Genomic DNA, 143,782 nt, shown 5'->3' with positions numbered 1-143,782 from the left:
TCAGTTCATCGAAAGGGGTCGAGTGGTATATGATATTCGGCCATTGGGACCACTTTTATACTTTTGGTTTTTCCAGTGATTGCTATACCTTTCTAGGGGAAAGGCAAAACTTACTTCCAAGGAGCACATTGTGAATATCCAAACAAAATGCAATAAATATATAAAATGTTTATATCCTCTTATCAACAGAAATTCTAGACTTTTTCTCAAGAATAAACTGGTAATTTCCAAACAAATATTTAGACCAGCAATGTTATATGCAGTCCCCATATAGACAAGTTGTTGTACAACCAAAAAGAAGATGCTGCAAAGGATTCAGAATAAACTCTTGAAAATGATATTGAAGCGTCCTCGTTGGTTTCGCTCGAATGATCTACACAGGCTTATTAATGTGGAATATGTCAAACCAAATTATAAAAAAGTTCCGACAAAAATCGTTGCAATCCTCAGTTACAACGATTTGCTCACTTTATAGTAAGATAGGTGTAAGATTAGGTTATGGTTTAATTTCAAATTCTTTTTTTTTTGCTTGACAAGAAGGTTTACAACCTTACTACAAATATAATCATTTAACTGCGAAAGCAATTAGGTACAATCTATTAATGAAATAAAATTAAAAATATATGTAATAGTGTTGATATGTCACTGTTTGTGAAAGAACACACAAAATAAATTCTGAATTGATAAATAATTAATTCATCACAAAACATCCCCCCCCCCCCCAAAAAAAAATCTAGCAATTTCTGTTACAAGTTTCAGCTTGCTGTACTGCTCAGTGACCGCCTTCTTCCGACAAGATCTGTGTCGTCAGCGAAGCAGATGAACTGGCTGGATTTATTGAAGTTCGTGCCCCGCATATGAAAGGCCGCTCGTGTCATCACACCCTCAAGCGCAATGTTAAACAGGAGTCAGGAAAGACCGCCTTTGCGAAGTCTCTTGGCTTTGCATTGAGAGACGTCGAAAGATGAACACTTTCTAGGCTACGTTGGGAATAGTGATCGTTAGGTAGTTCTCACGTTGCAACTTGTCACCCTACTTGTATATTGGGCATATTACTCCCTCCTTCCATTCCTTTGTAAGTTCTTGAGCTGCTCAACCTCGGAGTCCAAACTCACCTTTCGTGGGTGGTGGAGGGAGCGGGGTCGGAATGTCTCCCTCATCCGCTATGATGACGAAGTCGATTCCCTGTCTTGGTCATTTGCCGCTGGGCCATTCGGGTGTTCATTGTAGAGCTGCTTCTACCTGGCGATCAACTACCGTTCATTCGTGAAGATTTCATCGTAGACGGTTATATGAATGCAGGTTTTGCTGTCTTATGGATTCTGCTTTCAAACCACAGTACACAATAAAAGATTCAGAAATGAAGGAAGCTCATTATAGTCTGAGGATGTTGTTCATGGTACGAAATTGGTACAAAAAAAATGGGCAGTATACCCAGTGTTTTTCTTAAAATATATGGAATGATCCAAACGAAGTGAATACAAAAAAGCTCAAACTTGGATATGACTATCACAGATTTTGCTAAAAGTTGGGGAAACCATTCATCTAGTGTCACTTCGAAAAAATCCGAAGTATGGTGTCGATTGGAATACCCCCGCTCTTTGTTGCAAGATAACGAATATTTTTGTCACAACCACTTTATTCTATTTGCTACAATTTACAAACAAACAAAACAAAGCAACAAAATTTTTAAAAATTATTTTTGACCGAAAATGTTGCAAGATAGTTTTTTTTCTTTATCTATAATTTATTTGACACGGCACAAATACAAATTAATGTTTAACGACGCCAAATATATCTGGTAGCTTACTTTCTAAAGTATCTTAATAACTAAAAGCCAATTTTTTATCCTCGCTGCCGACTACGAGCTGCAATTAAATCTAACGTTAAGCTAGAATGTTTTGCATCAAAAGCACTGGTTTGTTGTGTGATGGTTTTCCATTGCCATAGGTAAGCAGCATATGTAATATGTTCCGCTACTGGGCCAAAATATTACGGACTGGCATATTGCGTTGTCTCTCTCGGGCCGTGAGAGTATCGTGCGGGTCTGGTTGCTGTTTCCGGATCCGGGGTCTTAAAGTGTTTTTGTCGTTTGGTTGGATGTAGGCGGAAGGGAATAGGACTAGACTGGGGCGTGGATGGATTTCAGAAAAACGTATATAAGGGACATGTAGGGTAGGTCACGGCTCGCCAAGACATCACGAACAGGAACAGCCGACTGCCTACCTTCGGCCTGCAGGGAAGCTATTAATTTAGACCTGGCGTCACGGTGTACAAGGCATGACCAAACAACGTGCTCTATGTCGTGATAACCTTCACCACAGGCACAGACCCCACTTTTCCCGAGCCCAATACGACGGAGATGCGCGTCAAATCTAAAGTGATTGGACATAAGCCGGGACATCACGCAAATGAAATCCCGACCTACATCCAACCCCTTGAACCACGGGTTCGTCGATACCTTGGGGATAATGGAATGTAACCACCTTCCCAGTTCCCCTCTGGTCCAAGAATTTTGCCAACTGATGATCGTATTCTGACGTACAAATGCGAAAAATTCATTAAAAGCAATTGGTCTTTCATAAATGTCACCGTTTGTTGCGCCCACCTTTGCCAAAGAGTCCGCTTTCTCATTGCCCAGTATCGAGCAGTGAGAAGAGACCCACACTAAGGTAATCTGAGAAGATTTTTCGGATAAAGCACTCAAATGTTCCCGTATTTTCCCCATGAAACACGGAGAGTGCTTAACATCTTTCATCGATCGGAGAGCCTCAATGGAACTGAGACTGTCCGTAAAGATGAAATAATGGTCCGTGGGCACATTTTCGATAATCCCTAGGGTGTAATGAATTGCAGCTAATTCTGCGACGTAAACAGAAGCAGGATTATCGAGCTTACGAGAGATTAAATTGTTTTTGAAGATACCGAAGCCAGTGGACCCATCGATAAGTGATCCGTCAGTTAGAACATATTGTCGCAGTTGTTGTTTCGATATTTATTAGAAAAATTTAGAGGATCTGCTGCACGCGTGAATGATTCGGAATTCCACGAGTTTCTTCTATCATGGATATATCGAAAAACACGCTTTTTGAAACATACAGTTACATTTTGCTGCAAAAAAATTTTTAATGCAATTTTTAGGAAAAACGTTCCCGTTTGCACTGAAAACAAAATACTCCTAAAAGCGATCGTTTAAGGACACGACACACTTCTAAACTAATAAAATAATGTGAGTTTTTTAATTCAGTTGACCCGCTGATTCTCTGTCAGGATCAGCGCAAGCCTCTGCAAAAAATAAAGCGTTTCGGGGAAACGGCCATTACTCCAGTAATAATTGGTATATCTCAAAATCAAACGTATTTTTTGTTGTTAATGAACTGTGCTTTCAGCAAAATTTCACTTTGATGCAATAAAAATGGTGCTATGCACATAAAAATAAATTTAAACTTCCCTAATTTCTCTCGATCAAAAAGGTATATAACCCCTTAAAAGAAAAATGCATTTTTCCGTCATGTTACCTCTTTGTTATTTATTGTGATTATGCGTTTTGAAGTACTCTTAGTGTAAAATAATACCACAAATTTTAAGGAAAATCCATTAAGTCTAGCAGAGGTTATTGCACTTTTTAGTATTTGGACGTTTTTGAACATATCATTTTCAAGAACCTTTTTACCCCACTTAAACTAAATAAAAAAAATGAAATTTTTCAAAACTTCCTACCTCATTCCGCGTCGAACACTCGACAGAAACGGACGTGCAAAGTGGTCGTTCTATTACAATCCGGTCCGTGTGTACGAATAGCCAAACAAAAGAGTGTATTATTCAAGGCCATCAGTTGACAGTCGAGTCCGTGTCGCTGTGCTGAGTGATCTCACACCCGGCTCACTGCTGGTGGCTGTATTGGTGCTGCTGTACTGGTGCTGCTGGCTGCTTTGGGTGCAGCTTCGAACGATCGGACAACCACTGCTGGAAGGAAGAAGTAAAGAGGTACGTGTTCTTGTCGGCGCTAGTTCGCTAGTGCGCTACATTTAGCGCGATGGATATAGATCCCTCGCCTCCCGTGCCACCATCCCCGAACCCCCCTGACCCTGACCCCTCTGTTACCCCCTCCCCTGTTCATTCTCCAGTCCCCCCTCGCCCCAGGCTTTACCCGGACGGATCTCAACAGGGCAGCTATACTGTTTATTTTCGTCCAAAGGCAGGAGTGAATTCAAAGCGTTTAAACATACTGCAAATTGCTAAAGACCTGACGAAGGGGTACAAGGCCGTGACCGAAATTTCCAAGGTCCGACCTAACAAGCTCCGTGTCGTGGTCAGTGATCTGGCACAGGCCAATGCTATCGCTTGCTCTGAGCTCTTCACACGCGAGTATCGCGTTTACATACCCGCACGAGACGTGGAGATCGACGGTGTCATAACCGATTCGAGTCTGTCTGTCGAGTGTATCCTAAAAAGCGCAACCGGTTGCTTCAAAAATACCGAAACACAGGCGAAGATTTTGGATTGTAAGCAATTGCGGTCCATGTCTCTCGTCGGCGGTAAAAAAGTTTACACTCCGTCAGACTCGTTTCGCGTTACGTTTGCCGGATCTGCACTCCCTAGCCACGTCTCGATCGACCGGGTTCGTCTGCCTGTGCGATTGTATGTACCCCGTGTTATGAATTGCGCCTACTGCTGCAATAAGGCACGATGTAGCAAGTGTGGGGAGACTCATGCGGAAGATTCTTGCAGTGTTAATGCTGAAAAATGTATTCACTGTGGGGAAAACCAGCATGAGCTCTCCACATGCCCGGTGTACATGCAGCGCAGAGATAAAATCGAGCGGTCACTTAAGGAGCGTTCAAAGCGTTCTTACGCTGAGATGCTGAAGAAGACCGTGACCACTTCTACCATAACATCGAACCCCTTTGATCTGTTGCCCTCCGATGAAACCGATTCTGACGATTCATCAGCGGGAACATCTTATGCCAATCCTGGGGAGTCTAGGCAGAGGAAAAATGTTTCTTCTCCTAAACTTCCCCGTAAAGGTCCTAAGATTTCCCAAAGTGTAATGAAAAGTACGAACAAACTAAACAGTGCTGCGGAAAAACCGAAGCAAACTCCTCCTGGGCTTGCAAATTTAAAGTCCCAGAAGGAGTTCCCAGAACTGCCAGGAACATCTAAAACCCCAGTTGTTCCTTTTGCACTCCCAGTTGATGAAACAAACTCTGGATTAGTGAAATTTTCTGACATTGTGGACTGGATTTTTGAAACTTTCAATGTACCCGATCCAATTAAAATTTTTCTTACAGCATTCCTCCCAACAGTTAGATCATTTTTGAAGCAGTTGACTGCCCAATGGCCCCTCCTTGCAGCGATTGTATCCTTCGATGCCTAATTCAACTGCGTATATGAAGGATTCTATCTCTATCTTACAGTGGAATTGTAGAAGTATTTTACCAAAAATTGATTCGTTTGAAGTTTTAATAAATAGAAACAAATGCGATGCATTTTCCCTTTGTGAAACTTGGCTTACTTCAAATATTGATCTCAACTTCCATGATTTTAATATTGTTCGCCTTGATCGAGACACCCCATATGGAGGAGTACTTTTAGGGATTAAAAAGTGCTATTCTTTCTATCGTATTAACCTCCCCTCGATTCCAGGCATCGAAGTTGTCGCATGTCAAATGACAATACAAGGTAAAGAGCTTTGTATTGCCTCAATATATATTCCTCCCAGAGCACAGGTTGGGCAACGGCTGCTCTTTGATTTAATAGAACTTCTTCCCTCGCCACGTTTGATTTTGGAAGACTTCAACTCTCATGGCGTGGCTTGGGGTTCCCCATACAATGATAACCGCTCCTCTTTAATCTATAACCTTTGCGATGACTTCGACATGACTATTTTAAACAACGGTGAAATGACACGTATCCCGAAACCTCCAGCGCGCCCAAGCGCTTTGGATCTATCCTTATGTTCGACGTCGCTACGGTTGGATTGCACATGGAAGGTAATCCTTGATCCTCACGGTAGCGACCATTTGCCTATTCTTATTTCAATTAATAACGGGTCGACTCACATGCGACCAATTGACATTCCGTATGACCTCACACGGAATGTCGATTGGAAGTTATACGAGGAAATGATTTCAAAAGCGGTCGAGTCGATTCAACATCATCCACCACTTGAAGAATACAACCTCCTCGCGGGCTTGATTCTCGACGCCGCGTTGCAAGCCCAAACGAAGAAATATCCCGGCGTAACGATCAAAGAACGGCCTCCCACTCCGTGGTGGGACCAAGAGTGCTCCGATGTCTACACGCAAAGATCCGACGCGTTTAAGGCCTACCAGAAGGGAGGTATACCTGGCGACTATTTACGGTATTCGGAGCTTAATACCAAGCTTAAAAGTTTGGCTAAAGCAAAGAAACGCGGATATTGGCGTCGGTTCGTGAACGAGACGTCGAGGGAGACATCGATGAGCACTCTTTGGAACACAGCCCGAAAATGCGGAATCGCGTAACGGTCAACGAAAGCGAGGAGTCTTCAAGTCGGTGGATATTTGATTTTGCCAGGAAAGTATGTCCGGACTCTGTTCCTGAGCAAAACATTGTTCGCGATGCGTCTCCGGGCCACGACGCGATAGAATCACCTTTTACGATGGCAGAATTTTCAGTTGCCCTCCTGTCCTGTAACAATAACGCGCCTGGGTTAGATAGAATCAAATTCAACTTGTTGAAGAATGTACCCGGCAATGCCAAGAGGCGCTTGTTGAACTTGTTCAATAAGTTCCTGGAGCAAAACATTGTACCGCAGGATTGGAGGCAAGTGAAGGTGATCGCCATCCAAAAACCAGGGAAACCAGCTTCTGATCACAACTCTTATAGGCCGATTGCAATGCTATCCTGTATCCGGAAATTGATGGAAAAAATGATACTCCGTCGTTTAGACCATTGGGTCGAATCAAATGGTCTACTATCAGATACTCAATTTGGCTTCCGCCGTGCCAAAGGGACGAATGATTGTCTTGCGATGCTTTCAACAGATATTCAGCTGGCGTATGCTCGCAAAAAACAAATGGCGTCTGCGTTCTTGGACATTAAGGGGGCTTTTGATTCCGTTTCTATTGACATTCTTTCGGGTAAACTTCACCGACAAGGATTTTCTCCAATTTTAAACAATTTTTTGCACAATTTGTTGTCCGAAAAGCACATGCATTTTACACATGGCGATTTGGCAACTTTTCGCATTAGCTACATGGGTCTTCCCCAGGGCTCATGTTTAAGCCCCCTTCTTTACAACTTTTATGTAAATGACATCGACGAATGTCTGGCAAATTCATGCACGATAAGACAACTTGCAGACGACAGTGTAATCTCTGTTACAGGAGCCAAAGCTGCCGATTTGCAAGGACCATTGCAAGATACCTTGGACAATTTGTCTGCTTGGGCTTTACAGCTAGGTATCGAATTCTCTCCGGAGAAGACTGAGATAGTAGTTTTTTCTAGGAAGCATGAACCTGCTCAGATCCAAGCACAATTAATGGGTAAAACGATCTCTCAGGTTTTGGTGCATAAGGGTCGTGGTGTCTGGTTCGACTCTAAGTGCACCTGGGGTTGCCATGTGAGGTATCTGATGAAGAAAAGTCAGCAAAGAGTAAATTTTCTTCGTACAATAACCGGATCATGGTGGGGAGCCCACCCAGGAGACCTTATAAGGCTTAACCAAACAACGATATTGTCTGTAATTGAGTACGGGTGTTTCTGCTTCCGCTCCGCAGCAAACACACATTTGATCAAACTGGAGCGAATACAATATCGTTGTTTGCGTATCGCCTTGGGTTGCATGCAGTCGACCCATACGATGAGTTTGGAGATCTTAGCTGGAGTACTACCATTGAAAAACCGCTTCTGGAGCCTGTCTTCTCGTATTCTAATCAAATGTGAGGTCTTGAACCGTCCCGTGATTGAAAATTTTGAAAGGTTAATCGAACTTAATTCTCAAACCCGTTTTATGACATTGTATTTCAATCACATGTCCCAAAATATTAACCCTTCTTCGAATATTCCAAATCGTGTCGACTTATCAAATACTTCTGATTCTGCTGTGTTTTTCGATACATCCATGATAGAAGAAACTCATGGAATCCCGGATCATTCACGCGTGCAGCAGATCCCTAAAATTTTTTCCAATAAATATCGAAACATCAACTGCGACAATATGTACTACACTGACGGATCACTTCTTGATGGGTCCACTGGCTTCGGTATCTTCAATAACAATTCAACCGTCTCCCATAAGCTCGATAATCCTGCTTCTGTTTACGTCGCAGAATTAGCTGCAATTCAGTACACCCTAGGGATTATCGAAAAAATGCCCACGGACCATTATTTCATCTTTACGGACAGTCTCAGTTCCATTGAGGCTCTCCGATCGATGAAAGATGTTAAGCACTCTCCGTATTTCCTGGGGAAAATACGGGAACATCTGTGTGCTTTATCCGAAAAATCTACTCAGATTACCTTAGCGTGGGTCCCTTCTCACTGCTCGATACCGGGTAATGAGAAAGCGGACTCTTTGGCTAAGGTGGGCGCAACAAACGGTGATATTTATGTAAGACCAATTGCTTTTAATGAATTTTTCGCATTTGTACGTCAGAATACGATCATCAGTTGGCAAAATTCTTGGACCAAGGGGGAACTGGGAAGGTGGTTACATTCCATAATCCCCAAGGTATCGACGAACCCGTGGTTCAAGGGGTTGGATGTAGGTCGGGATTTCATTTGCGTGATGTCCCGGCTTATGTCCAATCACTATAGATTTGACGCGCATCTCCGTCGTGTTGGGCTCGGGGAGAGTGGTATCTGTGCCTGTGGTGAAGGTTATCACGACATAGAGCACGTTGTTTGGTCATGCCCTGTACACCGTGACGCCAGGTCTAGATTAATAGCTTCCCTGCAGGCCGAAGGTAGGCAGCCGGCTGTTCCTGTTCGTGATGTCTTGGCGAGCCGTGACCTATCCTACATGTCCCTTATATACGTTTTCCTGAAATCCATCCACGCCCCAGTTTAGTCCTATCCCCTTCCGCCTACATCCAACCAAACGACAAGAACACATTAAGACCCCGGATCCGGAAACAGCAATCAGACCCGCACGATACTCTCAAGGCCCGATGGAAACAACCCAATATGCCAGTTCGTAATATCTTGGCCCAGCAGCGGAACAAATTTAATATGCTGCTTACCTATGGCAATGAAAACCATCAAACAGCAAACCTGTGCTTTTAATGCAAAATATTCTAGCTTTAAGTTAGATTTAGTTTCAGCTCGTAGTCGGCAGCGAGGATAAAAAATTTGCTTTTAGTTATTAAGATACTTTAGAAAGTAAGCTACCAGATATAATTGGCGCCGTTAAACATTGAATTGTATTTGTGCCGTGTCAAATAAACTATAAATGAAGAAAAAAAAAACTTCCTACCTTGAATAGACGAACAACCGCTGAAAATTTCAGCTCAATCGGAGAACATCAAAACAACGTCCCTCAGAAAGGCGGTTGCGGCTCTGGCGAACTGGCTCTTGATTTTCAACGAGAAACATAACGTTGTTTTCACAACTTCCGTTTTGTTTCACTACATATCCCGGCTTCACATTCCTGGTGACCATTAATCGAATAATATCTGGTCTATCGTCAAAAATAAAATAACTGATCATCTATCTAGCCTTTATAACATTTAATGATAGTATGACGTTGAAATCTTCTTGTAGAAAACAACAATATCGCACGCTTAAGCAGGTATTAGACGAAGCGAATATTTGCTGTTTTTGGTACGAATTTTATTTGCACAAAATAAAATCCGTACTAAAAATAGCAAATATTTGCTTCGTCTAATGCCTTGCTCTAGCATTGGGGCTAATAGCGGTCTCGATCAACTAGATTAGTTGAGAGAATTCGTTATCGATATTGTTTTTACACAACGATACAACGGTACAGCGTGCCCCAGTGCTGAGTCGAGAAAATTTCCAGCACGAAAAGATCCTCGACCCGATTGGGAATCGAACCCGATATCACAACCGTGTCGGCAGGTAGCCGACCGGCATCGCTAACCACAGAGCCACGGGGACTACCACCATCTTGTAGAAACAATGTTGATATCTATATTATTGAAAATGTGCAGTAAGGTAGCAATCGATATATATGCAACTAATTTAACTTTTTTCCGTTAAAAATTAACAATGGAAATGTATTTGCTACCTATTCAGCAAATAATGAAAATCGTATAAAATTTAAAAATAATCGAACCACGACCTAAATGTTTATGCTGTTGCAACTTGATTCACTGAACAAGCAATACTAAGTAGCTGAAAGTACTGTTGTCTCTATATAACAAGATGTAAATAAGGTGTATATGTCATGCACAGAATACAATTCAGACACGTGTAAATTTTACCCGATGTCAAAGCGATGCAAACTTTCAAGTAACAGCAGCACACAATTTGTAAACGATACAGCGTTTGAAAATGTCAAATTGACGAATGGCTCCTATTATTGCCACCGTATATTTTTCTTCTGTGCGGTTTGTCGTTCTATATGACCTACGATAAGGTGCTGCACTTATCAGTTAAGCCACGTGTTTGCAGCGGTACTCGCGAGCCAAGTGATAAGCGTCACCACAGACGGTTTACTTTTGTTTGAAATGCTTAGAAGAGTAGCCTCATTATGCATGTCAATACGGAAACACGTGCTTTCTAGCGAAGGTAATATTGGAGAGAGAAATAATGGTTATGATTTGCAAACTGTACTGGGATGCATCATCTGGCGCTCTACATACAGTAACTATGATAAGTTTTAGGTAAAATCTGTTAGCTAGTTAGTTCATTGAACATTCAACCATTAAAACTGTGTCTAACTAGGACTCATTATTTGTTTAAGATACTGATTTTGGCTATAGAATGCTATATATAAAATATATTGGCCTTAGGAAACGAATACACCTCATCTATTGTTCATTGTTTATTAAAATCCGAATATAGGCTGAAAGCCCGTTACCCATTCTTAATAAAAAAAAATTTACAATCCATTCTTAATAATAAATTTTCCGATACATTTGTACTGGTTAGCTACATACATAAATATAATTATAAGATTAATAAAATTACGTAGCCTAGTCAAACATAAAAGAAAACACTAATACAGTTATTCTTGTATGTACGAGTTTTTTTTAGAATAGAACTTCTTGAAATATAAATGATACTTTGCCTCTCAAAAAAATTATTGGGTCGGTGACGAAAAATGCTTTACGAGCACTTTTCGCTTGGAATCTAAAATTATTTATTATTTGCCGTTTTAGTCAAGTATAACTTTTTTGAAACTAAATGGATTGTGCTAATGTTTTCAGCACTGGAACAAGATATATTTCAAAACAAGCGTCCAGGTATTGAATGATTCGAACTATAAATAATATTCAAACCTGAAGAGAATCTATGTAATGAATAGATGTAAACATCGAAAGCTCGTTATTGTATTGCGATAGGTTTGACAAATAATAACTACCGATGAAGTATTGTAAGTATCCCACATCAGGGGAAATTAAATGACTGTTTTCAAATGGGGTGTCATGAGAAATTTTTCACCTCACTTTCATTTAACTAGCCTTCAACTACTAACAAACAGTTATACTGTGCTGAAAAACCTCCATGGTGCATGCCAAAGATCCAGGATCTCAGCTTTCCGCAGTACTTTTCAAAGAGCTAGCATAGCATAGCATAGGTAGACTGCCCGTAGTTGCACTCCGTGATTGGTCGAACCAGTAAAATTGCAAAATGAACCAGAAGAATGAAAAAGGTGTTTGGGACTAGCATTACATTCTCATTGTTCGCAGTACATTTCAACGAGATGTTAATTTACTTATACACCATGTTCTTTAAGTTCGGATACAATTTCTAAATTCCATGGTGATATGTAAGCATTACGCATCAGTGGCGTAGCTATGGTTTGGTGGGCCTGGTGCGGTACAAATATGTGGGCCCCCAATGAAAATGACTGGGCAGTTTTTCCTTCCATAAAACGAAATGAGACAAACAAAAAACTTAGATTTTTCTACTTATTTATTCCGTTGCCCGCAAAACCAATAATTAGGTATTCAGATACTCACTTTCCGAGACGTTTGGTTGGCAAAATCAGATATTACAGATTTAAAATCAATGGAATCAGTGATTTCACGTTCGATTGATAAAATGGCAAAGTTTGTTAATCTCAAGCAGGGATGTCATGTAGAAAACCTCATGTAGTTTTCGACGAGTTTTCTACGTAGAATACCCCTGGTAGAATACCTAACCAAAAACGAGTATTTTACAAAAAGAATTTTGTGGTGGATTACATGAAGAATGAACAAAATTTAAGTTTAAAAATATTATTTATTTTTAATTGTGATGATTATTTTGTGTGAATTGAGAACGAATTTGACATTTTAAATCGTTGCTTTTAATCTCCATCGATTGAATTTGTTTTTGATATAATATATTTAATATTGCATCTAAGCTGTTACTGAAGTAAAACTCCACATATACGGTGATTTCAACCAACGCAACATTGATTTTATTCCGGACATCGATAACCATAGCATATTTCTTCCTATTATTGGCGAAAATGAAACGCTGCAACTTCTTTTTGATAAAACCTCTAGTCTTGGTCTTAATCAAATAAATCATGTGAAAAATGGACAAAATTGTTATCTAGATCTGTTAATGTCCAACATTAGTGAAGACTTTTGTGTGACGAATTCATTACAACCATTATGGAAGAACGAAGTTTATCATACAGCAATAGAGTTTTCTTTATTTGTGCATGTGAATATAAGACCTGACGAATATGAATTCGAAGATGTTTTTGACTTTCAGTCAGCAAACTATGATGAATTAAAACATAAACTAAATAGTATAAACTGGCAAGATGTATTGTTTGAAGACGGAAACGTCGATTCGGCTATAGAAAATTTTTATAACATATTATCTGATTTATTTATTAGCGAAATACCATTGAAAAGAATAAGACGTCATGGCAATTCCAAATACCCAGTCTGGTACAATAGACAAATTAAAAACTTAAAAAACAAAAAACAAAAAGCACATAAAAAATACAAAACTCATAAAAATCGTGATGCTTTAACAACTTATCTTAACATTTGCGGCGAATTAAACGATGCCATTAGTAACGCGTGAACCCATTAGTAACATGCGAACTCTTCAATCACATTAAAGACTGAGCTTGAAATCAAATCCTGTCCAAAATTTTTTTTCAAATATGTTAAATCAAAGTTAAAATCTGAACATTTTCCTTCAAAAATGCAACTGCATGACAAAGTTGAAGAGAACCCGGCATACATCTCTGATCTATTTCCTTTTTTTTTTTTTCACAAAATTATACAACTTTCTCAGAATCTGATCGTGACTATACATTCTTCACCAACTTTCCTGAGTTTCCCAACTATTTCAATATTGAACATGTCAGCGCACGCGAAATTGAAGATACTTTAAAAGCTCTGGATGCGTCTAAAGGTCCGGGACCAGACGGAATTCCGCCAGCATTCATGAAACATTTAGCTAAAGAGCTAACTTCCCCACTGTTCTTGATTTTCAATATGTCGCTGGAATCCGGTTGCTTCCCAAAATTATGGAAAAACTCATATCTAGTGCCTGTGTTCAAATCTGGTAAAATATCCGACATTAGCAACTATCGAGGCATAGCCATTCTTTCCTGTATACCTAAGCTTTTTGAAGCAATAATAAACAAAAAGTTATTCCACCAAATAAAAAATAGAATTACCCCAACGCAACACGGTTTTTTCAAAGGGCGCTCAACAACAACTAACTTACTCGAGTTTATTAACTTCTCTTTGAACGCAATGGATAAAGGTAATTATGTTGAAACCTTATATACTGACTTCAGTAAAGCTTTCGATCGCATTGATATACCCCTGCTTCTCTTCAAGTTACGAAAAATTGGAATTCATCCACAATTACTTAAATGGATTGAATCGTATTTGACAGATCGTCAACAAACAATCAAATTTAAAGGTAGAATATCGAAACCTATTCAGGTAACCTCAGGAGTTCCTCAAGGCTCTCACTTGGGTCCTCTACTATTTATATTATTTGTAAACGACATTTGCTTTATTCTAAAACATGTTAAAATTCTTATTTATGCCGACGATATAAAACTTTTCATTGAAATTAAAAACGCTGATGATGTAAATATTTTACGTAACGAGATAAAATATTTTTACATTTGGTGTAAAAAAAGCCTTCTTCAGCTAAACGTAAAAAAATGTAGTTCGATGGCTTTTGGCAGAAAAAGAAACATGCCAAGCAATATTATTTCCTTAGGAGATCAGGTAGTAGAAAAAAGTGAACGAGTTAGGGACCTAGGAGTCATACTCGACTCAAAATTAACATTCACTGATCACTACAATACAATTATTAATAAGGCTAGTAACATGCTCAGTTTTATAAAACGTTTCTGCTATAATTTCCAAGATCCATACACAATAAAAACACTTTATAATTCCTATGTCAGGTTACTTTTAGAATACTGTAGCATTGTATGGTCTCCGTTTTCTGCAACACATGTAAACAGAATAGAATCAGTGCAAAAACAATTCCTTCGTAATCTACGATGGACGTCATTTCCCCTACCATCATATGACGAACGCTGAAGAATTATTGACATCCAATCATTAAAAGCCGGTCGTGAATTCGCAATGATGTTATTTGTTAACGATATCGTATCTCAGCATGTCGACTCACCCGAAATATTATCAAAACTCAATCTTTATGTACCTTCTAGAAATTAACGAACTCGGACTTTGTTTTCTTTAAATCATCAACGAAACAATTATGCTAAATACGGGCCAATTAATCAAATGATGTTAGTGTATAACCAACACTGTGAAGCAATTGACTTTTCTATGTCGAGAACTAAATTAAAACAATATTTCAATTCAACGCGCAATTTAAATCGATTGAAAACATTCATTGTAATAATCCGTCAAGTGAAGAAATTATTATTCAATTATGTATAAACTCTTTTTTTTCTTGCTCCCACTAGTAGAAATAGCATATGGCATGTAAGTTAGTTTTAAACATATGTAGTCTACTTTTGTTTGACGAAATAAATAAATAAATAAATAAATAAATAAATAAATAAATAAATAAAAGATGTGATTCATAAGTTTTAGGATTAGAAATACCTCCCGTTTGCAAAATATTCTAGGGCTTACTAGCCAGTACAAACAAGAAACCCAGGTATGCTTAATTTTGTCTTCGAAACTTTATATAAATTCGTAAATTAAATTAAGTAGCAATTCAGAACCCAAAAAAATTAGTAATTTCTTAACACAAAACTGAGTAATACTGTACCCAAAAAGTTAGTAACAAACACTCAGTTTTTCAAACGTCTTGTTTCTCATTTATTCGTATTTACGGAGTTTTATGAGTTGTTCCACATTTTACGAAAATGCGTCAAATCTTACTCATTTTAGAGTTATTTTACCCGAGGGTGCATTATGTTGCGTATATTATGCGATTTTTCTTTCATTAGCATTTTTGGATGACAACAAATGTGTTGTTGAACCGTGAATTACGATTGAAAATATTGAGTGAAAATTTTGTTTGCTTTTTTGCGTTTTTTTATCATTGCTTGTTTCGCCATAATCACAAAGTAGTCCGGAAAAACGCTTTCTTGCTTCTCCGTGTTTCTTTTTTTTTGTTTATTGATTCTCCCGTTACTTCAATATACCTAATCAGCGCAGCGAATGGTATTTTATGACTCATACTGTGAATTTTCAAGTGTTTAAGATTTTTCTACTTGCAATAGGTTTTCTATCGTAGAAAACGTAGAATACAGTTTTCTACGTAGATTACTTACGAGTCCCGAAAAATCGCGAGGAATACCATACACCATACCATCTCAAGTTATTCATCGTTAGCCTCAAATAGTTCTTGATCAACTTTAACTTAGAGCCAACTGTTTTCGGGTGCATATAGTCTCGCGTGAACGCAGATTATTTCCCTCGCTCTGTTTCATGTTTTCGTTAGCCACACAGCAACACATATAGACAGCGTTTTCCAGACTTGGTGAAAGCACCGCTCCGAGCCGCTCGGTGACATCGCCAAATTATAGACACCAAGTACCACGAGCGTATTATCGTCTTAGGTGACATTCGTAGCAAGCACCAGCTCGGCGCAAGAGCTAAAAAAGCTACGAATGCAGTGCGATAATCTTGTGTTCGTCACCTGTAGGCACGTTGAGCGTTTTTTTCTTTTTGGTTTTGTTTTGGTCCGTGAAGAGATATTTGCTGCGTGAGGCTTTTCTTAATTTGTTGCGCACCAAGCTGAAGACCAAAACACCTAGCCCGAGTGCGTGTGGGTAATGGAGCTAGAGCTACAATCAAGCTCTGCTTGAGATGCTGTGCGTACTTTACCAAGTTTGATTAGAAATTTTGTAATATTTTTTTAAATATAAAATCGTTTTTGATAAAGATTGGTGATTATGCTTCCTGAAACAACGGAAAGTACCAAAACAGTGTCTTGATTATATTCCACTGTATTTTCTGGCTGAAGGCTTCAAAATATAAAGCAATTTAAACCTCATATTACAGGAAATATTTACCGAAACGCATGCTTTCTTTAAACGAAACAAACAAATCCAAGTAATTGCAACCAGGGCTCAACAAGTATTCGAAACAAAACAATGAAACTGATTATTCCACGCTGTCACTTCGATTCGAACAGTTTCATTTTCACTTGATTCCTTCCGGCTGCTGTCATCGAATCACTTCTTTCTCTCTTTCCCGTCTGTTGTTCATCGGATCGTTTCAAATGAAACTGATGATTATTTCGATTGACGGAGAGAAAGACTCTTTCCTTTACTTCAGCCTCTCAATTGAAACTAGCATCGCATCGCGTCGTTTGATGATAATTCTCTAATACCGCAGTTAAAACGGCAATGGCATCCAATAAATACGTCACGCAAATTCCGATCAAAGTTTCGGATTTTTTTTCGCTGTTGATCACTGGCGCTGCGTAACCACTTCGTATTGTGAAACTGATTTTGGTGTTCTCTGTTTCATATCGTCACGGTATTCTTTTCTCTCTTGTCCATATATTTGCGCGAAGTACTGTGTGGAATCCCCCTGTCTCCGTTAGCGCTCATTGTCAATTTCGATTGAGAATCGTCATGTGAGAGTGACGGTGATAATCTTTTCTTTCAATTGAAACGCATTTGTATCAGTTTCTAGCCCTTCACTTGTCAAACTCAAAGCAAGAGCTTCCGAGTAGTTTTCATGTGACTCACGAAGAGATTGAGAATAATACAAAAGCTTTTCAATTGAAAGGACGGGTCAAAGCGTCACTATAACCTGATAATTGTCAATTGAAAATGACTTTTTCAGGCTCTGATTGCAACTGCTGCAGGTAAAAAATTTTCACGGCATGTTCTTTTGAAACTATTCAACAGAACATTATTTTGCTGCTTCATTACATTAAATTTCATTTCATTGAATTCATGTCACTCACTTACCCGCATACGTCGTCAGTACTCACCCTCTGCACTAACTGTAACGTGTAATATACATAGCAAAAAGAAGCAGAGTACATGAAGACGGAGATGCCACGAAGCAAAAAAGTAAGCAAAATGATTCGGGGCTACACCGTGCGCTCTATGTAACTTTAAAAAAACACCAACGAAGAGATATCCGCTCTGTGGTGGTATTCTTCATTCTTCGCGTGCCGAATCATCGACCGAAGCACCCAGCTCAAGTGCGTGAGCAAGCAAGAGCTCAATTTTTGTTCCGCTTCTATTGCGGTGCGAGCTTTACCAAGTCTGGTTTTCAGGATTGCAAAAAATCGCTCCTTCGTTGCGTGTTTCCACGTTGCATCGAATGTTTTCTGCGATCGCAATACATTCAACTTCGGCGTCAGTCGAATCACGAACCATGGTAAAAATGAACATCGGTATCACGTATACTTTGTCCGTGTGGATCACGAGAGCAGAGTGGCGAGCACAAATACATGAGGTTAAGTTTAGATGGGCAGTTAGACCGGTTTGGTGTTCGCAAGATTTTGGGGCTCCCTTGAGTGGTGGGCCTGGTGCGGACCGCACCAACCGCACTCCCCTAGCTACGCTACAGTTACACATTCAATTCTGGTCATCTCCGAAGACTTTTCGAAAAAAAATTTTCTATAACTTTGATGCCTATGTCGATAAGTTACACATTCAATTCTGGTCATCTCCGAAGACTTTTCAAAAAAAATTTTTCTATAACTTTGATGCCTATGTCGATGAAAACTGTCCCCCAAACCATCACTGAAGCTGTACTCTCTTGACACTCCGAAATGTTGTCTCTGGTTGCTGGAAAAATGAACTCGTAACCAACTTACCGTAGAGAGTAAAATCATTTCAAATCGCCTGGAAATAAGCGAAAATTTAATCGACCATTTTTGATTTGAATGAAACTTTGCACACGTATTTGGCTTAGCAAACTAAGCATTTTGCACAGGTGGAGAGATTTTTTACACCCATGAGTTACATTCTAAAAGGGTGTATGCCTTTTGGCATAGGTTCTATTCGAAGCATTGTAGCCCAGAAACCGTTGGTTGTATAGAAAAACTGTCTGAGAATGAGTTGTAGCGAATTGAAAATGCAGCATAAAAAAAATATACACTGTACAAAATAAATTTTTTTTGACAAAAAAAATTAAAAATAAACATTAAATTTCAATTAAAAAAAAGAGTTGAATTTTTTTTATATTTTTTTTTTAAGAAGCTTGACGTTAATACGCAACTTTTAAAAAAAAGTCCAGGATGGATAAATGAAAAATAATTTTTTTATGGTAGATTGATTTTTTATGAAAATTCTAATTCAAAAATTTTTCAAAATAATTGTATTCTGATGATTTTAAAAGATGCAGAGAGTCGATTTGAATCAAAAAGCTCTTGGTAGTAAACATTCTAAAGGCATCGGTTTTCGAGTTATTTCTAAATTAAGCTCGAAAAATTATAATTGTTTAGGAAAATACACGTTTTTCTTAATTTGTCCATGGTTCTCCAAGAAAAACCATACGTTCATTGGAATGCTTGATCAAAAATATACAATTCATTCTTTGACAACAAAACGATTGGGCGAACGGTTCTCAAGAAAAGAGTTAAATGTTCTAAGTGATATAAATATATATATATATATATATATAAGAATCAAATATTTATTTTCGAGTTTTATTATCTTAGGAACATATTTTTTTAATGACATAGATACTTTACAGAACTAGTTTCACCCTATATTTTATATACATCATAAGTAAATGATTCGTCATCTCTGCATCTTTTAAAATCATCAGAATACAAATATTTTGAAAATTGTTTAAATTAGAATTTTTATAAAAAAATTAATCTACCATAAAAAAAATATTTTTCATTGCTCCATCCTGGAGTTTTTTTTTAAGTTGCGTATTAACGTCAAGCTTCTTTAAAAAAAAAAATAAAAAAAAATCAACTCGTTTTTTTCTAAATTGAAATTTAATGTTTATTTTTAATTTTTTATTTGGTCAAAAAATTTTTTTTGGTACAGTGTATATTTTTTTATGGTGCATTTTTAATTCCCTACAACTCATTCTCAGACAGTTTTCCTATATAACCAACGGTTTCTGGGCTACAATGCTTCGAATAAAACCTATGCCAAAAGGCATACGCCCTTTCAGAATGTAACTCATGGGTGTAAAAAATCTCTCCACCTGTGAAAAATGCTCTGTTTGCTAAGCCAAATACGTGTGCAAAGTTTCATTCAAATCAAAAATGGTCTATATTCGACCATAGGTCATTTGGCGCGATCTTGCTCTAAAAGTATTAATTTCGCTCTGTCGAGCCGCTTTTTCTGAGAGGGCTCGGAAACGCTGTGAACTTCACACTTCTTGCAGGCCTTATTTCCAAATCCTTAAATCCTTACAAATTACCAAAATATTGTGGGCTGATCCAATATGAAGTACAGTTCCACAAAATATGTCCCAGTTTTAATACTGTTTGTCATTTTCGATTTGGCTTAAACTTTTCATAGACGTTTTTATAGGCAAAAGATGCCATTTTGTGCTATTGGTTTAATTTTTTGGAACACGACTCACTTTTGGAAAGCTATTCAAAAATGCTCTTTTGGGAAGGTATTGATGATTACAAATATTTTCAGAGCCAAAACGGTTTGTTTGACGTTTGTTGAAGGTTTGACGTCTTTGGCAAAGTTGTAGAGAATAATTTCGTCTTTCCAAAATAAAAGAAAAATATCCAGGATTAAGGTTTTTGAAAAACGAGAAACGAGAAACGAGTTAAAAAAATCTGTTACCGCCGGGATTTCATCATCTGGTATAAAAAGAATAACATTGGCAGTTCTTGGAATTTCCGGATTTTCATCCCTTCGATATGGGGCAGTTATCAATAGCAAACTAAAGAAATGTGGCAGAAAAACAACCAACTCAAATGTGAAAGTTGCGGAGCAAGATGGCAAATAGATTAATAATGGGTGGTATCACGAGAAAAGTACGAAAATTCATCCAAAAAAGCAGTCCTATTGACACTAACAGCCTCTCTCCCGAACCGGGATTCGAACATACGACGACTGGCTTGTTAGACCAGCATCGTACCTCGACACCAGTTGGGAGGGTTCATTCATCCGAACAACTGACGAATAATTTTCATGTAGTTTTCCCTTTAACTTAATTTCAAAAAAAAAAAAAAAACAAAGCAAAACGACTGAATGTAAATATTCATTTCAATGCCAATAAATATTACCGGTAAACTTCCCGACAGCTGGTCGAGCTCAACAAAATTTTTAACAAATGTCAGCAATATATTTCTACGATCGTTCAGCAAATATATCGATGTACCGTAAACCAGCATGTATTGACATTTTGTTTGCCAATGTTCTTGAATATTCTGCCAAAAACTTTTAGAACATTTCGCTGAATTTATCAGCTGTTGAGTTCTCAGCAATAAAAACTAAGTATGCACAAAAATCGAATCTTATGCAATGTTAACACAAAAAAAACATCTCGTAGCCTCTCGATAAGTATCAATTATAACATAACAAATATAACAAATAAACGGCTCGAATATACTGGGAAGTTTTAGTCAAGTTTTATCCCAAAGTTCACATACATATTATTATGATATTGTTGACAAACATGGTCCCCCTATTTTAGCTGTAATTGTAGTAGTGTAAAGTGAAGCAGATGAAATATCGTATATACAATCTCTGATATAATTCGAATGGTATAAGCCCACAGATACATTGTACGACGCAATCAGCAAAAAAAAAATTTGGTAGAATGCGATAACCAATTTCTGCATATCATCCTTCAATGTCTAAAATCACCTACCGCGTGTAGGTTGCTCTACCAGACAACGATTAATTTCGAAGTGGTGAAATTTCAAAATGAATTTTATTCAATTGCTTTTTTTGGTTATTATATCAGGTGTATTCTGGTATCCAAGAATAGAGACAGCAAAAATTTTGGGGGTGTTTCCGACAGCCTCTAAATCGCATTACATCGTTGGATCAGCATTGATGAAAGCATTGGCTGAGAAAGGCCATGAGGTAATATTTTGAATATCTCGAAAAGACATAACGATTTTTTCCTCATTCCTTTACTTAGGTGACCGTTATTAGTCCATTCCCGCAATCTAACCCTCTGGAAAATTTTCGTGATATAACAACAACCGATATTTGGAAAGCCACGGAACGTAAGTCTCGATAATTTGTATTGTATGCAAAAAGTATAGTGTCTTTCGTCATGTAGCCTTCACGTCAAATCTACTTCATTTCAAACGCACATCTCCCTTCGAAAACATACCTCGAATATACAAGTTCGGTCACACGATGGTCAATTCCACCTTAAATGACCCTGCAGTAGTTAAACTGATTAATTCGGGAGAACATTTTGATCTCGTCATACTGGAAATATTCATGACAGACGCAATGCTTGGTATGTATTTTAGTTTAAGAAATTTTAGTTTATCTAAACCCATTATATCAAAAAGAGCTACCTGCACGACTAAGCAAAAAGCAACATTTGGAAATGTTTCATTCACAACTCAGAATATTTAAAGAAAATCGCATATTCTCTCCTATCTGTTTGGTTCCACGCGTGAATTTGGTGATTCTACTTTAATTCATCTGTCTGTGGCTATCAGTCAGTGTTGAGAACTGGATGTCTCAATAGTAGCGTTTTTCGGTGCGTCTGACGACATCCAATCTATCTAAACGAAATTTGAAACAGTAGAGCTCAAGGTCAACATGCGACACGTGTGGTGCTATTTGTTTGCAACATCTCTTACGATAAATTCGGCAGAAGCGGTTAAAATACTCGGCGTATTTCCGCGTGGGATCTGCACTGATGAAAGCTTTTGCTGAGAAGGGCCATCTGGTTTGCGGGGATTTTATTTGGAGATAAATTGGGAACTGTGATTGGTTAAAATTTTAGATAACTGTCATTAGTCCTTTTCCTCTAGGCTGACCAGACGTACCGTTTTGAACGGGACAGTACCGTTTTATCGACTGTCGATCATCATGTGACAAATTTCGGGAACTCATTGCAAAAAATCATACTGTTCAGGATCGGGTAAGTTTATCAAAGCAATGAATAATTTTTTGCTTGGTTTGGTTGGTAATAATTTTTAAAAGTCAATTTTATCATGTGTCCCGTTTTTTGAACCCATTTGTCCCGTTTTTATCAGACAAAACCTTTGAATAATTATCGCGATATTACCACAAACATATGGGACGCTATTACACGTGACGTGAGTGCTACTAGAAAAACGAAAAAAAAAACTGGTTCTGCAACCAGCGAGGATGAGATTTAGACTAATTTGTTTGTCATCGTCACTTTTTTTTACGTCTTGTTTCGATTGTTTTGAATCAAACCAGCCCTCCAATCCAAGCTGCTGAGCATTGCTGAAAAGGGGGTGCTTGAAAGTATTAGAATAACATACGAATTTGGACACACGGTTGTCAACGAGACTTTGAAAGATCCCGCCATTGCAAAGTTACTCAGTTCGAATGAAAAGTTCGATTTAGTCGTTAGAGATGCAGAGGTCTCTGGCAACAACGATTGTAACACTTCCTTCTTTCCTTTACTAACCGACAGTAAGGACGTAGTCGGCGTCGTTATCGATCTATACAAAGTGGAAGCTACTGCATTGTACATTGAAAATTGGAAATGAATCCCAAATTAGCCATTTTATGGTGTTTTTTTGTGAAATTCCACTAGCTCATATCAATCACGGTGGAGAAACTATTAAATATGAGGAAGTTCAAGCTCAAGCTCGAAGAGTGATATTTTATGTTTATGATATTTTCGTTGTGCTAATTCATTATTACATCCATTGCACAGTAATCATTAATCATTGGTCACTTTGAGATTTGACAGATGAGAATAATCCCATCAGTTACCAGTTGGGCATCGACCTGAAAACGGGAAAATGAACTAGACCGGCCAAAAGTCGTGAAGTATTCTCCATTAAAAAAAATTATAAAAAATGTGGATTCCTTAAATATTGAAGCAAGAGCAACCTAAATCAATGACTATCATGTCTCCATTAAAATTCCAACTCCATCGTGCAGCAGCTTCCTTCCCAGAACCAAGTATAGTCAGAAAATTCTGCTCTGCAAACAGTCATTCGAAGCAGCCTTCTGTTGCGTAGTCTGAAATAGTATATTTTCTCGATATTCCTTTGCCGGAACAAAGTTCTTATACTAGACACCTTGTTTCCCGCGTGGAAAACAATGACGGTCGCATGGCTTAAGTAGGCGACAAAGAAAGAGTAGTTATTAATTTTTATTTCGGTAAATATAAGTGACAGAAACAAAGTCAGGAATTACAAGAATGACAGGTAAAAAATCGGAAAAGAGAATTGTTTCTTACTAGGGTTTCAGAAGGTTAGATCTGAGAAAATTTTGTTTATCAAAATCAATCTAGCAACAGACTTGATTCCGAACGGTTTTTTCTCCACACATATGGGGACTTATGTATTATAATTCTTGTAATCGGGCTTCCGGAAATCGTGCCCCAAAGTCGTGAAAGTTTCACTTTTTTGACCAATAAAAAGGCATGAAATTTTTCGATATCGATTTTTTTGATGCCGAAAAGTTAGAAAAGGATGAATATCCGAGATTTGAACACAGATCTCGAAGCTTCATAAATTTTAAAGAAACTTGGTTTAAAGTAAAACTTTGACCGCTTTGAGGCTCCACAACCCGAAGTTCGATTGGACTGAAATTTTGCATGAAGATCTTTCCCGAGCAGACGAAGCTTTTGATCCCTACTGCGCTAAAAGAAATTCGAAGAAAAAATATCTCCATACAATCCATTAGCACCCTAATTGAAAAAATAATTCAGAACTCTAACATTTGAAAAAAAAAAATGAAGACCGATGGCTCTGGGTCAGAACCCTAACCATTTTTCCTCCTTGATTATGCCACTCCATCACTGGCTTATTGCGCCAATGTTCTCTGAATTAAAAAAAATGGAAAGCCTGTGAAGAATCAGCATATACATCGATCTTCAGGAATGTATCCTATTACACCGATTTTCACACTTAAAATTTACTGCTGAGTTTCTGTAATTTATTGCCGAGAACGGCACCATTGAGTGCTCGGTTAAAAAAAATGACAGCTGTCACATTTTTCGGAAATCTCGGGTCACCTAACTGAAATATCGGTACAATATATCCGAAATCCAAGTAGTGATAGCTCGGTTATATTTTATACAGAAATTTCTGTAAGAATGAACCAAATTTACGAAAAAATATGACAGCTGTCATTTTTTTTTTCTCAACAGAGCATTCAGAGGTGCCGTTCTCGGTAAAAAATTACCGAGATTCGTCAGTAAATTCTAAGCATGTTGCTTAAAAAAATGTCCCAGTTACAATATTTTTATTCATTTGTCATTTTTGGTTTGGCTGAAACTTTGCATAGACGTTTCTATGGGTAGTGAAAACTTGATTTCTTCATGAGCTTCATTGTTCAGGCAATCTTTTGTGTTTATTATAAAAAATAAAAAAATGAGCTTTTTGGATACTTAATTGTTTTAAATTTTTCTTTTAACTTTTTTTGAAAATAAATTTTTTTAGAGCGTATATTTTTTTCGGAAAGACAAAATTATTATCTACAACTTTGCCGAAGACGTCACACCGATCAACTACTTACTTACTTCAGCAGCCTAGAGCCGTAATGGCTCGTGCCGTACTAAGAATTTTCCTCCATTCTTCTCGGTCCTGGGCTACTCGTCGCCAATTTCCTAGTCGTCTCGATACTCGCAGATCCGCTTCAACCTGGTCAAGCCATCTTGCACGTTGGGCCTCTCTATTCCTGGTGCCGGTGAGGCCCTTGAAGAGAACCGATTTTACTGCACTGTCGTCCGGCATCCTCGCGACATGCCCGGCACATCGTAGCCTCCCAACTTTCGTCAGGTGCATCATGGGAATCTTTCCAAGTAGTGCCTGCTCGTGGTTCGTACGCCTACGCCACTCTCTGCTTTCGGTTTGTACTCCACAAAATATTATCCGCAACACTTTCCGTTAAAATACGGCCAGTGCACGTACGTCCTCCGTGAGCCGCGTCGCGGTTTCGAGTCCATAGAGAACTACGGGTCTAATTAGGGTTTTGTACATCGCCAGTTTCATACGGCGGCGTATGCTTCTGGATCGAAGCGTTCTGCGAAGGGTAAAGTAGGCTCGATTTCCAGCTTGAATACGTCGATGGACCTTCTTACTTGTATTATTGTCGGCGGTTACCAGAGATCCCAAGTATACGAACTCCTCTATCACTTCGTGTTCGTCACCGTCCATGATCACCGTCCGTGGGAGGCGAGTGCTGGTTTCTTTCGAGCCTCTTCCTTTCATGTACTTGGTAATCCAACTCTTCTAGCTTCCACTTTTAGTCTGGCGTAGATTGCCTCCGCTGGCGCTGAGTTTCTCGTCATAATGTCCAGGTCGTCTGCGAAGCCTATGAGTTGACTACCTTTGCTGAAAACCGTGCCTCTCGTTTCGATGCCCGCTCTTCGGATTACATCCTCAAGGGCGATGTTGAACAACGTCCATCTCCTTGTCTCAACCCTCTTCGAGGGATTCGAGAGTGTCCCCGACACGCACGCGTAACACAACACTCGTTCTAAGGTAGCTTGCATAAGTTGTGTCAGTTTAACCGAAAAACCGCTGTGCATTATTTGCCATAGCTGGTCTCGATCGACTGTATCATACGCTGCCTTGAAGTCCACGAAAACATGATCCGTAGTAGCGCGTGCTTGTGTGAAGCCCGCTTTGTACTGCCCTACGAATTCTTTCACTAAAGGAACAGACGGTGGAGTAGAATCTGGGAGAAAACTTTGTAGGCAGCGTTGATCAGCTCTATGCCATGGTAGTTGCTGCACTGTAGCCGATTGCCCTTTTTAAAGATGGGGCATACAACTCCTTCCATCCATTTCTCCGGTAGTCTCTCTTTCTCCCAAATCCTAGAGATTACCCAGTGGAGTGCCGTTGCTAATGCCTCTTTCCTGCTTTGTCGGTAGCCTGTCCTTGCCGGCGGCTCTGTTGTTCTTTAGTGACCCAATTTCCCGTTTGATCTCCAGGATATCGGGAACACTACTGTCGTTTGTAGGCACTCCAAGGATAACTTCCCTTCCACCTGCTTCCGTTGCTCCGCTATTGAGGTGCACATCGAAGAACTGCTGCCACCTGTCCACTACCTCGCGCTCGCTAAGGATCAAGTTTCCCTCTGCGTCCCTACACATATCTGTCCTCGGTGTTTAGCCTTTACGGAATTGGTTCACCTTCTCAAATAACTTGCGCGTATCGTTAGCCCGGAACAGTTGCTCCAGCTCTTCACGATCTTTGTCCTCCTGCTGGTGCTTCTTCCTCCTTAAAATCGTGGTCAACTCATTTCAAGCTCATCGGCATTTGGCCGCGTTCTCTCTTGTGGCGACGCTCAGATAGTTTTTCCAAGCCCTTTTCTTCCTCTCAATCGCTTGCTGGCATTCCCCGTCAAAGCAGTCATTTTGTCGACTCGACGTTACCACACCTAGTGCCGCGGTTGCGACCTCTCTAATGGCCAAGTGTAACTTGCCCCACCCATCGTCGAGAGTCGATGCACATAATTCTTCCGTGGAAGGTAGTGCCTCATCGATTAGGCGAGCGTAGTTCTCGACAGCCCGCGGGTTGGTCAACTACCGGATGTTTGGCCGACGAGGACGATTCTAAAAAAGTGTGAGAAATACCGTGGAAAGTTTTGAGCGCACATGTACTGCTACAATGTGGTGGTCTGAGTCGATATCCGCATCCCTGAGGGAGCGTATGTTTGTAATGTTTGAGAAAAATCGGCCATCAATGAGAACGAGGTCAATTTGAATTGTTATTGGGTGTTAGGTGATCTCCAGGTGGCTTTGTGGATATCTTTGCGTGGAAAGAAGGTGCTTCTAATCATTAAGCCTCGAGAAGCTGCGAAGTTGATGCACTGTTGGCCGTTGTCGTTCGTGTCGATGTGTAGGCTGTAAGGCCCTATCACCGGTCTATACATCGCTGACGAGCAGCCGTCGTATGTTGCCTCCAACTGCGCGTAGAACGATTCCTTTTCGTCGTCAGGTCTACCTTCGTACGGGTAGTGAACGATGATGATGCTGTAGTTGAAGAAACGACTTTTAATCCTCAACAGACACATCCTCTCGTTGATCGCCTTACAATTGATCACGCGATCTTGCATTCTGCCCATAACACAAAACCCCGTTCTCAGTTCGTTGGTTGCTCCGCCGCTCTGGTAAAACTGGGCCTTGCCTCCACGGACATTCCACAGTTTTTTCACCTTTGTGACAGATCTCCTGCAGAGCCACGATGCTGAACTTGCGGGGTTCTAGCTGCTTAAGCAGCACCCTGTCTCCGCCTACAAAATTTAGCGACTTGCTGTTCCAGGTACCGAGTTTCCACTCGTGGTCCGTTTTCCGTTGACTAGGTCCATGCCGAATGTACCGAGTTACAGTTTCTTGATTGTTCGTAATGTAATTGTTTAGGTAGGTTGCCTTACTGGGGCCACGCTACCGAGTCTCGCCTTTTTAAATAGCTTCTCAAAAATGAGTCGTGTACCAAAAATTATAACAAAAGCACAAAGTGGTATCTTTTGCCCATAAAAACGTCTATGCAAAGTTTCAACCAAATCAAAAATGGTCGATTAAATTGGTTGCTTGTTTTGTTGGAACTGCACTACTTATAAGAATTTACAGGGCAAAAATTATTATCAACTACCATTCATCACATTTTGGACATTCCGCTGACTCACCTCAGCGAACATTTTGTTCCGCCATCTCTCCGTCTCTATAGTATCACGACTCACGAGTCACCTTTCCACTCTTCTTCATCTTCTTTTTCATAATTGCCTGAAATTTCTCAAATGGGCGGATATGAGGGCAGTTGGGTGGATTGATGTCCTTTTTGAAGGATTCCACGCAGGCAGCTTTCTCTTTCTTATTACCATCTTCATGAATTCATACTACTACCTATGTAAGTTTGCCCTACTGCTGAACAGTAGAATCATACTTCTACTAAATGAACACATCCGATTTTCTCACAAGCGACTAAACTGACTTATGTGCATTCTATTTGACTATATTTAGCAGTAGTAGCACTTGTCTCGTTCAATACATGTCTTCGAGCGTTTTATTGCAGGTTTCGCTCACCACTTCAAAGCACCGTGTATAGGTCTATCCACGTTTGGCGCATCTAAATGGACAACGGATTTGGTAGGAACACCGGCTCCCCCGTCGTTCGTCCCAAACCCATTTCTTAGCCTCACCGACCGCATGAGCTTTAGTGAGCGCATGCTGAATTTTGTAATGAGTCTGGCAGAAGTGCTGGTTGTGCGCATATTGGATTACCCGGTCCAGAATCAAATATATCAAAACACCTTCCCAGATCCGAAGCCATCCTTACAGGAGCTCAAAAACACTGCCGTCTCTGCCGTTCTCCTAAACAACCATTTCTCTCTAAGCTATCCGAGACCTTATGCAACCGGAATGATTGAAGTTGGCGGCATGCATATCAACCGAAATCCTAAACCTCTGCCAGACGATATTCAACGTTATATGGACGATGCAACCGATGGTATAATCTATTTTTCGATGGGATCCAATATCAAGAGCAAAGATTTGCCTGACGAAAAAAGAAAAGTATTCCTAAACGTGTTCTCAAAGTTGAAACAAAAAGTGTTGTGGAAATGGGAAGATGACAAACTACCATCCAAACCGGACAATGTGCGAATACAAAATTGGTGGCCTCAGGATGACATTCTTGCGCATCCCAACGTACGACTATTTATAACACACGGAGGTCTTCTTAGTACAACCGAATCACTTTATCATGGAGTGCCGGTTATTGGTATACCTGTGTTCGGCGATCAGAACTTAAACATGGCTAAAGCAGAACGAGGTGGGTATGGATTGTCTGTACCTTATCAAGAAATATCCGAAGAACGTCTGTCAGCTGCAATCAATGCCATCCTTGGAGACTCAACGTTCAAACAAAACGCGCAAGTCATGTCTCAACGATATCGGGATCAACCAGTAAACCCACTAGACTTGGCCGTTTTCTGGGTAGAATACATTATTCGGCATAAGGGAGCGCCACATATCCGGACTGCCTCGATGGATCTGAATTTTATCCAGTATCATAACTTGGACGTACTGGCAGTTCTAGTAGGCATACCTGTTATAGTAATTTTATTGCTAAGTCGATTAATTTGTAAAAAGAAAACACCAAGAAAAAATGACAGAGGTGACCGTAAGAAGCGCAATTAAGCTAACAAGTAAAAGTTAGACATCTCTAGAGATGGACACTATGTTTTGTCCTGCTTAACACATTGTTACGGTTCAGAAAATGTGAAATAAATGTCAAAATTATACCTGTTAAAAAATAGTAACTTTCAAGCAATCAAATCTCCAACTGTATATTTTTCAGCTTGTCTAGTACACTCTCTACCGAATTTGAAATATCTTCATCATCACTACTGGTTTCTGTTGCACTTTCATCATCGGTACTGGAGCTATACGTATCATCTGAATCAGTAGAATCATCATCATTATTATTCATGATCGATTTGATCATTTTAAGAGCAATAGATGCTTCCCCAAGTCCCAACGATCCAGTGAAAACCGACGGTGAAAACTAAAAACATAAATCTATGTACTTATATGGTCAATGTGACTTAGTGTGTAAAATTACCTCAGCAATTTCTTTTCCAATCTCATGCAAACGTTCTTTTGAAACGGCTGACTGGACGAATCTTACATAGTCTTTTATGTAGTAATAATTCAGAGCTGTACATTCATTTCGTTTGAAAGCTTCATAACAATGCAGTAGCTTCTCCAGAATCCAATCATTGATATCATCTAGTTTAAAAGCATCTATCAACAACTTTGTACACATCAGAGCCAAGTTTTTGCTTCTGTACAATGGATAAATACAACAGCGTCGGTAGAAAGCGATCAAAGCGTTATGAATCGAATCGTGTTTTTCAAAATACGAAAGAGTAGCTGATAATCGATGAATGTTAAAGTGTGATACAGCTTCATTCAATTCGTTGCCATTAACCAGTTTGTCGTATAATGATGCTAATAGAATATCCACTAAACCTGTAAGAACTGTTAAATCTGATTGATTTACATATTGTTCTAGATCGCATTTTTTCGGGTCCATAATCAATTCAATTTGATATTTTTGATCACTCGTTAGCTGGATTTTCAAGGCTATTTCAACTGATTGCAACCCGAACCCATCGATCATGTATTGGATACAGTCCATTCCATAATGTTCTTCGTTGAAATCGTTTTGCTCGTCCGCAAGTCGTTTAGCTCTTCTTTCGTCGTTGGAAAACTGTTCCGGGTTTGACAATATTTTAAGGTCCTGAGTGTTTTGCTAAACATAAAAATTGGATAGTAATAAACATAACTGTATGTATATATTTCATAGTCATACAATGTTTAGAGCGGAATTATAGAAATCTCCAAAGCCATATTTGTAAGATATTTGTGCCGGTTTTTTAAGGTATTCTTTAATTTCAAGTGGTATATGGTAAGTAATGGAACCTTTTTCATAGTCTATGTTTTTTGGAAAAACTTCCGCGGTTTGCAGAGAATGTTTAGAAGTTATTCTGAAACATTACAAACGATGAACATTTTTCTCTAATAAATATGTATGGAAACCAACCTTAGAAAATGGGGTGGTGCAGTGAATACAAGCTCTTGATCAAGAACCTCCAAAGAGAGTACATCTTCATGTTCCACATCTAAATCTGGGATAGTGATAATAAAAATTGCTTCGGTCGCCGTATAATGCAATGAATAGGTCAGTTCATCAGATAATTTTTCCAACATTATAACGTTCTGTATGTTTCGTATGTTTAATGCGAAGATGCACGTTTTATGTTTTTGTTTATACTAAACTACACATTTAGTCATTTTGGCTAGAACGAAGTAATTTTTATACAAGAGAGGAATAATGGGCAAGACGGTCACCAAGTCATTCATTGTTCTACTCAAAACTATATTTCAATCAACGACATTTATGATATTCGAAACTTACAAATAATTTTCATGTAAAAATTTATATTTATAAAGATTTTATATTAGCTTTTTAAAAAATAAAACTAATCTCGAAACCCGATATTTCTTAACATTTGTGTGGAACGTAGAGCGCTTGTTATATTAGAGTGGCGACAGAGGTCAAAATGGGTATAAATTATTTGACAGTGTCATTCCAGTCGAGCAAAAATCCTATTGAACTTGTGTAGAGTAACGAAAAAGAATGTGCAGTGCTACCTTGAATAACATGACGCCACTCTAGTCGAGCCAGTAAAACGGACCGCCAGTGCTGGTAAGACTGGTAATAAAGATGAAAAAGGAACAAGACACACAAATGTCAGATCTTTTCATATACCTACAGCACGGTGCTCCCACAGACCGTTATTATAAAACAAAATGCACCAAAGATCCTGAGTACACCATTCGATTCGTTATGACGTCCAGAATCTCAGGTCAAAATTTCGAAATCATCGTACGGTACATTTTTGAGTAATGCCCTTTTGGAGGTCGTAAAGTCCAAAAAAGTGATATAAAACCGACGAAATACTTATTGTAAAGCACGTTTTTCGACCACCATTTTATGAAATAACTTCCAAAATAGTTTCTACACATTTCAAGGGTTATATTTCGAAACATTAACAATTGGTGGAAAGATTTATTTGAAAATCCCACAGTGCACAGTGGTCTAAGCTCGACAAATCGTAATCGTTCTAGATTTGACTGTGAAAATATATTCTTTGTACTCAATGTCTTTGTACTCAAATTATTCTTTGAACTCAATGTCTTGTCAATGTCAATGTCTTAGCTATTCATGGATTTTCGATCTTTATATATCAGCTGCACGAGTGTAATTTTCTGAGCAAAACGTGTTTTTTTTTTCAATTTTATATCATTGTCCTTCGATATTTAAATGAAGACTAAGACGCGCTCCAAATTAAAAAAAATTAAAAGACAACGATAGAATTTTTTTGAAAATTACGTTTTGCTTAGAAAATGCAGCTCTTTCAGATGATATAAAAAACTGATATACACACTTAATCCAAAAAAGTCGTTCGGTAATTTTTTTTACAATAATCTATCGGTAAAGTGTAATAATACCGGTATTCCTGCAAAAAAGCATCAAATTAACGACTGTTCTGTAAGATCTGTAAGTTTTACCAAAATTCTGTTAACTGTTACCGAAATATTTGCTTAATTTTACATTCACCGAAATTTGTATAACTTTTTACCGAACAACCTGTAAAAATGCCAAATTGCGAATGTGGTGGCCATTTTTCTCATACGTGCAACCGTGCAAGACGCGAATATTTTCTACTGGTGCTGCTGATTTGTTTTAGTTCTTGTTGTGTGTAAACATATGATATTTATAATTTGGAAAGTGTTAATGGATGTACGAGTCGCTAACATTTTTCGTAAGTGATCTGGTTGATTTAGTTTGATTTTAGACGCTACCGGCAGGCTCATTTATAACCGACTTTTCTGCCACCGGTATTTTTTACAGGTGTGTTCGGTATTTTTGTTCATTTTTAAAGTTGCTTTCGGTAAATTTTACTGGCTGCTCGGTTTGGAACATTACAAAAAAGCTGCGAAAATTACCGACCACTCGGTTGGTGGTTTCACAAACTGTTCGGTAATTTTCGGAAACACCGAAGATTTCACCGAACGTTCAGCTGTTGAGATTCCGGTAAAATTTTACCGAATTCGGTGTTTTATTTTAAGTGTGTAGCTAAACAACCCAATTAAAATTACTTATTACTTAGAGTATCATTTCACATGTCTAGAATACTGAAAAAAAATAATAAATGATACTACCGTCGTTTTTTTCTGACTAGTCATTTGGCCAGTAGCAACAACTGGTCGTGAAGGTATGAGCGTGTGATTTGTTTTCAGTGTACGATATGTATTGCCTGTTTAAAAAGGGGTTCACTGTACTTGTATTTTCGAGCCAAATTGAAAAAACGGGTAATAACAGCTTGTTTAGTGAGGCCTTCTTTTCGAGCGTGTAACACGCAACAAACGTCATCTTAAAAGGTATAAAAAGGACCATGTTTGTCGGTGTTGTGCTGTTGTGCATTTATAACAAAATTAATTTTTGATTGAAGCGGAACAATCAAGCAAAACGATTTATTGTTTCAGAGTATACGGATAAATGATATACTAATTTGGTCGTATTGCGTAAGGAGAAAATTATGTTGCCATAATTTATGCTAATCTACCACTACGTTCATCTGATCGTCACTATCAGTAGCTTTTGTTCGTCGTAAGTGAGCTGATAACAGCGTATTTTGCGGTAGAGATTTACATTATAACAAAAGCGAGCTAAAGATTGTACTTTGGCTCTGCCGGCAGCTTAAAAGATAACTTATTTTAATCACCATACAAGATTAATCTCTCTGTAGAAATCAGTATGAGTGAAAGCGAAGAATCTCCACCAGCTGTAAATAATGCAGATCCGGTGCTACCACCTGCACTGCCCTTACGGGAGCATTTGGTAAGTTAAATGCTTTGGTTTGTGTTATAAAGGTTATTCGTAATGTAATTTGATACACAGATTTCAACCGCCGTAAAGTTCCTCAACAACCCAAATGTAATGCGTAGTGCCATTAATCAAAAACAAGCATTTCTACGGTCGAAGGGTTTAAACGATGAAGAAATTCAGCTGGCATGTGAGCGAGCCGGAGTTTTTACAAAAGATCCAACCGTTACCAATCACCAGACTGTCATAAGCATGGGTGTAGAATCTGCCTCAGCCTACTCAAAATCACAGTACGCCGTCCAACCGCAACAAGGTTGGTTCGGTAGAATGAAGGAAATGCTCAGCTCCGTCGCACTAATTAGTGGACTCATGTACGGGATGTACATGTTCTACAAGGTATGCCGAAGAGCCTACTTTACGAACAAAATGTTTAATTTGTGGTGACGGTTTATATTGGTGTGGGTTTTTCAACGATAATAAACTTTTTTTTATATGTTAAGATTAAGATTGTTTCCTACTTAAAAGCTTTTCAAAGTACCTCAACGTCAGGGTTAAGATAACGAAATAACTCTGAACTAAATTGTTGTAGTTTTTTTTTCATTCGTTCCTAACACAAATAATCCGGATTTGAAGCAGACCTCAACTAATCTAGTATTCCTTCTATAGAAGTATCTGGAGCCTCTAATTTTCCGCGACAAAATAAAGAAACCAGTAGATGAGCAAATAGATGACTTAAGGAAAACTGTAGAAGTTAAAATTGACAACCTCAATCTAGAACTGACAAAGATCAAGGATGAATTGAACAGGGTAAATCAAACCCAATCTGCTACCAAAGAGCTTGCTAGCTTCAAAACTGATCTAGACTCAATCAAGGGTCTGTTGTTGAATAGGTGAGATGGATATTTTATGCAAGATCAAGCATCCGATTTTCAAGACCTTTCTACGCCTACTACAGAAAACAATTCGCCTCTCCTACTCTGCCTATGGTACCACCCTCAATTCCTGCGTGGCAACTGCAGTCCCAATCCCAGGAAAGAACTCCTATTAGTGAAAGTGAACCAGAGAAGAATGACGACAATGACACTGGCTCTGGCTCCGGTTCCAGTGATCACGATGTGGTGTTAAAGAACAGCGACAGCAGCTTGGAGATAATGTAATTTAGAGCGAAACAACCGCTGCTCCTGGCAGTATTGCAATGCTGCTTTAGGAGCCAGTGTACCAATCAATGTTTTCCTTTCTTTTTCCACAGATCGTAAAAAAATTGGCTGGGGTTTTGACACAGGATTATGCAAACGCGGTGAAAGATGTAAAATGGTATTTTGTGATTTAGTATCCGGTTAGTGTACGAATATGAGTTCTCTAATAAAGGAGCGGTATAAAAAAGCATATTGCTTTAGGTGTAAAGTACAGTTCAAAAGTTACGAATGCTTCCTTGTCATTTTTTAATTAGTTGAAACCAATGTTAGGGCATAATGGCAGCAAATTTGCGTGTTGTAGATAAGTTTTGAGGAGACTAAATAAAAGTCCCAGCAGATAAAGGAGGCTATTTCAAATCATTGATGCCGAACATTTTCTGGGTACAGAACATTATTTTGTTTTCCTTGACCACCCATTTTCCTACCCTCTACTGATGAAAGTTTAATTTGATCTGATGTGCTCAGGCTTTTTTCGAAAATAATGAGTGGTATCAGGTACAAAACAAAAAAAGCTATGACTTTCACGTACGTAACACTTAATATAATTGGGTTCGTTCAGAAACACGGTCTCTTAACATAACTTCTGCACAACTACTAGGATACAAAACTGTGAAAACTACAATGGATATTTAACGTTGCGAAGGGCTATTTTCGGTTGAATACCCCTATACATTCCACAAAACTCAAATCACAAAAGGTCTTGCAATAAACTTAGTCCTTTGAATGGCTATTTTTTAATGTTTTCAATGCTGGAATGTTTCGGAAGGTCTCAGAATTTCTAATAAACAAAAATAAAAGGCGCCATATGTTCATTCACTGCTTCATATTTGGACTTTCTTTTCTCATGATCATTTTATCAAACTATATTTACAAAATACTACCTATTACAATGTAGGATTAGCTGAATATTTGTTTACTTTCTGGTTGTTTGCTTGTTTCAATGTAAGATTTGTGTTTATGCACTGTTCGTGAACAGCGATTATTACATGTGTGCTGATCTATCCAATGTTCACCCAAAACGGTCAATACTCTTGAGCAAGTACCGTTGAATTTACTGTTGCTTTGTAATTGTAGTATCATCGCATTTATCATGTTACATTTTTTTTTCAAAATAGCTCATATTGATTCTTTGTTAAGTCGATTTCTTTCTAACTTACATTACTATAAAAGGAGCGTCCTCGAATACGGGGAATGCCGCCGGCAAAACAGGACTTGAACCTTCGATGTGATCGAACAAAGTGAAAATGTACAACATAACAAATGCACTCTAAGCTCAAAGGAAGATTTGAAGGATACGTTACTAAATTAACAGTAATGCAAACCATTTACTGAACACAGCTCCTGATTGCAAGACAACCAAGAGTCAATCAACTAACAAATAAGCTGTTCTTCAATTCCGGTAGACATGAAACAAGTATGTTACTTTTGTTTGCAAACGCTATACATTCTGAGTGAAGATTTTAATTGTAGTACATTTCTTTTTCAAAGCACACAGTTCTGTTAAATTCCTATAGCAGATTTACGGTGTGCGGGCTTTGAAATATTTGGTTGCAATTGAATAATAATACAGATTGAAAAATACTTTACCACTTGGGTGCTCTGTCAGCAGTGGGCAACGGATGGTTAACATTGATTGCAAATTTTAAAATGCGGAAGATTGAACTCTGTTCTTTTCAATCCACAACCAATAGTGTTCAGTGTAGGTTTCTCTATTTTTTCGTTTGTTTTTGGTTTCATAGCGACCATTTCAATGCACTCACCCCAAAATGACGCTGCATATAATAATTGTTAGTAAGGCCTCTCACTTCAAGAGGGCCTGTTTACATTTATGAAAGTTAGTTGATTTGAGTGAATTCCGCTTAATGAGTGTTTTCTTAAAGAGTACCCTAAAAACTAAGACCTCCAAGCTTACACCTGGTGTTAAACTGACGGGAGGTAACCTCATGATTTCGCTTTATTTTCTAATTTGTGTCACTCTACATTTTCATCTTATCAAGACATATAGTTCTTAAGTATTCACGTTTTGCTTTTTTTTACACTCATTAAATGGTACAATCATCCGTATAAATAAATTTGTCTTCAACTTCGTTCTTAGCTTACTAAACAATCATTCAGGTAAACCTATCGAATAATGTCAGTGACATTTTTCTTATACTCAGCATATAGGCCTGCTACTGTAAACCTAACGTTCAATCGTTCGTGAGCGGCATGCTTAGGAGAGCTACTAATAGCAGAACGGAAGAAATGGATATCGAGCCGTACCTGATTTTCCGAACGAAAATTTAAAATACACATCGTCTGAACAGACTGCTGCGAAAATATAACAGCCATTACTCCGATGAAATAAAATACAAAATGAACACGAAAATATTAGTGAGGCGACAATACTTTGCATAGATAACGATTACTTGTACGAAATGAACTATTTATCCAAAGAAATTAGATATTATTTTTTTACTGTTGCTTTTTTCACCGTTTTTGGTTTCAAATTTTGCATTTTTTCAGAGTTTTTATCTAATCTGCATTTTTACTGTGGTATGAAAAATTAGAATAAAATAAATGAATATTTGTAAGATTTAAGAAGTCTCACAGCGCACCATAAAATATTACTTAAATTCTGCAAAAGAGAAAGAAAATGAAACTGGAATTAGAATAGAATAAATCTAGTATTGGAACAAGAAGTACAATAACTTATCACAAATATTAGTGTAAAAACATGAACAGAACCAAAAACGTTATGTCCGGAGAAAAACAATTATTTCGCTTTTGAGTTGGTAGAGGGTTTTTTTATAAGTTTATTTTTTGATTAATGATTGTTTGAATAGGTTGATAAACGACCGGGCAACGCGTACCAGCAGTACAACCCGTACTAATTGGCATAAAATAGACCATAGTGTGGTCAAAAGCATATTGCTGAGCAACCTCCACGTGGTACCGACTAAGATACGAAAAACGATTGGCCGTATGTTGACAGAAGGGGAAAATTGTTCTCCTTAGATGGCAGTTTGCCTGAGCGATTGATTTCCATGGCAGGGCGACTGATCCAAAGCGAAAATGCGGTAGCTCACAACTACTACTGCACCTACGACAGTAGTTTTGTCGCGAAATTAGGTAGTAACGCAGCACACTACCACGAATATACTACGAACAACCCAAAGAATAATGCGAATCGGAACAATCGGTATAGATATAGACAAACGAAAAAGAACAACGATTGGAAACTTGGCTCTTGGAATGTTAAAACTCTGTTTGAACCGGCAGGCGCAACGGGACGTCGGTTTCGTGCTACTTGGAAACCAAATGAAGCGTGTTATCAGGTGAAGGTTCGTTAATGACCATCTATGAGGATTACGGGCTGATTTTCAAATACAGCCTTATTAGCGTATTCACACCGACAAACAAAAAAAACGACAATGTAACGAAAAAAACGACAAGGAGTTCCTTGAGCTTTTTGATAAAATATAGGAAGAGTGCTCACAACACTACATAAAGATTGTTATCGGAGATATAAACGCGAAAGTCGGACGGATATAATTCTTTCGTCACGTTATTGGTGAAGAAGGCCATCACTTTACCACAGATGACAAAGGCTTGAGGCTAATGAACTTCGCCAGAAATGGTCATCTGCAGTACCATCTGTAGGCCGGCACTTTTCAGATGTCATCGATGTGCGAAGACGAGGCGAGAAAAATGTATTAGGGAACACGAGTGAAACTTGGCTTTTGGCAGTTGGGTGACAGATGAGCTACTCGTCCAAAATCGCCATCTGCAATACCAAAACTGGTCAGACGAATAACTCACCGCTCGCCTCGTCTTCTGTAATAGGAAACATAGATTCGGATCACTATCTCGTGGTAGGCCAGATTTGCGCCTAGTTGTCCAATGTATTTAAGTCGAGATAGGTCGAGAAGATACGTTTGAGGCTATCAGAAGAAAGAGGTAGTGCAGAGGACACTCGGAAAGTTGATGGTCGGATCGAAGCAGTTGAAGAGGATGAAGAAAAAAACCTGAAAATTACGTTTCCGGGCTGGACGATCTACAATGGACTAGATTTTAGGCCAGATTCTCGACAAGTTTCGAGAACACAACTTGCAGACACGTCAGGGCGATTCAGAAAACCGCAAGGAGCTGTAGCAGATTATGCTTGATTTCCCAATAAAACTGATACGTGAGACTCATAACGGTTTCACATCATGCGTCGGAACGGCAGAGGAATATTCGGACGTGTTCGTGACGTAGGATGTGCTAAAGACGGAATCTCGAATTTGCTGTTCAGCATAGTCTTGCAAAGAGCTATACGAAGTCCAGGAGTGCAAAGGAGCGGCACCATCATCCTAAAATCTAATATCTCGCTAAAGGGAATCTGCAAGAATTGAAAGTGGTCGTAATTCTACAAGTGTTGGTGCTGTGGTGGTGATGGAGGGGGATACTTTCGAAGTGGTTGATGAATACAGTAAAGTCTTTTTTTACGCAGGGGATATTTAGCGCGTAAAAAAAGATTATAGTGTATGTATAATACATTATGGGTATTCATGTCGAACTCGTAAACAAATACCCAGCCGTAAAAATACTCACCTCCATTGACGAGTAATGGAAGATACACAGTTTACCGCTGGGTATTCGTATACGAGCTCGATGTGAAGACCCCTATTGTATATCCTGGAACACTCGTAACGTGTAACGAGGTGAAGAGACGAGGAGATTGTGACAGTGAATAGTTACGGATTACGTATAAGACGCTGATTCTTTCAATGATGATCTACGGACATGAATCGTGTACGTGGAAGGAGTGCCTGGGGTCTTCGACTTCACCTTTCGATTAATACTGGGTGGCAAACTGGATGGGGTGGAGTGCAGGCTCATGAATCGCTGTACGAAGTATATAAATACGCAGATATTGTCAAGCTGATGAAACACGACAGGTTACAGTGGGCTGGCCTTGCAGCACGTATGGCGGATAAGCGACTAGCACTCAGTAGAGACCTGGGTAGAGGCACCCGATTTCGAGACAGACCCCGCTTCCGTTATATGTATGCTGTTGACGATTATGCCAGAGCAGCGCTTCTACTACGTCGATTAATTAGAACTTCTGTAGTATATCCTTTTACTATACGTGCCATGTAGGATAACCAGTCCCCCACTATTGATCGAGTGAATTTCGGTTGCCTCGGCACGTTTCCAGTCAGGTAGAATGTGCTTTATAAAGCCAACAACCTTAACAAGATTAGCAGACGAAATCCCGCTCGGTAGCAAGCAGCCCTTACTGAGAAATTTGATTCTGCTCATGTACAATGCACCACAGCTGCATAGCAGATATCCCGAGGTTTCGCTTTCTATGTTACAGAAGCGACAAGTGTCATGCTGAACTCGATCAATGTTCTTTAGAAGGTACTTACTCGGACAGAGCCCAGTTATTGGTCCTGTGTAGGCATGCTTGTCATTCTCCTCAGTATGTGAAAGGAGAGGTGAAAAAATTCACCGCGCACTTCCCTTCCAGTATGTGCCTGCGTGTAGCAAATGCCTTCACCTCACTGCTTCTTTCTCCACTCCAAAGTATCTCAACCAACTTACAGAGAGACAAACACACTTCCAGCCCACCCCACATCTGATAGAACAAGAGGGGTGAATCACTCTACAGAGAAAACGCAGAAGTACACAACAGTGTCCACTGGTGAGTAGTCCGGAAGGTGAAAAAAAACCTACCGGGCAAAAATGTAATCCTCGTGTAGCTACACTGCGAAAACGAATTCGACCAAAGTGAATTCGACCGGCACGAGCAAAGCAGTCTATTTTTTTTCTCCCAATCTCTTTTCCTCTTCTCAAGAAACCAACTGTGGAACGCACCGCAGATAGCTCTGCAGTGTAATTATTGGGCGTGATGTCCACACGTGTGAGAAAGTACACCATAGTTCATTGTCTCGCAGGAGGGAGATTTCAGACTTCACCGCAGTGCGTTTAGGAAACTCAGCAGATTTTTTTTAAGGGGGGGATTTGTTAGTAGCTTAAGTATTTATGATAAATATTTGTAAGTAATGAGTATGTGTGTCCAATCACAAATGGTGATTTCTCAACACTGTTAAAAATTTGTAATTTTGATTGTTAGGATTTGTTTGCTTTCGCAATTAGGACTTATCGTTCGTATGGATTTAAACCTACTTGTCAGAAAAAGGGAAGTAAACTTGTAACTAACTTATTGGCTATAAAGAGACAATAAAGCAATTGAGGATTGCAACGATTTTTGTCGAAAATTGTTAATAATTTTATTTGACATAGCTTCTAATGGTTCAACACCAGTAAGTCTATGTAATTCGAGTGTACCAAACCAAGGAGGACGCTTCAAAAAACTCAGCAGATAAAAATCGTTTGTCGCTCTCTTCTAGCATGAGCGAAGATTTGCTCTTTAGAGTGACAGCAGTTGTTTTCGCAGTGCAAGATGTTCTCCTACACTCTAGAGGTTTTCTGAGGAGAAAAGACAAGCATGTGTGTAGGTACTTACTTGTTGAGTTCTAGGAGCTTTATAGTATTTTTGGTGTTATTACCCTTTTCGACTGGTGGCATCGTCTGACAGCAATCCAATTGGCTGTCACCTGTTGTTCTTCCCAGTATTTAAGTTTCATTTTAATTCTGCAATTTGAGATACCGCCAAAGGGTACCGGACCAACAAGTTGAGAGGTGGAATATTGTTTGGCCAGTTCGTCTGGAACCCAGTACAAGTTGAGAGTTCATACGACACAGCCTTCGCAGTGAGAGAACACACTCCCAGACAACTTTTGATGTACATTTGTGAGCCTTTAGTGCTGCTTGACTATCAGAGAAATGCAAATACAATAGTCGCTTTTTACGCGGGGTATACATGCCGCGTAAAAAGAAACCGCGTAAAAAAATCACGTAAATTTCGGAATCCACGTAAAAAAACCGCGTAAATTTCGTTTTGTTTTGGCCGGATTTGGCATCTTGGCATTACGGAAAAAAGGCCGTGGAGTGGTATGTCGCGAACAACTTCCAGGTGGTGCCAAAGGACATGAACTCTCCAACACACCAGAGCTCCGCCTAGTAGAATACTAGGCAATTGTCAAACGGGACCTCAAGAAGACAGGAAAGACAGTTGTCAACGAGATGCAGTTCAAGGTTAACATGCGATCTGCGGCGAACAAAGTGACCAAGAAGGCTGTACAAAACATAATGGAAGGAGTCAAGAGAAAGGTTCGGCAATTCCCGTTCGCTAAAAAGGAAGCATGAGTCAATTTTTTTCCCTTATTCTGTACGAATTGAACTTGACAACGAAACATGAATTGATTTTTTTATGAAAAAAGATTGATTAACACACATTTTTGTTTGACCAGCTTTTGACCGTAAGCAAAAAATGAAGTCATGTTTTTCTCATTGAAAAACATTTCCAAAGTAGCCAGTCACTTCTGTTGAATTTGAAAGTTTAGATTCCAAAAAAATCTTTCATTCGGCAGTAACAAATGTTTCTTTTTTATTTTCATGTCAAATCAGGTAACTTTTGTTTGAATCGATGATAGATCGAAAGATCCAGCCTTCTCAAGGAGAATAGACACCAGTAGAATCAATCAAATCATAAAATAATAAATTCTTTTTTTTGATTATAGAATTAAAAATATTATAAGAATAACACAGTAACTAACCTGCTACCATAAACGGTGTAAGTGTAGATTTCGCGATAGCACTGATCGTACGTCGTTTGTGAACCTTAAGGCGTCTAACAGAGGTAACAATGACAGCAAACAGATATCCATTGGGTCCGAAAACCAGGATTTGATCGGTATGGCATTGTTTGGAAAACATCGATACGCACCAGGAGAATTATCTATGATAAATATCTACAAAAAAAAGTTTAATGTTAACATCATAACTTAGACTACTCGTTGAAACTTACTCTGTTTAAGTCACCACAGATCGCCGATAAGTCCTTGGTGTACGAACCAAAATCCGGCGTACAGTGCTGCCGGTAATAACGGCGCTTCAGGATGTTTCGTCCATTGTCTAGCTTATCGGCGACCGCAGCGCCATAGATTTCCATACTAGCGGTGAAAACAACTAAATCGTACCATTGAGATACCTGCGATATAGATGATTGGTTAAAGGGAGGTATGGTTAACTACTCAAGTGATATAATCTTTTTTGAGTGGTAAAATTGTAATAAAATTAAGCCGTATTATATTATCAATTAACGCAGACAAGCAATTGTTTCGGAATTGTAGTGCTTACATCCGACTTACAATGATGAAAAAATGATGTTGTTAAGAAGCATTATGGAGTTTTTTTTTTTTAAGGGGGGATTTGTTAGTAGCTTAAGTATTTATGATAAATATTAGTAAATAATGAGTATGTGTGTCCAATCACAAATGGTGACTTCTCAACACTGTTAGAAATTTGTAATTTTAATTGTTAGGATTTGTTTGCTTTCGCAATTAGGACTTATCATTCGTAGGGATTTAAACCTACTTGTCAAAAAGGGGAAGTAAACTTACAACTAACTTAATTGTTAACTTATTGGCTATAAAGAGAGCTTATCGTAGCAATTGAGGATTGCTACGATTTTTGTCGAAAATTGTTAATAATTTTATTTGACATAGCTTCTAATGGTTCAACACCAGTAAGTCTATGTAATTCGAGTGTACCAAACCAAGGAGGACGCTTCAAAATCATTTTCAGAATTTTATTCTGAATCTTTTGGAGCGTTTTCTTCCTTGTTGAACAGCAACTTGGCCAGATCGGTACAGCATAAAGCGTTGCTGGTCTAAAAATTTGTTTGTAAATCAAAAGTTTGTTCTTTAAACAAAGTTTAGAATTCCTGTTAATGAGAGGATATAAACATCTCGTATATTTGATGCACTTGGCTTGTATACTCTCAATGTGCTCTTTGAAAATAAGTTTTTTATCATAAATTAGTCCCAAGTACTTAACCTCGTCGGACCAACTTAAAATAACCCCATTCATCTTGACAACGTGATTATTGTTTGGCTTGAGGAAAGAAGCCCTAGGCTTATGCGGAAAAATTATCATTTGAGTTTTAGTAGCATTGGGAGAGATTTTCCACTTTTGCAAGTAGGAAGAAAAAATATCTAAACTTTTCTGTAATCGACTGCATATGACACGAAGACTTTTTCCTTTTACGGAAATGCTTGTGTCATCGCAGAACAATGACTTTGTGCATCCTGGAGGCAAATCAGGAAGACCTGAAGTGAATATGTTGTACAGGACTGGACCCAAGACTGAACCTTGAGGTTCACCTGATCTGACAGGAAATCTATCAGATTTTGAATTCTGATAGACAACCTGCAGAGTTCGATCAGTAAGATAATTTTTTAAAATTTTGATTAGGAAAATTGGAAAATTAAAAGTTTGCAATTTCGCAATCAAACCTTTATGCCAAACACTGTCGAATGCTTTTTCTATGTCTAAAAGAGCAGCTCCAGTGGAATAACCTTCAGATTTGTTAGCTCGTATCATATTAGTAACTCTGAGCAATTGATGAGTTGTGGAATGCCCATGGCGAAATCCAAACTGTTCATTTGCAAAAATTGAATTTTCGTTGATGTGTGACATCATTCTGTTAAGAATAATTCTCTCAAACAGTTTACTTATTGAAGAAAGCAAACTTATTGGTCGATAACTTGAAACTTCAGCTGGGTTTTTATCCGGTTTTAAAATGGGAGTAATTTTTGCATTTTTCCATAATTTGGGAAAATATGCAATTTTGAAGCAGCAATTGAAAATTTTCACTAAAAATTCCATTGTGCTCTCAGGGAGATGTTTGATTAGTATATTAAAGATTCCATCGTCACCAGGTGCATTCATATTTTTGAAATTTTTAATAATTGATTTAATCTCATTCAAGTTAGTTTCAATTATTTCTGCAGGTAAGAAATTCTGGGAAGAAATTAAATCAAATTGACGTGTGACTTCATTTTCAATTGGACTCACAAAATTCAAATTTGAGTTATGAACACTCTCAAACTGCTGAGCAAGTCTTTGAGCCTTTTGCTCATTGGATACAAGAAAACGTTCACCATCTTTTAAAACTGGAATAGGCTTTGAAGGTTTCTTAAGAATCTTCGACAGCTTCCAAAATGGTTTTGAATATGGTTTCAATTTTTCAACTTTAGTCTCAAAATTTTGATTTCTCAGAAGAGTAAATCTATGTTTAATCTCTTTCTGTAAATCTTTATAAATAGTTTTAAAAACAGGGTCACGAGAACGTTGATATTGACGTCTGCGGACATTTTTCAAACGAATTAGAAGTTGAAGATTTTCGTCAATTATTGGAGAATCAAATTTCACTTGAGCCTTTGGAACAGAATAATTCCTGGCATCAACAATTGCACATTTTAATGCTTCCAAAGCGGAATCAATATTCACTTCATTTTGCAAAGCAAGCTCATTATTGAAATTTCTCTCAATATGAGTTTTGTATCTTTCCCAATTAGCCTTGTTATAATTAAAAACAGAGCTCATAGGGTTTAAAACTGATTCATGTGATAAAGGAAAAGTTATTGGAAGATGGTCAGAATCAAAGTCAGCATGTGTGATCAAATCACTACATACATGACTTTGATCTGTTAGCACCAAATCAATTGTTGAAGGGTTTCTTACAGAAGAAAAGCATGTAGGACTATTCGGAGACAAAATAGAATAGTATCCTGAAGAACAATCATTGAATAAAATTTTGCCATTGGAATTACTTTGAGAATTATTCCATGAACGATGTTTAGCGTTAAAATCGCCGATTATGAAAAATTTCGAACGATTTCTGGTGAGTTTTTGTAAATCACCTTTAAAATAATTTTTGAGCTCGCGTGTGCATTGAAATGGTAAATATGCTGCGGCAATAAATAAAATCCCAAGTTCAGTTTGAACTTCAATTCCCAAAGTTTCAATAACTTTCGTCTCAAGATGGGGAAGAGCACGATGTTTGATTCGGCGATGAATAACAATTGCAACTCCACCGCCGGAACCCTGAATCCTATCATATCTATGAACCACGTAATTGGGATCATATTTTAATTTTATGTTAGGTTTCAAAAATGTTTCAGTAATAATTGCAATATGCACATTATTTACTCTTAAAAAATTAAAAAGCTCATTCTCATTGGCCTTCAATGAGCGAGCATTCCAATTTAATATTTTAATTGTTTTATTTAAAATCATTGCTAAATTTTAAATTAGAAACAATTTTAATAGTAAAATTTGTGCCTATTTGAATGGCTTCAAACATTGATTTTGCCTGCAACATGGCGCTCATAAGATCGAACATTGCCTGTTGCAAAAAAGAACGGGTATGCAAAGGAGTAGGTAAACTATGCGTCACTGGTACGCTTGAAGAATTTTGTTTTGAAGTTGGTTTTAATTGAGAAATTGAATTTTGTTTACCTTGCCTTGCCTTAACAATTGCTAAACGGACTGGGCATTGATAAAAATTTGACATATGGTTGCCGTTACAATTCGCACAGCGAAAATTTTTACTCTCTTTCACAGGACATGTGTCTTTTTTGTGAGAAGAGTCTCCACAATTAAGACATTTTTGGTCCATGTTACAGAATTTGGAACCATGGCCATAACGTTGGCAAGTACGGCATTGGGTGATATGCTTTTCACCTCCGCCATACTTCGCACATTATACAAAGCATGTGCTTTTTCAAAAAATTTTAAGTTGTTAACCTCATTGCGGTTAAAATGAATTAAATAATTAACAAGGGAAATTCCAGTTCTCTGACTGTTTTCGCCTCATGATTTTTGTTTCATTATAATTACTTGGGTAGGGGCTATGCCAAGTAATTCTGTTAAAGTAAGTTTGATCTCATCAACGGTTTGATCGTTGGTGAGACCTTTCAAGACAACCTTGAACGGCTTGGCGTTCTTGGTGTCATATGTAAAAAAATGTACATCTTGTCAGTTAAATACTGAACAAGACGATCACGACCCTTTACTGAGTCGGCTAATAAGCGACATTCACCTCTACGGCTAATTTGATAGGTAACTTTAACGTCAGAAACAAACGTTGAAAGTTCCTTTTTGAATATATTAAATTCAGAAGAAATAGTTACCACAATAGGTGGAACTTTCTCCTTTTTTAAAGATTTTATATTTTGTATAGTTTCATTATTGGTAACTTCCATTTCACCAGCTTCATGCTCAAGCAAAATATCAAAAGGATTGTCACTACAGACACTCGAAGTGTCAGAAAGAGATGCCTCTCTTTTCCTCCCCGCAGCGATGCAAGGTTTCTTTTTCCGTCCAGCCATTTCAGGTGATACGAAAAAAGTTGAAACAAATGTTAAATTCAAAAGTAGGTAGTCTTGAGAAAGACTGATGGGAAATAACTTTCAGGTAGTCTTTAAAAGACACACTGACAAAACACAAACTTTGAAGCTATAGGCAGTCAAAGACCAGTCCACAAGCAACCGAAAAAACGTCTGATCTGTAGGACAGTTCAAGACGCACTCAGCATTATGGAGTATTTTTTACTATCTCACAGGAATGGTTGTCTCTTCATTCATGTTTGAATTTATAGCTCAAAAAATCAATATGAAGTAAAATATGGCAAATCAAAACATCGGCAGTAGCTGAATTTACTTCGGACTTTGAGTACTAACGTGCTCAGCGAGAGAGCGATAAGTCTAAGCAAAACGTCACAATACAACGTCTTATCACCGTATGTAAACAAGATAAGTTGCAGTGCACCTTTAATTTACATATATTGTACTGATGAAATATCAAGATTCTCATATCGCAATTCAAAGCGCTGTTTTATCTGAAGACTATGAAAAGAGTTTTTAGATTACAATTTGGTAGAGATCACCCGATTTGATAGATGTCTTATAAGGTTTTTGATTTTTGGCAGTTTGAGACCGAAAAGCAAAAGCTTGGTCCTACGTTCTCAAAGAGACTTGATCTTCGACAAACGACGGAACAAATCTAACGTAACGTTTGACAGTTTGCTTCTCCCCTTACCAAAAGCTTATTAGTGCATTGAAATAAGGGGTGATAATAATTAATTGACGTATAAATAATCACTCAAATCGATACTTACAATATCCAAAAAGTAGTCCACGTGGGGTCGTTTGTGCACGAAGAACCGCACCGGATGGCGATCGATCGTAACCTTGACGGTGAAGTCATGCGGCGTTCCAGGTTTGACGGTGTTCCGCGGCATCGCATCGTGGTGTGAGTGGATGAGCGTCTCGTCTAAATCCAGTACCAGTGTTTTGCGCTGGACCATACTTAGCCGGTGCCGGGACACCGGCGAGAGAGGAAACAGTTCATATTTTACCGGTTGATGCTGTACAAACTAAGGCAGTTGATTATCGTAGGAAGAGAAAAGGCAAATCATTTGGTGTAATGGCGGCGGCTGCTGAGCATGAGCTAAACTTCATTTACATTGGCGGTAGAGGCAAACGAAAATTGCGGGTGTTTGGGTGTTTTACATGAAACTTAAAAAAGCGGCGAGCAATTACGAATTTGCATTATTTGTTCAAGGGTTGCTAAAAAAGCTGACTAGTGCCATGGTTCCTTCTCCAATTTAATTTTTTACCATTAACCATAATTTTTTTACCATTTACCATATGAAGAAGTTAGAAATCGAACGTACTAATGACCTCAGTGACTACGGTCGATCTAAAAAAAAAATAAAAAACTAACACTGTTCGACAAAAGTGAAAACAAAATTCTGCCGCAAAGCTCAAAATAATTGCTTCAGAGATATAACTGGGACTGGAAAAAAATGGATTTTTTTTTGCTTTTTAACCATTCCTGTGAATTTTGGTGCCCCTGGTTTGGATAACAGTGCGACAGTTTGACGCAGAGTAATTGCCCGTCGTCGCTTCTACGTGGCTTACGGTAAAAGCTCATTTCAGTCTCTGAAAAAGTTTACAGGAAAGCTTTAATCTTTAATTTTTTTGAAGTAGAATACTTCTCTCAGGAAGTTCGGCTACATAGGGATGTGAAATGAAAATCTAAAACCGAAAAAAGTGAAAAATATGTCCAATTTCAAATGCTAATAAATCGGTTAGTATTCGATGGATTTCCTTCGTTCTTGCAGCAATAGATTGGAAAATCTTCTAAGATTCTTCCCAAAATAAGATAATTGTAATTTTATTATTCACACTATTGTACTATTGAAAATAGTCAAGCCTTGTCAAAACGAAAAATTCGACCTCTGATTGGTCGTTATATGATTGCTTCCCAAGTAGGGTCGACATGATCATATACCTTGTAATTGAAAACATGCTATTTGGCCTATATAAGAGCCTGTTTCAGCCGGAGCCGCTCATAATAGTTCTAGACAGCGACAACAGCAGTCGTCCTTCCTTAGCAGCAGCACTAGCCCTGTGGTTGGTCACCACGTCTCAGGAGCAGCGCGGTTTTTCTCAGCGTGTGTCGCCAGACAGCAATTATTCCCCCCGTATTGGGCAGCATGAAGATTGCCATCAGGAAATCCAATTTTGGAAATCAAAATGCCTTTTTCAAGGCAAATAAACAAGTCATCGAAAGTTAATAATTTTTGTCAACGCAAGCAAGCATTTTGTGTTGCATCCTAGCAATTTAAATCTGTCGCACCCGTTGAACTTACTGAATGTAAAATAGCTTCCACAGTGCATGTTGTCCGTGTATCTTAATTCCCCCAATGTTAGGGCAGCTCAAAGGTTGTAATTAGCAACCGATTTTGAACCGCAAAATGCTTTTTTTTTAAAGGCAAATAAAAAAATAATTGAAGGTTAATAATTTTCTGACATCAACACAGCAGACAGCAGACATTCTGTGCGGGGTGCAATCAAATTCTGTTGTAATTGTTTAATTTTTACTTTATTTAGTAAACCCCCCACTGTAGGGGCAGCGCAAAGGCTGCGATCAGCATAACCGACATTGAATAATAAACTGCCCTGTTAGTACGCATTTACAAAAGCAGTTAGTTCGACTATGCAGAGCTAATATGAAGTCGATTCAATCAATCAGCATAAACAGAATTTCGTCGTCTCCCAGCTGCCAAGTTGCAACATGATGCAACACGCAACAACGAGCAAACGAAATCGCTTGATGTTACAAACCGCAATAAGATACGGGTTAAAACCGTTGCGTGTGTGAGAGCACCATCGGTGTTTATTCGCTGGATCCAAAAATCAAATGCGAATTGTGGAATAATTTGTCTGAAGAATAGGGCGTGGCCTAGTACGTAGCACCCTTCGGCTATAAAAGAGTGTTTCTGGGAAAATTAGTCGGAAGGTGAGCTGGATGGACCGTCCACAACGTTGACAGCAGCAGCAGCAGATATCAGCACTCAGCGGTAACAGAATATATCAGCGGGTTGCGCCTATGGCTGCCTTCAAATTACTTGCCCTTGCCCCCTCACTTGCCCTGTGGTTGGTCATCACGTCTCAGGCCTCTGCCTGAGCACGAACGCCATCGCGAGCGATCGGGCGAGATTTTTGCCGTACATCAGCCGGCACTTCCTCTAATGGAAAAGTTGGATCATTTTGTTCAGAAGAATATTACTGTCGGTAATATTGCAGAGCTGCGATTACATTATATCCGATATGGAATTGAGCAATTGTTCTTTTGAGGACAAATAAAACACTTAATTTGAAGAGTTAATAGTTTTGGGTACCAGTAGCAGTATGGTAACAGCCTCAGCGGTAGGTGCAGCCGGTACTTCCATGAGGCGGATGTTATAAGGAAGTAAATGGAAGCGGCATGGCGAAACAGTTCGGGTGTGCTTAGACGCGCGTCATTTTTCGTTGTTGATATTATTCCCCACATGAAACGAAGCGCTTTCGTACGATAGCGGCGGTATTAGCGGTAGATGCATTTGCCAACACTTACTCCAGTAAAGCTGTGTCTAATTTTCAATGTGAAAAAACCTTTCTATTGTGTTGGCCGTGCACATTAAGCCTCTGCCAGGCTAAACGCGAAAAGCGGCGTGAACCGTTTCGCCCGGCCGTAGGTTAATGTGCAGCCGTAAGTAGAGCTGTGTAAAAGTATTCTACTTCAACCTCGCGGTCGTGGCTTTGCACACAACCCTCCTGAGATTTTTTCAGTTTGAGCTCTACGGTAAAACCTGTGTATACCAGTGTAATATAGTGGACTTAATACTGGTTGTTATAGCTTTTGGTGGCCATTATAATTATCGATGTTGAAAATTGAATCTATTCAACCTATTCAACAGTCGAATTGTAGAGCAACATGTCAAAAGGATCTATCTGCTTTGATTGATTTTTGGATCGATCGGTTTTTTTCAACCGCCACGGCTTGTTAAACACGTTTCATGATATGTCCTTTACACCATTTGATAGCGGAGAATCTAATCTAGCTTTTAAAATGCGACCAGTAGTTGTTTGATCCTAGGACAGGACGTGACAAGAGAAACCAAAAATCACCCAAAGTTCTGTCAAAGCGAAAGCCCTCTCTGATTGGTCGATTTTATTAAGCGCACTGTTAAATTTTATTATTAGTCGGTACGGTTGGCCGTACTGCGAAACCTATCGATATTTTTGTTTACACTGTTTTTGCTTACAAAGTGAATGAACAGCTTTTGGTTTAACAATTTTTTGAAACTTTTTCATACACTAGACTGTGTAATGTCTATAAAAATCAACATCCGAAATGTTGTTCATGTTTTTGAAACTACGTATGATGAACAATAGTAGATTCATTTCATGAAAAGCAAGAGGAATCCGAAATGAGTTGAAACTATGGTTAGTTCAAATAAATTTAACATATATCTTTGAATCAATTGAAGATTTAATAAACTAGCATTATCAAATGAATTAATTAAAATTGAAAACCAGAACTTAGAAAATCCTTGATATTGATATTTTCTTTATTAAACATTTTTGGAAGCACTGGTAGGCGTCGTGCAGAAAAATCACGATGTTTCATGAGGGCAATTTTGAACGAAAAGAAGAATAACTAGAAGCCACTTGCCACGTCCTGTCCTAGGTTTGATCTATTGTGGCATTGTCCGGACGTTTTTGCTGTTTGCACATTTCTGTTTTTTTTTACCATTTTGCAGTGCTACTTATTGAGAAGTAACCTGCTCCGTGTTATAGTGCTGTTTGTCTTCTCCTTCAGACTTAGTAACCTACTTCCTTCCTTATCGACCTTATCATATCCTCCTGCAGGCTATCACTCTAAAAGCATATAACGTGCTATTGTCTATGATATTATCGAAGCTTTAGACGAGAGGTTATTAAATCTGGAGAGAAGATTTTGTGTGGAAGAGCCTGAGAATAAACCCATACTTAAGGTCCTTTTGGCGAACGAATGTTTTTGTTCTACTAAGATTCGAACCTATCACCATTCGCTTGTCAAAGCGGACTCTGCAACCTTGCGGATACGAAGCTCGACTGGGAATAGTTACTTTAGCTGAACTATTAAACAAATGAAAAGTCAATCAAGAAAATCGGTGAAAGTAGATAGACCCTTTTGACATGTTGCTCATGTACAAAGCAGCTGAAGCGGTCGTCCCACCTGCCGCATGTTCAAATTTATCTTTAGTCAACTCATAAATGATTCATAAAGATAAATCTGGTTTTTATGAGGATGCGGATCACACCCCTGAAAAATAGTGAAAAACAAACCGTTCAACGCACATTGTTATTTTTTTGAAAGGTTGAAGAACATACAGATTTTGTAATAGGTTACAGATGACAAGATTTTCTGAGCATCACAGTACAGATGAAATCCTTAGGCAAGGCATTTCTGATCTCTTTGTTGTGGCGAAAAGTCGTCATGGCGGAACAGAGCCAAAATAAAAAACGGAAGTCCGACGTGGATTTATTTATTGTTAATGGTGAAAACAGATTAGCAAAATGCAAAATATGTGACAAAACAGTAAAATCTCCACGCAATTTCACCTACATACGGCATAATCGAAGCCAGCATAAGGAATTTTCTAAGGAAATCGGGTTGCTCGCCGACAACGATGGCACCGAAAGAGTAGAGGAGGACGAAGAACAGAGCAGTGCTACTGGTAACAAAAAAATTTCAGTGAAACTAAACAACAAAATGTACACCAAGTCGCTGGTGGGATTAGTTACTGTAAATGGCGTGCCTTTGAAAATGCTCGATTGTCCAGCCCCCCGGAGAATATTAGATCCGATTGAAAAAAGTTTGAAGGAAAAGTTTGGCCAAGGAGTGGAACATGTCACATGTCATGATCAATCAAGCCGATTCTGGCTAATGTTTCTCAAAGATTGAAGAGCCGGATCATGAGGGAAGTGAGGGGAAGAATGATGTGACGTAAGGGGCCGTTCCTAAACCACGTGGTCATAAAGAGGGGGACGGGGGGGTTCGTCAAAAGACTACGAAAGACCACGCACGGGGTGGGGGGGTTAATGAAATGACCACGTGGTCTTTTTTCCTGACTTATAATTTATTGTTGCCACCAAGTCAAGAATGAGGCTTTTGCATTTTAGAAATATAAAATGTTGGTACTGAATGTTTAATAATAAAAGTGTATAAAATTTAGTGAATTTAGTGAATTTTTGGCACTTGACAAATGAAAAGACCATGTGGTTAAAGTCGCAAGGGGTGGGGGTTGTGAAATGATACCCGAACGATTGTTAGGCGACACGAGTTTTTCCATCCTTGTACAATTCTTGTTGAGAACGGATCATGAGGGAAGTGAGGGGAAGAATGATGTGACGTAAGGGGCCGTTCCTAAACCACGTGGTCATAAAGAGGGGGACGGGGGGGTTCGTCAAAAGACTACGAAAGACCACGCACGGGGTGGGGGGGTTAATGAAATGACCACGTGGTCTTTTTTCCTGACGTATAATTTATTGTTGCCACCAAGTCAAGAATGAAGCTTTTGCATTTTAGAAATATAAAATGTTGGTACTGAATGTTTAATAATAAAAATGTATAAAGTTTAGTGAATTTAGTGAATTTTTGGCACTTGACAAATGAAAAGACCATGTGGTTAAAGTCGCAAGGGGTGGGGGTTGTGAAATGATACCCGAACGATTGTTAGGCGACACGAGTTTTTCCATCCTTGTACAATTCTTGTTGAGTAATTTATGGTAATCATATTTATGAGATAAACTTTCAATCACCATCAGCAGCAGCATTGCAGTTTTTCCTCGATTGCACACGAATTTACGAACAGAAGTGTACCACTGCAATACGACTAGTACCGCGCTGCAGTACGAATGAAAGTGTACCGCTAAGATGTACGAATAGAAGAGTACCGCTGCAATCATAGACGCCGATAGACCTGCGGCTTTCTGCTCCACTGGTACTGTTACTTATACTAGCATGTTTTCTTTCAAGATATCAGTTTTTATTAGGTTCTGAAAGCAGATTTAGAAATTGTTCAAGGATGGGGAATGTTTCTAACTTTTCGGAAAACTTTTACCTTCGAGACATCATATTAGTCTAAGCTCATGGAAGCAAAAATAAATTGACCTATTGGGACGGGGACACTATCAATTTTTATTTCGATATTGATACAGAGAATATCACAGGGAACGGATGGTGTCCATTCACGTCATCTGTGCTAGGAATACTCGCATGTAATTGGTTCATTATTCGCGTAAATTTGTTATTGAAACTTTTTATCAATTTTACCGCTTAGCAATGAAATTAGAGTGATAACTAGCACATTACAAAATTGTTCTACGTTTTATCTATCCAACAACATATTGGTTATTGTTATCCAACATGTGGTTATGCTGCTATTAACGTTTGAAATCTGACGCAACATTTGCCAGTTTTATTTCAAATTTTACAGAATGCATCCCAGTATAGTAAACAAAGATGTAGTCCCACGTCAAAAAAATTGTTTTTCTGATAAATATAATCGAGTCTAAAAACATATATGTTTGAATCATATGTAATCGAGTTTATATATAATCGAGTCTGACCTGTATATGATTTTCTCACAATTGTAACAAATGATATCCCCGCAGAAACGTCACTGTTTCCGATGACAGCGACAATTATGGAGAGAAGCTCGATGATACTAATGATCATGAGTCTGATGGTTTCGATGAATCTGATCACGAGTTTAGTGTTATAAATAAAGCAACTTCAATATTCAGCGAAATACGCTGTGTAGCGTTTCTGACACTATTAAAGAAGGGAAGCTAAGAAAGCATCTGAATTTCACTCAGGCATTCGTGAAGAAACTGAGAAAAATGCCATTCAAGAATTTGTTTAAGCTGAACAGCAGAGATATTCTAAAACTTGGCTGCGAAACGCGTTGGAATTCATGGTACGACATGGCGTTATCATTGAAAACTCAAGAGGATTTCATTTGCTCGATTACCAAAAATGATAAGGAATGTACCCTATCTAAAGAAACATGGACTTTTATTGATAGTTTTGTCGATGGTTTTAAACCTATGTCAGAACTGACAATCATCCCAAGTCACGTTCGGCGATTTTTCTTTGCTTTGGATTCGCTGCAAGTTGCTTTTGGAGAAAAAAAACAATCCACTGTCCAAGCAAATGCTGATGAACATGAGAAATCGAGAACCGGCTCTGATAGACAACAAAGCATTTTTGGCAGCAATATTTCTCGACCAACGCATAAATTACCGGAACAGTCCTTTGATTTCTGATGAACAACGCCAATGTGCCCTGTTGTTTATTAAGGCTAAAATAATGTAAAGTATGTATCTTATATAAAACGTTAAAATTCACAGGAACACTTGAAACAAACATGGCGGATTATTCAGAGTCTTGGTCACGGCGGATCAACAAGTTTAACCGAAGAAAAGCTCATGGAAGGATCAAGTTCTAATGATGACATATTGGAAGATTTCTTTCGTGCACATGAAGTTTCGCAGAATAGCAACATGGACACCAGTTTGTTTTATGAATTGGAGGATCTAAGCCGCTTACCTCGCGTGTGATTGGAAAAGGATCTTGGACTTTTGGTACGACCAAAAGCAAGGAAAGCCGGACTTATATTTATTGGCATGAGTGGTTCTCTCTACACAAGTCTTCGCTGAAAGGGCATTCAGCACATTGGCATTCGTTTTATCCAAGCTGAGGACCCGATTGAGCGAAACTACATTGTCAAATATTTTAATTACAAAACTGAACGCCGAATTATTCCATCAGCTACAGTTTTAGCACATTATATATTGTAGACATGGTGGTGAATTTGAATTGGTTCAGATGAACTTTTTCGTTTGGTTTTTTTCGTTTTCATGCCAAGAGAAATAGAGAAAAAATAAGTGAATTGTCTACAATGTCACCTGACGTAAAAATCTTGCCCGCATGTTTTCCAAGTGATCCAGTTCCACAGTTGGATCCCAAAATTTTCCGGTTTTTATATATGTTTGCCAGTTTTATCCAGAGCATAAGTTTGTTTCAATTGCTTTTGTCTATTTTAAATTTTTTTAAGAATGAAAAGCTGAAGACCTGATTGATCTCCAGAAATTCTATCAGTTGAGTGAAAGATTAATCCATGTATTTTTATGAAGCTATCAATAAAATTGATGGAAAACATTGTAGACAAAAGCAAACAATCACAAAACGTTTACGTTAAAAAAAAATTTGTAAATAAATAAGGCGTACCTAGGCGCAAGATAACTTAATATATATGATGCGATTGTGCGAGCTTTGTCATTTCTCTAGTGTATTATCCCGGTATGCGAAACTGACACTCGATTTAATGATTTATTTATACTTAGTTCCTGCTGGCTCGTACACAGATTTCAATGCAAATTTCATAGCAAGTTTCGAACGCTTTCATTGCACTTGAGTGTAAGAGACATCTCCGGCATGAGACGGATAAAGTGTGCTGTGACATGCGAATTGCTCTTACTCGTTTCTTTGGAAATTAATGCGCAGTCTCCCAACGGCGTGTGCTTTGCTCGCAATAAAACGAGTAGCACCCGATCCCTGACTCTCAAATAAAAAATCTCTCTCCTTCGTCTCTTACTCCTTCCAAATATTAAAGACGTGCACAAGAATCTGCGAAACGTACGAAGATTTTTTGCACAGCTCTGAGTAGTTAGACGATCCCTGGTCCTTTGACAACTAAATGGCCTAATTCTACTAAGATTCGAACCCCCGACCACTCGCTTACCAAAGCGGACTCTGTAACCTTGCGGTTCTTCTTCATAGTCGCGATCATGATGAGTAGAACATGGTGTAACGGTTCGATCAAAAAGTAGGCGCGGGCTGAGGTAGTCTTTATTGCTTAGGTAGAGACGACGTATCACTATGCTATAGGAAGATGTAGTGAAGGTGTAGTGTAGTGAAGGTATTAAAATCAATAAAAGTTTTCTAATGTCTTATACATGTTGGTTTGGAACGTGAACAATTATCAATGCTATTGGAAACCCAAACCGTGTGTTTAAAACCGGACCGCGTGCTGAAACACTCAAAAACCCGTGTAAATTCGAGAACCGCGTAAAAACCATTCACGTAAATTCGAGAATCCTCGTAAATTCGAGACTCCATGTAAAATACGCGTATGAATTTGAGAGTTTGCGTAAAACTACTGCGTTGAAAATCTACAGAAAAAATATGAAGAAAACATGGACATAACTATTCTTTTTTGTTTAAACTGGCTAACTCAGAAAAATGTATACATTAGTGAGTAATTCTGAGCAACTTCCGCAACTCTGATAGCGGTGCATATTACGGGAGTCACTTCACGGTGAAATCAGAGTGAAGTGAATAAAGTCCTATTACGGGACTCACGCAGGTGAGAAATACGTCGCAAAGTGACATCTTTCGTGGAATCTGGGTTATTATGGTGCTTTTTACGGGAGTCACTTCACGGAGAAATATATTTGACTCTCACGCTCACTTCACTTTTTTAGACCTATTCCCGATTCCACCTCAAGTGAGGTGACAAAACTCACCTCCGTGGAGTGAGATTGACGGTGAAGTGAAATTGAGAATAGGACAAAGCATGTCATAATTGCAAATCCTATCTTATCTTTCGAAACTTGAACTGAAACGCTAAAAAATTGTGGATATTGCAAAGACCAGCCTTGAAATTGGAACTAAAATGGAGTGAATTTTAATGATCCTGAGAAATTCTGAAACACGGGATAAAAACTGTAAAGTCCTACAGTCAAAATAACACAGTGAAATATTTTGTTCAAGCCAGTCAAGCTTGTTGTCGACATGTTGAAAACAAGTTCTTTTATATCACAGTTAATTATGAAGAGCTTTGTGGGGATTAAAAATAGCTCTATTCTGTCTTCAGCAAAGTTATTTCCTATAACATTCTCCATTTCTAACAGCACTAAACCTTATATGGCCCAATGTACGGTACCCACTTTCAACAATCGAATGATGGGATATTCCAAAAAATCAATTTATTAAGATTTAAAGGCCATATTTTTTCAAAAAAAAAAAAAACAATTCAAAAATTGTAATTGTGCACCCTTGAACAGCATTTTCCAAAGTTGTCGTCTTTGAAGGGTGAGCCCTACAATTGCGAACCACCCTACTGCTTAATTTTTTTTTGGTTATCGGAGTTTATTGTCTAGCTATAAATGTTCTGAAAGATGCAATTCATTAACATCAATGTCTGTTCCATAGCAAATTTTATCGCGATGCAGTGGTTTGATCTGCTGTTTCTAGCATATGCGACCAAACAATATCCATTTATATTGTATTTTTGTCTCCTGAGACATCGCAACCTGTAGTGTCTTTTTTGGCAATATGTGATCCGCCTCGTTTTACGAAGATGCCAATTATTATATATTCTGTTATGATCCACATCAGGTGGCATAGAAGCACACTTGTAATTGCTGGCAGCTGTCCAGTCGGTATACCGGTTGTACCACACGTATCGGCTGCCGGGACTAGCGATTAAAGAAACCATTGAGTACGCATAAAGGGTCGAATAACACTTTTGTGACTTGTCCAAGTTTCCGTTTAGGTGTACTTCGTTACGAATTGAAGAAATTTGACTTGCGTGAGAGCGAAACCTAGAAATTCTCCCTACAGAAACAAGCGATTTGAACCTTCGAGTAATCTAGCGTCCTCTAAGCTACAATGATACACACTTACATGATATGCAGTATCAATCAAGATTATACACGTGAACAACATTGGGATCGATTATGTGTGCACATTGTTAGCACATGATACCGTTTTTGTCCAAAACCTAAATATTGACAGGATTTCATAAAACGTTATTTGGATGGACAGAATTAACTCAAGTATTTCAGCTTCAATTTCATCTCAACGTTGTTTGACATGGAGTTTAATGAGAGTTTTCCCGTTTATTGAATGGCTACCGTATTTTCGAACATATTAGGTCAGCTGACTCGTTAATTACCTAATCGCACATTATCAATGCGAAAATAAACAGTATATCACCTCGAGCACCGTATCAGCAGACATTTAAGCCTCACGTCACCGTCTTTTGTGTACAAAAAAAACTAGGAGTAAACATGCCGTCACCATCGTTGGTGTTGATGAACTGCAATTAATTCATCATCCGACGCACGTGTATTGAAATACACCCGATTTTTTTTTACACGGTACTCAACCGTCGCATATACAGCAAAGCATACATACAAATCCCCTGCGCAAAACCCTGATAATGCATCATTCTTTAGAACGCCTGATGTGGTTCAAGTAATTGGATTATGATTTGCAATATCAAATTGTAAATCACGATAAACACAAGTTTTTACGAAGATTCATACTAAGACCAGACTACAAAGTAATTCTGAGAAACAGATGGCATGAAGTACCAAAGATTCACTAAACCGTTGGCCCGTTTTAATAGAAGTGTCGTGAGTAATCAAGGAAAATACTTTTTTGCACTTATAAAACATTAAATAACCAATTTATGATCTATTCAAAGTTTTTTGTTGTCTACGTCTAGGCAAAAAATAGCCTTTGAAATTGGCGTCTTCAAACATAACTCGTTCATTCGGTTAAATGCTGACATAAGGAAATTCAAGGAAATTATAAACAAAAATTACAAGCGAAGCAACACAAAAGCAAAAAAGTATGAATCCTGATGCCGTGCCGATAGTTGTCTCTCACCCGCCAGAAGCATGACTGCAACATATGCTGCGCAGACTATAAAGTTATGTAGACACATCATGGTTGCTTAAGGTTTTTTATTCGTACAACATTCCTTACACACATTCTTAACTTCTTTGTGTTGAACAGCGATATTTTTATTACATAGCTGCATAATTCAACGCTCATATGTCAAATAAGTGAGAAAACTAAAATGACTCCATTTAACAACCCTGCGAACCTCGTTTCTCGCCAACCTCAACAATATCTATCATTATCTATCGCATGCTGGTCATGCGTCCTTTCGCACAAATTTTCAATCGCGAATTGGTGAGAGAAGAGGAAGTTGGATTGGTGGTGGTATGATTTTATTTGGACTTCGTTCGAAAGCTAGTGTCGTACAAACAGGCTGGGCTGGGGTTTGTGAATGAAATTCGTACGAGGATCGAAAGAACTGAATGAGATCCGGTTTTTAATTCATTACAGCTTCTGTTCTGCGCTGCTCGGTTGTTATTAGTACATTTTTGTTTTAAGTGTCTGTTTCATGCTATCGATATAAATTTCGAATATTTTAGAATGAATCTACTTATACTTGCGTGTAGACATGTAATGGAAATTAACTAGCAAATCAGTTGTCCGCATAATGTACAACGGTTGAAACAAGTTCATGAGTGAATTCTAAAATTATGCCTAAAAATTAGAAACAGATCTGCAAAGATAAATAATCAAAAATTGAATCGTCTACAGCTTCTAGTTTTTTGGAAGATATATTCATCTCACTTATATCTGCACATATCATAAATGAACAAAATTTATTATGCAATAAACATGCATAACAGTTGATTATAATTTATAGAGAATGTATGATTTAAGATTGAATAGGATTATAAAAATTACTTTAATGTAATTCATTGCTGTTACCATCCAGAGTTGTCATTTTTGCCTGCATAACAGATTACGTGCCCTAGAAATTGCACAATACTTTCATCTCGCGAAACTTTTTGGAGGTTTCAATCAGTCAGTCATGCAGCCTCTATTTTTAAATATTTGTTAGGTACGGAACGATACAATGCAATCCCCTTTAGTATAAAGATTCACATAAAACATTGTGAAATGCCAAGTTCATTCGCAGTTTTAGACCGTCACTTAAAATACTTCATCAAGGTAAAACCAAATTATAATTATCTTGTCGAAATTTTATGTCCTGTTGTAGTGCTGCAGATTTTTGTACGCTAAAAGAACTGGTATGATTTTTCAACTGCATACTGACTTTTGTTTGGAGAAAGAACCGGCAACGAAGCGAAATTACAATCATTAAATTTAATTTATATACTACAACCTATCAGAACACTGAGTTTTTGGCAGGGCAAAGGATAGTGAAGCGGATCGAGAGAAGTGTTTATGAGGTAATTTCAGTGTTAAGCAATCATTCACTTACCGCTCTAACCTGTCGGTTGAACATATAGCAGAGGCAGGTCCATATCTTCGATGCCAGCACCAGAAACGCACGAAAGTTCATTTGAAATTGAGACAACATTGGCATCGTCCACCAGCGCAGCTCCCGTATGTTCACTTCTGCACGGCCCCTGTTTCTCCCAGAGGGGGCTGCTGCCTGTCCTTCGAATGTTCAATCTTAGCGTTCGAACAATTGCACAGGTTGGTTGGTCCTTCGGAACACGGAACGAAACTCACTTGAGTTTACCGACCAAACCTTTCTAGACGAACTTGGTTAAAGTGACTTATGCCTGAAATCAAATCACATCTTCTTTTCGATTTCTTCTCTCAGATAATTGCGGCCTAATAGCGCAAGCTTTCTTACATACACATCACAGACAGAATGAATATTGCAAAAACTCGAACGAGATTTTTTCGCAACTCTAAGTGGAAAGTTCACAATCTGCTATGCACTAAGCAATTTATCTATTGCTTTCCAGATTTGCTCACAAACTAGCAGTTTTAATTCAAACCGTGATAACTTTTCCTCCACAATCTTTTCTTCATCAAATAACCGAGCTGTCCTTCCAATAGTGAAGTGTGTGAATTGCCACCAAAAAAAATGCCTGTAGAAGAAATTACCGAAGCCAAAGCATGAGCCGCACGCAGAAGGAACGATATGTAACTGTGTGAGTGAAGTGAAATGACTTTTCCGCTGGTTGGTGAAATGACACTGACAATCGAAAGTTGACGTTAACGACGTTAACTTCGTTGGACGAGCATTGGCTTCAGAGATGCCAGATGTTTTTGAAAAATGTCTGCAACTGCTCGAATAACCAGAAAAATGTGCTCGAAATCTGAAAAAAATCTATCCGTGATCCCAAAAAATTTATCTCGCGCAGGCAAAAGACTGTAAAAATCTGCACACATTTCAAGAAAATCTGCGCAAATATAAGGAGATTCTGACAAAAATCTGCAGAAACGTGGAAAAACTGCAAATATCTGCAAATCAATAAATATCTGCACACGGACTCCAAAAATCTGCGTTTTGCAGACAAATCTGCACATTTGGTATCACTGATTGGCTTAGTGGTAAAATTTGTGTGCACGGAAAACGGAAAGTACCCATTTTTATGTCGATTTCACTCAACGGCGTCGTTCCGTGCAGGAAGCCAATAGACCTTTCCATGCATTGGGGGATCATTCAAATAATACATAACGCGCTCAGGGGTGGGGGGTATTCAGCGAAGCGTTATGTTGCATGTGGCAAACATGTAAAATTGCGTTACAGGGGGGTGGGTGGGTACTGAAAATTGCCGAATTTGTTTATTTGTTTATTTGTTTGTTTATTTGTGATTAAATTCATCTGACACTAAGTTTTAATGAATTGAAAACCTTAACTAAATTACAGCAAAGTCGAACTAATTAGCCTATTTTTGAATCGATGGATAGGTTCGTTGAATAAAAATGAGTCTTCAACTAATGAAAAGGCACGAATGCACGCGGCGACTGGTTCATTATAACCATAAGATGTTCGATGAAATCTAGGCACAAGTAACGAATCGTTGCTCAACGTTCTCTGCGGTGCTCGCAAATCAAGCAGCGAAAGCAGCCAAGGTGAGTCGATTTCTACGTTGAGAAGCTTTCCAAAAAGAATCGCTTGCTGAATTGATCGTCGTCGTTGCAGCGTATCTAAACCCAGGAGTAGACATCGGTCAGGATACGAAGGAAGTTCCGATGGATTGCGCCATGGTAAATCTTTTAGAGCCAGTCTGAGGAAACGTTTCTGTATGCGCTCGATTCTTATACTAAACGAGGTTTGACGTGGACATCATACAACAGCAGCAGTTTCCAAAAAAGGACGAACTAGAGCACAATATAGTGCCTTAAAACAGTGGGGATCGGAAATATCCTTAGCTGTTTTCAAGATAAATCCTAGTTGACGACTCGCTTTGGATATAACCGCTGAGCGATGAAGGTCAAACGTCAATTTCGAATCTAGCAGGATGCCAAGGTCGTTTACCTGATCTACTCTCGTTAGTGTAACGCCATCAATTTCGTACGCAAACTCAATAGGCTTGGAGATGCGATGAAATGTAATTACTACACATTTGCCAATACTTAGAGTTAGCTTATTTCTTTGGCACCAACTAGCAAAAATATTGAGTAATAATTGTAGACGTTCACAGTCCTCCACGGAACGCACAACGAAATAGAGTTTCAGGTCATCCGCATAAATCAGTTTACAGTTATTCTCAAGCAATAGGGCGGCATCGTTAAAAAATAGAATGAAAAGCAGTGGACCCAGGTTGCTTCCTTGAGGAATCCCTGACGCATTAGTGAAAGGTTCCGAAGTGCAGGAATCAATTTTAACTCGCAGTGCTCTATCCGAAAGATACGATTCAAACCATGAAACTAGTTTACTTGAGGCACCGAGTCGAGAGAGTTTACAGAGCAATATTCGATGGTCAATCTTGTCAAAAGCGGCTTCCAAGTCGGTATATATCACATCCATCTGAGCCTTCATTTCCATGGTCGCAATACTGGTGGAAGTGAATTGCAGTAAATTACTAGCCACCGATCGGCCGGGCATAAAACCATGCTGATCAAAAGAGATGTAATTTTTAGTTCGCTCTAACAGTACGCCGCACACAATAATCTCGAAAAGTTTTGATGCAGCAGAGAGACTTGTTATTCCACGGTAGTTTGACACGTTTCTACGATCGCCATTTTTGTATACAGGAAACATGTAGGACTGCTTCCACAAAAGTGGAAACTTTCCCTCATTGAACGAGCGGTTGAAAATACAGCACAGTGGATCTACTAATGCAGCTATACAACGGGTCAAAACCACAGCTGGAGCTCCATCTGGACCAGGTGAATAGGAGCACTTCAATTTCTTCGCTGCTTCAACAACCATTTCATTTGTAATGACGAAAGATCGTAAATCGACCAAATCAGCTGGGACATCAGAGGCAGCGTACTCGGCCTCCTGCTGAGATGTGCAACCTGAGTTGAAGACCGAAGCAAAATGTCTAGCAAAAAGGTTACATGTGGTTGCAGCAGTCGAGGCGGTTTCATCGTCGAGGAAAACACTCGATGGGATCGAAGAAGTATTCCGTTTGGAATTTACAAAGTTCCAAAAACCTTTCGGATTGCGCCGAAGACTCGATTGAATTCTCAGGACGTACGACTTATAGAGTGCAGCGTTAACTCGACGGTAAGCGTTACTGGCTACCTGAAAATTATACTTGTGTTCGAGTGTTCGATGGCGCCGCAATCTACGTTGACATGCGTTACGCTCACGTTTTAGTTTACGTAATCCCGGTGTACTCCACGCAGGCGAAGCTGCAGCACGTTTGGTTGGTACATTTGTCAGCAGCCACGAGCATATTTCGTCACTAAACTTATCAGCCATATCATCAACGTTACTAGAAGCAAAAAGCAGATCCCAATTCACCGTTGACAAGTACGCAAGCAAAGCAGCAAAATTGATCCTACGGTAATTAAGCGTTCCCTCAGCATTGGCGACAATCGGTGCGATACCATCAGTGACGGCGGGCAAAGACATCTCTAACGGTGGGTGGTGACTGTCGATAGGTAAGAGCGGAACGGGGCAAACATTGACACTTAACTTCTGCTCAAAAGTGCAGAAAACCAAATCAAGTGTACGATTCAGGCGGTTGCGTACGAGATTTGCCTGGCTTAAATTCATGAAATCCATGCCATCTAGTAAAATACTACTTAATTGAGGAAGTTGGTTTCCATTACTACAATAGATACCGTCAATGCCACTCATCCATTGCATGCGTGGTTGATTGTAGTCACCACAAACGAGAATCGTATCTTCTAGAGTAGAATTCGTTCTAATTTCGTCAATAGTTGCTAAGTGGTCATTCATAGTGCAGATGTCGCTGCTCCTGTCTGGCGGAATATACACTGCACAAATAAGCAGCTTTTTGCCTTTGACGACGGAAGACACACAAATCTGTTCCAAGCTTTGTCCGTTAGTTGTACATATAGTTTTACTAGTATTACATTGAGCAACAGCAACAAGCACACCTCCAATACGAGATTTACAACTATTTTGAGGGCTACGATCACACCGGAACACATTGTATGCAGTACCAAAAAGCTGAAGGTCGTTAATGTCATTGTTTAGTCCAGTTTCCGTCAAAATGATGACATCGTATGAACATTCGCTAGCAGCCAGGAACAAGTCGTCAATTTTAGTGCGTAGGCCGCGGACGTTCTGATAGAAAATCCAAATGGCATCGTTGTCGTCGGGAGAAGTACGCTGCAACGTGCAACAATTTAGTGTTGGGTCGTTGTTTGTTAAATTAAGATACTCGCCTTTGGCGGGAACCTGAAGGTTTCCACCATCCGTATAACATCGCAGAAAGGCAAAATTGTCGGCATTCTGTGCAGTCGTGCAGAATGCGTCATAGTCGGAGCTGCAGCTTACTGGGTGGAGTTTTTTGATTGGTCGACGAATTCTCTGAATCTAATTCCAATCGGCCAAGTAGCGGCATCTAAAGATTTGTCCTTTAAAGCTGGATCTAGGCCAATTTTAAAGGAAACGAATGTCATGTTTGAAACATCCATTCTTTTTGGAACAAGACGAATGATATCCACTGGGTCGGTCAAATCCAAACATCTTCCGATAATTTTATTCACGTCATCATTAGTAATCATTGGTTGAAAGCCGGATAAATAAAGCCAGAACTTTGGCGGCGGTGCAGCAGCAGCAATGAACGAGACCGAGAGATCACTGATGTCGATTGATTTCGTTGCACGATCACTTGTAGGTACTAATATCTGCTCAGGCTCCTTACGACGGCGTTTAGCTCCTACTTTGGGCCACTGAATAATTTTCGGTTCACCTCCAACAGTTGAACAATCGGTTTTGCACACAAAATCATCTACTTTTTTATTTAAAGCCTCAACCAAACCAGAAAGCTGGTGCACTTGCTTCGTCAGGGTGTCGGAGTCGGAAGGCGGCGGAGAACAATTTTTGCGTATATCAGCAATGTACGAACGGATACTTCTACCGTTCAGTTCAACTCGGCAGTCCGGACAAATAAATAATGCTTTGCCCTGCGTAAAGATATCTTTACACGAGCGTTGATTGAAACCACAGCACTGAGGACGAATATGATAAAATGTTTCACAGAAGCCGCAACAAACTGGCTCCAAATCGTGGACATCCAATTTGCATTCACCGCATATTTTGTTATTATCCATTGTTGCTTTCCACTTCTCGTCTTTCGTTGGCGCGAAGAATAAACAATATGGGTGTATAGATGAATCTTAGCAGTTAACGTTCGTAAAAATCTCTCAAAACCACTCAGAACAGAACTAAATAGCCAGTATTTTAGTGCTTATTGAAAGTAGGTACTACTACGCGACTGATTGACACGCTTTAAGTGAAATGACAAGTTAAATAAACTGATAAATATCGACATAAACGCACAGCACACAAACGACAAATTCCGCGTTATGTATTATTTAAATGGTTCCTGGTGTGCTTTACACCGGGTAAGTCGGATGGAAAATGAGGTCAACAAAGGACTGTCAAAATGCCTGCATTGACTGCGAAATTTTTATTTTCTCCCGCTGACTTAAAAGTTAATTTATTCCTGCACGGGTTGTGTGATTGGTTTACGGATAGTATCTATCCGTAATATTTTTTATTTCCAGTGCTGAGCAACTCAAAAGAGACTACATATTTCGATTTTCTTAACTCCGGTAGAGTTTAGCAAGAGTCATTTAATAAATGACATTTATGAGGCAAACAGCCTGCATTTTGTTTGCGTGACTGAGCTGCCAGAAAGCTATATTTTGAGTAGTTGAAGATTAATTCAATAGAAGGTATGTAGTACCACAGATAACAGACATCCAAGATAATTTCGCTTCATGTGTAAAAAGATGCAACGGTTTTTTAGCATTTCGAAATACGCAGTATGATGGCTCAAAGAACACTTAGTAGTCAATAATTTGATTAATCGATAGTTTTTCAGCTCTTATTGATATTATCGCAATGAGAAGGGTTGCTGGTTGCCGCAAACGGTGATTTGTCATTATCGACATTTTTATTCAATTCCAGTTTATATTTGCGACAAATTTGCTTGTTTTAGTGTTGACTTGAAAAACATGAACCTTACAAAATCATTGTTATATCGTTGCAAAAACAGGAACTGTGAGAATTTTAATACGTCTGGCAGCTTTGACTGTAATCTAGCTCTGCCATCACTAAAGTACTTTAAGTCGCAAGCTGCAGTAAAATGTCGTTAGCATTCCAAACGAGTAAGAGTTTGAAATCTTACACGCGATTTCTGGAGTTTTTTGTTCTAGTTTGGATGTCTGTTATCTGTAATAGTATTTAGAGTAATAATACGTCAAAAATACCCAACGTTTAGTTTAATCTTTTAAACTATGCCTTGGGTAGATTTTAGTTAATTTCATTCGATTGAATTAATATTAGTTGAAAGCGGATCATTGAAAAAATCTATAAAATCTATCTCAAAACCTACTCACGTACCTTCTAATTAGGTGTAACTGGCTTCATTGATTTCCCCTTCAAGTGCCTCCGTTCCTAGCTCCATTCTCACAATGCAATTTTAATCTGCTTTTTAATTGGCGGCTATTATTTAAAAGCAAAAGCACGTTCTTCACTTAACATCACCAATTTAAAACCAAAACTACCAATATCAAAGTAATCTCTGCCACTTTCGCGAAATCAATTTCTTCACGCCGGTTATGAATTTTCAACCAGCTTGATTTTTCATCCAATATTGGGTTCAAACTACTCAATGTTGACTTTTTGTCAATACACCATCATTGAGTAAAAGCATGTTTAAAATAAATTGGGTTAAAATGACTCAGCGATAGGCTTGCAAAACTATCCAACACGTAAGTTTAATAAGGTTTACATCATTTCAGGTAGTTTGTACCCTCCGGTTGGGTAGATTTTGTTTTCCGTGTGAAAAGCATATTATACACTCTTCAAAATATACTGAATTTATTGAAGAATAATAACTTTAACTAATTTCCTTTCAGTTTAGATGTAATGGAAATATATGATGTGGTAAAACCCGAGCCTTTGGCATCCCTATACCGAGTAACAGTGAATGACAATCAACTCATGTTCTGGGCTCAAATTAATTTGTGCCCGCTGTCAGCAGTAAGATAAAGATGTATGAAAAGAAGAGGTGATATGCTATCTCGTTTACACATATGTTGAGATGTTAGCCCTTGAAACATGGCGTGATGCCAAAGGGGTGGTAAAACCCCTTTAGACTGGCTGTCTGAAGATTAATTTGCAAATCGGTGGATAATGATAAGCGTATAACTAAACTGTCTATGTATACATTCACCCATAACCACAAAACATAAAATAGTAAAATTGCTATATAAATAATCTAATGCCTTGTTCAGACTACGCCGGATATCACCTGATATCGCCAGATGATATCGGATATCACTAGTGATGTCCGATTACTTCTCGATTAATCGAGTTAATCGATTATTTGCAAAAATATTCGATTAATTTTCAATCGATTAACCGACTTTTCGATTATTGAATAATCGAATAGTTGACCCCGATTATTGTTCGATTATAGTTCAACTTTGTCCAAAAATGGGAAAATTGGTTATGCCAGCGGTGACGAAAACACAAGAGATTTCTAAACCTCTGTTCTCACTTATTTTATATTATCCATTTAGTTGAAAATTGTAGTTATCTGATGTGCTATACAGCGCACTACTTCCCACGAAAAGTCGCGCGCAACAAAAGTCGCGATTCGATTTAGTGCTGCGACGTTAATATTTTATTGAAAATTAAAAAAATGCGCGCACGAACGAAAACTAAACTTCTTTTTTTGCGTGTTCACAAACAAAACTCTTGGCGTCGCGATTACGAAGTTAAAAAAGATTTTAAGGGCTGTTCGCATTTACGCGAACTCACATAAGCAATTGTTAAAATATGTGTGAGTGCCAAAGCTAAAATATTTTCTTCCCTCTTTTTCGCATGCAAGGACCGAACGAATTCGCGTTGACGGTGTTGCTGATATTTTGTTTGTTTTTGCATGCGAAAATGAAGAAATGAAATATTTTTGCTTTTGTCATCACGCAGATGTACAACAACAGGAAGCAAGTCAGGCTAACAAAATATGCCAATTCTAGATAAACATTTCAAAAGGTCCTATCTGCTTTTTTCGTTTTTCTGGAGCGTCTTTTCGTTTTGGTAATAGTTCAGCTTCAGTAACTCTCCGAAGCGTGGTTTTCCTTCAGAAGGCTAGAATGATCCCTCCGATATCAACTTGTGCAAATAACGTACCATAAAAGGTGTTCAATAAGTTGTGGTGATTGAATGAAAGTGATCGATCAAAACAGATAGGACCTTTTGAAATGTTTCTCTAGAATTATCTCTGGCAGATTTTGAGAGCTGAACACTGAACACATCTAAAACGACTTCTTGGATTGGTGAGTATGACGAAAAATGTTGCTTTTCTTTGTATGAACATATGACACATTTAAAATAATTTTAGTTAATATGATGCAAAAAATCACTAGGCAGTGAGCAGCAACCTGAACCAGTCAACATCGAACCAAGAACTGACCTGTGGGCTGCCCACGGTACTCTTGCTAGAGAAGCATCAAGATACAAAAACATCAACCATATGGTTGGATTACCCGGGGGTTTACGGCAGTCTTTGCATGGTGATTTGGCACCAAGAAATTCTGACCCAGTATGGAATTCAAGGACAGATTCCAACGCTTTATAAAATACCGATGAAATACATGCCAGTTCTAGGAACATCCGTTCCTTCAGAAGTCTATCCAGCAAAGCCGGTCAAACTATTACAAAGCTGCGATATTGGCTCCCAAGACCCCACCTAGAAATGTTCCTAATCTAACAGTCGATAGGAGAGGATGCATGGTTCCATTGACGGCACCTACTCACGTCACAGGGTGTCTAGAGCCATTCATTGTCATTCGGATGTTTAGCATTTTTGAAATAAATGTTACTTTTCTCGCTTTCCAAACGTTAATAAGTAGATTTATATAGTGGTTCCTATTTATTGATTCGTTTGCCTAATGTTTAGGATATAGGATTCGATCACATAAATCTAGTGTAAAGTTTTTTGTACAGCAAAATCACTTGCAAGCGAATGCACAATTGCAAAACTGAAGAACTAATTGAATCGGAAAAATACTTTCTCGAAGATTCATAACGAATGAAGCTAATTGAATTAATAAATGTATAAAATAATGTGATTTCAAACCGTATAGCCAAAAAGTCTCTTAAAGAAAATTTTACTATGTTGTAAAATTGTACAATATTTTTTGCTTCAAAAAAACAAAGTTCAGGTGTAACACTATTTTACACAGAATTTGCAGTAGAGATTCGATCATAGGCTTGTTTGATGAACCAACTTCGTACATTGAAATCAAGAGGTAGGCCACGGAATATTTCTATAGCTTTCTGCCAGATTTGTTAGTAAAATCTAGAGATCAAGTTTATTGGTAACTGACTGTTGGTCAGCACTAACATTTTATTTTTTAACTTAGGGGTCACGCAATCAGGTAATCGATTATCTCGATTAATCGAATATCTTGCGTCAGCTAATCGAGTTCGATTAGCGGACCGAACAAAATAATCGATTAACAATCAATCGATTAGTTGAAAAAATCGGACATCACCAGATATCACCTCGAGCGTTCACATCAGCGTGAGCTGATATGATTTGACATTTGCTTTGGTAATTGAAAAGAGAAGAAAACAAAAACAGGTCAAATCTAAAACAAGACAACAAGCAATTGGATTAGGATAGAGATGTCAGCGAGTTGGCTCGCACCAACGCGAACTTTCATATGCAATTGTCAACATGTGCGGGATGCAAATAGCAAAAATATTTCCTTCCTTTTCGAAGTAGAATACTTCTCTCAGTAAGTTCGGCTACATAGGGATGTGAAATGAAAATCTAAAACCGAAAAAAGTTAAAAATATGTCCAATTTCAAATGCTAATAAATCGGTTAGTATTCAATGGATTTTCTTCGTTCAATAAATTGAAAAATTTTCTAAGATTCTTCCTGAAAGCAGATAATTGTAATTTTATTATTCCAACTCTTGTACTATTGAAAATAGTCAAGCCTTGTCAAAACGAAAAATTTGGCCTCTGATTGGTCGTTATATGATTGCTTCCCAAGCACGGTCGACAGAACCATAGACCTTGCCTTTTGAAATGGGCAATTTGGCCTATATTAGAGCCTGTTTCAGTCGAAGCCGCTCATAATAGTTCTAGACTGCGACAACAGCAATCCTCCCTTAGCAACAGCAGTAGCATTGCAGTGGATACTAGGCGGATAGCGGCCACAGCTGTGGCATAGCAATGGATAGCGCACTAGTTGCAGCGAATCTCAACATCGATAGCAGCTGGGCCAGCTGATGCAGGGACAACGGATACCAATAGCAGCGTTTAGCGAGCAAAACATTGGCATGGCTACGGATAGCGTAGCAGTTGCACCGGGTATCAGCATCGATAGCAGCTGATGCAGTGAGGCATTTTAGTGAAATGCAGTCTCTGCGCGATAGCGGGCTTAAATGCATTCAATGAAAAGTTGACTCATTTTGACAACACATGAGCCGTTTAGTGTTGAGTGTTCAATCAGCTTTTCACTGTTTGTTTTATCACAAGGAATACTTTATGATGTCAGTGATAAGTGATATGTCAGTGATAACGCTAAGATGTGATCGGTATCTTATTCGATATTGAACAACAAATGAAAAAATGACTGATACGCAAGCAGCCGGGTTATATTTCTTGTAAAAGTATTCTACTTCATCCTTGCGGTCGTGGCTTTGCACATAACCCTCCTGTTATTTCTCGCATGCAACGCGAAGTTTTAGTAGGAAAGGGAGACCCTGGGATACATCTGTTAGATGTTGCGGATCGATAATTGATTATATTATGAGTATAAACTTTGAGAGCTAATAAGAGCTGAGGCTGTTGTGATTTGCCGACTTTTTAGTTTAAATTGTATTTTATCAATTGAATTTTTATACCCCGTTCACACTACACGGCATATCACCTGTTATCAGGCGATTCGTGCTATTGAGGCCATATCACCATCCATATTACCTGATATCCCATACAATCGAGCTGTCAACGGATATCACCTCGGCTACATGCTATCGCGGATATCATGTTCGAAAACCAATAATAACCACAATTCAAGCAGTTGGCATCACGGCCAAAAGACTATTGACGCAACCCTACAAATTTCGCACTTCGCGTTGCATGCGAGAAAAAACGAAGGAGATATTTTTGCTATTTTCATCCCGCACATGTTGACAATTGCATATGAGAGTTCGCGTTGGTGCGAGCCAACTCGCTGACGTCTCTATCCTAATCCCATTGCTCTTGTTGTCTTGTTTTAGCTTTGACCTGTTTTTGTTTTCTTCTCTTTTCAATTACCAACGCAAATGTCAAATCATATCAGCTCACTCTAATATTAACGCTCGAGGTGATATCCGATATCATCTGGCGATATCAGGTGATATCCGGCGTAGTCTGAACAAGGCATCCCGAAAAAAAATTTACTATGTATTTTGCGGTGAGAACAGTAAACGGACGATGTTTTTTATTGTTCTGGACAATGATATTCATTGTAAAATTGATGTATTTACAATGAAAAACATAGTTAAATTATGGTATAACTATGTGCAATTACAGAAACTTTTAAGGTTTTTTTAATGTTATTTTTTTTCGGGATTACACTTTTTGACCAATGGTCAAATATTTGACCTTCTGACATAATGGTCAAATTTATTTGACATCATGATTGTTGTTTGCCCGTGTGTTTGCCCCATGTAAAAGTTGGAGAATGACAAACAATTATCTTTGATCAAATTTTTATCTGTCAAAAAGTGGCGCTTGGTCAAAGACTGTATTAGAGCCTTAACAACCGCTCCATCTCCTTTTCGTTTTCACGAAGCAGTAGCATGTCATTGGCGTAGCTTAGAAAGCAGGCTATGGAAATCACCTGAATGTGGTCCCCGTGGCTCTGTGGTTAGCGATGTCGGTCGACTAGCTTTCCCACACGGTTGTGATATCGGGTTCGATTCCCGATCGAGTCGAGGATCTTTTCGAGCTGTAAATTTTCTCGGCTCAGCACTGGGGCACGGTGTATCGTTGTACTTACCCTACAACAGTACATGCAAAACGTGCCAAAAACAATATCGAAAACGAGAACTCTCTCAACTAATCTTAGTTGACCAAGACCGCGATTAACCCCAAGGGCTAAGCATGCGATATTGTTTTGTAGGAAATCATCTGAAAAGTGTCAAAAGAAGCCCCGCACGACGGTTATAAAAGGATTGCTAACACACCTTCAACCCTGGAAAGATAATCTTATTCTGGCTTTCAAATTGATGTATGAATTTTAAATCATTTGAAATGCAAGTTTTTGTTGAAAATTTAATAATGAGTGATCATTACGGTGTTAACACATCGATACATAATAAATACCAGAATTCAGATTTTTGAAAAGCGAGGACGAATTCGCATTATTTAAAAAAAGGAAAGGACAATGTCACTAAAAGCGAGGAGTCAAATAGACGCAGAATATCTTTCCAGCGTTGAAAAATCAGAACTTTCTTTATTTTTTCGAGTGAAACGGTATAAAACCAGGCCCGGATTTAAGAAGGGGAACAAACACCCCGAGCCTTTCGACACGAGCCCCCCCCCCCCCCCCCCTAGTACTGGGCCAGACGTGAAGACAAAGACAGAGTGGAGACCTTTTTTATTTTTGCTCGTGTCACCCCTGGCCCAGCACCACCTAAGTCCGGCCTTGTATATAACCACCTTAAGTTTGCATCCCCGATATCAAGCGTATCTTTCAGCATTTCTAAATTCGTAATATTTGTTCACGTCATTTTTAAAATAACAGATAGAAAACTTAACTTTTAATGTGCATCACATATGAACCATAAATCAACTGATGAATAAGTGTCGAGCTTATTTTTATTGACAATATACTGAAATACTGTAATCATCCAAATATATTATAATGTCAGCTCAGACTGTATAAAACCCCTTGAAACGTATCGTTGTTTCATGCTTCCAAAGCAACTTTCTTACGAGAACTTTCAGCGTCTGTATAAAGATAAAGAATATTACTAGAATTGTCTAAAACCTACCGTGTATAAACCTACTTTTCTCTTTGCCTTTAATCTTATGGCCCTTAGGTTCGTCTTCGGGTACTTCCGGAAGCCGTTCCCCAATATCCTCTTGCTCAGTCTCAACCCTGTTGTTGGCAGAATCCTCAACCACGAGCTGTTCCAACTCGGCAAGTACTTCATCTTCGTCCTCTTCGGTGAGCACCCCGTTAAGAAGTGAATCAATTTCTTGCTGTTTCTCGATACTTTCGCGTGTTTCATCCAAAATCTGCTCAACTTCTTCGATAGACAGCAGTTCGTTAACTTTCTTCAAGGCTTCGTTACCGACCTTAAGCCCACTGACGACTTGCGCTTCTACCATTGCGAACTCGATATCAGAGGCTAGTTTTTCGATCGTTTCCAATTGCGCATCCGCATTGGACAGGAGTTTTTCCTGATACTTTTTCTTGCGCAGCAAAGTTCTCGCACGCCTTAAAACAGATGATAATGATAATTTTGTATATTGGTATAAGGTGACTTTTGAATAATTATGCACCAAAAATGGTCCCATTTCTCTTAATAATTCAGAACCATTCATTAGTCATATTATCTTGAATTTACATATTAATATGTATCTGATATTCAACGAAATTGACAGAAATTTTGCCAGAATGGCGAATGACCCTAAGGATTAAAACCACTATAAAAAAAGTTTGTTTTGCCAAGATTAAACGAAACGAAAAATGAAAACAAATACTCAAGAGATAGTCTGCGTCAATTTGACTCCTCGCTCTTGTCTTCTAACCATGTGTCAGTTTTTTATCGTTTTTCCTAATCAATGAAGAAATTTTGAAACCCAAATTCTGGTTTTGGTTATTCATCGATGTATTAACATCGCAATGACCATTGATCGATAATTTATGAAGAAAATGTTGTTTTTTCAATCCTTTGAAAGTCGGGAGTCATTTTGACGCATGATTATCCTTTTACGCACATTAAACTATGATTATCTTTTCGAGGTTAATCTAATAAATATCATTGAGAAACTAAAGGGAAAATAACTAAGGTTAGTTCGTACTTTGTTTTATATAATTAAAAAAATTATGTGACTTTTTTCAATTTTGATAAATGATAAAGAAGGGGGGGGGGATCGATTGAATCTATCGAATGCCTTTTGAAAAACTTACTCTTTCCGTCCTGTGGTTAGACATTTTTTGACCAATACTCTATCTTTTTCCAACTGAAGTTCGATTCGTATTTGGTACTGTTTAAGTTTGTCTCGTTGCTGTTTCAATTGCTGCAAAAATTATCGACTTAATAAACACCATGTAAAAATTGGAGAGTGACAAACAATTATCTTTGATCAAATTTTTATCTGTCAAAAAGTGGCGCTTGGTCAAAGAGTGCCTTAACAACCGCTCCATCTCGACTTAATAAACACCTCGGAATACTTGACGAACAAATTTTCTTTATGTATCGTGCCGTGTCATATCAAGTGTACTGAGCTAAAACAATTCTTTGATTTTATACTTACTAAAATAGCTTTATCATGTTCTGTGACTCTGCTTGCAACTTTAGTCTTGTTAGTTGACTTGCCAAACAGATTACCCATTTCTTGTAATTAAAATATGAATACGGTTACATGAATCACAGCTGTTGCCTTATTTTAATATTAATTAGACGACTTCGATATTGTTTTAACGGTTTTAACTACGTTCAACTTCGCGTACGCTATTTTCAAAATTTTTGAAAATCATTTTATGTTTTTACCACTTTGATGTTTACAAATAAACCCAACGTGGCGGATTTAAGAGATGCAACAGTAAAACACGCTCGTGCATGATTACTCATAACTGAGTACCTTGCACTCAGCTTGTGTATGTGCCAGCAGGCACAAATGAGTTTGAGCCCTGGACATGTGTTGATTGTCATTCATTGTCATTCGGTATAGAGATGATACGTTACGGCTGCGTTTGCAGCAATTTGACAGTTAGCCCATACATTTTGAAGTAGAATACTTCTCTCAGGAAGTTCGGCTACATAGGGATGTGAAATGAAAATCTAAAACCGAAAGAAGTGAAAAATATGTCCAATTTCAAATGCTAATAAATCGGTTAGTTTTCGATGGATTTCCTTCGTTCTTGCAGCAATAGATTGGAAAATCTTCTAAGATTCTTCCCAAATGAAGATAATTGTAATTTTATCATTCAAACTATTGCACTATTGAAAATAGTCAAGCCTTGTCAAAACGGAAAATTCGACCTCTGATTGGTCGTTATATGATTGCTTCCCAAGCACGGTCTACAGAATCATATACCTTGCAATTTAAAACATGCTATTTGGCCTATATAAGAGCTTGTTTCAGCCGAAGCCGGTCATAATAGTTCTAGACAGCGACAACAGCAGTCGTCCTCCCTTAACAGCAGCAGTAGCAGTGCAGTGGATACCAGCGATAGCGGATAGCGGCCAAAGCTGTGGCATAGCAATGGATAGCGCACTGGTTGCAGCGGATTTAGCATCGATAGCAGCTGGGCCAGCTGATGCAGGAACAGCTGATACCAATGGCAGCGTATAGCGGTTACAACTGTGGCACGGCTACGGAAAGCGTAGCAGTTGCAGCAGCTATCAGCATCGATAGCAGCTGATGCAGTGAGGCACTTTAGTGAAATGCAGTCTCTGTGCGATAGAGGGCACTAGTAAATGCATTCAATGAAAAGTTGACTCATTTTGACAACACATGAGCCGTCTAATTTTGAATGTTAAATAAGCTTTTCACTCAGGATGAAATAAAAACCTGATGATTGAAGAGTTAATGTTTTCTCTTGAGTTCATTTACATTTTTAAATTTGTAAAAGTTATAAATTTTACTTTATCTCCGTGTCTCAGAACGTGCTGAATTATCTTTTCCTTCAGTCATAAGCAAGACATCCGAAAAAATTTCACTATCTCAAAATTTAAAAATTGTCAAGTCCCAACCATGACAAGCAACTTAGCGCAAAATTCGATTTATCTGATTAGTTAACGTTTATTTACTAGTAAAAACGATTGGCACGCAAGCAGCCGTGTTATTTTTCTTGTAAAAGTATTCTACTTCAACCTTGCGGTCGAGGCTTTGCACACAACCCCCCTGTGATTTTTTTGTCAAATTAACGTCGAACGTGTCCGTTGTGTTTAGGCTAATCAGATATACCGTTTTAAACGGGATAGTACCCTTTTTGGACCATTTTTAACCGTCTCGTTTTTTGCCATTTCGTACTGTTTTTGGATGCTCCTTGAGAAAATTTTCGAGTAAAGCTTCAATGAGCACAGACTCTGTGACAGTTGCAAACCGTTCAAATATTTACAAAATGGAAAACAAGCTTCTAAGCTGTCCTGAATTTGTGGAAGTTACTGATTCATTTTGTATCATAAACGCGATTGAAAATTGAGACCATGTTAGGCAAAAAAAAAACAAGACATCAAAGCAATGAATAAATGTTTGCATATTTAAATTTGGTCAATAATATTTTTTCAAACTCAATCTTTACAAGTGTCCCGGTCCCGAACCCATTTGTGATTCGTCCCGTTTTTCCCCCGAAAAAATCTGGTCAGCCTAGTTGTGTTTGAGCCATAACATTGACGATTATTTTATGGTTCAGTCGGGTACTACCAGTTGGTCCCTAATTACTCGACAAAAAAACAACGGAATCCATTTTCTCTACTTGGGCTTTAATCGAGACTTAGCAAAATCCCTTTAGCAACTGTCAAAAAGTTGCGTACAAAACTTATGAACGGCATGCAGTGCTGTACTAGTACACAGTCCTCATAAACTACTCAAACAGGGAGTTGTGTGTTCAAACGATGGGACCTTTCGAGTAGTTTTTTCTGAATCATAATTTTTGAAAGAATTTTTCGCCAATGCTACGTGTGCAGGCCTTACACGCGCCTATGCTTTTGCACTGGGTTGTATGTGGCATTTTTTTGGCTCCATTTCCATTTCGAAACCACCGTGGTTCCATAATGTTGCTTGTTATTTTTCGGTCACGAAAAGATGGCGTCTTTTCATAGGCCTGTACGTATGTCTCAAGCACAGACTAACAGACATAACACTTTGAACAAATTTTCAACAGAATCATCGTTCGGATGGTACCAGTACTTTACATTAGAGAGCATCATCTGCTGCCGTGTTTGCACTGCGTCTTGTATTTCGACATCAGCGCTAGCGTACATGCATGTGTCAAATTGGGAACCACAAAAAATTTAAGAGATTTTTCTTCTAATGTTTTTCGGGATTGACATACTCTAATAGAAATGTGTTCATTATTACTAGTTTCTCATGTGCTCTTGAATGGAATATGGCAAGAACAAAAAATAAAATCGATTAATTGCTCCAAAGTCTAACACCTTGAAAACAAACCTTTTGAAACTGTCAAAAAAGTGAGGTTAGGTCGATTTGAGCAATGATGTACAATGAAGTAAACTATATTGAGACCAGTTTCGGATGCAAGAAAATAGATCTATGTTCAGTGGGATAATTTTATTCGTTGGATTTTGGTAACTAAATTGTTGATCCGCAACAAGTAGGAGTCGAAAAGAAATCGACAGTTAATACAAAGCATTGTTAACATAAAACGAGTCCCATAGATTCATTCGGTCGGCATCTGGAAAGTTTATAAATGCAATTCCATCATTATTAATGTTAAGGCACATGAACGTTGGTTTCGTTTGCTTCACTGGCTCCCAACTTAGTTCAGCCGTCGAACTGCAGTTAGGGTCACCTTTGATCACGAACGAGGTAAAAATATCAACAAAGGTGTGCAGCGCTCGATATTCGAAAGTGTCCTTCGCAGGTACATCCTTAGTGAAATTAGAAAACAAGTAAGAAAGTTCGTCGACGTGCGATGTTCCACGCAGCTGTGGATCTGGTATCATTTTGATTCGATAGTGGTTGAAAAACTCCGAATCTACAGCAAATCGATAAACGTAGGTGGAAGAGGGCAAATTGTTGTTTGCTCTTGCTAAAATTGTACGATGCATACCATGCCAGAATACTTTATCAGTCATCATCTGAAATGCAATGTTTATGAAAGAAACAAATTTGATAAAAAAATGGCATTATCATTACATGAACATATCCGTCTTTGTTGCTGTAAGATGGATCACTATCAGGATAATACAGCTGTTTCAATTTTGCAGCAAAATCTGTTCTTTGGTCCATAGTTATCTTTAATCCGTTTGGAAGGCTGCCCATAAACAATTGTGGGTTATGCAAAACTTCGGGTTGAGGAATGATTCTCTGTAGCAAAAGCAATCCTTCTTCAGATGTACCACCAATCATAAGATCAATGTTGTTGCTCCATGCCTTTCGAGCCATTTGCAATGGACACTTTGGAATGAAACAGTTTTGTGTTTCAAACGGTTCAATCGTGGGTCCAAAAGCAGTGAGAATTCCATCTTGAATGTCTTGTGCATCGAAAAGAAGTTCCTGATTACTGATGATATCTTCCGGTTTGACCGTACGCAAGTACTTTAGTGCATCAGATTCTCCACCTTGCCCATCCCAACCGATGGCTTTTGCTAATCTTTCAGGCCAGCTTCTTTGCGGCGATAGTGCCCAATCACAATAGATGCTACCAGACATAATAATGGCTCGATGAAAAAGGTTCTCCGACGCTTTGGAAATCATTTGATATTGCGCTGAGCAGGCTCCAGCACTGTGGCCAACCAGTGTAATCCGCTGTGGATCACCACCGAATGCGGCTATATTTTCTACTGTCCATCTAAGAGCCATGTTCTGATCCTTAAGACCAGCATTACCGGGAACATCATCCTCTGGTGATTGGCAACAGAGAAATCCTAAAGCCCCGACACGGTAGTTGAACGTTACTAAGATAATATCCTTTTGTAATAGGAAATCTGGTCCATACAATTCGGTTCCGCTGGTTCCTTCAGTAAATCCACCACCGTAGATATATACCATAACCGGTAAAGGTTTGGATGTGTCAATCTGTTAAGAAGAGTAATTATTATCAGAATTTGCTCCCAATAGGTCTTTTAATTTATATACCACTTTAGTAAAAACGTTGATTTTTAAGCTATCCTCGCTACCAACAATTTTTTGAATACGGCGATCAAAATGAAAACAAGGCTGGCACTGCTCCGAGCAATCCAAGATTTCCGTCCATTCATCAGGAATGGTTGGGGCCTGCATAACAATCACAAATTGATTTTAAAAAACCGGGGTAATAACTAAAAATATAGCATTAATCTCATGTCTATAATGCAGTCAGGTTTTTATGCGGGAGGTACCATGGAACGGGGTGAAATTGATCAATTTTTATAACAATTTCCAATCAACTAGCTTCATGTACATTTTTCCCGAAATAGTATAACTTTAAAACAAGTACTGGTTTGTGCTCCAGTATACATCTATGGCTATTTGTGAAATTTCTATCGTCTACTTCATGAAATAAATTCGATAATTCTATAAGGTACTATGAGGAAAATTGGGGTGAAATTGATCACCATTGAAATCCATAATTCTATTGCAATGTGCTTTTTTTCGATATGCTAAAGATTTCTGTACTGAAAAATATCATTTACAGCTAGTTTGGAAACGAAAATAACGATATTTAAGCTTAAAGTTTGATTATTTTGGTTCACGAGCTGCTTGTTGCTAAATTTGCACTTTTTTGCTCGTCGTTAGACCGATTTCAATTCGGTTTGTTGCAACAGCTCAAAAACTAGCTTTGAAATTAAAATCTTTGTGGTTTCCTGCGAATTCATCAGTATTTCTTCAATGGTATGGAATGATCATTGTTGAAAATTAAATTTTTTGAGCTTTTATCAAACTTCACTCACTTCTCCAAATTTAACGTAATTAACCCTCAACTAAGATTACTTTAAGTAAATTCAATACTTTTTTTGTTATTTGGAAACTTGATTTTGATCAAATTTTATTGAGTTTTGACTGAGACAGAACAATTTTTCGAAAATATGAAAAACTGCATCGGGCATGCAAGGGTTAACTTTGACAGGTATGTGAATCATGCAAAAGTTGCGTTTAAGGACACGTTAACATTTCCTAGTGGTGTAAGAGCAATAGAGCAATATCTTTTGATTAGTATTTTTTATCACGAATTTTCAGGTGATCAATTTCACCCCACTGATCAATTCCACCCCATTTCACGGTACGTTGCAAATGGGACCGAGTAAAATAGACTAAATTGAGTTGAAAATATAACGTAGAAAGGCGCCCAAAAACGTTTGAGCTATGACTGAATATAGAGTTGTCAATTTGAAGGCCAAAATGCAATATCATACAACGTCTTGGCATTCACCAAGGGTCTGAAGCTCCGTGATCCTGCTAGAATGGATCGACTCGCCATTTTACTTTTTCGCAACCTCCCGATTCACCATAATACTGACTGCATTTTGTGCTTCCTTCTGCTCACAATCTCTCTTCATGTGGCCCGGTTCTTTGACTTTGTAACTATTAAGCTTTCCACTATTTCCACCAAGCTCAGGTTGCTGCTTGCCTGCAAACGCTGCCGGTTCTTTACTCGTTGTGTCATCACGTTTCTGCTCTTTCGTAAAAAATCGTCGAACGCTAAAACTACATCAGCCAGAAACCCGACGATCAAGCCCTTCCCCTCTCGGTTCGCTTCCAGAAAAACCTTTCTTTCCGCATCCACCGCTGGAGCGTCTTGCCTAATGTCCACGGTCCATACAATTTTTTTAGAATTTATATGGGCAGTTGTCCACGGAGGGGGAGGATCATGATTGGAACAATTTAGACTATTACCATAGTACATAGATTTTCAACATGAATATTGCATGAATTCATAAACAAACTACGTTCATCGAAATAATCTATCTGTCCGAACAAAAAATGTATCATAATCTGGCCAGCCATTTTGTTTCAAATCCATCAATTTGATTGACTAAAACTATTCTTAATAATTCAAAATGGGCATTTTCGAAGAAAAAAAGTTTTTCTGACAAAAACTTTTTCATGAATTGCATCTACGCTAAATTCATCCTTACACAGGCAAAGTAAAACGGTGAAGTCTCAGAAGTAAACTGTTACGATCATGATCCAAAACAGCCCTTCGTATTTCACCAATAGTTCCAACTTTAAAGCAAATATTTCGCACAAGAAGTGAAGAAATGAACATCTTGTTACGGAAGCATTTTACTTAGGCGGCATCCATAAATTACGTAACGCTCATAGTGGGGAGGGGGGGTATTCTTGAGCGTTTCGATTTTTTACATAGGGGAGGGGGGGGGTAAGATCAACGTTACGTAACGAAAAATCACTGAGGAGACTTTTCGAAAACTAACATTTTTTAGGTAAATTCTTCTACAGCGTTATGTAATTATTATGGCGGGGGTAGGCGTTGGCGTTACGTTTTGCTACATATGGGGGGTGGGGGTCTAAAAATTGGATTTTTTGCGTTACGTAATTTATGGATGTCGCTTTAAAAGTATACTGTATTTCTCGAATAGTTGATTCCTTCATCAGTGCTTGAAAACAAGGCATGATAGTAATCGTAAGGGAGGTACACGAAAATAGATATTTTTAAAATTTTTGAGTCAATAGTATTATGTGAAAATACGGATTAATCCACCTAGCGTGACCTAGCCTTTCTTATTCGAACTTATTATTTGTTAAAATAGATTTACACGTGCACTTCCCTTTTTAGAAAAAAATACATCTTGATAATTTCTGCTGTTTTTTTACTTAGTCAGCACCTTTCAAATAATGTAATAAGTCTGTACCTTTTAAATAATAGAAATAAATGAATCAATTTTGTTCCTTATAAATTTATTTAAATGATCTTATACATGAATATTATTCTTTCGTTTCTAAGGTGCATCCGTACAGTAGCCGAATACCATTCAATATGGGTTTTTGAAACCGGGATGATACCCGGAGGCCACATTTGAATCTGCATTTTTCTCTGAAAAAATCTGTATATCTGTATCTGAAACAAAATATTTGTAATAAAATAAAAAATACAAAAAAATACAATACAATAAAATACAATAAAAAAATAAATGTAATACAATATGTACTGTCTAAACACGCATTCAACCACGTTAAAAGAAATAATATCGCGTAGAATTAAGTCCGGAAGCTTCTCCGAAGGTACTATGAGTAAAAATTACACTTTCAAGTTTAATTCCAAGTAAAATCATTGCTCATACGCAAGCAAGTCGTCTCGCCCGCAGTCACTGACGACGCGTGCAAAATGTTGTATAAGGGAGCGCGAGTGAAATTTGGCAGGTGACAGCTGAGTGACAGAACTACTCGTCCAAAATTCAGCCGACTCGCCATCTGCAATACCAAAATTGGAGAGACGGGTTACTCGTCTCGCCTGGTCGGAATAATAAACATTAGGATAGAGGAATCTGGAATTTAGTGATATTTGTAGTCCTTTTGGTATTTTTAAGCGAAAGTGTGCAAGAAATTTTAAATATATTAAAATATATTAAAATAAATATATTAAAATAAATGTAAATTTTGAAAACTCTGTCAACCTGTACTTTTTGATGAAAATCTGTATTTCTGTAAACACAGATTCTGTATCGTTACTTCGTATAAAAAATTTGTAAAATACAGATAAATCTGTTTATGTAGCATCCTTGCCCAGAGGCGAAAGTCCGACCTCAATTACCATTTTAAATCCAGATTACTACTTCTGGTTGCCTGAATCCATCATAAAATGGTCAAATATTACCTAATCTGGGGGTATTTCGATGGCGAAGATGGTGATTTACAGTTTCTGAAAAACAGCCTAAAGTGACCAAGTATTATCTAATATGAGTATTTTCTTAAACGGTATGATATCAAGAAGCAAGAAACCAACTTCAGGCACCTATCAAATTTCTAGATAGTAGCTTCCGGTTTGTGACAAACAGCCTAAAAGGGATCCCATTACCCAATAAGAGATTTTCAGGAACCGGGATGATGCTTAGAGGCTGGGAATCAACGCTGGAAATATTCTAAAATTGCCAACACCAACAATCCAATGAGGGTTTATTGGGCTCCAGAATATTGATGTTGTATTTGAAGTATTAATTTAAGCATAATATGTGAAAATTGACGCAATAATTGTACCGTATTATTTTTATCGTGTATAAAAAAAATTTAAAAAATGTGTGTGTATAATATCATGCCTTATGTTTGATTTTGACATTTGCTCTTCAGTTGTGAAAATGGCGTCGAAGCAAGAAAAGGAACGCACCAAAATTTGCTTGCGCATTGCGAAAATTCGAAATACTCTCACGCCATATTGACAAAATTGTTGAATGTGGCCAAATCAACCGTTCTCAATGTGATAAAAGTGTTTGGAGAACTTTTATCGAGAGCCAGGATCGGCGGGAAATCTAAATCTGAAGGCCACAAAAACGATGTGAAGAGTGGTCAGCAGTTCAAGCGAATCCCAACCTTTCCGTCCGAGCAAGCTAGCTGAGAGTGTCGTCTAGAACTGTGAATCGAGCTCAAAAACTAACCGGTCTGACGTTTTACAGAAAAGTGGTGACTGAAAATCGGTTGGTAAACGATTGGGCAAATGTGTACCAGCAGTAAACCCTACTAGTACTGGCATAAAATAGACCACAGTGTGGTTCAAAGCATAATGCCCAGCAACTCCTATCTCTACCTCTATCACGTGGTACCGACTGGGATACGAGCAACCAAGGGAAGATCGGTGAACCGGTGGGAACTTGATCGTATGCTGACAGGGAGGGGTGAGCTGTTCTCTTTGGAGAGCAACTTGCCTAAGTGTCTGATCCCCAGGTTAGGGGCGGCTCAAACAGCGACTGATCCGGAGCGGACGGCTGAGCTATGATATGCGGTGTCTCTCCAGCTACACCCAAGACGGCAGCCCCGTCGGGAGACTAGGCATCGCAGCCCTAGTAAGGCAGCATGCTGAAATAAACATACTACGAACAATCCAGAGAATGATATGAATCGGAACAATCGGTATAGAACTAGGCAAACGAAAATAGATGTGCGGTCCTTTCGGAGCCAAACATGACTCGGATCACTATCTCATGGTAGGCAAGATTCAGGCCCGGTTGTCCAACGTATTTAAAGCGAGATCGACAAGGAAGGTACGTCTGGAAGAAGTTGCTGCAGAGTATACTCGGAAAGTTGGTAGACGGATCGGTGAACCAGCTGGAGTGAACCTGAACAAGCAGCGGAAGCACATCCATGATGCGGTCAGCGAAACAGCGCGAGAAGTGATAGGCATGACAACGAGAACCACGTGTAGTAGGTGGTTCGATGCTGAGTGTCTAGAGGTGACGGAGGAGAAAAACGGAGCCTACGCCAACACGTTAGTAGCAGCTAATCGCGTGACGCGTCAGATGCGGGAGAAATACCGGGAGGCAAGAGCTGCCGAAAAGAGGCTTCACCACCGTGAGAAACGTGAGCACTACGATCGCGTCCTCGCGGAGGTGGAGAATTGTTCCACCAGACACGACACGAGGAGCTTCTATAGATCGATCGATCTATCAATCAACGGAATCAGGAACTGTACCGTGCCAGTACCTGCCATGTGTAATGACAGGAACGGGAACCTGGTTACCGATAAATCGCTGGTGGCCAGGCGTTGGAAGCAACATTTTGAAGTGGTGTTGAACGGTAAGGAAGGTGGGAGAGTCATCGAGGAGAACAGGATAGAAATTGAGGAGTTTGGACAAGCTATGGACCCACCAACATTGGACGAGGTGAAGAATGCTTGCAAAGAGCTAAAGAGCCACAAAGCCGCTGGGACGGACGGCTTACCGACCGAACTTTTCAAAGTCGGAAGCGAGCGGCTGTGTAGTGCAATTCACCAGGTTATCCTAAGGGTATGGTCTGAGGAACAACTACCTACGGACTGGTTGGAAGGACTCATACGTCTTATCTACTAGAAGGGACATAGACTCGACTGTAGTAATAATCGAGGCATAAACATCCTCAATTCCGCTTACAAAATTCTCTCCCGTATTCTGGTCCAGCGACTGAGGCCATTGCTGAAGAATATCAATGCGGTTTTCGAGTGGGACTTTCTTCAACGGACCAGATGTTTACCTTGATACAGTGAAAGGCAACAAGTCGTGGCAAATAATGCTTGAACACGGTTTTCCACCAAAACTTATTAAGCTGTTACATGCGACGCTTGACAGTTTCATATCATGTCAGGACAGCGGGAGAATTTCCGGACGCGTTTGTGACGTTAGATGGTCTGAAGCAAGGTAACAGGCCCTCGAACTTACTGATCAACATAGCATTGGAAGGTGCAATACGAAGGGCAGGTGTGCAGAGAAGCGGCACCATCACCACGAAGTCCCACATGCTTCTAGGCTTCGCGGACGACATTGATATAATAAGTGTTAATCGTAGTGCTGTTGAGAAGGTTTTTACGGCTCTTAAAAGGGAAGCTGTGAGAATTGGACAACACTGCCAGAACGAAAAAATGGTGGCCGACAAAGAGCGTGGAAGTTCTGCGGGTGTTGTTGCTGCGGTGGAGATGGATGGGGATGCGTTCGATGTGGTCAAGAATTTGTTTATCTTGGTACTCGCGTGACATGTGACAACGAGGTGAGCCGCGAGATGAAGAGCGACGAATAGAGCTTATTACGGATTGCGTAGCCTACAGATCCGTACGAAATTTGCGCTCTTTAGGACTCTGATCCTCCCAGTGACGCTTAACGGACATGAATCGTGGACGTGAAAGGAGGCTGGTCGACGAGTGCTTGGGGTCTTCGTGCGTAGAATCCTGCGATCAATACTCGGAGGCAAACTAGAGAATGAGGTGGCGTAGGCGCATGAATTACGAGCTATACGAAGTATACAAACACACTGATATTATCAAGCTGATAAAACAGGCAGTTTACAGTGGGATGGCGGATGAGCGACCGGCAAAGATAATATAATAGGCAGACCTCGCACGTGCTGTCGGCGAAGATGTCAGAGCAGCGGGATGAAGGGGAGACTGGAGAGGAGCAGCCCAAGATCGAATTTTTTGGAGACGTATTCTGGATTCGGCATAGCATCTCAATGATCTGTCGCCATAAAAGTAAATCACTGGCGTAGCGTGGGGGGCGGTCCGCCCCGGGTGTCATCCTCTAGGGGTATTACCACAGAGAACAGACGTTCATCTTCTTTTCAAAACATGTGTAAAAACTTGCAACCGTCATTTACCACTAAGTGGTAATGCTCCCGCTATGTGGCGCTTTTGTCACTTACAAACCAAGCACTTATATCGATAAAATATCGATACAGCAATATTTATGCAGTGCAACTGGGGCACCATTAGACAGATGTCGTTAGTGTATTAACGTATTTTGATTCAAATTTTTACACACGATTTTCAAATTTCTTTATATGAACATGAATGTCTGTTCTCTGTGGTATTACCTTCAAAATACCCGTGTTACCCGTGAGATTAACTATCAATTAGGTGGAGGTCGCGGTAAAACAGTCGAAAATTACATAAATTTGCTCCTAAGAGTATAATCTCAACCATTTTTTCAAAAATGGGTAGATTAAGTGCAATTGAAAACGAACGTGCTAACTTTCAAAATTTTTGATAACAAAATGATTTAGGCACATTCCGAGTCGAACAACCAAGCGCATCGGTTGTGTTTATCGGTCGTCTCGATATATTCGCAAAAAGTAATCGAACAAAAGGCATCGCTTGCCCGGTCCCGGTCTAACGAGTGCTGTGCAGTGCAAAATAATTCCGCTTTGAAGGTCATCCGCTATTGTTTGCTTTGTTGCTGCGTAGCTGAACCGCCGCTGCTGAACCGATCGTTTCGGTGTTTAGCTGTGTTGAAGACAACCAAAGCTACAAACAAAGAAGAAAGTGTAAATCCGCACAGCTGCCGGCTGCCGGCTGCTGCACCCAACCACCCCACACCACATTGTCGGAGACAACTGGAGCATCGCTCGAAATCAAGAAAAGGTACGTGTTTCTTGTCGGTGTTAGGGCGCTAGCCTTAGCACAATGGAAGTCGATCCTCCGACACCGAACCCTCCTGACCCTGTCCCTCCTGATCCTTCCCCCGCTGTTCACTCTTCAGTTCCCCCTCGTGCCAGGCTCTACCTTGACGAAACAGCAGGTTCACGTTTCGTTGTATATTTCCGGCCAAAAGCAGGACCTAAGTCGAAATCCCTGAACATATTACAAATTTCGAAAGACCTGATGCACGCTTCAAGGCCGTGACTGAAATAATCAAGGTCAGACCAAACAAGCTCCGTGTTGTGGTCAATGACCTGAAACAGGCCAACGATATAGCTTGTTTCGAGCTCTTTACTCGGGAGTATCGCGTATACATACCGGCCCGAGACGTGGAGATCGACGGTGTCGTGACCGATCCGAGTTTGTCCGTCGAGTGCCTCTTGAAGGATGCTGTAGGCTGTTTTAAAAACAGCAGCCTTCCTGAGGTTAAGGTATTAGAGGTTAAACAACTGCGATCTGTGTCGCTCGTCGGCGACAAAAAAGTATACACTCCGTCAGACTCGTTTCGTGTCACGTTCGCCGGGTCTGCATTGCCGAGCCACGTCTTTTTTTTTTTTTTAAGGTGGCGGGGAAATCTGCAAACAGACACCTGAGAAGAGAACTCAGGGTGTGGGGATGAGACTAGGGGAGAGATGCTGGGGTAGTTACACTCGCCCAGGCACCTACTGATCCCTGTCCCGACCCACTAAAACCCCTCCAGTCTCCAGCCCTGGTCTTCCCGGAACGACGGTTAAGTATTACGTCGGGGAGTGGCTTTTGTGCGTGATGCACCCTCTTTACTCTTATAACCTCCTAGCTAACTACCTGGAGACTGGTAATTAGCTACCACTGGCGTGTTGGTGGTTGACCCGCCACACACGTTGCAGCTCCAGAACAATCTGAGAGGCGGCCGCACAGACCGCGTTCCAGATGTCCGGGTCGTCGCACATCCTCCGGACTAGATTGTCCGGAGTAGTGCCAGGCCCGCTAACAGCCATCATGTTGCTCCTCGCTCTTACGAAACGGGGGCATACGAAGAAGACATGCTCAGCAGTCTCCTCCTCCTCCACGCACTCGGGACACATGGGGGACACCGCGTGTCCGAACCTGTGCAGATATTGCCTGAAACAACCATGGCCTGACAGGATTTGTGTCAGGTGGAAGTTCACTTCACCATGTCGTCTCCCGACCCAGCCGGATATCTCCGGTATGAGTCGGTGCGTCCATCTGCCCTTTGTGGAGTTGGACCATTCCCGCTGCCAGCGGAGCATCGAGAATGACCTTCTGGTACCTCGTATGCCCCTTGTGTCACGTTGGTCGAAACACTCTCTGTCCTCCTTGATGGCGATGCTGATAGGCATCATGCCGGACAAGACACAGATTGCATCGTATGACACCGTACGATACGCACTCGCAACTCTCAGGCTCATGAGCCTGTAGGTGCTTTCCAGTTTACCACGGTAACTGTTAGTACCTAGCGCTCTGGACCACACTGGCCCACCATACCTAAGTATGGACGAAACCACGCTGGCAAGAAGTCTTCGCTTGCTGCCATAAACCGCTGAGCTATTGGACATCATACGAGATAGTGCTGCAATAGCCGATGAGGCCCTCTTAAAGGCATAGTCGACGTGACTCCCGAACGTGAGCTTGTCGTCCACCATAACCCCCAAGAGCTTCAGGGATCGCTTCGAGGTGATGGTGCAGTCTCCGACTCTGACCACCGCCTGTTGCTCCGATTTACGGTTGTTCACAACCGTGACCTCCGTCTTATGATGCGCGAGCTCCAGTTTCCTGGAGCGCATCCAGTCCTCGACCTTGCGTATACAGTGCGCGGCCGTCAACTCGACCTCCTCGATAGACTCGCCGTAAACCTCCAGCGTTATGTCGTCTGCAAAGCCGACGATCACAACCCCTTTTTTTTTGTATGCCTGAAGGGCATTGGGTAGAAAGCGCCACTGCGACAGGAATGTTTGTCTTTTGTGGCTGGTCCCGATTGCTTTACCCAGATTACAAGATGCTCGAACTCATTGATGGAGTTGAGCTAGTTGGTTGCCTGTGCCCCAATCCGGAACTACATGGTTGATGAAACCTGTGACCGTTTTGGGATTGGTGCTCCATACCTGGTGTGGAGTTGAGAGGTAACTTCCAAAGAAGTTAAACCTCGATGAAGCAAGAGCCCCGCAAAAGCAAAGCAAATGCGCTGAGCTCTCAGGTTCAGCGTTGCAAAAGCGACAATAGTCGGTTAGGACTTTGCCGATTTACTTTAAATGATAAAGAGCAGGACAGTGTCCAGTAAGAAGTCCCGTGATGATGCGTAGCTCACTACGAGTTAAACTAAGTAGCCGTTTGGTAACCGTAGGGTTAGGGTAGATAAACTGTTTAGCTTGCCTGCAACCCTGCGCATGTTGCCATTAAGATGCTATCTTTAGCTTTTCCCATGTACTCAGTTCGCCTTTAATGGCGGATGTGGAAGTACCCAAAAACGGTTCCGGTCCAATGAATTGCTGAGCAGATCCTTGTCTTGCGAGGATGTCGGCATGTTCATTTCCCTCGATTCCGCAGTGACCGGGTACCCAAAGTAGCATAACTTTGTTGAGGCGGGAGAGTTCCCTGAGTGTTGCGATGCACTCCCAGACTAGTCTGGAGACACATGTAGCAGACTTTAATGCCTTTAGTGCCGCCTGACTATCCGAAAAGATTCCGATTTTCGCATGTCTATATTTGCGCTGTAGACATGTTATAGCACAGATATATATTGCGTATACCTCCGCCTGAAAGACGGTTGGCCACTTACCCATTGAGATAGTGGCCTTTATACCTGGTCCATAGATCCCTGAACCAGTCTGGGGTCCGATTTTTGAGTCATCCGTGTAGAAGCGGATTGTGCCCGATGGAAGACTCGGCCCTCCATTGTTCCACATGGAGCGATCTGTGTCGATCACTATATATGGAACGTCCATGTTTGGCTTCGCTTCCATCCAGTCCGAGACTGTTGTTACTAAAGGTGTCAGCTTAAACTCCTTTAGGATGCTTAGGTGACCCGTTAGGTCACCTTCGAGCATCGTTGTATTTCTTTGCGCCAAGCTCTGCTTCCTTCTTCACATGGAGATGTAGAGGAAGTAAGCAAAGCAAGGCCTCCAAGGCTGCTGTCGGTGTTGTGCGCAGGGCACTGGTAACTGAGAGACAGGCCAATCGTTGGACTTTGGTAAGTTTCGCCTGAGCTGTCTTTTCATTTACTTTAGGCCACCATGCGAGGGCTGCGTAGGTTATACGTGGCCGAGCAATGGTGATGTAAGACCAGAGCGCTAATTGTGGTTTTAGCCCCCAGGTCTTGCCAAACAGTGTACTGCAAGCCCAGATAGCTGAAGTTGCCTTCTTGATAGCGTAGTCTAGGTGAGCAGTCCAGTTCAGCTTCTTATCCAGAATGATTCCAAGATATTTGGTCTCATTACTGAAACATAGTCTTACCCTATTCAGTAGCGGAGGAATGATTGTGTGCATTCTTCGCTTGGTAAATGGTATAATGACCGTTTTAGCGGGGTTAATGTTCAGCCCTTCTTCTGAGCACCACTGAGAGGTGGTGTTAAGTGCCGTTTGCATGCGACTAGATAGAGTTGCATCACATTTTCCCCGAACGATAAGGACTATATCATCAGCATATCCAATGACTTTGAAGCCCAGCTGTGATAGCTTGGTTAGGAGAACGTCTACCACCAGTGACCATAGCAGTGGAGAGAGAACCCTTTCACTGCCCCTACTGTGACAGACGTATCCCCCAATGCAGCTGTGATCTTCCTGCTCGAAAGCATTGCTTGGATCCAGCTCATTGTAGTATCGTCGACTCTTTTATTTTGTAGAGCCGTGTAAATTGATGCAAAGGACGTGTTATCGAAAGCTCCCTCAATATCAAGAAAAGCGCAGACCGCTGTCTCTTTATATTTCAAGGACTTCTCGATCTTCGTCACTAGGCAATGCAAAGCGGTTTCAGTAGATTTACCCTGTTGATAAGCATATTGATGCTTGTGTAAGGGTAACTCCTTCAGAAACTCACTGCGGATGTAGTTGTCCGTAATTTTCTCCATCAACTTGAGAAGAGTTGACGTCAGACTTATAGGTCTGAAAGCTTTGGGCAATGTTTTGTCTTTTTTGCCCGGCTTTGGTATAAACACCACCTTAACGTTCCGCCAGTTGACCGGGATATGTCCCATAGTAAAGCTGGCTCGAAAGAGGCTGATGAGTTCGGACATAACGACTCCGTCCGATTTTTGTAGAAAGATTGGTAGAATGCCATCCGGTCCTGGTGACTTCATAGGCTCAAAAGAGCTTAGTGCCCAGTTGATAGAAGTCTCCGTGAAAATTCTACGAGCGAGCGCTGCGGAGTCACGTGACGTTATGCGTCTGGATTCGAGGCTCTGTAACTCTTCGACGTTCGAACCGGAGATTGCTGTCGATCCAGGAAAGTGAATGTTCATAAGAACATCCAGCGTTTCCTTGGTGGTGACAGTCAGACTACCATCTTCCTTTTTCAACTGCCCAAGACCATTCGTGTGATCTTTGGACATCGCTTTTTGCAGTCGCGTTGCCTCAGGTAGAGTCTGAATGTCTTCACAGAATCGAATTCTAGACCTCCTTTTGGCTTTGCGTAGCTCAGCGTTGTATTTTGTAAGGGATGCTCTATAGGCTTCCCAGTTGGACGTGATTTTAGCCCTGTTGAACAAGCGTCTAGCTTCCCGACGAAGGTTGCTGAGAGTTTCATTCCACCAGGGCACATCACGGCAGACTGTTCGATTTGTTTACGGACAGTTTGACATAAAAGCTTCCGTGATCCTGTGCTGTAGGTCACTTGCTGCGATGTCCAGTTCACCTGGAGTTCGAATATTTTGGTGGCAGAATGTTCTCGAATTGACCAAATGTTCCTTAAAAGAGTTCCAGTTGGTTTTCTTAGGATTCCTGAAATGTTCTCTTCTCAGAGGAGTAGCCTCGACGTCAAATCTGATGTGTCTATGGTCTGATAAACTGGGTTCATCAGAGACATGCCAGTTCTTGACTTTCTCCGTTATCGAGGCGCTACATAGAGTGAGATCACAACCCCTACAGGGAACTTGAGTTTCAACACTCCGTCATACATGACATTCCACAACAACGGGCCCAGGATAGAACCTTGCGGAACTCCTGCGGTAATTGGGACGCACTTCTGACCCTCCTCCGTGTCGTAAACAAGTATTCGATTCTGGAAATAATTTTCCAGAATCTTGTACAGCGACACCGGTACATGGATGCTCCTGAGCGCGAGCGCTATGGAGTCCCAACTGGCACTATTGAACGCATTCTTCACGTCGAGCGTGACGATTGCGCAGTAGCGTATTCCCCTTCTCTTGCGCTGGATTGCTACCTCCGCCGTCTTGATGACGGAAGAGATTGCGTCCAGCGTGGACCTGCCCTTCCGGTAGCCGAACTGGTTACTTGCCAGACCGTGTACACCCTCCGTGTACCTCACCAGTCTGTTGAGGATGATCCTCTCAACCACCTTGCCCGCGGTGTCCAGCAGGCAGATAGGCCTATATGCCAATGGGTCCCCTGGCGGTTTCCCAGCCTTCGGCAATAAGACCAGTCTCTGCCGCTTCCACCTGTCCGGAAAAAGACAGTCATCAAGGCACCTCTGCATGACTGCACTGAACAGCCCGGGGGCCGTTTTTATCGCCAGCCTGATCGCCAGGTTAGGGATACCATCCGGTCCCGGCGCCTTGCTCACCTTTAGGGATTTGGCGATCACGATGAGTTCCTCATTCGTAACCCTTGCCTCCTCCCCTGCCTCGACACGGCTGTCGTCGCTCACGGATTGGATGCTTGGCAGGTTGGCCGACCATCTCTGGTCTATGTCTGAGATACTGGAACGTCGGACGTGAGACTCGACCGCCGGAGGCCAAGGACATTGCTCGTGGCGTGGAAAGAGTCCCTCGATGATACGCTCCAGCATCGCTGGTGATCGCTCTGCAGGCGCCAGCGCGCCTTTAGTCTTGGCCATTACGATCCTGTAGGCGTCACCCCACGGATTTGTATTGGCACTCGCACATAGCCTATCGAAGCAGGCCCTCTTGCTGGCCTTTATCGCACTCTTTAGCATCGATCTTGCCGAACTGAATGCTGCGCGGCGCTCTGTCCTCTCTTCTTCGTTTTGCGCACGCTGCATCCTCCGTCTTGCACGGAGGCACGCACTGCGAAGGTCGGCTATCGCGTCCGTCCACCAGTAAACCGGTGGCTTTCCATTCCTAGGTTGGCGAGTCCTAGGCATGGTGGCGTCGCACGCCCGCGATAGCATAGCAACTAATTGGTCAGCAGTCGGGCGGAGCCAACTGCCCCCCTCGCGCTCCCTTCTCATTGCCTCTTCGAATACCTCGGCATCAAAGTGCGATGTCTTCCACCCGCGAACGGTCGGAGTGTTGGCTCTACCCGTCGCTTGCCGCCTCTCGTTGTTGTCTACACTAAAACAGACCGCCTGGTGGTCGCTATTAGTGTAGCCATCGTCTACCCTCCAGTTCTTGATCAGTCCTGGGCTGGAGAACGTCACGTCGATGATCGACTCCGCACCATTTCTGCTAAATGTACTTTTGTTCCCAACGTTGGCCAGATCTAGGTTGAGCTTTGCAAAAGCCCCCAACAGGATCTGGCCCCTCTGGTTCGTGAAGCAACTTCCCCACTCAACAGCCCAAGCGTTAAAGTCGTCCGCCACCACCAACGGCGTTAGGCCCGTTAGCTCCATGGATAGGAGGTCGACCATCTGGGTGAACCTTTCGGTAGACCAACGTGGCGGAGCATAGCAACTGCAGTAGAACACTCTGTTCACCTTAGCAACTACGTACCCTTCTTCTGAGGTTGAGACAACCTCCTGAACCGGGAACTTGCTCGTCGTACATATGGCCGCCAATCTGGACTTATCCGCAACCCAGTTGCCGTTTCCGGGAGGGATGCGGTAGGGATCCGATTGACGGCGATGTCCGACAACGACTCAGTGGCTGCTTGGTGTAGCAGCTGCTGAGCCGCGAAGCAATGGTTCAGGTTCAGTTGCGTCACCCTTACGCCGTGGTTTCGCAGCCGGCTTACCGGCTGGGCACCTGGGGCCTCCCATGAAGTGTTTGGCGTCCCGTTTCCCGGAACATACCATGTGCTTGGGAGACTCCCCACAGTCCTTTGCTTTATGGCCTGCACCTCCACATCGCCTGCACAGCTGGCTCCTATCGGGCCCCTTGCAGGTCCAGGACTTATGTCCGCCCTCGAAGCACCGGAAGCAAATGTCTGGTTGCTGTAGTATGCCCAGAGGACATACAGACCAGCCGACCTTCAACTTGCCCTCTTTCAGGGCCAGGTTAGCGTCCGCCGACGGTAGTCGGAGTATGGCCGCGTGTCCATACACCTTTCGACGGCCTTGACTAGCAAGGGACCGTCTACCGAGATGTCTGGTGTGGACACCGACGGATTCGCCGTTTTCCACCTCCAGACTTCACCGCATCCGTCTCCGCCTTCTTCTGCGGAGACCGCTGGATGCCACCTCGTGCGAAGGGATTTGATAACCCCTCCGCACCCGTCTCTTTTTGTTTTTGTGAGCTCATTGCCGAGCCACGTCTTGATCCACCGGGTTCGTCTTCCTGTGCGCTTATTTGTATCCCGTTTAATGAACTGCATCAATTGCAAGCAGTTAGGTCACACAGCCGCCTACTGTTGCAATAAGGCACGGTGCGGTAAGTGTGGAGAGAACCATGCCGACGATTCCTGTAGTGCGAATGCTGAAAAATGTATCCACTGCGGGGAGAATCAGCATGAGCTCTCCACATGCGCAGTGTACATGCAGCACAAGGATAAATTGAAACGGTCTCTCAAAGAGCGTTCAAAGCGTTCTTACGCTGATATGCTCTAGAAGACGACGACCACTTCTACCATAACAGCGAACCCCTTTGATCTGTTGTCTTCAGATGAAACCGACTCTGACGAACCACTAGAGGGAACTTCTTTTGCCAATCTTGGGGAGTCTAGAAAGAGGAAAAATCTTTCCTCCCCTAAGCTTCCCAGAAAAGGTCCTAAGATTTCCCAAAGTGGAAAGAACAGTACAACCAAAACTAAAGGTGCTACGGAAAAACCGAAGCAAACCCCTCCTGGGCTTGGCAATTTAAAGTCTCAGAAGGAGTTCCCAGCACTTCCAGGAACATCTAAAACCCCAGTTGCTCCTTTTGCACATCCAGTTGACAAAACAAATGCTGGATTGGTGAATTTTTCTAATATTGTGGACTGGATTTTCGAAAATTTCAATATACCTGATCCAATTAAAAACTTTCTTACAGCGCTCCTCCCAACAGTTAGATCATTTTTAAAGCAGTTGACTGCCCAATGGCCCCTCCTTGCAGCGATTGTATCCTTCGATTACTAATTCAACTGCTAATTTGAAGGATTCTATCTCTGTTTTACAGTGGAATTGCAGAAGTATTTTACCAAAAATCGATTCATTCAAAGTTTTGATAAATAAAAACAAATGAGATGCATTTTCCCTTTGCGAAACTTGGCTTACTTCGAATACTGATCTTAACTTCCATGATTTTAATATTATTCGCCTTGATCGAGACACCCCATATGGAGGAGTACTTTTAGGGATTAAAAAGTGATATTCTTTCTATCGTATTAACCTCCCCTCGATTCCGGGCATCGAAGTTGTCGCATGTCAAATGACAATACAAGGTAGAGAGCTTTGTATTGCCTCAATATATATTCCTCCCAGAGCACAGGTTGGGCAACGGCTGGTCTTTGATTTAATAGTACTTCTTCCCTCGTCACGTTTGATTTTGGGAGACTTCAACTCTCATGGTGTGGCTTGGGGTTCCTCTTACAATGATAACCGCTCCTCTTTAATCTATAACCTTTGCGATGACTTCGACATGACTATTTTAAACAACGGTGAAATGACACGTATCCCGAAACCTCCAGCGCGCCCAAGCGCTTTGGATCTATCCTTATGTTCGACGTCGCTACGGTTGGATTGCACATGGAAGGTAATCCTCGATCCTCACGGTAGCGACCATTTGCCTATTCTTATATCAATTACTAACGGGTCAATTCGCATGCGACCAATTGACATTCCGTATGACCTCACACGGAATATCGATTGGAAGTTATATGAGGAAATGATTTCAAAAGCGGTCGAGTCGATTCAACATCATCCACCACTTGAAGAATACAACCTCCTCGCGGGCTTGATTCTCGACGCCGCGATGCAAGCCCAAACGAAGAAATATCCCGGCGTAACGATCAAAGAACGGCCTCCCACTCCGTGGTGGGACCAAGAGTGCTCCGATGTCTACACGCAAAGATCCGACGCGTTTTTGGCCTTCCAGAAGGGAGGTATACCTGGCGACTATTTACAGTACTCGGAGCTTGATACCAAGCTTAAAAGCTTGGCTAAAGCAAAGAAACGCGGATATTGGCGTCGGTTCGTGAACGAGACGTCGAGGGAGACATCGATGAGCACTCTTTGGAACACAGCCCGAAGAATGCGGAATCGCGTAACGGTCAACGAAAGCGAGGAGTCTTCAAGTAGGTGGATATTTGATTTTGCCAGGAAAGTATGTCCGGACTCTGTTCCTGAGCAAAATATTGTTCGCGATGCGTCTCCGGGCCACGACGCGATAGAATCACCTTTTACGATGGCAGAACTTTCAGTTGCCCTCCTGTCCTGTAACAATAACGCGCCTGGATTAGATAGAATCAAATTCAACTTGTTGAAGAATCTACCCGGCAATGCCAAGAGGCGCTTGTTGAACTTGTTCAATAAGTTCCTGGAGCAAAACATTGTACCGCAGGATTGGAGGCAAGTGAAGGTGATCGCCATCCAAAAACCAGGGAAACCAGCTTCTGATCACAACTCTTATAGGCCGATTGCAATGCTATCCTGTATCCGGAAATTGATGGAAAAAATGATACTCCGTCGTTTAGACCATTGGGTCGAATCAAATGGTCTACTATCAGATACTCAATTTGGCTTCCGCCGTGCCAAAGGGACGAATGATTGTCTTGCGTTGCTTTCAACAGATATTCAGCTGGCGTATGCTCGCAAAGAACAAATGGCGTCTGCGTTCTTGGACATTAAGGGGGCTTTCGATTCCGTTTCTATTGACATTCTTTCGGGTAAACTTCACCGACAAGGATTTTCTCCAATTTTGAACAATTTTTTGCACAATTTGTTGTCCGAAAAGCACATGCATTTTACGCACGGCGATTTGGCAACTTTTCGCATTAGCTACATGGGTCTTCCCCAGGGCTCATGTTTAAGCCCCCTTCTTTACAACTTTTATGTAAATGACATCGACGAATGTCTGGCAAATTCATGCACGATAAGACAACTTGCAGACGACAGTGTAATCTCTGTTACAGGAGCCAAAGCTGCCGATTTCCAAGGACCATTGCAAGATACCTTGGACAATTTGTCTGCTTGGGCTTTACAGCTAGGTATCGAATTCTCTCCGGAGAAGACTGAGATAGTAGTTTTTTCTAGGAAGCATGAACCTGCTCAGCTTTAAACACAGTTAATGGGTAAAACGATTTCTCAGGTTTTGGTACACAAATATCTTGGTGTCTGGTTCGACTCTAAAGGCACCTGGGGTTGTCACGTGAGGTATCTGATGAAAAAATGTCAACAAAGAGTGAATTTTCTTCGTACAATAACCGGACAATGGTGGGGAGCCCACCCAGGAGACCTTATAAGGCTTTACCAAACAACGATATTGTCTGTAATTGAATACGGGTGTTACAATATCGTTGTTTGCGTATCGCTTTAGGATGCATGCAGTCGACCCATACGATGAGTCTGGAGGTCTTAGCTGGAGTTCTACCATTGAAAAACCACTTTTGGAGCCTCTCTTCTCGTATTCTTATTAAATGTGAGGTCTTGAACCGTCCTGTGATTGAAAATTTTGAAAGGTTAATCGAACTCAATTCTCAAACCCGTTTTATGACATTGTATTTCAATCACATGTCTCAGAATATTAACCCTTCTCCGAATATTCCAAATCGTGTCAACTTATTAAATACTTCTGATTCTACTGTGTTCTTCGATACATCCATGATACAAGAAATTCGTGGAATCCCGGATCATTTACGCGTGCATCCCTAAAAATTTTTCCAATAAATATCGAAACATCAACTGCGACAATATGTTCTACACTGACGGATCACTTCTGGATGGGTCCACTGGCTTCGGTATCTTCAATAATCATTTAGCTGTCTCCTATAAGCTCGATAATCCTGCTTCTGTTTACGTCGCAGAATTAGCTGCAATTCAGTACACCCTAGAGATTATCGAAAAAATGCCCACGGACCATTATTTCATCTTTACGGACAGTCTCAGTTCTATTGAGGCTCTCCGATCGATGAAAGATGTTAAGCACTCTCCGTATTTCCTGGGGAAAATACGGGAACATTTGAGTGCTTTATCCGAAAAATCGTTTCAGATTACCTTAGCATGGGTCCCTTCTCACTGCTCGATACCGGGCAATGAGAAAGCGGACTCTTTGGCTAAGGTGGGTGCAACAAACGGCGATATTTATGAAAGACCAATTGCTTTCAATGAATTTTTCGCATTTGTACGTCAGAATACGATCATCAGTTGGCAAAATTCATGGACTAAAGGGAAACTGGGAAGGTGGTTACATTCCATAATTCCCAAGGTATCGACGAACCCGTGGTTCAAGGGGTTGGATGTAGGTCGAGATTTCATTTGCGTGATGTCTCGGCTTATGTCCAACCACTATAGATTTGACGCGCATCTCCGTCGTATTGGGCTCGAAGAAAGCGGTATCTGTGCCTGTGGTGAAGGTTATCACGACATAGAGCACGTTGTTTGGTCATGCCCTGTTCACCGTGACGCCAGGTCTAAACTTGTAGCTTTCCTTCAGGCCGGAGGTAGACGGCCAGCTGTTCCTGTTCGTGATGTCTTGGCGAGCCGTGACCTACCCTACATGACCTTTATATACGTTTTCCTTAAATCCATCCATGCCCCAGTCTAGTCCCGTTCCCCTCCGTCTACACCCAACAAAACGACAAGAACACGTTTGAACCTTAAGCACAAAACCAGCAACCAGACCCTGCACAATAGAACCAGGACCCAAGGACTGCGAGCCTCTGTCCCAACTCACGACATCGTGGCTCAGCGGTACGAATCCATACATGCCATTCGACGATTATCAGACGACCATTGAACAACAAAACACAGATTGGAAATTCCATGCTAGTTTTAAGTTAGACTTAATTTCAGCTCGTAGTCGGCAGCGAGGATAAAAAATTTGCTTTAGTTTTTAAGTCATCAGATATAATTGGCGCCGTTAAACATTAAATTGTATTTGTGCCGTGTCAAATAAATGTTATGTAAAGAAAAAAAAACAAAATGATTTTACTGCAACCTGGTTGGGGTGACACTCAGGGGGAAAGGGGTGACACCCAAATTATCCGCCCCGGGTGTCAGCCGGTCACGCTATGCCACTGAAGTAAAGTAAGTAAGTAAGGTGACTCCAAATCGTGTCGATAAGCAAAACAAGTCAGTCAGACAACGATCGTTAAAACTGTGTGTAAAAATTATGATGAAGTTTGATTGCGTGGTACAAAATGATGAAACTTACGTCAAGGCAGACTTTAAACAGTTTCCTGGACAGAAATGTTATACGGCAACGGGAAGAGAAAAGGTGACAGGGATTTTCAAATGCATCAAGCTGTCGAAGTTGGCAAATAAATATCGAGGCTAACTGCCGTTCTTCGGCGAACAAAGTGACCAAGAAGGCAGTACAAAATTTGATGGAAGGAGTCAAAAGAAAGGTCAGCGACACTAGTTTTGTTCAAATATGTCATGTAATCTTTGAGATAATTCAGCTTTCAACGAGAGGTAATGGCGGACAGTGCACGCAGCCTATTTTGACGTTTTCTGTAGGTCGCAGTAACGGAGTAGAAAATATAACAACGTCGACGTAGCATAGCGACTTCATCAAACAATGGGCGGTGTGTTATTTAAATTTCGTCGAGCGCATAAGCGGATCAAAATAAACAAAATTGTTTATTAAAGTTGCCATGCTACTTTGCAACGTATTTTTATGTTTTTCACTCAGTTACTGCGATCGGAAACTATCCGACCTACAGAAAACGTCAAAATGGGCTGCGTGCACTGTCCGCCATTACCGTTCGTGGAAAGCTGGATACATTTTCGTTGTTTTTGTAACGGTTATAGTAAAAGTCCGATTTTAATCAAATAAAATGTGGACCTATAGGGCAACTAAACGTTTCATTTGATGATGAGATTCTTGAAATCTGCCCAGCCATCTTTGGGAAAACGAGTGAATTTGAAAAGTAACGTGTTTCGAAGACGTTTCATAACTTTTAAACCACATGTTCAATCGTTATAAAATCCATTAGTTTAAGGGTGATACCAATTATGTTTAAATCGATTGTCAAGTTTCTGAGATAATGGAGTTTCACGATTTTTACAATTTGATACGAAACAGACAAAGTTACAGTCCGATTACAATAAAATCACAGAAAAAAATGCAATAGGTTCCTTATGCTGGATTCATGTAATATTTGGTCGCATGAAATGTATCATATCTTTGTCAAAAACCACGTGGAAAAAATCTTGAGATGTCATTTTGCAGCAAATTTATTGACCTATTTTGCAGCAAATTTATTGACCTTCAGAGGAAAAATACAGGAAAAATTATTTGTTTGGAACTGTCAACTCGATGAGACATATGTAAAAATGGATTTCGCGCAACTCCAAAGACAAAAATGCTCTATGTCCAAGCGCAAGGGTAATGTCGCCAAGCGGTTTGAATTCGTGTTTGCTGACAAGTTCGCTCGGAGGCTGATGGTGTGGCAGGGGATCTGCAACTGCGGCAAAAAAACAAGGTTGTCATCACCTGATCAACCATGAATGACCAGGAATGCAAGGATCAGCGCATCAAGAAGCGGATTTTGCCGTTCAACCAAACATTGGAGATAATCGAAAGTAAGTTGATGAAAAGTGATAGAACAATAAAAACCAGCTGATTTACATAGATGGTGTAAGAAAATGACGAATCGAGTTGACAGTTCCACTGTGCAGAAGATGATGGGCGGTATGAAACGGAATTCATCCGAAACTCAAACGAATATTTTTTTTTGTATTATTGCTTTAAAGGTCAATAAATTTGCTGCAACATGACATCTAAAAAAATTTTCAACCCGTTTTTTGACGATGATATATCCCATTTTGTGTGTAAATGGATCAAGCTTTATGAGGAAACAGGACCTTTCATTTGACAATATTTTTGTAGAAATCGGTCCAGCTATCTCTGAGAAAAGCCAAAGATTAGGAGATTAGGAGAACGTTACACACACACTTACATATATAGAAATTCTCAATCCGTGGTATTTGGGCCATTGTAGCACTTTTATACCTTTAGTTTTTGCAGTGATTACTATACGTTTCGAGAAAGCCAAAAAATTGTAACAATTTAGTTAGCGATTTCCACTAGTTTGATAATATTTTTTCTAAAAGCGCTATGAAATCTTTAAATTGAAAGACTATTTTTAAAACAAAGTTTTATCTGAGTATTCTCGCATTTGTCAACCAAAAGCAAATTTTATTAATCGCTAACACCTGTGTCGAAGAGTTTTCTTTGTTCAAATAATCATAATAATATTTTCTTTAAACTAGGATATCCAAATTTAGTAAAAAATATACACGCTAATGAATAATGTAGTTTTACAGCCTTCAGCCATTACTAGGAATTCTCCATTCGAAAACATAGACTAAAGGCATTAACTCAAACTAGCTCAGGGTTCTTCGTATCAACGGGCCTATAAAGTTTTCAGAGAGGCCCATTACGACTATTAAAAACAACAGCAAGAAAAAAATCCGTGATACTTTCCGAAAAGTATTACCAAATTATGAACATGTCCATGTTTATTTTGGGACGAGAAATAGAAAATGTGCCGAGTAATGCCGTATGAATGATTCGGATTGGTATGCGTACAATACATATAGAAATAAGTATGACCATATACGGATTAAGTGATTCTTCCGTGTTATCTTATCATTAAAGCAATGAATTCATTTCAATGGAGAGCTTTTTATATACATAATATGATTGTAAATTTACACAGAGAATTTGAAGAAACCAAACAAGCTATCAATTTTTTTAACTGACCTTGAATCTTAGCTCACCAACTGGGGCTTTGGCGTACGGTATTCCTTGAAATCTGACATATTCCTGTCCTAGGAGAGATTGCTTCTTCGCACCCTTCACCGGGCCATACTTAGTATTGATGATTAGATCGTTTAAACTCATTCTATCCACAGTATTTGTTATCTTTAGATTGCACGGAATTGTTATTCTTATTGCGTTTGTTTTGATTAGCGAGTTGAAGACCAGTTTTATAAGCCGGTTGGTATAAGACTAATTTCATTCGCTGCTTGCTTCATACTGATGCTTGACGATGACGGTGACCTGTTGAAGTGTTAGCATGTGAGCAAATAGGCCTCTCAGTCGGTGATTTCACTGGTGTTAGTAGGTACGGTTAGTAACCCCCAATCGAACAGCAAGAACAAGTGTGTGATAAACTATATGTGGTATGAATGAACTAGGATTCAGATAATATGCGATATTTTCGTATGTTTGGGGCGTCTGTTGTATGGGACCGTTCCTAAACCACGTGGTCATAAAGAGGGGGACGGGGGGGTTTGTCAAAAGACCACGAAAGACCACACATGGGGGTGGGGGGTTAACAAAATGACCACGTGGTCTTTTTTTCTGACTTATGATTTATTGTTGCCACCAAGTCAAGAGCAAAAGCTTTTGCATTTTAGAAATATTAACAGAATGTACCGAATGTTTAAAAATAAAAATTTAAAATATTTAAGTGAATTTTTGGCACTAGACAAATGAAAAGACCACGTGGTTAAAGTCGAAAGGGGGGGGGGGGGGTGGCCAAAAGACCACGGGAGGGTACGGGGGGTTTAAAAAGGGATCAAAATATGACCACGTGGTTTAGGAACGGCCCCTTTGTTGATATATTATAATGACCTCGCAGAAAAAAATCGGTTTATTAGATAACTTTGGTTTTTCTTATCAGTGCACAGACCTGCCAAAACCTGCACCATGATTAGAGAGCCACGACAACTTTTAGCCATTGGTGGGCAGGTGTTATCTAATGCAAAATTTCTGTTATTAAAATAGCCGTTTACTACTAGTCATTCTCTTGTTATCTGTGTTGGCTGGTGGTTGAATTGTAAACTCCGTTAGGCTCGAAAAATTCATAGGAACATGGAAATTACAAACCCAATTGTTGCAACAAAATATGGCCCAGTCAAAGGTATTCGGAAAACAACAGCAACAGGCATAGAATATTATAGTTTCCAGCAAATTCCCTACGTTAAACCTCCAGTTGGGGAGCTCCGGTTTGAAGTAACAACGCAAAGTTTTATTGCATACATCTCTTGAAAAAATACTGTTTTGTAGGATGCGCAACCGCCAACACCCTGGAAGGACCCGTTGGACTGTACTGTTCAAGGACCAGGCTGTTATCAGTACAGTAAACTTCTGGATAAAATCATCGGAAGTGAGGACAGCTTACACATGAATGTATTCACTAAAAATGTAAGCGTAAACCTTGCTTCTAAATCAAAACCTTTAAGGAGAGCATTTTTTTGCAGCTTGGTAAAGAACATCTTCTACCCGTATTACTCTACATCCATGGAGGAGCTTTCATGCGCGGTTCTAGTGGCGTGGAAATGTACGGCCCTGATTATCTAATTCAAAAAAATGTTGTATTTGTATCTTTCAATTACCGGATCGGAGCATTGGGTTTTATTTCGTTTAACACCCCCGAGCTGGAACTGCCGGGAAACGCCGGTCTGAAAGACCAAAATTTAGCCATTCGTTGGGTAGTAGAGAACATCGCCAATTTTGGAGGAGATCCAAAGAATATTACCCTATTCGGTGAAAGCGCTGGAGGTTGCTCCGTGCATTATCACATGATTTCTGAGCAGTCAAAAGGATTGTTTCAACGTGCGATCGTCATGTCTGGGTGTGCGTTGAACAATTGGTCGATTGTTCCTCAGCGGCAGTTCAGCGAGCGATTGGCTAAAGCACTTGGATGGAACGGACAGGGTGGAGAAAAAAAAGCACTAGTAGTTCTTAAAACGGCCGATCCAGTGGAAATTGTTAAGCAGCAGGAAATTCTTTTGACAGAAAATGTAACAAACATGCACATGGATCATTGAGTTGCCGTTAATCATTTCTGTTTACAGGAGTTGGAAAATCGGATCCTCTTTGCTTTCGGACCAGTTATAGAGCCGTATAAAAAACCAAATTGTTTCATTTCTAAGAATCCGTTGACGATGTGTCGTGAAGCTTGGAGCAACGATATCGATATTCTCATTGGTGGAAACTCGGAAGAGGGTCTGTTCTGCTTGAGTGGCATCAAAGAGAAGCCATCAATTATGACGAGTTTGAAAAGTTTCGAGTATTTGGTTCCACCGGAATTGGATCTGGTAAGAACATCACAACAGTGCAAAGAGCTCGGGCTTCGACTGAAACGGTTTTACTACGGAGAATCGCAGCCGTCTTTCGAAAATAATGCTGGCTATTTAACGGTATGAAACTGTTATGAAGCATTTTTTTTTCTACAAGCTCTTTATTTTTAGTTGATGACAGATAAATTGTTTTGGCATGGATTGCACCGCACTATTTACTCACGTATCAATTCGAAGAGAGCAGCCAAAACATACGTCTATCGCTTTTCGGTGGATTCCGATACACACAACCATTACAGGATTATTTTTTGTGACAAAGACGTTAGAGGAACGGCCCACGCTGATGACCTCTCATATATATTCAAAAATGCCTTCGGAGATGTTCCACCTAACGACAGCTTTGAGTACCGCACTATGCTTAATATGGTGAGATGGTTTACTGTTTTTCATACACAAGCTATTTTGGGTTCAGATTGTTTTAATAATGAGGGATGAAGCCACTAAAACAAAAACAAAAACAGAACCGATTTTTTGTGGCGATTTCATGGAGGAAACTTTTGTGTTCGAGACGAATTAAAAGTCGAAACAATGGGCTTAACAGAACCAAATGCTTGCGAAAAAGACAAAGATAGTTCGATGCACTGACAAGACCATAGTATCGGTCTTCTGACATGCGCGTGGGAAGCTATATCAAATTTATATCCTAAGAAAGAAGAAACAACGAGAAGCTTCTGTAATGCCAGACCTGAACTAGAAAAAAAAAAGAGTCTGTTTAATAGATAATTGCGGTGGCTACACATTACAAACAACATTTGGTATACTATTGAAAAATTTAAGAAGATCTTTTTGAAGAATATGCATTGCATGTATTTCAAAATTACTTCTGTACTTCCAGGTCGATCTCTTCACAACGTTTGCCGCCAATAATGGAAACCCGAACGGAGGAGTGACGACCGAATGGGAACCTGTTGGGCCCGAGATTGGGCCGTACAAATGCCTGAGCATCGCCAACGAAGGTTTAAAGTTTATAGATTTTCCAGAAAAGGAAAGAATGGAACTCTGGGATTCTTTGTATTCAAAAGATCAACTTTATTAACTTCCTTCACCATAATTAAATACAGGTTATTGTAATTTGAACTGTTCCAACTTACTTCCAGCAAGTAAACATATTTGCTCCGGAGTCATTGGAGTGGCTGTAAAAAAGAATATTTCAAGTATTTCTATGATTAAGAACGAAAAGAATACCTACTCATTGTATACCATTCGCTAGATAGCCCTGCTTCTTTCCGAGCCGAGTTTAACGCTCGTCTCAATGCGAATAATAGGGCGATGGTTAAGTTTAACGCTGGTTCACCCGTAGTCTTAGATCGTAGCACAAAACTTTCGTTGTACGTATTGTGGATTAATTTCACCCTGAAATCAACGGGAACATCCTTTGCTCCTGGCAGATGATAGTTCCAAGTACGATTGGTTAACAACTGGCCATTTTCATCACTGTAGATGAGGTTTTCTGTGAAATACAACCCAATTCCCATTACAAATGCCCCCTCGATCTGTCCTATGTCAATTCCCGGACTGATGCTCTCTCCAGTATCCTCTAGGATGTCAACACGAAGAATTTGAACGTTTCCAGTTAAAATATCAACCTCTATCTCAGAACAGCACAGGCCCCAAACTATGTAGTTTGTAATATCTCCCTGTTTGTACTGATACATGGCGCACAGGTCTACCTGACTCTTGTAACAATGTTGAGTTATTTCTTCCCATGATCTTCCAGGATACTCCTCGCGTATTGGTTTAATTCGCTCTACCAATATATCGCACGCTTTTTTCACGGCAAAGCTTGCTGCTTCGCTGGTCATACTTCCACCGGAGACACTAGCATTGGGTGATGTTAAATTACTCATTCCTTTTATGCTGATCTTCGAAATTGGCACACCCAGAACGTATGCTGCCACCTGGGTTACCTTAGTGTTTACTCCTTGTCCAATGTCGATTCCACCCGTTGTTATGGACACAGTTCCGTCCATATGATATATTGAAACCAGCGCATGCATCTGTCCGAAGAATGCTTGTGGGTACTGCATAGGAACTACCGCAATCCCACGCTTCTTCCAGCGATGTGCTGCGTTATACTGCTCGACTAGCCATTTACGTTTTTCGTACTCAACATCGCTTATAAAATCGGGAAGCAGTGTACGTATCTTACAATCTTTGCTCATATTCTCCAACCTAACTGCTAGTGGATCTTTGTTCACAACATGCGCTACGTGTTCCAAGATATTCTCAATCATGGTGATCCCTTCGTTAGTACCAGGGCCACGACACCACGTATTACTAGCTGAATCCGTAATGGCAGCTTTGCCTACCACCTTCCATCGGCTTGCATCGTAGCAGTTCTTGTAAAATTGTGCTGTGACCATCACAATTGGGTCATTTAAGCTGCATCCGTAGTCTTCCACGTAGTTGTTCAATAGTCTGCCTATTTTGCCATTTTCATCGACATCCACCTCATACTTGCTAACACAGGAAGCACGTTTACCGATGGCTTCCATGTTCGATTCCAGTGACATAATCAGTCGTACTGGCCGTTGACTGAAATAGGCGGCAATCGCACAAGCGCAGGCGGTTTGCGATGCCCGTGTAATTTTCGCCCCAAATGTTCCGCCCAGTCGACGGATGTAGAAATTCAAACAGTTTTCCGGAATATTGAGAGCCTGTGCGATCGCAACCTGGCAGAGATCAACCCACTGTGTTGAACTGTACACATTCATTCCATCCTCCGTAGGGACGCAGATGCAGGTTTGCGATTCCATTGAAAAATGGAATTGTCCGGGAAGCTCGAAGCTACCGGTAATATTTTTTAAACTTTTCTCTGTAATATCCCTGTAATGCTCACCTTGCTCGTCGTAGGGCTGATCGTGCAACCGATCGGTTGCGTTTGCTGCTAAAACATGTTTTAGGGTTGGCAGTATTGGTTTATCGTCTCTTTCGTCGTAGATAACCTCCACAAGTTTCGCCGCACGATGAGCTAGCTCGAAGGATTGGGCTAGAACAACTCCAACCGGTTGACCGTAGTAAAGTACTTTGTCGCTAGCGAATATCTCTTCCGTTTCGGGATTGTCCAGCTCAGTTGGCATAAAATCGTTTCGACCAGGAATATCTTTAGCAGAGTAGAAAGCTTCAACTCCTTCTAGGTGCAGCGCGGCTGCCGGATCAATACGATGAATTCTGGTACGAGGGCTTGTAGCAAGCACGAATGCTCCGTAAAGCTCATTTGGTATGATCGGCAGGTCTTCGATGTATTTGGCTTCTCCAGCTGTTTGTGCCAGACCTTCAACTTTGGGAATATTCTTCGTCATCGGCCATTTTTTCTCCAGGGTTTGAAACTCTTGCTTGGAGGAAGATAGTGGTCGCAGTAAACCGGTGGCCCCTGTTTGGTACCGATCATTGGTTGTGATTCGTCGTTTCATTGCAATACTCAGTATGGCACGATATAAAAGAGATGTTGTAAGATGTTTTCGGTAGCTGGAAGTAGCCTCTGATGGATTATCGCATGGAACAATTTCCTCGGATAAAATCTGCAGAGTATTTTGTAGAATTTCGTTCGAGAATGGATTTTTGCCTCGAAGATAGTTTTCTGTTTTGATGGCATGAGTGAACTAGAAACGTATGAGAAAAAAATTATGATCACTCAACAGTAACATGATTAAATGATTTAACATACATCTTTGTGGATGCCACCGAAACAGATCGAAACGGATTCTACTGTCGAGAGCGAGGTTTTGATTTCTACAAGAAAAGCTGCGTTCACGTAAGCGTGTACACTTTGAGCCCGGGGCATTACTTTATACGATTTAAAATCAAATCTGTTAGGATCCAAGGGAGGAAGAATGACGTTTAGCAGAATTTTCTTCTTCATCTCTATGGTACATATTGCATGTAAAGGTAAAGTAGTTATTGTGCCATCTGTCTTAGCTAGAATATACAAATCAATTGTCAGTACACTTCGAGAACCCTGAAAATAGATTGGAATTTTCTCACTTATTTGAAATTTAGTTCCGACAGCCTCAAGGATAACATACAAATCTGACGGAAAATCGTTATACCTATTTTTCAAACACAAATTTCCCGCTATTGTTCCGGAGTTCCTTACAGGAATATTGGCAATTAAATCGACATGCCTGGACAAGTCTTCACAGTACTTAAAGACAGATTGTTTTTTAGCAGCCTCATTTAGTATCTCCATAAATTCGGTCAGTGATACGCCTGCGCCGATAATTAGTTCTTCATTAGTTATCGAATATGACTTCAACTCTTTAACGGAGCTGACATCTATAAACATCTCGATGCTTGGTTCTCGACGGTAAACCCCTGGAATTTTTTATTAGATTATAGAGAAACAATTCTTTTATTGAAACTCACCATGCGAAGTATTTCCAGCAACCAACATGTAATGCTTCTGACCTATATCATTCAAAAGAGCTAGTGTATCGTCCAGATTGTACACCTTATGCCACTCACGTTCGTCCTCAAATATCATATGTAGATCTGCTATTTTTTTTATCTCGCAAGACCCTTGACAGGATTTGCCTGTATTGTGGCAAATTTTGGGTAGCTCTTCAATTTCCTGACATGCCAGCAACAACTTGGAATCTGCATCAATACTTAGTGATTTGAAAGCATCGAGAATCGGTCGGTAACCGGTACAACGACACAAATTACCACCGAATGAGTTTTCCACTTGCTCCATCGTAACTTGGCCCTCATTGGCCTCCAGTAGACTATACATATTCATGACCATTCCCGGGGAACAAAAACCACACTGGGTTCCGTTGAAATGCGCCAATCGCCGCTGTATTGTGTGGAATCCCTTCACCTTGTTGCCAATTCCTTCAACCGTCGTAATGTCTAATCCATGACAAGAGAGCACTGGCAAAAGACACTAAAATATAGTTTAGTACAGCAGGAAAAAAAAAATCTGAAAGAATAATGTGGATTACAGAGTTCACGGCCCGACTTCTTCGTGTTTTTTGTACTGGGTGTTCTTCGCTAACATTAACAATACAGGCTCCACAGCCACCCTCTCTGCAAACCATTTTAGTTCCGCTGAGTTGTGCATTTTTCCTGATAAACGTCCCCAAAGAAGTGTCCACCGGTAAATCGCCAGCCTTCACTGCAAATGTAGAAGATGAATTAGAGTGAATAAATAATGATTTCCAAGGTATTTCAAGTAGACACAGAAAATGCGAATTGAAATACTTATCTTCTGTATCAATATATATAAAAATATTTACACACCTTTGAAAAGTTTTCCGTTGATTGTGAAAACAGCTTCCATAGTGGACTTCTATACTATTTGATTTCGCAGATATCTCATATATCACATACTTTGCACTTCACTGTCTTATCATTTGCTTGTCAGAAGTAATGCCTAATTGACCGTTCCGTTCACTTGCCGAAGCTTGGTGTAAATGATGCTAAGATTTTGATTTGCTTGCCGTTTTATAGCATCGAATCAAAATCGCGAGCAGACAACTAAAGTTTCCGTTGTAAACACCGTACCGAAACCGACTAGTACACACGCGCCTAACTACTTCGCACCTATCAGCTGTGCTCGCACTCAGCTAAGGCCGCTCCCGTCTGTAGTTGTGGAACGACGAAAAAAGATCCACGCATTCGCGAAACGAATCATCAGTTTAGCGCTCTGATTTGCTCCAACGACGAGGACGACAGAGAATGAGTGCTTTAAATAGTATTCCCGCTAACTGATTTCCTCTTAATTGGCGTGAAATGTGCGCCGATGTAAACTATGCGTCCTTTTCATAGTGCTTGTGAATGTGATGCACTTATCGCTTTTTTGAAACAATAGCGTCATAAGATGGCTTAGAATCACAAAAAGTACATTATGTGTTACTTCATGGATTTCTACATCTTCTATACATAAATTTCAAATGAGCTCAATTTCTATTATGACTTCCTAACAGGAATGTTATCCAGAAACCGGCAATTAACTCCAGACGCCATTCCGAATTCTGAGATGGTAACTTCCGGTTTCTGGTGAGAATGCACAGTGGTCGGAAAAGGCAATTTCACGAACTTAATTTATTTGTGCTTAAACGGTTGATGTAAGCCAAAGACAATGTTCTAAAGAATTGTTCACAAAAATATAACGGAAATGTTGATAAGAACATTTTTTGATCATGGCCTACTATCATAAAAATAAAAAATCTAACTTTTGATACAGCGAAGATATATAAACAGTTTCTTCAGCAAAGTTGTAGAACTCTTCAAAATATGAAACTTTGCAGAAGACATCAAATTTCTATGACGTCTATTCATTTAGATACGAAGCATTTCCTCTGTCAACCCCCTCAAATTTAGTTTTTCTAGTATAACTTTTGAAATATTTTTTTTTCATGCACATAATGTTCTAGGCAAATATGATCAACATAAAAATACAGGTTTATTTCGAAGACAGCATGACGCTACAATCGTTCTATACTAAGTTAGAGCGTTTTTTCGTTAAACTATTTCGCATATTCAAATGCATATAGGGGAGAAAGAGGCAAACCGGTACACATCATCAAATACTTTTTTAAAGCTTAGACCTTGTACTTTAAGCTAGTTAAATTTTGATACTTGACAATTCATAAATGAATGAGTAGAGTGATGTTTTATGTATGTATGTTCCTAGGGTTTTCTATACAAAAACGCACCAATTTGAACGATGATAACTCGCAATACTCTCAAAATCAGTGAAGATACTTTTGGAGGAGATAATATTCAAACAGGGATTTCAGTATCGATTTAAGCAAGAACTAGGACTTCTTGTTGACATGACACGTGGTAATGGAGCCGGACCTTCACAGTGAGACGCTTTTTTGAAAATGCAGGAGTTGCAGCGGAGATCTTAGGTATTGATCTGCATGCAATTCAACGTTGCGCTACAATACTACAGGTCATTTCTTCTGACCGGGTAATTAACGCATCAAAATTCAAACACTATTGTTCGAAAACTGCTCGTTTGTTGGTGTCCATATATCCTTGGTTCTACTTGCCAGCTACAGTCCACAAAATATTATTTCACGGTGCGGGCATTACAAGAGTCACTGAACAAAGTGATGAAAAGGTTCAGGCTAGATCACACGCGAAAAATTTCACGAACTGTTACTAACAGTGATCTTATACGTCGTCTATTGGTTTCTTCCGATGCAGTTATTGCCGGCTTGCGGGTCAAACCGCAAAAGAAGCATCAAGAATTTTCAGAAGGTGCTAAGTATATTAGATTTCACAAAAAGTGAAAACGAGACAGATGAAGATGAAATAGATAATTAACAATAAACATTGCTGTCATGCGTTCATTTTACTCACGTCGAATTACTGATGGATGCACCTATCAACAACTAAATATACCTGAGAAGTCTCACTAGTTTTGAAAGTATTGAGAGTTATCTGTTTCATAAATTCACAAATCATCGTTCAAATTGGTGCGTTTTTGTATAGAAAACCCTAGAAACATACATACATAAGACATCACTCTACTCATTCATTTATGAATTGTCAAGTATCAAAGTTTAACTAGCTTAAAGTACAAGGTTTGAGCTTTGAAAAAAGTATTTGATGATGTGTACCGGTTTGCCTCTTTCTCCCCTATATGCATTTGAATATGCGAAATAGTTTAACGAAAAAACGCTCTAACTTAGTATAGAACGATTGTAGCGTCATGCTGTCTTCGAAATAAACCTGTATTTTTATGTTGATCATATTTGCCTAGAACATTATGTGCATGAAAAAAAAATATTTCAAAAGTTATACTAGAAAAACTAAATTTGAGGGGGTTGACAGAGGAAATGCTTCGTATCTAAATGAATAGACGTCATAGAAATTTGATGTCTTCTGCAAAGTTTCATATTTCGAAAAGTTCTACAACTTTGCAGAAGAAACTATTTATGTATCTTCGCTGTATCAAAAGTTAGATTTTTTATTGTTATGATAGTAGGCCATGATCAAAAAATTTTCTTATCAACATTTCCGTTATATTTTTGTGAACAATTCTTTAGAACATTGTCTTTGGCTTACATCAACCGTTTAAGCACAAATGAATTAAGTACGTGAAATTGCCTTTTCCGGCCACTGTGGAATGTCCGCGTGTTGATCTTCGCTTCTAATTGGCCCTGACGACTCTGTTGATATTGGTTTGGTTTTTGCTTGCGAAAGTGAAGGAAGCAAATATTTTTGCTTTTGCTTTCACACATAAATTGACAATTGCATATGAGAATTCGCATAGGTACGAACAGCCTTAAAAATCTCTTTTACTTGTGTCAGGGCCAATATACTGGCGATATGCTTCGTTCGCTGATGCTCCCTTGGCTCTCCAGCAATCCGAATACAAGTAGTGTTATCCTCAAAAATCATGAAAGGACATGACTCATTTCCTATCTCACGTGTTAAATTTGATAACAGAACTCCTTCCTTTGACTCATTACATAGGGAAATCAGTTCAGCCTCTGTTAAAGATAAAATTACTTACTGGCTTACTGTACTGTTTTAACATCCATCAGGTGTATACGCATATTTTTCAGAACGGCTATAGGAAGAATAGTTCTAATTGTTGTTATCTTTGCTACAGATGCAAAAGTTTCATGGTAATCGAAGCCATATCGCAGAGAGATGTCCGAGCTCAGTCCAAAACTTGTTTAAAGTTTTTAGTATTAGCACCAGGTCGTGCTACCAGCCGCGTTGCAGGTTGGACTTATCGGGATTATCCACATTTTTGAGCGTGTTTCTAGATAGATAGATTTGATGTACAATTATCCAGATTTTTCATAGATGATCCAGATTTTATTTTCTCTATCTCGCAAAAAGGTCATCACTTCAAATTTTGCACAAAATTTTGCAATTTTGTCGCTTTAAATGTTGCGTAATCCAAGAATTTTATCTGGAAAAATTACCTTTTGCTCCACGAAATGACTGCCAATTTTTTTTGCTTTATTCAGATTTTTAGAAAATTGACTTGGCAACGCTAACTACCACTGACGCTAGCTTCGTACACCTGCGAAAAAAAAATTGTAGCAATAAGGTCACCATGCAGCGCTAGTGGACAAGTGATTTATAACGCATATCTCTTTGAAAATTCACACAGAGTTTTCGATCAATGTTGTTTTTCCTTGAACGTCTGTCTGTGGCCGTACCTTTTCAGAGCACCCTTTATCAACTAAGCTTGCCTTATGTTGTTTTGCAGATTCTCCTTCTTTGATTCTAAATAACCACATGGAATTGATTGATTTTAAGACGAAACGGGACGTGGTCGCGATCAACTCGAATTTTGCAATCTAATTTTCTCTTGATTTATGAAGGCTACGTACATGAAACTTTTATTAATTGTTTTCACAACTGTTGCATGCCTGAAGTAGCAATATGAGTGCTGTTTATTTAGTGGAAGCCGTTTTTTACGCTCAAACTACAAAAGTAGAAAAAACTCTTACCTCAAAATTGTATAGGAAAATACCACAATCCCATTTCACCTTAATACTATTTACTAAACTACGTGGATTTTTTATTGCCGGGTCTCGATAATTTATTACCGAGAACGGCACCACTGAGTGCTCTGTTAAAAATAAAATGACAGCTGTCATTTCTTTTCGTAAATCTCAGTTCTTCTAACTGAAATTTCGGCACAAAATATCCGAAATCTCGGTAAAGATAGCTCGGTAATATACGGAACTTTTGCAGGGCGCCTACCTCGGGGCTTTATTTTTAAATAGTAATATAATATAATGTTTAATATAATGTAGATTTTGAAGGAAAATCGTCTATTTCTGTCGTGCAACTCTTTACGTAGTACCTGCCCTTAGGCTAAGCATCCAAAGATTCGCAAACAATTTAGTTTCAATCAAACATTCAACACCGCTATTGTTTCCAGTTTCGCAACCACCACTGAATCCACAGCCCAGCAGTCCTTCATGGCTGCATCGTCTCCAACTATCGTCGCTGGCCCCTGAACCCACGATCAGGGGGATCATCATTGTCGAGCGGTTGCATTCTGATGGGACTTGTTCCCTCTCAGAGACATTCACCAGAGCAATATAGCATTTCGCCTTTCCATATCCATACCCCGCCCGGGTTTCCTTCTTTTTTTGACGTAGAATACGTCTTACGGCAACAATTACAGGGACCCAATTTCAATACAGGGATCCAATTTCAAAACCGAAAACATCGAGAGCGTCACGAAAATTGTCCAATTTCAAACGTTTTAAACCCAGTCAGTTTCCAACCGATTTCTGTCATTTTTGCAGCAATCGATTGGAAAATCATTTGAGCACCCGTCCAAATGCAGAAACTTGTAATCTGATTGTTCAAACTATTGTTATATTGAAAATTGTTGAACAATGTCGAAACGCAAATGTCGATTTTTGATTGGTCGCTTGCTGCCTTTCCCTAAATAGGACGACAGAATGGAGTACCTAGTTAGCCGGGAATGCACTCTTTGGGCTATATAAGAGACTGTTTCTCCTCAAGCAAATCAGTTGACTAGCAGCAGGCAGCAGCATCGGACATCAACACCGATGGCAGTAGGCGAAGGCAGTGTGGATCAGCAGCGAGCAACAGCGGCGGTGGTAGTGGTTAGCTGCAGTCCTACCTCTTTCAGTTCGGCTCCCCTTCGATCTGAGTTGGACCCCACCAGCGGTAATCCGATTCAGATATCGTTGGGCAAAAAACAACCCGAAACTGAAAGAGACTCGCACCGCCAGGTGGATTGAGAAGCCACCATCATCCAGCGTATGTATATACAGGGTGTATGCACATAACGTGTGTAAATATTTGAAGCGTGTGTCCCTAATATATAAGGTGTGTGGCTAGCGTGTGTGGCTTGCTTTAAAGCGTGTGTGTATGTTTATGGCGTGTATGCATGCCTGTAGCGCGTGTGTGCATGTTTATAGCGCGTGTGGCTTGCTATATAGCGTGCGTGGCTAGCAGTATAGCGGTTGCTATTTTAATATATACACTTTCCGTCATAAGTTTGGAATCGCTTTACCGAGTATTGCAACACCCAGTTTGAATATTGCAACACCCCGAAAAGTTTAGCATCACTCAAAATGGGCAAATTTCTGTAACTGTAACTGTAATATGCTTGACCAGAACTGGTAGCACAAGCCGAACACCGCAACTTTGTGGGTAGTAATGATCACGCGATAAGTTGAAGTCTAAATATGAAAAACTGCATGCAGCCTAGCGCCGCATAGCGGGGTAATTCAGTATTGAATTATCTACCATGTAGAAGCCTTTAGCCTGCTGAACAAGTTTGCTGAACACCGCAACTTTCTGGCAGGTCGGAATCGTGAGATTAGTTAAGTTCAAAATACGACTCATTGTGTGCCCACTAGCACCACATAGCGGTGAAATTTCATACTGAATTGGCCACCATACAGTAGCCTTTGACCTTCGGAACAAGTTTGCTGAAAACCGCAACTTTCTAGGTTGTCAAAAACACGAGATATCCGCCTATTCCAGGTGATGCAAAACTTTTCGGGAGGCGTTGCAATATTCAAACTGGGTGTTGCAATACTCAGTAAAGCGATTCCAAACTTATGACGGGTAGTGTAATTGCTAACAAATCACCTCATGTAGAATTTGATTATCACTGTGAATCATTCAAAACTAAATAAAGAATTTGCCATGTTGAAAAAATATTCACTTGTCAATAAATGGCATTAACAAACACAATTAACTTCAAAGTTTATCTGAAGAATTAACCCCAATTCAGTGTATTCCCAAACCTATTCCAAGAAATACATTGGCATAAGACAGGCTACTACGAATACTACGTTACCTCTGCGGTCGTATCTTATAAACAACCTCTTCAACTTTTTCTTCCTGGGCTGGTGGTTGACAGCTCGATGGGCAGCCATCGCTACGTTGGGCGGCTCAGGCTGCTCTTCATGCTTCTCCATGCTCTCCTTGGCGTCCAAGAAAACGCTCCAGATGTTACCCAGTGACATTGTGGCCAGATCAATCTGATGCATCACCACAATGGCATCTATAATGGTGGTGTGCCGATCCAGGATGGCGACAGGCAGGGTCTTGTCGCTTGACGAGACAACGTCGCCGGGCCTCTCATGCTCCTGGATGTATCGCTCCTGGGCTATGACCAGCTCCATGAGGGTACGGTGGCCCGTTGTGCACATATTATACAACTTGCACCGGATAGAAAAGAGCGCAGTCGTCCATGACGTAAAAAGACGGAGTAAAGCGGTCAAGAATGTTTTTGGCATACATTCATTCCAGAACGGGTGCCATCGCATCATCATCCAAAGACAGTCAAAATAAATTGACCACCTTATACTTTAATAGTCGCTCTTGATATTTGGCCGTATTGAGGGCAGCCTCTTCTGGTGCGGCGTTTTTACGGGTATCGCCGCTGTTCTTTATCGGCGGGATCCTCTCCAGACAGAGTAGTAGGACCAGCTGTTTTAGATAGTGGGTCACCCGCACCTTCCAGAAGGGATAGTCCTTCCCGACCGCTCCATGGAAGGTTTGAAGGTGGAAATCCCCATGCGTCCATCGTCCTTAACAGTGGTGGTTATTATCTTTTGTTTTAGAATGGAGGTTTCCCGTCAAAAATGTTTGTTCATCTAAACGATGCTTTCCATTTTTTAAAAGAATAAATAAAACCTAAATTAATCCACCTAGCGGACAGACCCAGCCTTTCTCATTCCAACTTTTATTTGTAAAAATATATTTACATTAACGCTTCAATCCAATAAATGTATATTCACTCTTTAGGTTCTAAAATATTGATGTTGTTGTCTGTCTGTCTGTCTGATCTTTATAGGTTCGAAAACTACCGAACCGATCGACGTGAAAATTTGTATGTAGGGGTTTTTTGGTACCGATAAAGGTTCCTATGATAGTTTGAGACCCCTTCCTCTTCTGGAAGGAAGGGGTCCCATACAAATGAAACATAAATTTCTGCACAACTTAATAACTAACCGAGTAAAGGAATAAAATTTAGCATGTAAATGTTTTTAGAGGAAACAAATATGTGCATAATGGTTTGACACCCCACCCTCTTACATAAGGGAGGGGTGCCATACAAATGAAACACAGATTTCTGCACATCTCGAGAACTAACCAACTAAATGGAACCATATCTGGCAGGTGAATGTTTTTAGTGGTAACGAATTTGTTCCATAACCGACCTCAGGCAACATTTTGGATTGTAAGATGGCAACTTCCGGTTTCTGGAAAACAGCCAAAATGGCCGATTTCCACCCAATATAATAATTTCCGGATCTAGAATGATACACAGGAGCTAAAATCGATCGAAATTGTCTTCAAATGCCATGATGAAATCCAAAATAGCGACTTTCGGTTTCGGAAAAACAGCGACAAACGACCAAATACCACCCAATATGAGTATTTCTGGAACCGCCATGATGCACTGGAGCCACAAATCGACTTCAGACAACATTTTGAATTGTGAGATGGCAACTTCCGGTGTCTGGAAAACAGCCTGAAATGGACTATTCCTATTAAATATGAGTATCTCCGGAACCAGAAAGATGGACAGAAGCTAAAAATTGATCACAGACAAAACCATTAATTTTAAGATGGTTACTTCCGGTGTCTGGCAAACAGCCGGAAATGACCAAATACCATTCAATATGAATGTGTTCGGAACCAGGATTACGCCCAGATGACAGAAATTGATATCACAGGCTATTTTAAAGTCTAAAATGACGACTTTCGGTTTCTGAAAAACAGCCCAAAGTGACCAAATACCACCCAATATGAGTATCTCTGGAGCCAGAATGTTGCAAGAAGCTTAAAATTTACCTCAGACACCATTATGAATTGTAGGATGGCAACTCCTTCTGGAAAACAGCCAAAAATGGCCGACTCCCGTCTAACAGGAGTATCTCCGGATCTAGAATGATACACAGCAGCTGAAATCGACCACAGACTCCATTTTGGATTCTAGGTTGTTGACTCCCGGTTCCTGGGAAACAGCCGAAAATGATCGAATAACACCCAATATTGGTGTTTCTTCAACCAGAATGACGCATAGAGGCCAGAAATTATCTTAAATACCATTTTGAAATCCAAAATGGCGACTACCGGTTTGTGAAAAACAGCCTAAAATAAACAAATGCTATCCAATATGAGTATCTCCGGAACCAGAATGATACAAGGAGCTAACAATTGACCTCAGGTGCCATTTTGAATTGCTAAATGGCAACTTCTCGGAAACGAAAATGACCGAATAATACTCAATATGGATATTTCCGCAATCGAGATGATGCATAGAAACCAAACACTGACCCTGGACACCCTGAATTTAAAGACAATCACTTTTAGTTCCTGGAAAACAATCAAAATAACTAAATACCTCCCAATATGGGTATTTCCGGTGTTAGATTGATGGCAGAAAATCTGCTGAAAATGACCGACTACCACCCAAAATGAATATATCCAGAATTAAGGCGTTGTACAGAAGCCAAAAGTCGGTGATGTTGTCATTTCGATAAAACCTATCATTTTTAACGATTTGTTATTTGACCTTGATCATATCCTATGGCCGATTCGTTGTGCATTTGCAGATTTTAAACACATCGCAAGGAATCAATGAATTTGGAACGTTCAAATAGTACGATACCACATTTAAATTATGTTGAGGCCACATATATCGATCAAACCAGGTATAGCTTTCAATAGTCTTTGAATTTCTTGTCTTTCCATAACTTTTGAGACACATATCAAATTGTTATGAAGTTTGTTATTTGTGAGTTTGAGAGAAGACTCGTTCGTATGACACTAGTTATGTTCAAATAAGTCATGTACTCTTTGAGATAATAGACTTTCGTTTTATTGGTAACAATTTAATATATAACAGTTGCTTAAGTTCGATTATAATCAAATAAAATGGGAACGTATAGGACAGCCAAATTTTGAAACCACCTGTTCAATCATAATTCATCAGTTAACCCTTAACTAGCCCGCTCATCTGATATCAATATTGATCAAATCGGTTGTGTAGTTTCTGAGATAATGAAGTTTCGTGATTTTCACAAGTCTTTACATTACAAATGAAGTTACAGTTCGATTACAATAAAATTCAATAGAGTCTTCTGAGGCAGCTAGTCTTTTTATGTTACACTAATTTTGTGGAAATCGGGTCGGCCATCTTTGAGAAAAGTGAGTGAGTTTAGGTAGTCTTGTGAATATTTTACTTTTCATAGCTAGATTTCACATTTTTAAACATAACAGGCCAACTAATAGTCCGATTGCAAAACAAATCAATAGGGTCTTATGGGGAAACTGGACCTTCCATTTGACACTGATTTTATGAAAATCGGTTCAGCCATCTCTGAGAAACATGAGTGAGATTAAACAGTCTTCAGAACACGTTTCTTTTCATAACTTTTGAACCACAAGTTCAATCTTCATAAAATTTAACCAATCGGCCATAGGATATGATCAAAGTCAAATAACAACTCGTTTGAAATGATTGGTTTTAATCGAAATGACAACATCGTCGACTGTTGGCTTGTGTACATCGCTTCAACTCTAAATATATTTATATTGAGTGGTATTAGGTCATTTTCAGCAGATTTTCTGGCATCAATCTGACACCGGAAATACCCATATTGGGAGGCATTTAGTTATTTAGGTTGTTTTTCAAAAATTAAAGTGGTCGTCTTTAAATTCAAAATGGTGTCCAGGGTCAATGTTTGGTTTCTATGCATCATCACGTTTACGGAAATATCCATATTGAGTATTATTCGATCATTTACCACCGTTGCCTAGAAGTTGCCATTTAGCAATTCAAAATGGTACCTGAGGACAATTGTTAGCTCCTTGCATCATTCTGGTTCCAGAGATACTCATATTGGATAGTATTTGTTTATTTTAGGCTGTTTTTCACAAACCGGTAGTCGCCATCTTGGATTTCAAAATGGTATTTAGGATACTGGTTAAAGAAAAACTAATATTATGTGATATTTGGTCACTTTGGACTGTTTTTCAGAAGCCGAAAGTCGTCATTTTGGACTTTAAAATTGCCTGTGAAATCAATTTCTGTTACTGGGCGTAATTCTGGTTCCGAAAACATTCATATTGAATGGTATTTGGTCATTTCCGGCTGTTTGCCAGAAACCGGAAGTCACCATCTTGAAATTCAAGACTGTGTCTGTGATCAATTTTTAGCTTCTGTGCATCTTTCTGGTTCCAGAAATACTCATATTTAGTGGGAATAGTCCTTTTCAGGCTGTTTTCCAGAAACCGGAAGTTGCCATCTTACAATTCAAAATGTTGTCTGAAGTCGATTTGTGGCTCCAGTGCATCATTACGGTTCCGGAAATATCCATATTGGGTGGTATTTGGTCGTTTGCGCTGTTTTTCCGACACCGTAAGTCGCCATTTTGGATTTCATAATGGCATTTGGAGACAATTTCTGGATTTTGAACGGCACACTGTTTAAAGAAAAACTCATATTGGGTGGTATTTGGTCATTTTAAGCTGTTTTCAGAAACCGGAAGTCGCCATCTTAGAATTTAAAATGCTATCTGTGGTCGATTTTAGCTCCTGTGTATTATTCTAGATCCGGATATTATTATATTGTGTGGAAATCGGCCATTTTTGGCTGTTTTCCGGAAACCGGAAGTTGCCATCTTACAATCCAAAATGTTGTCTGAGGTCGATTCTGGAACATATTTGTTACCACTAAAAACATTCACCTGCCAATATGGTTCCATTTAGTTGATTAGTTCGCGAGATGTGCAGAAACTTGTGAAGAAACATGTACTTCTAGAAGAGGGAGGGGCGTCGAACCATTATGGACAAATTTGTCACCTCTAAAAACATTCACATACCAAATTTGGTTGTATTTTCTTGATTGGTTCGTGAACTGTGCGAAATTTGTGTTTCATTTTTATGGGACCCCTCCCTTATAGAAGAGGGATTCGGGTGTCAAACCATTATGTACATATTTGTTACCACTAAAAACATTTACCTGCCAAATTTTGTTCCATTTGGTTGATTAGTTCTCGAGATGTGCACAAATTTGTGTTTCATCTAACTATTATGGGCATATTAGTTACCCCTTAAAACATCCACATGCCAAATTCGGTTTCATTTGCTTGGTTTGTTCTTCAGTTGTGCTGAAATTTATGTTTCATTTGTATGGGACCCCTCCCTTCCAGAAGAAGAAGGGGTCTCAAACTATCATAGGAACCTTTATCGGCACCAAAAACCCCTACATACAAATTTTCACGTCGATCGGTTCGGTAGTTTACGAGCCTATATGGATCAGACAGACCGGACTGCATTTTTATATGTATACCCGATTAGAAAGAAAAAACAAAAATGTAACAGAAGTTGTTAGTTTGTTACTTGAAAAACCTTACAGGCTGTGTTTTCAATTTGGTCCCGTTAGGTGTTAAAATAACAGAATTTATAACAGAAATGTTTCTACTAGTATCAAACACATATCATAATTTGTTACTAATATATCAGCTTTCTAACAAAATAAGATAGTATATAGAACAATATAATAACAAAAATTGTTAGAAACAACAGGTTTTGATAGAAACGAAAAATTAGTTAAACTTGTTTCAGCACTACTTTATTTCACGTTTTGTTGTTATAACTCATTCAGATTCAATTTTGTTGTCAAAATTATATGGAAAAATACAAAATTGTATCGAAATATGTTATTTGTATCTCACGTTGATTGAAATTTGTAATTTTTGAGTTATGCTCTTCTGATCGGGTAGATTACAACATCAATATTTTAGAACCTAAAGAGTGAATATACATTTATTGGATTGAATTTTTTTTTTTATTCTCGCTTATTTTCCGTCGGTCTAGTTCCGCCACTGTTGTGGACAATCACCGACGCCCTGGGAGGCGACTCCACACCCAGGACCCTAACTCACGACCCGTTTATTAACGGACCGGTGCCAACAGCTTTACTTCCTCATGCGATGGAAGGCGTGATCCCAGAGATTTTTCGCCTCAGAAAATCTCCCGGTGTCGGCTAGGATTGAATCTAGACCAGTTGGGTTGGTTGTGAGTGGATCACGCCACCTCACAACCATCGACACCTATGTCGGCGGTGGGATTCGAACCCAGGCGTCGAGCGTGGTTGGCGGAGACGTTACCAACCACACTAGGCCCCCGCTCTATTTATGGGATTGAAGCGTTCATGTAAATCTGTTTTTACAAATAAAAAATTGAATGAGAAAGGCTGGGTCTGACCGCTAGGTGGATTAATTTAGGTTTTTAAAAGAATAAATAAAATGAACAAAGGTTGTTCTGTTTCCTGGTTATACTAATCTTTTTTTAAAAAAAATACACGACAGTTCAATTGTTTGATGTTCAAGCCGATTTGATGGCCTTTTTCAAGGTAAGTTGTGTCGTAGGTGTCTTAAAAGTTGTTCGGCAACGGCCAGAAGTCTCTTTTTTTCTGTTTGGACTCACTGCGACCAGAGCTTAGATCTATTGTAATACTGCCCAGGTGTTTTCTGTACTCCGCACTTCATTTTATTAGCAGTAACACTATTGAAGTAAGTGATACGCTTATCATTCATATCAGTGCTTGTGTGTAATTACCTTTCCGTTTCAAGCTTACTGCTCTACTATACCGAGCCTCTGTCCATCCTAACAATACCGCCTAGTTACAATTCCCTGGAGAGAACTTTCATATGTTACTCACACCAGTTTTATTATAATAGGGACTAATTTTTGTTAGGAGGAGATTCAACAGGGGTACTGTAGAATCCAGATTGAAGGAAGGGTACGTGGTGGGGAGTCTGAGAATAAACCCATGCTTAAAGTCCTTTGACAACCAAATGGCCAGATTCTTCTAAGATCCGAAACCACGACCACTCGCTTACCTTGCGACTACGGAGTTTCTTAGTGTGGTAGTTTGGTTTTTGGTTTGGCTGCGATGAATTTATTCTTGTTTCATTCATCGGAAAACTGCGAATTTTGGCCACTAGGGTGGGGAAAAGTGATCGATTTTCCAGAACCAAGTTTTTTTGGTTCCTTTTGGGGCCCTAAACAGCCCTAAACCTACCTGAAGTCGATTGGTTTTGTCTCCGCTTGGCGCATTGTATTTCAAATTTGTAAGAAAATTTATATGGAAAATCCTACTTTTTTGCATTTACCTTTCAAGAAAGCTCAATAATACTCTAATAATGCACTACATTATGTTAAAGTATAGTATTTTAGATGCCTAACAACTTTGCAGACACTGAAGAGCTAGAATGTCCCTAAGAAGAGCTATAGCTGTTCAAAGTTGAGTATGTCGATTTAATTGCAGAAAATCTTGTTTTCTGCCAACATTACCAATGTACCGGCGTCAGTAGGATTCCCATCAGAAGTAATTTGTTGTAACGAGTTTATACACTCAGCTGGACCAAGTAAACAAATTTAGGTCAATATTCTAGGCGTAGGTAGAATTTACAACGTGGTACACTGGCAGTGTTGGCAGAAAAAATGATTTGCAACATAAATTTCGACATACTCAACTTTGAACAGCTCTAGTATTTTTTTGGGACACCCTAGCTTTTTAGTGTCTTCGACCAAGTTGTAAGGCATCAAGTAACCTACCATTTGAAGTTATGAAACCTATGGTTTGAGCCATTTTGAGCTCTTCAGAATGTGAAATGCATTAAAGTTGGTTTTTCCATACAAATCTCCATATAAATTTGAAATGCAATGCGCCAAGCGGAGACAAAACCAATCGACTTCCGATAAATTTAGGATTGTTTGGGGCCCCAATTAGAACAAAAAAACTTGGTTCTGGCTTTCTGCTATAAAGATACGTTTTTTTCCATATAACGATTCCCCACCCTATTGGTCACTCAATGTCGTTTGAGAGGGATTCAACTATATTGCATTAACGATATATTCGATTTTTTTTTTTTCAAAATAAAAGTGTGCAAGGAAAATTTACCGTGCTTTATCAGTACCTCCGAATGGGCTGCATCTCGACTTGAATCCATTAGATTTTAGCACTTGGAAATCTTGATGAAGTGAAACATAGGATTTTAGGCACTTTTTAGAACCTTTTGGTGAAAATCTGAGATAAGATGCCGATCGAAGTCGTGCGTGCAGCTAGTGATAATTTTTTAAAGCAACTGCGGGTCGTAATTAGACGCAAAGCCGAAAGATTTGAACTGAACTAATTTTACTATATTTTTACTACTCCATCATGGTAATAAATAGGAATCAGAGGAAAAATATTTATCTTTTCTATTTTTATGACACCCTGTAAAGATAGTCATTAGAGACTCAAACACACAGGTTGATGGGAGGAGTACTTTCGGCTTATCATTGGCACACACACTGTATGTGAGAGGAGAGGAGACAAAATTCACCGCGCACTTCCCTTCCAGTATGTGCCTGCGTGTAGCAAATGCTTTCACCACACTACTTCTTTCTCCACTCCAAAGTGTCACAACCAACTTACAGAGAGACAAACACACTTCCAGCTCACCCCACATCTGATAGAAACAAGAGGGGTGAATTACTCTACAGAGAAAACGCAGAAGTAAACAACAGTGTCCACTGGCGAGTAGTCCGGAAGGTGAAAAAAACCTACCGGGCAAAAATGTAGTCCTCGTGTAGCTACACAGCGAAAACGAATTCCACCAGAGTAAATTCGACAGGCACGAGCGGCACGAGCAACGCAGTCTATTTTTTTCTCCCAATCTCTTTCCCTCTTCTGGCATGCTCAAGAAACCAACTGTGAAACGCACGGCAGATAGCTCTGCAGTGTAATTATTGTGCATGATGTCCACACGTGTGAGAAAGTACACCATAGTGCATTGTCTCGCAAGAGAGAGATTTCAGATTCCACCGCAGTGCGTTCAGGTAGCTCAACAGATAAAAACTGTTTGCGGCTCTCTTCTAGCATGAGTGTTGATTTGCTCTTTAGTGTGAAGATAGTTGTTTCCACAGTGCAAGATGTTCTCCTGCACTCTAGGGGTTTTCTGAGGAGAAAAGACAAGCATGGCTACCACTAATAAAAATGGTCTCATGTTAGTGATAGGGGTGGGCGAAACGGCTCTTTTGCAAGAGCGGCTCTGAACCGCTCACTCACCGTTCCGAGCCGACTCACATGAACGGCTTATGGTTCACAATGATTCACGAGCGTTGACAGTTCGTGTTTTCTCGGTAAACTTCGAACCGTGGCTCTTTTTCGTGAACCGTTCGTTCTTTCGCTTTTTTCTAAGAACCGGTTCATTTGAACGGCTCGTGAGCCGTTCGCCCATCCCTAGTTAGTGAACTACCCCGCAACCAGCTGTATGGTAATCTATGGCACATACTTTGCACGAGAAGAAATCCGGAAACACAGATGGCAACACTCTAATGATGAAACCTGCTCTCAGATCGACCATATTCTGGTTGATGGTCGACATTTCGCAAACGTCGTAGGTCCAAACGACGATTCAGAACACTACTTTGTGGTACACGCAAAAGTTGAATGGTGCGAAACCAGTACAAAATTGTGCGTTTTCAGCGCAAAAGTTGATGTAATTTGGAACCAGTACAATGATTGCGTGTTGGGCATAACGCAATTACTGCTCTAGCGTTTTTTCAATGTATTTGGCAGCTCCTAACTACTACACTTAAACAGTTTCAACTGGTATCAAGCAGCATTGCAAAGCGAGCGAGAAGCAAAACCTTTCTCCTCCTTTCTGCTTGAGAACGAGACATATGCTACGCTTCTCAAGTCTTTTGCACACACGCTTTCGAGATACTCTTTCTTCTTCATGCATTCCCCGCAGCAAGCACGCACCCCCAGTATGAGTGACACTAACAACACTAGTATCAAGTATGTACAGCACGGGTATCTTGCTCATTTCGTAAAGCGACGAGACACGAGACCTTGCGCGTCGCAATACGAACCGAGAGAAAAGCGAAAAAGCAACCAGCAAATTGTATATGACGTGTCTAGTCTTGTCGCACCCGCACGTACATGGGAATTCTACGAGCGAGAGAGAAATTTCTCTCGTCGCTTGAGAAAAAAGCTGCACAGGATGAGAAATAATAATTATTCACAATTTAAAAGTGTTGCCATAAAAAATCAGCAACGCTTATGTGGCTTTGTGGAATGGAGGGTTTTCGGTGAAGCTACCGTTGATTACAAAATGTTGTGAACAGAATTTTGTTTCGTTTTTTTTTTGCAAATCATTCAATGGTACTTTCAAATGACCAAATCCATCGAGATAAATGGATCGAGCATTATAGCTATATAAATCTAGTGAGTTCACAAGTTGTTGTTCGCTGCTTGCACTGCTCCATGAGTAGCAGTCACTAATACACTCGACGTGAGAAATATAGTGTCGATATATGATACATATTCTGATTTCAATCTGTGTCAATGTATTCGCAGTACAACTGTTGCGTTATCCTTTTCACACATTTTTTGTGCGATTTAAGTGCAAAATTTGTGCGAATCGGGAAGACACAATGCTTGTACAAGACTTGAACTTTTGCGTGTAGGAACGATTTGCTGATCAACGTATACCTGAATAAGTACTGGAGACTAGAGATGGTTTGAAAACCCGAAACCCGAACCCGACCCGTACCCGACGGGTTCGGGTCGGGCTCGGGTTTGAAAATTATTGAAAGTGTCGGGTACGGGTCGGGTTCGGGTCGGGTTCGGGTTTGTCGAAAAAAAAAAAAAATTGGGTTCGGGTCGGGTTCGGGTTTGAAAATTTCGGGTTCAGGTCGGGTTTGGGTATGAAAACCCGAAACCCGACTATAAAATCTATGAAATCTCGGGTTCGGGTTCCACAATTTCGGGTTCGGGTCGGGTTCGAGTTTCATAGAAAAAAAAATTTCGGGTTCGGGTTTTAATGAATAAAAAAATTTCGGGTTTGGGTCTGGCTCGGGTTTCGACTGAAAAAAAATATCGGGTTCGGGTCGGGTACGGGTTTGAAAAACGTCAAACCCGACCATCTCTACTGGAGACACATCCGCGATACGGTCAGTAATACGGCGCGGCAATTTTTCGGCACGTTTCAAGGAACCACACGCAACACATGTTTCGATGCAGAATGTCTAGTGGTGCCACGCACGATGGTGGCAGCAAATCGCCGGATGAGGGAGAGTTATCGAGAGGCTGGAGAGGCCTAAGGGTAAAGTCTCTCAACGCAAGAGACGCGAGCACTGCGGACGATCTCTTGCGGTGGCGAAGGTATGCTCCTCCAGACACGACACGAGGAATTTCTACATAGTGGTAAACTGATCAGGAGCTGCATGATGCCAGTCCCTGTTATTTGGAACAACCGGATTGGGAACGTGAAAACCGATGAGACAATGGTCGCCTTGCATTGGAAACAGGAGGTGTTATTGAACGGCGAAGAGGACAGAACCGTTGACAAAAACAGGATCGAAAAATAGAAGGCAGATCCGCTGAACTTGCATGAGGTTAACAAAGCTCGTGAAGAGATAAAAAACTGTAAAGTAAATGGAAACGACGGATTCTTAGCAGAGCTTTTAAAAGCCGGGAAAAATCCCACATAAAAGTATGTGCCAAAGACAAAAACCAGTTACCCGAACTGGTTAAATGGATTCATTTACTCAGTCTATAAAAAGGGTCACCAATTCGATTGCAACAGTCATCGAGGTATGCTACTTATCATATTTTTTTTCATGGGATTCTCTCCCGCATCCTGTTTCATAGACTGAGGCCGTTTGTTGTAAAGTTCCTGTGCGGTTTACGGGAAGGGCGAATTACAACGGTCCAAATGTTTACCTATCGTCGAATCCTTGGCAAATAAACGCAGAGAAGTAAACTTGCAGACGCATAATCTATTCATAGGCTTCAGAACGGCATACGACTCAGTTAAGCGCAAACAAGTTATAGTAGATTTATCTTCAACACGGTTTCCCAAAAAAACAAATTGAACTGATTCGTGATTTAGCGTAGAATTCTGCGCTCAGTACTTGGCGGCAAACTGGAGAATAGTGCAAGCACATGAGTTACGAGGTGTGGAAAGATTAAAAATGATGAAAAAAGAATAGTGTAAAGAGGTAAGCGTGATACATAAAAATGTTAGAGAATGTATCTACTGATAGCTGCTGTAGTAGAGCTGGAAGTACTCAAAAAGGCACTATCTGTTAGTCAAGCAATTCTACTGTTATGGTGACAGAATTGTCATCGATCCATTTTTTATCAAGTTCCGCGGCATTGAAACTTGGCGTAGTTGTTCCTATTCAAACAACAGTTTGCACAAGTTTTTTATTGAGGCTTTTTATGAAATCCCGTAAGAATAAAATTACGTAGGTATATAGAGTATATGATTTTTTTTCAATTGATTGTGAAAAGTAAAAATAACGTATAATACATTACGAGCGATTCTTCCATGATAGTCAATAAAACTGTTCTATACTATTACCAAACACCAATCAATATACATTAGTTAATCTTCAATTGTTCCACAGAGTTTCCAGCTAGTAAGAAGACTTGATCGGGAGTTGAAGGTGCTCCCAGCGATATCCACTCGGCTGGTAGACCCGCATCTTTTCTAGCGGAAAGCAGAGCATACCTTAGAGCAAATATAACCGAAATAGTCATATTCATTGCCGGTTCGCCAGTGGCTTTGGAACGGAGGACCCCCGTCTGGTTACTGCTATTTTGCATGAAACGTATACGGAAATCAACTGGAATATCTTTGGCTCCCGGCGGTTTATAGGTCCAGGTTCGATCGGTCAGTAGTGCACCATCCTTGGGATCAAACACGAGAGCCTCCGTTAAATAGTATCCGATTCCCATTACAAACGAACCTTCGATCTGACCAACATCAATTCCGGGACTTAAGCTCTCACCGACATCTTCCAGAATATCGACTCGCCGTAATTGGACGTTACCTGTCAGAATGTCAACCTCAACTTCGGAGCAGCTTAGACCCCAAATTATGTATGGAGCGAGGTCAGAAGCTTTATACATGTAGGTTGCACAGAGGTCAACACTTTGAGCGTGACATTTTTCAATCAGCTCCTCCCATGAAACATCTTTGTGCTCATCTCGGATTGGCTTGAAACGTTCAAGCAATATTTCACAAGCACGTTTAACAGCCTGAAAATTTAACCTAATTAACTCTTGTTTTGATTCAAAGCAAAATTGATAACTTACATAGCTAACAGTTTCGCTGGTCATACTACCACCGGAACAAATATCATTCGGAGAGGTCAAGTTATTGGTTGGTTTGATACTTATTTTGTCCAGGGAAATACCAAGAATATGAGCAGCCACCTGCGCCGCCTTGGTGTTCATACCTTGTCCCATCTCAATGCCACCATGCGAAATGGCAACTGTGCCGTCATCATGATACACACTAACAATGGCGTGAAGCGATCCGAAGTAACCTTGAGGGTATCGCATGGGAACAATTGCGATACCTCGTTTCCGCCAGCGATGTTCTTTGTTGAATTGATCGATTTCCTTACGACGTGCATCGAACTCGACATCTGCTCGAAATTGGGGCATAATTTCCAGCATTTTCATATCCTTTGGCATGTTAGCCATACGAACTTCGAGCGGATCTAATCCAGTGGCAAACGCGACATGTTCCATGATGTTTTCAATCATAGCAACGCCTTCTGTTGTACCCGGAGCACGACACCAGGTGTTACTTGCGCAATCTGTTTTCGCTCCCTTGGCTACTGTTTTGAAAACAGTGTCATCATAGCAATTGCTGAAAAATCGCCCAGCATGACCCATCGACTCGTTCCAGTTATAGCCGAAATCATGAACGTATTCGTTGTAGAGTTTAACAATTTTACCGGTCTTGCTAACTTCAACCTCGTAATCTGAAATAACTGGGTAGCGTTTACCGATGGCTTTCATGTTGGCTTCCAGGCTCATAACAAATCGCACTGGTCTTTTGGTAATTTGGGCAGCTAGGGCACAAGCACAAGCAATCAGCGTAGCACGGGTTCCTTTGCCACCGTATCCTCCACCCAATCGGCGGACGTAAAGGTTCAAGCTGTTTTGCGGTACCTTCAGTACTCTTGCGATGGCCATTTGAGTTAGATCAACCCATTGCGTTGATGAATACACGTCCATACCATCCTCTATTGGAATACAGACGCAGGTTTGCGTTTCCATGTAGTAATGGTACTGACCACCGATCTCGAAGTGACCTTTAATATTCAAATCACCTTTCGGTGCAGCGTCGTAGTTTTCACCATGGGTACTGTAAGGCATTTCCTTGATGCGATCTTGAGCATTCGCTCGCAGGACTTCTTTTGCGGTCGATAGAACAACTGCAGAATTTTGTAAGCTATAGGTTATTTTTACCAGTCCAGCCGCACGATTGGCCAGTGCATGTGACTTTGCAACGATCAATCCAACTGGTTGTCCGTGATAATGCACTGTTTCACTAGCGAAGACCTCTTCGATCTCGGATCCCATGAAATTAGAGAAGTACATGAAGTTGTTTGTTCCTGGAATGTCTTTAGCGGAGAAGAAGGCCACCACTCCGGGAAGTTTCTAAAAGAAAAGCAAATGAACGTTACATAAGAGTTTGACCTTCAATGAGCTAATATTTACCAAAGCTTCATCGGCGACAATTTTTTCGATTTTTGCATGAGGCTTGGTTCCGAGAACGAACGCTGCGTACAATTCATTTGGAAGGGTTGGCATATCGTTGGCGTACTTAGCTTCTCCGGACGTCTGTGCGAGTCCCTCGATTTTTGGCACATTTTTAGTAAGCGGCCAGTTTTCTTTGTAAGTATCAAAACGTTGCGATGCGGTCGAGAGCGGTCGTTCTAGCGTTGTGCCTCCAGACCGGAATCGAGCTTCAATAGAAACTCCCATCTCCGAAGCAACGCTCAGGGTTGCTTTGTAGAACAACGAGATAGCTAGATTCTTGCGGTATGCTGGAGACGCGTCCGGCAAAACCCAATCGGGCTCAAGCTCTGCCGAAAGGGTCCGGATGATCGCTTGGAACGTGTCGGAGGAAAAGATGTTTTTCCCGGCAATTTGTTTTTCCGTTTGAAGAGCATGTGTAAACTAAGGAGAAATAAATGTATGCTTTTAGTGAATGTTTCCAGTTGGTCACCTAATAATTTGACTTACATCGGGATTAATTCCTCCAAAGCATATTGTAGCAGTGTCGATGATTTTCTTATCTGCACTGAATTTGAATAGGAATGCTCCATTGACGTAAGCGTGAGCATTTTGGGCTCTTGGCATAATTTTCAGGGATCGGAATTTGTATATACCCGAACTCAGCGGAGGCAAGATAATATTCAAAATTATTTTTTTATTCATATCCAAGCTTACAAATTCTGCTGGAGTTACTGTTTTCGTTTTACCACCCAACTCAGCTAAAAAGATCATAAAGTTATTATTGGGATTGAGAGAATTTAGTAAACTCGTACCAATAGTGAGTTTCGCTCCTACTGCTTCAAGAATCAGGTATAAATCCGATGGAAATTCTTTATGCTGATTTTTAATACACAGATTTCCGGCAATAGTGCCGGTATTGCGTACCGGCACATTAGCGATCAAATCAATGTGTTTAACCAACTCTAAACAGTACTTAAAGTTGTTTGTTTTAGCGGCAGCATCAGTTAAAATGGTCATAAGTTCGGTCAACGAAACGTTAGCTCCAATAGTAAGTCTATTGTCACAGGAATGTGATCGTAGTTCCTCGATGGAGTTAATGTCAACAAACACTTGTACTTTGTAATTTCGATAGACACCTAAAATGTTTAATGAAAACTACGCATGATTGTGAAATACTTGCAGCTTAAAGATTTACCATGAGCAGTGTTACCAGCAACTAACATATAGGGTTTTGATCCAATCTTCTCGAGAACAGCGAAGACGTCAGTTATGTTGTACACCTTATGCCATTCTTTACCATCAGCGGAATTGAAATGAATTCCTTCTTGCTGCTTAACTTCATCAACAGCCGAACATTTGCCCGAACAAGTTACACCCGTTTTTGGACAGATCTTGGTCAAATCTTCTATATCCTGGCAAGCTTCTTTTAAACGTGGTTCCGCATCAATTGCTAACGATTTGAATGCCTCCAAAATCGGTCGGTAACCGGTGCAGCGACAAATGTTACCTCCAAAAGCGTTTTCGACCTCATCCATGGTTACCTTGCCTTGCTTGGACTCTAGCAAACTGTACATATTCATGACCATCCCGGGAGAACAATAACCACATTGCGTGCCGTTGAAGTACGCCAACGCTTTCTGCGTTGGGTGGTAACCATCCTGTTTGTCACCGATTCCTTCGACCGTGACAACATCCAAACCATGACAGGATAAAACTGGGAACAAACACTGCGAAAAGTGTCGGTTAGTATAATCACTAAAATGAATTACGAATGAACTTACCGAATTAACTGCCCACGAAAATTTCTGCTTAGTCACGGGGTGAATCCCATTCACGTTGACAATGCATGCTCCGCAACCGCCCTCCAGGCACATAAATTTGGTCCCACTGAGATGCGCATAGTTTCGTATGAATGTGTTAAGCGTGGTATCAATTGGAACCGATGTTGGATTGACTGTTGATTGTTAGTGAGTAGAACAAGATATAATAGTTGATGTTACACTTATGTGTTTTGTCACGGAGCAAAATGACTTTGCAAAAAAGCGTGCCCATAACACGTCCATTATCTACTACGATCAAACAAATGCATAACGTATCATTACCGTTGTTGGTAATTATTTAATCGTGATTTCATGACACTGACACCCGACGAAACACAAGATAAGATAGGGTTTGCCAAAAAAGGGTAAGTGATTGATACCTATATTCTCATGATGATTGTTTATTTTTAACATACAATTTCATTTTCTATTCACTGCACTTAGCCTATACAAGTAAAATTATTCAAAATACTTTCTACGCGCAAAAACTTGTGAGTAATTTAAATTCAAATTTCAACAGAACAATTCTAAATTCACAAAAATAGATGGAACACTTTTTGCTTTAGTTTGAGTTTGTTCGCTTCAAAAGGATTTAGGATGATGTGTGCAAATATGTGATTGTTTCCATGAATTTCTGATTACTTCAATCGTATTTTTCTGGATATTTGCGATCAACTTTGACAACCATGTAGTACTTGCGAAATAATTTCTGCACTAACTAACCTTTATAAACTGTTCCGTTGATTGTAAAAACTATATCCATCGTGGGCTGTGCGCTTTGAAAAATTTTCGATCTGTTAAACTGGCTCGTAGCCTACTGGAGAACTTAATCAACGATGAACTTCCAAAACTAGGCAACCTTCCCAAATCTGTACGTTCACTACGACTAGTCGTGAGCGAATACGCGAAATCGCACCGGCAACGTGCTATATAACGACCGCCGCGTGCGTATATCACACGATTTGTTTCTGGTAGTTAGAGCTAGTGTTATCAGTTTGCTGAATCACTGATGTATTTATTAGGTTGGTTCAACATGATATTCAGAGTGTTTTAATGTTTTCGGTTGTCATCTATTGGAAATCTAATATTTTGAAATATTGTGCAATTCCACTTTAAAAAACACTGATCTGACCAAATGTATGGAACGATAGTACGTGTTATGTAATGAACAAATATCACAATATACATATTTGAAAAATGAATTATTTTGCATGAATGTGTGATAATATAAAAAGAGAATTTATCTTCAATCGGTGCAAGTTATTTCTCTCTGACTCCTTCCATAAGGCTTTGCACAGGCATTTTTTTTTGTCAATTTAACTAGCATAACGGTCTTCCAGTTGGTTTCCAGGTACGCTCTGCCGCTCATAGCAAGTCCGTCCCATTTGCGTTTTGGTGCTGATGAGAAAACAGCAATTCAAAATCATAACACTTTAGGTGAAATTTTGCACTCAAAAGCTTTTTCAATCAAGACCATCAACAGAATTTAGTACTGCAATGACAATCTAACACTTTTGCATCATAAAACTTGCATACACACCGAAATGTGATTAAAATTTGTTGAAAATGTTGTTTGGAATGAATCCATCGATGGTCAATTCATAAATGACCTTCTCTCGAGCTTCATTAAACAAGTTTTTTGTGAGAAGCATAACACAATGTACCAACTGCGCCGCTCAAAATAAAATTAGATTTTGTTTTTACATTTGATACTACTGATAAATTCATAATCAATTTAGGTGTAGGAACTTGTTTTAAATTTTCCTGAGAGCGGTCACACGTTCGTGACGGCGGACAGCTTTCACGTAGCAGTGGAAGCAACTATGAAAGAACAACTATAGCTTAGGAAAATGTTTGCTCCGTTAAAAAACAGCTAAGTAGCGTACCGAAGTACTTTATATGACTGAGAAATTCTTCAAAACGAAATTCACGACAATAATTGAACAATTCTTGCCCACGTCTTTACATAAAATACGGATAAAATACGAAAAGTAGTATTCACTAAAGAATGCTTTAACTAACAATACAGTGACACACCTAAAGCGTTCACTGTCAACAAACAACAGCTGAAAGAAGCTACTGGTGGAAACTTTGTCTTGAAGAAAAAATTGTACTATCAGCTAGAGCCACACGATGTAAAACGCGTAAAATTTAATCAAACCTCCTATCGAATATCACTTGGTACATCCAATTCTAAACCTGAAGACCATATGTTGTGGTAAATATCACATTTTTCATAATCATTATTGGCTGTGGGATTAAATTGCGAAGATTTTTGCAATGGGACCGACTTGCGATCACTTTTGCTATGGAACAAACCGACTTGCTATTTTGACGTTGACTAACGTCTATATCGAAGTTAGGCCCCTGAATTTGAAAAACTAGTAATTCAACCAGGGAAAACCAGAGAAAAGTGGTCAGGTTTTGAGCGCTTATTTTGCAGTCATCTATAATCAGGTTTTCGAGGTTTTGGCATCAATCGATCAGAAATTCTTTTACGGTTAAATTTATGTAACAAAAACAAACTATTGTTTGAGATACACTATTGAAAAATTGGTAATTAATATCGATTGTCTAAATCATACCGCGCAGCCAATCACTACCTCTCTTCCCAAGCACAGTCGACACTAACGGATACAATCGATCTGACTTTGTTGTTATTGTTGTTGTCATTTTCTGTTTCCGATGTTTATGCTGCTGCTAGCGGAAAAAACCTTGCAAATATGCATCTTCTTGTTGGTGTTAATTTTACGACAGCGGCCGGCGCCCCATCATTCTGATTCCAAAACCGCACCAGTGACATGCGGACGCTAGGTGATAGCAGCTGAGAGGAGGAAATACAAAAGAGTACCGCTCATCTCGTGCCGGTTTCACCCATAATGCTGGTGGCTTTAGTAGTAAATGGCTACTGCAAAACAAATCTAGAAAATCTATAACGAGCGTCTTAGCAGAGTGATTGAGATCAATCAAAGAAATAGTTATCGGTTTCCGTTATACTCTACTAAATTTTTTGGAAATAAATATTGAAATTCAGTCCGCAAATATATATTTCGACTGTGACGTACAGTCTTCCTCAGTGCTTATGTGGACTGGTAAAGAGCAAAGCGTAAATCCGCATAATTCCCTACCTAACTCCAATTAAGGGTGCTAAATTTTCATTTTTACCTACTACAAATAAAAAAACAGGATTTACACTTTGCTCTTTACCAGTCCACATAAGCACTGAGGAAGACTGTACGTCACAGTCGAAATATATATTTGCGGACTGAATTTCAATATTTATTTCCAAAAAATTTAGTAGAGTATAACGGAAACCGATAACTATTTCTTTGATTGATACTGCAAAACACTTAAATGGCTGGAATTCTAGACGGACTAATCAGGAAACTATAATCGGCAACTGGCATCTTTTGGTGCCTCGAAATTTTGTTACAGAAGTTGTGTAAAAGAAGCGTTGCAATTCCCTCTACTATTTGGTTCAATGGAATATAAGAATACGGTAGTCAACGTCATGCGGTCGTGTCTTGAATACCACCCTCCTACTTTTTTTCATAGTTCCTCAGAACAAAGTATTCAAAAATATTTGTTTTATCGAAAGTAGATATAAAAAGGAATTGATTCCATAAATAAACTCAAAATTGACAAGAATGCAATTGGGACGGACTTGCCATGAGCGGCAGCGGCTGCTGGTCCAATAAGCCAGTTGGTGTAGGTTCGAGTTTTGCCTCAGGAGAGACTGTTAGTTCCAGTAGCCTCGCAATTGCCCTGTACGAACAACTTTCTATAAAAAAAATATTCTGCTTACTAAATTTCTCAGAGAAAACTGATGTGTTTGTGCAATTTTATCTCAACGTAGGGCGTCTTTTGTTAACGACAATCGGAAGCGAGTAGCCTTCTGTTGTAATGTTTGATACTTTGGAATCTTATTTAATTACCTATGATGAATGATGTATTTATATTGAACTAGCGTAAATTTGGACTGAAGTTGTGATGGGGTGATTAGGGGCCATCCACATACCACGTGGACAGATTTTTAACGATTTTGATCCCCCCCTCCCCCTCCGTGGACAACGGCCCATATAAATTCTAAAAAAATTGTATGGACCGTGGACATTAGCCACCCCCCCCCCCCCCCCCAAAGCTGTCCACGTGGTATGTGGATGGCCCCTTAGAGATCTAATCTAATCAGATGTACAGAAGCGGTGAGAACATATCCTTGCTTTTTTTGGATTCAAGCAGTTTGCAGTTTCGATAATCCTAGGGTGGTCAGTATTACCGACTTATCAAAAAACGAAATTTCAGTAATTGTAGAGTAAAAAACCGGTATTTTCATATATTTCGGATTATAATAAATTCTTTACAAATGATGGTTATTGGACTAAACAGAAGAATTTATTGATCGAATCTTTTCTCAAAAATAATTGCTTCACATTCTTTTCAAAGCAAATTTTCTACAGGTATGCTTGAAGCTTTGTCATGCAATCCGCAGCGGATTTTACTAGCAATAATTCCAGTTAAGGAAAAGTTCAACCAAATTTAAACAAATTAGTCCAAGAATATCGAGCAAAATAGAGAAGCAGGTTTTTAACCGTCGAGTGATATATAACATTCGGCCCTTTGGAGCCCCTTCATACCTTCAGTTTTTGCAGTGATTGCTAAAAAAAATGTGGCAAAAAATGTGATTTTGGAGCATAAAAGCTGTTCGGTAAAAAATGATTTAAACGAATTTAGAGTTCAGATCAGTACTAGGGCGATGTAAATTTTGATTCTAGAATGATTTAAGCCAATAAAAAATGACCAAAAAATGTTTGAAGTAGAATACTTCTCTCAGGGAGTTCGGCTACATAGGGATGTGAAATGAAAATCTAAAACCGAAAAAAGTGAAAAATATGTCCAATTTCAAATGCTAATAAATCGGTTAGTATTCGATGGATTTCCTTCGTATTGGCAGCAATAGATTGGAAAATCTTCTAAGATTATTCCCAAAAGAAGATAATTGTAATTATATTATTCACACTATTGTACTATTGAAAATAGTCAAGCCTTGTCAAAACGAAAAATTCGACCTCTGATTGGTCGTTATATAATTGCTTCCCAAGCACGGTCGACAGAATCATATACCTTGCAATTGAAAACTTGCTATTTGGCCTATACAAGAGCCTGTTTCAGCCGAAGCCGCTCATAATAGTTCTAGACAGCGACAACAGCAGTCGTCCTTCCTTAGCAGCAGCACTAGCCCTGTGGTTGGTCACCACGTCTCAGGAGCAGCGCGGTTCTTCTCAGCGTGTATCGCCAGACTGCCTTTTTTTCCCCCGTGTTGGGGCAGCATGAAGATTGCCATCAGGAAATCCAATTTTAAACAACAAAATTTTTCTATGAGGCCGATGTTATAAGGAAGTAAATGGAAGCGGCACGGCGAAACAGTTCGGGTGTGCTTAGACGCGCGTCATTTTTCGTTGTTGATATTATTCCCCACATGAAACGACGCGCTTTCGTACGATAGCGGCGGTATGAGCGGTAGATGCATTTGCCAACACTTACTCCAGTAAAGCCGTGTCTAATTTTCAATGTGAAAACACTTTTTTATTGTGGTGTCCTTGCGCATTAGGCCTCTGCCAGGCTAAACGCCGAAATCGGCGCGAACCGATTCGCCCGGCCGTACGTTAATGTACAGCCGTAAATAGAGCTGTACATTAACCTACGGCCGGGTGAATAGAATAGAATCCCTAACTACGATGTCGTTCCTGAATGCGAAACCACTATTTTCATCTTTGCCGGTTGAGGGTTTCGGCCTTCCTCCGGTGAAGCTCTGCCTCATTCTGGCAACTACACAAGAATTCTGGATTTTGGCAATCAAAACTGCTGCTGGCTGTCTGATTTTCAGTGTGAAAACAGCCTTTTACTTTGTTATCAGAGTGCCTGACTACGATTTGGTAATATTGTTTGAATTAAATGTTTACAAAATTTTACAATATTCCTTTTTCTCCCATTCAATAAAACAGGTAATACGATGCCTTCGTCATACGCAAGTTCACCATAACTCCCGCTATCGGCTTAACACAGAGATGCAATCAGCGTCATATCCGATTTTAAATTCAACAACAAACTGTCCTTTTTAGGACAACCAAACAGATGAATTGATGATTCAATATTTTCTCGTTCTGAGCTTTAACCAAAAGTTAATTATCTTAATTTGAATTCACATGTTCATATACTCTGACTGTTGAAACTTGTTTGCGCCGCAAACAGTTTGTACTTTTCCTGTTTAGTGAGGTCGTATTTATATGTGCAAACTGAAATTGAGTAGTACTTCAACTTCATTTGCACAGAATTTTCAATACTGCCAATGAGCGGTCAGCATTTATTTACTAGGAAAAATGACTGACACGCAAGCAGCCGGGTTATCTCTCTTGTAAAAGTATTCTACTTCAACCTTGCGGTCGTGGCTTTGCATACAACCCTCCTGTTATTTTTTCAAAGAACCGTTTGATGAAAACTGTAACCTTACTACTCTATCATGATGATAAAAAGAACCAGAGAAGTAAGTGTACCACTTACAGGGTGACACTTTGTAGTTAGTTGACTTTTAAGAAATAAAAAAAATGATTCAAAATCTGTTCAAAATAACATATAAACTCGGGTTGAGTGAGCCAGACAAAAATCGTGATTCAAAATAGAATTTTTTTTATTCAAATTTGATAAACGTCTGCAAATATGTTAAAACTGATCCACTCTGCTGTTATTAATACCAAGTTTCAGAAAATAATCTCTATCAATAAAATCTTCAAGTCAGCTTAAATTGATCCAAGCTGTTGCCAGCCAGTTGAAATATACGTTCCGGTGTGGTCGGTGCACCGAGTTCAATCCAGTCCCTTCGCGCTGGCATTAGAGCATGACGAATGGCAAAGATTACTGCCACACTCATAACGATTGCCGGTTCACCGGTGGTTTTGGATCTGAGGACTCCACTGGGGTTGGAACTATTCTGGAGAAGCCGAACACGCATGTCCACTGGAATATCCTTCGAACTCGGTGGCTTATAGTTTCACGTCCTGTTGGTCAGTAGTGCGCCGGTTTGAGGATCGTATATTAACTCTTCAGTTAGATAGTAGCCCAGTCCCATAACAAAGGCGCCCTCAATTTGCCCTATATCAATGCCAGGACTGAGGCTCTCACCGGTATCCTCGAGTATGTCCACGCGGTTGATTTGAACGTTACCTGTAAGAATATCAACTTCGACTTCTACACAGCTGAGGCCCTAGACTACGTAGGGCTGTAATTCATTGATACATGTAGGAAGCGCAAAGATTAATGTTTTCTTTGTATGCTTCTGAAATCAATGATGGCCAAGAGTCATAATTATACTTTTCGCGGAGAGGTTCCATTCTTCGAAGTAATATTTCACATGCTTTTTTGACGGCCTAGAATTGAAAAATAATAATTAGAAAGAAGTCGATAGAAGCTTATTTCCTCATATCACATAGCACACAGCCTCACTGGTGAAACTAGCCTCCGTACAGACCGCGTTCGGAGAAATTAGATTGTTGGCGGATTTGATGCTAACGAGTTCCATCGGAATCCCTAGAACATGAGCAGCCACTTGAGCGACTTTCGTATTCAAACCTTGGCCCATTTCAATTCCACCATGAGCTATTGATACAGAACCATCTCCGTTATATATAGAAATTAAAGCATGAAGAACTCCTAAGTACCCAACTGGATATCTCATGGGAACGATCAAAATGCCTCGTTTTTTCCACCGGTTCTTATCGTTGAATTGTTTGATTTCTTGTTTGCGATTGTCGTACCTCACATCAAGACGAAACTGAGGAAGTAACTCGAGCATTTTCGATCCCTCAGCCATGTTGTTCATTCGTATGTCTACTGGATCTCGGCCTGTTGCATGTGCTATATGTTCCATTATTGTTTCAATCATTGCTATTGCTTCGGTTGAACCGGGGGCACGACACCACGTGTTGCTAGCGCTGTCTGTCAGCGCATTGAATGCTTCTATTTTCCACTTTTCGTCAGTATAGCAATTCGGATATGAGTTGTTAATGTAGAAAGGTGTTTCGTTGTAGGAAGACCCTGAATCGTGTGCAAAACGGTTGTGAAGCCTTTGTATTTTTCCTTCACTGCTAACACTAATGTCGTATTCGCTAATTAATCCATAACGCTTTCCGATGACTGACATGTTCGCTTCTAGAGACATAATGAATCTCACTGGTCGTCTAGTTAAGTGAGCTGCTAGTGCACATGAACATGCGATCAATGATGATCTACTAGCCTTGCCCCCGTACGATCCTCCGAGTCGTCGCACTTGTAGATTCAGAGTGCTCTCAGGAATATTTAGCATCCGGGCAACGGGTACTTGTACCAGGTCAACCCATTGAGTAGACGAATAAATATCCATGCCATCCTCTATCGGGACACAAATGCAGGTCTGTGTTTCCATACTGAAGTGGTACTGTCCTCCCAGTTCAAGTTTTCCACTAAGAGATACTGGACCTTCTGTGCTCTCATTATATTTCCCACCCGTGAAACCATGGTTGGTATCAATGATACGAACACTTTTACAGTCGGATCCAACAACTTCCCTTACCGTAGGAAGTATAGGTTCACGGGTGTGGATGTAGGCTATTTTTACCGACTTGGAAGCTTGATCAGCTAGTGTGAATGTTTCTGCAACTACGATTCCCACAGGTTGACCATGGTACAGCACTTTTCGACTGCAAAATATTTCTTCTGGTTCCGGTTCAAGGTCTCTGAAGGGCATAAAATCATTCTGACCAGGAATATCTTTGACCGAATAGAATGCGATCACACCAGGAAGGTTCTACGATATTTATTTGGATTATCTTAGAGTTTTCAATAAATGATCCAACAACTTACCAAAGCTTCAGTGGCGTCAATATTTTGGATATCCGCATGAACTTCAGTTGCCAATACGAAAGCTGCATAGAGTTC

The 143,782-nt window shown here is 40.0% G+C and overlaps 10 protein-coding genes across 13 annotated transcripts in view; 3 read left to right on the top strand and 7 right to left on the bottom strand.

Moving 5' to 3' along the window:
* Nucleotides 1-21,382: 21,382 nt before the first annotated feature.
* Nucleotides 21,383-29,950, top strand: LOC129725509 (UDP-glycosyltransferase UGT5-like). 2 transcript variants are annotated; one of them, XM_055681445.1, is made up of 4 exons: nt 21,383-21,616; nt 21,675-21,762; nt 21,819-22,004; nt 28,729-29,950. In XM_055681445.1, exons 1-4 carry the CDS (start codon nt 21,455-21,457, stop codon nt 29,853-29,855), a joined length of 1,563 nt encoding a protein of 520 aa, XP_055537420.1. In that variant the 5' UTR covers nt 21,383-21,454; the 3' UTR covers nt 29,856-29,950. The 2 variants fall into 2 exon arrangements, with proteins under 2 accessions (XP_055537420.1, XP_055537421.1); XM_055681446.1 differs by lacking the exon at nt 21,819-22,004 and having other exon boundaries at nt 21,389-21,616.
* On the bottom strand, nt 29,871-31,497 carry LOC129719804 (protein SHQ1 homolog). The gene is given in 5 exon segments (XM_055671210.1): nt 29,871-29,905; nt 29,961-30,222; nt 30,280-30,972; nt 31,033-31,207; nt 31,264-31,497. Coding segments are annotated over 5 exon segments (1,332 nt in total). The 5' UTR covers nt 31,431-31,497.
* Nucleotides 31,498-33,653: 2,156 nt separating this feature from the next.
* LOC129725507 (peroxisomal membrane protein PEX14) lies at nt 33,654-35,651 on the top strand. 2 transcript variants are annotated; one of them, XM_055681442.1, is made up of 5 exons: nt 33,654-34,128; nt 34,189-34,509; nt 34,780-35,003; nt 35,069-35,266; nt 35,363-35,651. In XM_055681442.1, exons 1-5 carry the CDS (start codon nt 34,045-34,047, stop codon nt 35,367-35,369), a joined length of 834 nt encoding a protein of 277 aa, XP_055537417.1. In that variant the 5' UTR covers nt 33,654-34,044; the 3' UTR covers nt 35,370-35,651. The 2 variants fall into 2 exon arrangements, with proteins under 2 accessions (XP_055537417.1, XP_055537418.1); XM_055681443.1 differs by having other exon boundaries at nt 35,069-35,651.
* A 464-nt stretch (nt 35,652-36,115) lies between these two features.
* Nucleotides 36,116-62,415, bottom strand: LOC129725506 (CTD nuclear envelope phosphatase 1 homolog). 2 transcript variants are annotated; one of them, XM_055681441.1, is made up of 5 exons: nt 61,726-62,415; nt 48,367-48,615; nt 43,210-43,392; nt 42,959-43,153; nt 36,116-37,926 (listed from the first exon to the last, which is right to left on the bottom strand). In XM_055681441.1, the coding sequence occupies exons 1-4, from the start codon at nt 61,828-61,830 to the stop codon at nt 42,962-42,964; spliced, it is 729 nt and encodes a 242-aa protein (XP_055537416.1). In that variant the 5' UTR covers nt 61,831-62,415; the 3' UTR covers nt 36,116-37,926; nt 42,959-42,961. The 2 variants fall into 2 exon arrangements, with proteins under 2 accessions (XP_055537416.1, XP_055537415.1); XM_055681440.1 differs by having other exon boundaries at nt 48,367-48,624; nt 61,726-62,414.
* A 12,317-nt stretch (nt 62,416-74,732) lies between these two features.
* Nucleotides 74,733-76,676, bottom strand: LOC129725505 (charged multivesicular body protein 6). Its single transcript, XM_055681438.1, has 4 exons — nt 76,419-76,676; nt 76,072-76,181; nt 74,942-75,375; nt 74,733-74,882 (listed from the first exon to the last, which is right to left on the bottom strand). Exons 1-4 carry the CDS (start codon nt 76,494-76,496, stop codon nt 74,842-74,844), a joined length of 663 nt encoding a protein of 220 aa, XP_055537413.1. The 5' UTR covers nt 76,497-76,676; the 3' UTR covers nt 74,733-74,841.
* Nucleotides 76,677-79,385: 2,709 nt separating this feature from the next.
* Nucleotides 79,386-104,365, bottom strand: LOC129725503 (esterase B1-like). The gene is made up of 4 exons (XM_055681436.1): nt 104,073-104,365; nt 80,931-81,068; nt 79,989-80,870; nt 79,386-79,930 (listed from the first exon to the last, which is right to left on the bottom strand). Exons 1-4 carry the CDS (start codon nt 104,211-104,213, stop codon nt 79,469-79,471), a joined length of 1,623 nt encoding a protein of 540 aa, XP_055537411.1. The 5' UTR covers nt 104,214-104,365; the 3' UTR covers nt 79,386-79,468.
* On the top strand, nt 104,350-107,607 carry LOC129725504 (esterase B1-like). Its single transcript, XM_055681437.1, has 7 exons — nt 104,350-104,554; nt 104,998-105,329; nt 105,384-105,521; nt 105,578-106,120; nt 106,175-106,519; nt 106,571-106,825; nt 107,295-107,607. The coding sequence occupies exons 2-7, from the start codon at nt 105,189-105,191 to the stop codon at nt 107,493-107,495; spliced, it is 1,623 nt and encodes a 540-aa protein (XP_055537412.1). The 5' UTR covers nt 104,350-104,554; nt 104,998-105,188; the 3' UTR covers nt 107,496-107,607.
* LOC129725501 (uncharacterized) lies at nt 107,465-111,980 on the bottom strand. The gene is made up of 7 exons (XM_055681435.1): nt 111,701-111,980; nt 111,403-111,575; nt 110,825-111,344; nt 110,444-110,773; nt 110,127-110,377; nt 107,649-110,061; nt 107,465-107,592 (listed from the first exon to the last, which is right to left on the bottom strand). The coding sequence occupies exons 1-7, from the start codon at nt 111,738-111,740 to the stop codon at nt 107,522-107,524; spliced, it is 3,798 nt and encodes a 1,265-aa protein (XP_055537410.1). The 5' UTR covers nt 111,741-111,980; the 3' UTR covers nt 107,465-107,521.
* An 18,729-nt stretch (nt 111,981-130,709) lies between these two features.
* On the bottom strand, nt 130,710-135,704 carry LOC129725499 (xanthine dehydrogenase/oxidase-like). Its single transcript, XM_055681433.1, has 8 exons — nt 135,539-135,704; nt 134,777-134,949; nt 134,191-134,722; nt 133,808-134,131; nt 133,503-133,753; nt 132,975-133,436; nt 131,556-132,914; nt 130,710-131,498 (listed from the first exon to the last, which is right to left on the bottom strand). The coding sequence occupies exons 1-8, from the start codon at nt 135,576-135,578 to the stop codon at nt 130,839-130,841; spliced, it is 3,801 nt and encodes a 1,266-aa protein (XP_055537408.1). The 5' UTR covers nt 135,579-135,704; the 3' UTR covers nt 130,710-130,838.
* A 5,843-nt stretch (nt 135,705-141,547) lies between these two features.
* The window catches only part of LOC129725500 (xanthine dehydrogenase-like), a 3,300-nt gene continuing 1,065 nt past the window's right edge, over nt 141,548-143,782 (bottom strand). The window contains exons 3-5 of the mRNA XM_055681434.1: nt 143,708-143,782; nt 142,296-143,651; nt 141,548-142,236 (exon numbers count right to left, since the gene is read on the bottom strand). The exon at nt 143,708-143,782 is cut by the window's right edge and continues 387 nt beyond it. Of these exons, the coding sequence (XP_055537409.1) occupies nt 142,096-142,236; nt 142,296-143,651; nt 143,708-143,782 (1,572 nt within the window). The 3' untranslated portion in view covers nt 141,548-142,095. The remainder of the gene's footprint in view (nt 142,237-142,295; nt 143,652-143,707) is intronic.

This window comes from Wyeomyia smithii, chromosome 2, assembly GCF_029784165.1.
Source record: "Wyeomyia smithii strain HCP4-BCI-WySm-NY-G18 chromosome 2, ASM2978416v1, whole genome shotgun sequence".
In the NCBI taxonomy this organism is placed as follows: Eukaryota; Metazoa; Arthropoda; class Insecta; order Diptera; family Culicidae; genus Wyeomyia; species Wyeomyia smithii.
This window is presented reverse-complemented; position numbering and strand designations above follow the sequence as displayed.

Excerpts from the sequence above, each read along its gene's own strand:
- LOC129725499 (XM_055681433.1), bottom strand. The coding sequence starts at position 135,578 with ATGGATATAGTTTTTACAATCAACGGAACAGTTTATAAAG. Across the intron at positions 134,723-134,776 it reads TTTCGTGGGCAGTTAATTCG|TGTTTGTTCCCAGTTTTATC; the intron begins GTAAGTTCATTC and ends CACTTTTCGCAG. Across the intron at positions 133,754-133,807 it reads AGGAGCGAAACTCACTATTG|CTGAGTTGGGTGGTAAAACG; the intron begins GTACGAGTTTAC and ends TGATCTTTTTAG.
- LOC129725506 (XM_055681440.1), bottom strand. The coding sequence starts at position 61,830 with ATGCCAATGTTGTCTCAATTTCAAATGAACTTTCGTGCGTTTCTGGTG. Across the intron at positions 48,625-61,725 it reads TCAACCGACAGGTTAGAGCG|TTTGTACAGCATCAACCGGT; the intron begins GTAAGTGAATGA and ends CAACTGCCTTAG. Across the intron at positions 43,154-43,209 it reads TCTGTGGTGACTTAAACAGA|ATATTTATCATAGATAATTC; the intron begins GTAAGTTTCAAC and ends TTTTTTTTGTAG.
- LOC129725509 (XM_055681445.1), top strand. The coding sequence starts at position 21,455 with ATGAATTTTATTCAATTGCTTTTTTTGGTTATTATATCAGGTGTATTC. Across the intron at positions 21,617-21,674 it reads TGGCTGAGAAAGGCCATGAG|GTGACCGTTATTAGTCCATT; the intron begins GTAATATTTTGA and ends TCCTTTACTTAG. Across the intron at positions 22,005-28,728 it reads CATGACAGACGCAATGCTTG|GTTTCGCTCACCACTTCAAA; the intron begins GTATGTATTTTA and ends GTTTTATTGCAG.
- LOC129725504 (XM_055681437.1), top strand. The coding sequence starts at position 105,189 with ATGGAAATTACAAACCCAATTGTTGCAACAAAATATGGCCCAGTCAAA. Across the intron at positions 105,330-105,383 it reads TTGGGGAGCTCCGGTTTGAA|GATGCGCAACCGCCAACACC; the intron begins GTAACAACGCAA and ends ACTGTTTTGTAG. Across the intron at positions 106,520-106,570 it reads ATAATGCTGGCTATTTAACG|TTGATGACAGATAAATTGTT; the intron begins GTATGAAACTGT and ends CTTTATTTTTAG.
- LOC129725501 (XM_055681435.1), bottom strand. The coding sequence starts at position 111,740 with ATGGAAGCTGTTTTCACAATCAACGGAAAACTTTTCAAAG. Across the intron at positions 111,345-111,402 it reads GAAGTCGGGCCGTGAACTCT|TGTCTTTTGCCAGTGCTCTC; the intron begins GTAATCCACATT and ends ACTATATTTTAG. Across the intron at positions 110,378-110,443 it reads CGGAACTAAATTTCAAATAA|CTAAGACAGATGGCACAATA; the intron begins GTGAGAAAATTC and ends TGTATATTCTAG.
- LOC129725505 (XM_055681438.1), bottom strand. The coding sequence starts at position 76,496 with ATGGGTAATCTGTTTGGCAAGTCAACTAACAAGACTAAAGTTGCAAGC. Across the intron at positions 76,182-76,418 it reads AACATGATAAAGCTATTTTA|CAATTGAAACAGCAACGAGA; the intron begins GTAAGTATAAAA and ends TAATTTTTGCAG. Across the intron at positions 74,883-74,941 it reads GATTAAAGGCAAAGAGAAAA|ACGCTGAAAGTTCTCGTAAG; the intron begins GTAGGTTTATAC and ends ATCTTTATACAG.
- LOC129725507 (XM_055681442.1), top strand. The coding sequence starts at position 34,045 with ATGAGTGAAAGCGAAGAATCTCCACCAGCTGTAAATAATGCAGATCCG. Across the intron at positions 34,129-34,188 it reads TGCCCTTACGGGAGCATTTG|ATTTCAACCGCCGTAAAGTT; the intron begins GTAAGTTAAATG and ends TTTGATACACAG. Across the intron at positions 35,004-35,068 it reads AAGGGTCTGTTGTTGAATAG|AAAACAATTCGCCTCTCCTA; the intron begins GTGAGATGGATA and ends CGCCTACTACAG.
- LOC129725503 (XM_055681436.1), bottom strand. The coding sequence starts at position 104,213 with ATGAGTTTAAACGATCTAATCATCAATACTAAGTATGGCCCGGTGAAG. Across the intron at positions 81,069-104,072 it reads TTGGTGAGCTAAGATTCAAG|GCCCCAACCATTCCTGATGA; the intron begins GTCAGTTAAAAA and ends ATTGTTATGCAG. Across the intron at positions 80,871-80,930 it reads TCAACGTTTTTACTAAAGTG|ATTGACACATCCAAACCTTT; the intron begins GTATATAAATTA and ends TCTTCTTAACAG.